This window comes from Phycodurus eques, chromosome 22 (genome assembly GCF_024500275.1).
Source record: "Phycodurus eques isolate BA_2022a chromosome 22, UOR_Pequ_1.1, whole genome shotgun sequence".
NCBI lineage: Eukaryota > Metazoa > Chordata > Actinopteri > Syngnathiformes > Syngnathidae > Phycodurus > Phycodurus eques.
The window spans coordinates 7,633,457-7,775,274 of NC_084546.1; the positions used below are offsets into that span (position 1 = coordinate 7,633,457).

General features: G+C 43.4%; 1 protein-coding gene across 9 annotated transcripts; it reads left to right on the forward strand.

The window, feature by feature from the left end:
• The first annotated feature begins 26,840 nt into the window (after window positions 1-26,840).
• On the forward strand, window positions 26,841-107,178 carry sox5 (SRY-box transcription factor 5). Of its 9 annotated transcripts, none has more exons than XM_061667655.1 (15): window positions 26,841-27,102; window positions 35,685-35,883; window positions 43,399-43,621; window positions 62,308-62,394; window positions 66,703-66,875; window positions 68,078-68,146; window positions 76,888-77,014; window positions 79,697-79,782; window positions 86,181-86,339; window positions 93,480-93,672; window positions 96,616-96,791; window positions 99,763-99,880; window positions 100,774-100,947; window positions 103,599-103,815; window positions 104,732-107,178. In XM_061667655.1, the coding sequence occupies exons 1-15, from the start codon at window positions 27,026-27,028 to the stop codon at window positions 105,051-105,053; spliced, it is 2,400 nt and encodes a 799-aa protein (XP_061523639.1). In that variant the 5' UTR covers window positions 26,841-27,025; the 3' UTR covers window positions 105,054-107,178. The 9 variants fall into 9 exon arrangements, with proteins under 9 accessions (XP_061523639.1, XP_061523642.1, XP_061523640.1 ...); XM_061667658.1 differs by having other exon boundaries at window positions 99,778-99,880; XM_061667656.1 differs by having other exon boundaries at window positions 96,619-96,791.
• Window positions 107,179-141,818: the final 34,640 nt, after the last annotated feature.

Genomic DNA, 141,818 nt, shown 5'->3' on the forward strand with positions numbered 1-141,818 from the left:
ATGAAGCCCTTTATGACACAGACAGACGGGCTATTCTTTGCTGTTTATCAGGTTTGGAGTTTTCAGGCTGAAGCTCCTCGGGTGAAAAGTTTGCCGGGCAGGATTAGTAAATTCCGTTACTGTCACACGGTTCCTCACATAGTCGCAAACAATGTAATTGGACAAATATTGCCTAAGGACACTGTAGTGTTGAAGGCTCTCCTGTCTGCTGTAGCATCCTAAATGTTAATGGATTTATGGGTTATTAACTAGTTTCAGGCTTCAGGTTTTTTTTGTGTGTGTGTGTGTGTGTGTGTGTGTGTGTGTGTGCGTGCGTGCGTGTGTGTAAGGGAGGTTGAGGGAGGCAACAAAGTCAAGATGAAGATCTCCTAAACAACAATTGGCTTCTCGTCTGCGTATCGCTTACAGTAATTCAGCGCTTTGGGGTTTCCTACTTTTGCTACTTCCTCTGCATCACAAATTAAAAGCCATCTCACCCCAGCTTCCAGTAATTGTACTTTATTATACCCTATATACACTATACTGTGACATTTAGTTTGGCCTTACTGGAGCAATGACTCAGTATTTGGAGCAGAGGGTGAGCAGTCGTTTTAGAATGTGTTTTATATTTAATGCAGAGTAGTGATGGTGGTCCTGTTGGCTCTGTTACAAATGGGATCGATGGGAAGGAATAGTTTCATCAGAGTGATCACTGCATTAGGATCAATGAGGCAGTGGCCCACCAGATCTAGCAGCTGTTGTAGTTTTTTTCTTTTTTTTCCAAAAGTGATTTAATTGTGAAATTACACTGCATATAAAAGCTCGACTTCCTGTTCCTGATGGCGCTTTTACAGATGGTAGGGGTGTAGTGACACACCAGATGCAGTAGTTGGCACTGTATTTCCTTTCTTTACAGTTAATCGCGATACTTAATACAGATTAGAGATTGAATTGTGAAATTGCTGTGCATAATTATACCTGACTATACACTGTGTATGTATTTTATAAATAATACAGAGGAGTGATTCAAATATAGAAAGTTGGTCTGAATAGTTATGGTTGACTTGTAGCAACCCACCAGGTGCAGAAAATACGATACCTACATCTGGATTAGCTTTTTTTTTTTTAAATGTATTTGTATTTAATACAGAGGAGTGATTCAATTTTGAAATTACTGTGAATAATTGTACCTGACTTCCTGTTCGCTATGGCACTCTTACGGATGGTTGATGGATGGCGCCGGCCTTTTAATTATTCCAAAAACTGGAACAAAAACCTACGGAGAGGCTGCATTCGGCCATTATGGCCCACAGCCTGCCAGAGAGCATCGGGAACACAGAGACGGTTGATGGTTTTAAAAGGAGGCTCAACATCACCTGTTTGGTTTGGTTATGAACTGATTTCTTATTATTTGTTTACTTTTTAACTGATTATTTATTTAGCTAATTGACTTATTCATTGAGCTATTTATGTTCTATCCTATTTTATTGTATCTCCTTTTGTTCTTCAGTTTTTAATCCTGTCAAATCGTCGTCTTTTTGACTCCAGTGTCTCCTCATGTGTTGGGTCTGCCCGGGTTGATGTCATCCTGCAGTTTACCCGCGTGGCACTGATGGCATTCTCGCCCACCAGGCAGTTGGCCCTGTTTTTTCCTTCTTCACAATATGCATTTAATCCAGACCATTGATTGAATGGTGAAATTGCTCGACACCTGAGTACCGTACTGTACCGTAGTAGTACTGCACTGTAACTTTCACGGTCAGTGTTTGGTGACCCATCATTTATTTCTCCGACGCAAAATGTTCATATAATGATTGATTTTTGACAAAGGTGGAGCTGACCGAAGACCCAAATAATAAAGCAGCATGCCGATAGCCATCTCTCTTTCTGCCTCCCTCTCCTCGTCTGTCTGTCTCTTTCTCTCTCTGGGAGTCCGGAGAGGCCTGGCCTAATTGAGCTGGCCTCAGGAAGCCCATCATTAGCCCTGCTGCTCTGGTCACACATGGTCACCAGATGTGAGTCCAGCCACAATGGAATGCAGAGTGCCACTCGTTCTTCTCTCTGCCGCTCTCTCTCCTTGGCCGAATAAAATGCCTTTTGTTTCTGTGCAGCCATTGTCCGTTTTAGTCCAACTGCTGTCTGACATAAGAGAAGCCATCAGGCCTTGAACGAGAGGCTTTGTACCGACAGAGACCCCACATTGAGTGAGATGGAAAAGTGCTTCTCGAGGATTTCAATGCACTCATGGGGCATTTCGATGGCTTGTTTTTTGCCAGTCTTATGTGACTCTCTACCTGTCAAGAAGTCAATGGCAGATCCTTCAAATATTGCATATCACAATTTAGTGAACCCGTTTCTCGCCGGGGAATTACATTCCAGACCCACCTTCGATAGTTGCAAATCTGTGCTATAGGGAGACCACCGAAAAACATTTTTCAAAATAGTTTCACTGCTCCCACATGCTTTGAACACATTTAAATTTATTGCATGACTCTTTAACTTATTAAAACACACATTTTCAAATATACCTTCGTGCCCGTTCTCACTCATTTGTTTTCAAGAAATGGAAGACATCACTTTGAGGTCGCTAAAAGACAATGTCTCTCGCACAGTTCTCTAAGAGGCACAGTGTGCTTGCGTCAAGCTTTTTATTTGTCACTCCCAAAGTTGAGTGTAAAACTGGGATATAAAACAGAAGCAAATTAAACATCGTAAATATAAACACCAGCTTGCTCACTCAAACCATATTATGTCTTCTAAGGAACTTCCGCTAACTTAATGCTAACATATAATGCGAAATGCCATAGATGGGCTAATAGAAATAAGCATCGATGTTACACTAATTATATACCTTCAAATAACTGCTATTTTAAGGCACAGAGCAGCAACACATACAAACAGAGCATAGCGAACAAACAGGCATATATTATCACTGCTCTGTGGGAATGACTATTACTGGAGCTGAGTTGGGGACCTTCTCTGCCTTTTCTTCTTGCATGATAATGACGTTAATGATTCTACCAGTAGACCTGAGTCCTGGACGGCATGTTGCGGCACTTTATGGTGCTGCACAAAAGGCGAACGACTCAAACAAAATTTGGATGAGCCTGCATTCTCTAAAAACCAATAAAAAAACGATTGCTTAAAATCTGTGATATTGCGGGGATGCAAACAACAAACCGTGATACAACAGGGGTTCGCTTTATTACCATAATGTCACGGTTTAGTTTTAACAGTTTCGACAACATGATGTACAGTTAGTACCTCTTTCATCGAGTCTATTCATTTAGTTTCATTAACTAATTCTCTGCACCCTCATTATGAAATATGACTTGATTTAATTTGTCCTCAGGATGGATGCCAAATTGATGCTTTCTTAATTTTGAACTCTAGAAATTTCTGTTAAACAGAGGGCGTTTGTGCATGTGTGTGTGTGGGTTTAAACACACATGGCGAATATGCGATACATTTGGACAGCTGCCCTCATTTGAGACAAATGTAATTATCTCGCCTGGCTGGCTTTTTTTCTTATTATTGAAAAGTTAAATTGCTAATCTGTGAAGTTGTTTCTCAGCTGAATTAATTCAATTATCTGCCGGCGTGAGTGGCTATCACGGGCCTGACGTCTCTGTCCGTTTTACTCTGCGCCTGCACTTGCGCAATGTCATGCATATGTGAGTGTGTGCGTGTGTGCCGATATTAACGTGGATTAACGTGTTTGTGACAATCGCCGCACATATTTGCGTTGTATTTGCGGATGCCCGCGCGCGCGTGTGTGGAAATAAGTGGGTATGGAAGCCATGTTTTTCCAACTCCCACTGGATCAAGGCCTTTTTATAATCCACTGAGCCGACATAATTCCACCTCACTTACAATGGATTTGTCTCCGCTTTGTCTCCTCATTATTGTTCTCATTCACATGATAAGCTGCTTCATGATTCCATTAGCGTTCTATCTGCTTCCATAAGGAGCCATTTTTCAACTTCACTGCTGTGGAATTGTAACTTTTTAACCTCTTAATCTGTTATTGTACAGGCTGAAGGACAGTAGTGGAAAACAATGTCAATTATTCGCCATCTTAAAACAACACCAAAGAAAAAACAAATGTTCTGTCTTATGCAATTAAGCCACTGCTAACAGCCCAATTCAGAGCATGGCTTTCGTTAGCATGATGACAGCGGCTAGAGCTAGGGTGTTGCGACCAGGCAAGCAGCCACTTGTTCTCAAGCAGAGTCTGATGAAAAAAGTGAGTCCCTATAAAGATAAAGTAAATCATCATTTGTATTTTCACTCACAGAAGCAGCACTTCATCACAATTTCAGTATTTTATTTCATGAAGGCTAATTTCCTTTGCCTAGGAAATGACTAGCATTAACTCAGACCTTCACATTTCAAACGATATTTACATGAGTAGTGTGAAGATAGAAAGGACACAAATAAAATTGCATTCGACAACCCCAATTCCAATGAAGTTGGGACGTTGTGTTAAACATAAATAAAAACAGAATACAATGATTTGCAAATCATGTTCGGCCTATATTTAATTGAATACACTACAAAGACAAGATATGTCATGTTCAAAGTGATAAACTTTATTGTTTTTAGCAAATAGTCATTAACTTAGAATTTTATGGCTGCAACACGTTCCAAAAAAGCTTGCACTTTTTATATGTACCTAAAGTTTTTTCATTTAACTAAAAGGTATGAAAGTACTTTATACCCTAACTGTAACTACATTGGGTAGGACAGCAGGATACTGATTAGTACATGTGCCTCACAGTGAAGAGATCCGGGTTTCAGTCCGCGTCCGCTGACGTTTTGTTACATATTCTAAAAATATGCTTCTTCGGTTAATTAATGACTCTAAATCGTCCATAGGTGTGAATATGAGTGTCGAACGGGACAGAAAATGGATGGATTGATGTAGCCTCATTTAATAAGTTTCGTGTATTTTTGTGGAAAACATGGACACTATATCTTTTTATGGGAAAAAAAATAATCAAATTATCTACTTATATGGTGCTTCACATTTTGTGCAATTCCCTACTAATTCTTCAGTAAAATGTATTGTGTGAACCAAAGCAACTCATTCCCACCTATGTGAAAGAGCACCTTTGGAGCTACAATATTTATTTTGGTATTTTGTGCCATTGTGATAAACTTCGTAGCTCCAGGAGACATTTTCCCTGCTCTCGTCGAGCCCCTGCCATGCCGATGCTATCGATCGTGACTGAAAACAGGACAACACCACGTATACATCAGAATACAATGCTTGAGGCCGTTCATAGATTTCTCACCGGTGCTCTTAAGAGCTGTGTGGCAGGCCCATGCGGTTCCCTCAGTCTATTGTTTAATGGATTATATTGACACACTCCTGTTGAGTGACGCTTGACACTGTTTCCATCCAAGACGGAAGCGTGAATTATTGTTTGTGGACTCAGATGACTGAGATAATGTTTGTATTTGCATTTCAGACTGTGTTTTTTTTTTGGGGGGGGGGTGAGTGTGTTATATAGTGATCAAATCTCCCACAAAGTTGCATTGCAGGGTCCGCGGTTGGCAGGCATGGTGAAAAACAAAAAGTTGGCAAAAACAACTCACATTCTGGCTCCTTTTTCCTAAGAATAAAGCCCGAGAGTTTTTAACCTCAGTATAGTAGCGGCGATTGATCAAGAATCGAACCATGCCTATCTGCACCTTAGACTAATGTAACTTCGGCCCAACTTCGAAAGAGGATGGAAGGTGTCAAAGGGAATACAAGATGATCACAGTGGAGGAGTGAAATGAGAACGAGACAAATGAGGTGTGCACTCAACACGCATATGTTGCCAAACACAAGACGCGGTGTGCGCCGACTGGTCTGCCACGCAGGAGGGAGACTAGTTAAGTGTAACACATCGAGCCCCGTCAGGTAATTACAGAACGTCTCCACGCTGATGTCTAATTAGACAGCTCCGATGGGAGTCATATGCACTGTGTTAATTAAGGCACCCAGTCTGGGACTTACTTCACACGTATAAACAGTGACAAACACTGCACTTGTGAATTTGTGTGGGAAGCATCCACTTTATAGTCGGTTATGTAGTGCAGGATTTGTAGAGTTCCCCAGTAGGTTGAGCAATTATACTTTAATTGCTTTTACCTACAAATCCTGTCCACTGATATATAGGAATTTCCCTATCACATTTTTTTTTTTTGTACCGAGTCGGAGTACTGGTACTGGACAGAAGCCAGTATATTAATATACGCAGTCATTTTACAACTGTATCACTGCTCTGTAATAAATCATATATGAATAACCATTGACTCGCAGTCATTGGCCAGGCATTTAACCGCTGTTCAATCAATCAGTCAATGGGGGCAACTCGACTTCCACTGATGTGTGAAGTTACTTGTAAATATTGTGAAAGTGGCTTCTTTTCGAACCCTGTGCTCCAAAGTGGTGTGAACCACATAACCACAGTATCCCATAGCTGAACTTTAACCCGAGTCTGACCTCACAGCCACTTAACAACTGTTAAGGTCAACCTGACGTCACTCTCCTTTGTGTTTGCGAGCACTTGTGTGTTTGTACAGACGCGGGGATTTTACAGTAACGACGTGAGGTAACTGCTACTAATTTGCCGGCCTACTGTGAACGCCTGCTGCAATTAAGGACAACTTGTGAGATGACACCTGCTTCTTTTACGAACTCTTCTCTGCTTTGTCACAATTTGAGTCACATCTAATCACTTGAGGGTGTTCTTTCCTCACGTAAAGATAACATTGTGTGGTTGTGTTACCTAACCTTGCACTTAAAACTCTCAATTGTCTACACATTGACCAAAAGCTCTAGAAAACTACAAATTCCAGCCACATTAATAAACAAACTATGAAATTAATACCTCTTTGACAGTTTGAATCATGATAACGAGCGCTATTGTCTTTGTAGTGACACGTAGCGTAACGGAATCTCCTCCTCACTGCGCATATCTCCATCACACTGCGGTGGACCCAAAATCGAGCTCTGCTAATTACACCCATATAAATCAGCACTTGTAATTATGCTAATTAGCCCGCTAACTTCCTCTTCGAAGCCGGCACAAACAAAGGCGACAGTATCGGATGATGCGGCGCAATAACGAGCTTGTCAACTTATCTGACGCGCTAATTACTCCGCGGGATTCTGTTTGGGAGGCGAGGGGTGGGGGGGCATAGTTGGTTTTAAGGGTTGCGTCATCTCTATTGCCTGTGACCCATCGGCCCTTTGTAGTGAAACCAATGAGGTGTACTATGTTGTAATCCAGCTCCCATTTTATCCTTGTTTGAGTACCATTTGCAGTTCTGATTTTGATACGCAATGGAAGTTTAAATATTTGAAACAAACTACATTTTTCACACTGTTGTAGACAAACTGGACCCAAATGCACGGAAGCAGGGAGGCAAGGCAGTAAGTAGGAGTCTAAAAAAAAAAAAAGCATTTTTAAAAATTAAAAAAAATAACAAAAGTTCAATAAACAAGATTCAAAGCAACAAACAAACACCAGGAATGAATGCACTACAAAAGGAAACAGACATGACCAGGGAACTGTGACTGACAACAACATCAATGAACAGAGAAAGACTGAAAGAAACCAGGCAACTAAATACAAGCTAACTAATGACACAACGAGGCACACCTGGACAAGACACAGTGGCTGGACGGAACTGATTGGTTGACACAAGGTAGAGGGCTGACGAGAACAGGTAGAGATAAAAACCAAACGAGCAGACACGATGTGAACATGTGACACAGGAAAAGCAAAACATGAGACAAATTAAATCTAATCAAAACCAAGTCAACAAAAACAGATCATGACAGATTGGTACGTTCAGTGTTACTACTGCCTTAGGGCCCGATTTACAAAAATCCCAAATATTTACTCATTCTAACAGATTTTGTGTACCAGTGGTGGAGGCCCTTCCATCCATCCATTTTCTGAGCCGCTTCTCCTCACGAGGGTCGCGGGCGTGCTGGAGCCTATCCCAGCTGTCATCGGGCAGGAGGCGGGGTACACCCTGAACTGGTTGCCAGCCAATCACAGGGCACATACAAACAAACAACCATTCGCACTCACAGTCACACCTACGGGCAATTTAGAGTTGTCAATTAACCTACCATGCATGTTTTTGGGATGTGGGAGGGAACCGGAGTGGCCGGAGAAAACCCACGCAGCATGGGGAGAAAATGCAAACTCCACACAGGCGGTGCCGGGGATTAAACCCTGGTCCTCAGAACTGTGAAACAAACGCTCTAACCAGTCGTCACCGTAGTGGTGGAGGCCGCCATATTGAAAAAAAGGTCTTGCGTTTGGGGTAGCGCTTTCACCACTGGATATTTGGGTGAGCACACCAAGCACAAAATAAAGTTTGAAGTGATGGAATTGAAGATGTTAGTGGAAGGCCAACAAACATACTACAGGGTTACAGGAAAGAAATGATCAGTCCAATCATTTTGGGGAAGCCAGCAACCCCATAAAAGCCTTGTTTTATTTGATTTAACTGAGCCAAAGTGTGTGGCAATTGGATGTTTGTTGCTACCCTGCGTAACAACTGGGGACAGAAAGTGATTTACTTTGCAGTAAAAGTGTAAATATGTGAAACTAGCTACATTTTCCAGACATCCACAATCACACTACATCCTTGAATCCATCAAGATCTTTGTTCACAGGTGTGCTATCCTCAGTGAAACTGCCTTTATACCCTAGTCACTTGACTTAAAGATGGTCCTGATGTATACTACCAACTCAGCGATGATGAAAGTGCTAATAATTCAGTATTAAATGCATCAAAAGTGAAAATGTGGGGATGTTCTTGTGTTGCATACTGTGAAAGTTGAGCACAATCAAAGCTTTGACCGGCCATATACACTCCCCTTTCAAAGTATTAGAACAGTGAGGCCAATTTTCATGTAAACTGAATTCCTTTGGATTTGAGATCACAAGGTGAATAAGAGATTAACAGTGCAGCTTTTATTTCCAGGTTTTTACAACTTGATCTGATACACAAAGCAGAAGATAGCATATTTTATTATTGTATTGGCTGATTGACAGGGGCATCTCGTTGCCCAGGTGTGTATTTTTATATCGAATGCCTATGCTCAGTTTCAGATTTGGGTTTTGCCCTAGATTCATACGAGTTAGAGATGTAACCATCATGTCTGTTTGTGGAAAACAAGCAGCAAGATAAGCACCCAATACACACCCTTAGAACAGTCAATCAAAGGCAACAAGTGGAAGCTTTTCGACTGGCCAATTCAATTTCCAGACTTAAACCCTATCGAAAGTGCATTTGACCTGCCAACGAGGAGAATAAAGGAAATAACGCCACAAAACTTTGTTCCAACACTTTGGCTCACCTAAACATTTTGTATTTTGTTAATAATAATAATCTTGAATTGTGTATCAGATCCAGATGTAAATAGCTGGAAACAAAAGTTTAATGTTCATCTTCTGTTTCACATTCATCTGTTATAATATTCAACCCAAATATCTACAGCAAAAAGTAAAGGAAACAAAGGCGATTGGAGGGAAAGGCAAAGCCAAAATATTCCTTGTGACTGATTAGCGACATTACACTATTAGGCGGACTCAGATCTGAGCGTCAGGTACGTCAGAGACAACATATCCCAATCTCGCTTGTGTTCCACCATTTTACTTTGAATTTGTTGCTCCCTATCACAGATGCTAAAAATGTTGCTCTGTCCATGACTACCACCTGCTGTTTCCCTCCATCCTCACCCTCCCCTCTCCTCATCTTCTTTCTTTCTTTCTTTTAATGTCTGTCGATTGGATTTTTCATGAACTGGATTTAATCTAAGAAGACCTCCTATTGGATTCCTTATGATTTTTCCAGTACCTCGCTTGGACTATTTTGTACCTTTTTTGCTTGCCTCCCTTTCTTTCTGTCTGTTCAGTATGCAGTGCATAGAGGGCATCATTACGGAGCCTGTATTTGAGTCATTTTGATTTAAGCAGCCAGACAATGGCCTGTTGATTGAAGCAACCAGAAGGCAGACAATAGGGTTCTATGGCACATAATGTGCCACCATTTTTTCTGAGCTCCCCGCTTTCAGAAAAGGGCCCCGGCTCTCCATTGTGCCTCTCACGGAGGGAGAGGGGGAAAAAACGGTGCTTGGGGAGGAGGAATATTTTCCCGTGGTATGTCATTATTTTGCAAATTTCTATTATCTCATCATGTTGTCTTCATTGTAATTGCAGCTAATTAGGAGGCTAGTTAGGAGCCCGGGCTTTGAGGCTGGTTCTGCTGCTGAAAGGAGCCCACCGATTATGGCCCCGACAAGAGAGGAAGCGGGAGAAAAGGGGAGATTAATGCTGTTACCCAGGAGACACTGGCTTCCATCTGCGGGGAACAATGCAGTTTTGTTTTCTCCGGGATCCTGCGCAGATCAACAGAATGGGCTCGAGCTCGGCTTGGCGACAATACACGATTCTGTCTTTCGGAGGTTTTTGGGCAAACTATGCCCCCCCCCCCCCCCACACACACACACCACACACTCTTTAACTTGTCCCTCCCCACCTCACCTACGCAGTCGCGGTCCTCTGTCATCCTCGCCACCTTTTGCCTCTGTTGAGTGGACCCTGATTAAAAAGCCTAGTAGCCCTCAAACTGACAGAGTTTGCACACCACCCCCTAGTATTCCCAGTATCACACGAAAGCGGCAAGTTGCATGGCTGGAGTTCCCAGGTTGTGGGAGGTCGCGCCCTTGTCACACTGAGCTGCAAGGTTTTAGTCCTCAATCCCTTGGCCAGCTCCAAAGCACCTAATGAAATAATATACTCTGTCGCTTTTGCTCTTTCTTCTTCCCGTCGTGCTGTAAACGCAACCCCTACCACAAAGAGGAGGGCCCCTTTTCGAAGTGCAGGGCCCCGGGGCCCCTAGACACCTTTCTTTTTTTGCAATGAGTAAGGAATACAATGAGAGCTGGAGCCCAGTTTGGTACAGTACAAACACAGAGAGCTCAAGCAGGGCCCAGAGAAAATGAAAGGCCTTTGTCCCCCTTTGTCAGGACACGGAGAAAGTGGGAGAGTGAGCGCTCGCGGATCAAAAGGGACAAAAGAGAAACAGATAGAGAGAGGAAGGAGACAGCAAGCTCGTGGATCACATGACTCCTGAGCATTGTGATACAGAGTGAGGAGCATCTCTCCATCTGGCCAGAAACGAGAGAGAGGGAAACAGACAAGGAGATGGAGAGAGAGAGCGAATGAGTATTGAGTAAGTGCCAGCGACATCTGCTCCCGTGGGCACAACAATCTAACTCCCTCTAGATCAGCCTTGTGCAAACGCAGTCACTCTCAAAGGCACGGATACATGCTTCGATGATGGCTTGCTCAGTGATCTCTGAAGATTCACCTTTTTTTGGTCCATTTTGAGAGACAAACCTTCACACCAGTGCTACTGTGCATTCAAAATAATGGATTATTATGTTTCCACTTATTCTTTATGTCAAAAGACATAATCGCGATGCTGCTCATGGATACTAGTTGCTATCATATCTTATCTCCGGGTATTCTGGCTTTGAAACAATATATGATTAAAGACTTGCTATGGCAGCACAGTAGTGTCGTGGCTAGCTCATCTGGTTCGAAGTCAAGAGATCCAGGCTGTGATTGATTGGCGACCAGTTCTGGGGTGTACCCCGTCTCTCGCCCAAAGTCAGATGGGAACCTCCAGTTGATGGATAATGCCTAACCAACATTTACAACCCTTAATTCAGTTCATTTTTTTGGGGCATCTCAGTTCCGAGAAGGCACATGCGCTCTCGTTGAAAAGTTTTCCCCACTGTCCCACAAAGTCCCTGCCTAAACTGTTTTTGCGAGGGAGATTCCCCAATCAAATGCCGTAAATCCGATTTAGGCAAAGCTACGTTTGCATTGATGTGAGGCTTTCTCACATTAGTTTCTTCTACTTTCAATTTAATTAATGCCACACTCTTGTTATTCACATGATCCTCTCTTGCAAACACTGGGAACTGTTGTACTGTATTGTTAGAAACAGCTCATGAGCCCAGCCTCTTGCTTTTGGATGCAGCCCTTTCCGTTGTCAGCTTGTTGACAAAGCAACCGTTACATCCATACCATAATTAGGTGTGTAAATAACACGTGGGGGAAAAAATTTGTGGCTCTAATGTGGTGTCACGACGAATTGATAGGCAACACATGGTGTGTCTATAATGAAGGATTACGCAAAAGAAATCAAAGGTAAAGAAGCTACTGTATTGCTGTTGTATCTAACAAATGATTTATTGGCAAAGGACCTGTTTATGCAAATGGATGCTTGAATAAGATAAGGCCCTCTTGGCGTTTGAAAAGTTGGAAGGGAATACTTGCAAAGTACCTGCATGTTAAGAAAGAAAAAAAACAACCAACAACCAAACTTTAATCAAACGGCTGGAGAGCCTAACAGATTCTGAGCGAGCGCAGACAAGGTAATCTGTGTTGTTAAGGGACTGGTGGCATTTATCTTTACGAGGGAAAAAAAAATTACCCCCCTTGCATGTTTAATATGCAGTCAAAGTGGAGAGGGCGAAAATCTTCTCTCCTAATTTTGCATGTCATCTCCCTCCAAAATGCTTCAAAGCCGAGGCCCTTGCCAAAGATTTCCTCCCTCCCTGCCTTCCTTTGCCGTCTTTTCTCGCTCCCTGAGTCGCCGTCGTCACCGCCGCTCAGCGCCAGGAAATCGCTTCTAAACAGGAGCGCGCCACATCGCGAAGAAGCCTCGAGAGTTTTACTTTCAGATGTCACTCCAATTGTGCACATCTGCGACGCGCCGTGAATCTGCTCGCTTGGGTGGCAGGCGCTGATTGAACCGAGGACAGAAAACATCCTCATTATCACGGGCAACGTGAGAGCTGGGCTCCCCAACAGCCCTTTTAAAACAATCGCTCACTTAACTGCAGCCTGCTTTTGGCGCACTGCATTGCTGCCAATCAGCCTGGTATCACTGACAATCGTGGGGACATTGTTGAAACATCCATTAAAAGTGCTGTAACACAGTACTTGATTTGTACTTGAATAGATAACGTACTGTACAAACTGATTTATATATATTTTTTTAACGAAATGTACCTGCAGTGATGGCAGTGATGTACCGATACAATTGCTCCAAATGAACACACTACACAAATCATGTATCTTGAATTTGGTGATGGTGTGTGTATTCAAAATGATTAACGAAAAACACAAGAGTGTTAGTAATTACGCTTACAATGGTAAAAGCCATCAACAGTGTTTTCAATTGTTTATTCAATTATTGGCAAAAAAACACACAATAGTGTTGGTAATTAAGCTTAGTGGTGAATATTTGCTGGAGTTTCTATATCGCAATTACATTCAGACGTGCTGAATTAGTAAGGTTATTGTTCTCTGTAACTGTGCACTCTCTACATAAAACTTCAGTTATGGTCAGTCGTGTCATTTTTCAATTTCCGTATGTTGACCTATGGAGATAATTGCACGTTGGTGGTCCAACCTTCCTTTTCCTCTTCAAGTTCTTTTTAACAATTTGCAAGTCAATTGAACTCATTGTCAGTCAAACTTAAATGTCTTGATCTGATCTGTTTTTGGAGACTCCGTTTAACCGGCATGTTGGAGTTAACTAAACAGTTCCATCAGTGTTCATGATCATCGATCAGTTGTTTTGCTCTAATCTTAACTCGTCCAGTGCAGTTGACCGGAGCCTTGTTTTCTCACCCTGACTGACTGAAGAACCGGTGCTAAGTGGTCGCTGTGGAAACGCTCGCTAGTGTTTACTGGGCTCCGTCTCCAAGAAACAAAGCCTTTTCACGTCCGCTCCTTGTCATCACACCTTCTGACTTAATGCCACTTTTCCATGGGGCTTTATTGTTAGAATTTCCACTGAAAGTAACGTTCAAAATACAGAATGAACTCCTCACCCTTTATTCGAATGACTGAGAGAAGTACAACACCGCTTCCATTATGTCTCCATCAGGAATTATTTCAGACCAACAGGCACCGAGACAAATATGAATGGATTCTAATAAAAGAGGGAGGTGTGCCATCCAGGGCCAACTGACTTTCATTGAGTGTGTTTTTGCACCATTAGCAGGCAGGGGTTAGCGGGGTGAGGTCGTTCACCATGTTTAATAGCCACAGAATGGACTGTGGGCATAGTAATAGACTGATCACAAACAGAGTCTGGGTTACGGCTGGGGAAGTGGGAGGTGGAGAGGAAGGAAGAAGTTGGAATCAAGGGGAAAACAAGGTACACGTTTGTATGTTTACTGTAGAAATGATTTTGCTGTGTTTTAAATTTTAATAGATTTTAGATAGGAAGGAAGGTGGAACACTTTCACATATTCCAAAGTAGGTTTATTTGACTACTTTCCACCTCATTATTTGGTAGAATAACTTATGCATTCAAGAAAAACAGTGCCACAAGCAAATTAATCAGTATCTTATTGCCTTTAAGAAGAGAATTCATACATCAAGAAAGAGTTTTCTTTTTTTTTTTTTTTTTTTAATGATACTTGATTCTAATGTTTTTATGTAAATACTGTTCTAATTACATGACAAGTGAGGGAAGTGAGTCCCCCGGTAGGCAATTCACAACATTAGGTAAAAGACAGAGGAGAATCTGAACTTCTGGTCAGGCTAATATGATGAGATTGTGTGTGTGTGTGTCCGCGATCTAATGACGCCGCTGTCTGCAGAGAGTGGAACACAGGAGGGAATTAGTCATCATTGCATATCAAAGGCTGAGCCATTTGAGACTCATGGTTGGGTCTTCCTAATGAGAGGGGGGCGGGGGGTGGGGGGAGTACCGATGTGCGTTTTGTTTGCTTAGGTAACATTCTAATAACACTTGGGCACACCTTCACAATGACCCGCTTTCCATGCATTGTGCTTTATGCCACTCAAAAGGTGAGCCCCAATTCGTGCATTTATGAGTACGCTGAACCCCAATTATTACGGGGGATGCATTGCAGATCCACCCACAATAGGTGTAAATCCACAATATTGAGAGACTAAATACATTTCCTGCATACTGTAGTTTTACCCTTCCCAGACGCATCAAACACATAAACTTACACATTTAGAATCGTTAAGACACACTTTTTTTTAATATTCCACGGCACCTGTTGTCACTCTTGCTCACACAGTTTTCTAAATAAGAGACACAGCGTGCGTGCTTCAAGCTGTCTGTCACTCGCAGTAGAAGCTTGCTTTAAAAATGACACATAAAGCAAAAGAGAATGAAACATTTTCTATTTAAACATCTAAATGTCTAACCAAACCATGTAATTTCTTCTCGTGAATGTCCATTAGTTTAATGCTAAAATAGATGTGAAATGCCATAGATGAGCTCCTGTAAATTAGCATTGATGTAAAAGTAATTATGAACCTTCAATCAACTGCTATTTTAAAACACAAGGAGCAGCAACAGTGCTACCTGGCATGTCGCCGCACAACGTGGTACTACACTGAAGGCGTGCAACTCTAAATTCGGACTTGCTTGTATACTGTTAAAAACCACTGAAAAGGTGAGCCCCGATTGCCGCATGTGTGGGTACATGTCAAAAGAGCGCCCATGTAGACGAAATTAGAGACGCACGCACCGCGCTGCCAGGACCCTCTGGCAGGCCTCGCCGCGCCTCTCACAGTGGCACGGCGTGGGCAGAGGTGCCAGCGAGAATCCCGCGGCTTTTGTGTGACATACCGGATCAATGCCAGCACCCGTTTGCACGCGCAAGGCGCACAATGCACACCCACCTCCGCATCTTCTATCACTTCCTCACCTCCCGTACTAACTTTAACTATACGTGCGTTTGTGCGGTCGTGGAGACCGATTGGCGATGCCCTCTGTGCCATCTGCACCGCCAGCCACCCCGTCGCCGCCCCAACCTCCCACCCGTCCCACTCAGCACAAGGGTGGGCTTAACCATCTGTGTGCCAGTGTGTTCCCCCAGTGAGAAAAAAAAGGGAGTGGGGCACTTTTGGTTAGGGTAACAATACAGCACAAAAACACTTAGAAGCGCACTTGATGCTTAAATAAACTTAGAGGTGCCTCACCACATCCTGCGACCCTAGTGGGAGAAGAGGTTCAGAAAATGGATGGCTAGGTGCCTCACAACATACTAAGCACATCAACATATGCCATGTCATATGAAATCCTGTACCACAACACACTCCCAAAAAATGGCTTTGCTGAAAGTACTTCAGTCTCTAATAATATAATACATTAGTTCAGTTTTTGTTTGAGGTTCAGGTGATATTCTTTTATGATTTAGAAGAAAAAAAAACAGACCAACAAGAATTAGTTACATTTCTACTATTTTTGTATTTTTTTGTGTAAAATCCCCCTAAATTGACTTACGAGACTCCACAGAAATGTACTTGATTTTCAAATAGAATCAGGTGCCTGACATACAAAACATAACACATGGCATGTAGCATGTTTTTATGTAGAAAATCATCCAAAAAATATACACAGTACATTATGTTACACTTGGAGGTTGTACCGATTAAATGGTTGTGCTAAAAAATACTTCCTTCTTGCTGTTTAAGAAGTTGATTGCAAGAGGGAAGAAACTGTTGGAATGTCTGCTAGTTCTAGTTTGCATTGATCGGTAGCGCCTACCTGAGGGAAGGAGCTGGAAGAGCCGGTGACCGGGATGTGGAGGGTCCGAGAGGATTTTGCACGCTCTTGTCTTAGTTCTGGCAGCGTGCAAGTCCTCAAGGGTGGGTAGAGGGGTACCGACAGTCTTTTCAGCGGTTTTGATTGTCCGTTGCAGTCGGAGTTTGTGGTTTTGTGTAGCAGCACCAAACCTATGATGGAAGAACACAGGACTTTTTCGATGACAGCTGTGTAGAACTGCCTCATCAATTCCTGTGGCAGGCTGTGTTTTCTCAAAAGCCGCAGGAAGTATTTCCTCTGCTGGGCCTTTTTGAGGACGGAGTTGATGTTGATCGCCCACTTCAGGTCCTGAGAGACTGTAATTCTCAGGAACTTGAAGGTCTCGACGGTTGACACAGGGCAGCTGGACAGCGTGAGGGGCAGCTGTGGCGAAGGATGCCTCCTGAAGTCCACGATCATCTCTACCGTCTTGAGCGTGTTCAGCTCCAGGTTGTGTCGGCCGCACCACAGCTCCAGCCGCTCCACTTCCTGTTGATATGGACTCGTCATCGTGCTTGATGAGGCCGATGACAGTGGTGTCATCTGCAAACTTCAGGAGTTCGACAGCCGGGTGCATTGAGGTGCAGTCGTTCGTGTAGAGAGAGAAGAGCAGCGGAGAGAGGACACAACCTTGGGGCGCCCCAGTGCTGATGCTGCGTGTGGATGAGGTGGTCTCTCCCAGCCTCACCTGTTGTGTCCTGCCCGTCAGGAAGCTGTAAATCCACTGGCAGATGGCAGGCGAGACGCTGAGCTGGAGAAGCTTGGAGGAAAGGAGTTCAGGGATGATGGTGTTGAACGCTGAGCTGAAGTCCACGAACAGGATCCTCGCGTAGGTCCCTGCACTGTTGAGGTGTTCTAGGATGAAGTGCAGTCCCATGTAGACTGCATCATCCGTAGACCTGTTCGCTCGGTAGGCAAACTGCAGGGGGTCCAGCAGTATATTATGTAACAATGGCAGGTCGTACTACTCCCTCCCCGTGCCTGAGTGGGTTTTCTCCGGGCACTCCGGTTTCCTCCCACATCCCAAAAAACATGCGTGGTAGGTTGATTGAAGACTCTAAAATTGCCCGTAGGTGTGAATGTGAGTGCGAATGGTTGTTTGTTTATGTGTGCCCTGCGATTGGCTGGCAATCAGTTCAGGGTGTACCCCGCCTGCTGCCCGAAGATAGCTGGGATAGGCTCCAGCACTCCCGCGACCCTCGTGAGGATAAGCGGCTCAGAAAATGGATGGATGGATAATTAGATGAAGATAAAACATTCAACGTCAAATGAATCACAATCCATTCATCATTCGAACGTGGACTTCCTTCCTTGCTGTGCCCAAGCAACCAGATTAATTTATATTATCAAACATTCTGTCTCAGATTACTCCACTTCATAACATCTGAGTGACTTCACTCTGCGCAATTTTTACTCAGACCACAGAAATCATCATACAAAAACTTATCTAAAAAAATAGACAATGATGTGCAATTATTTCAACATCGAAAGAACTAGATTATCCACAATGTTGTGGTTCAACGCTGAAAATGTTGCACCGAATGCCGCCGTTGTTCGTTGACATGCAGTACGGTGTACCTGCGGTGATGTTTAATGTTCTGAAGTCAAAGTAGGAGGCCACAAAGGGGAACTCAAAAGGCATGCGTGCCAACCGCAACCTCAGGACTGCGGTCTGATGTAAATGTCCATGTAAATATTGGATGCGGTGACTTGGTCGGGTAATGATGGCGAGTGGGTGTAGGCTGCATGCTGCTTAACGTGGGCAGCTGGGTTGTGTGATGTTTCGATGTTTAGGGAAGGTAAGTCGACTTTTTTTGTGTCTGTTTACTGTTCTATAAATTCATGTCTCGCAACTTGTATTTAATCGTCTTTCTTTCTGCATTCTTGCTCATGTAAACCAGCAAGTCAACGCGCGCATTGTTCCTTATCGGGCCTCGGTGATGAAGGAAAGAGGTACTCTTGCGTGTATGCGATAAGATTAGATTTGCTTCCATCTGTGACATAGAGAAAATGGAAGTGGATTATTTAGTTAAAAAAAAGATGACAGAATTAAATTAAAACTAGTGGGCGTTATTGTTAAGCTTGGAACAGTAGGGGCTTAAATACATAGGCTCAGCATAGCCCCCAGGCAGTGGATAGCACAATCTCCTCTCTCTTGTTCTCACCAATAGTCTTAAAAAAACATATAAACAGCCTTCCAGGACCACAAAGCCTATGCAGAAAATCAGCAAAAGATTTCCCTCATCACTCGAGATTCTTTTGCATCTGTTCCCTCACGCGTTGCCCTATTCCCTGGGAGCAAGTACACAACGTGGGGGCAGGGGTGGTACTGCCAGGGTGCATCAATCCAGGGTTGAGCTTGTGCCTTGACGTGGTGAAACACAAAGTGTGGAGATTTGGTGCATAAACATGTGTGCACTTAAAAAAGAAAGAAAGAAAGAAAGAAAACGTCTGCTGCAAAAGCGAGGAGAAATGAGAGGGGGGGAGCTGCCAAATCCCCCCATTCAGCCCGAGACTGAAAGAGGCAACATCTTGACAGCTTTGAGATGTGTGTGTAAGTGTGTGCGGTGGGTGGAGTGGATGGAGGGAATTGGAGAAGTCGAAATAAACAACTAAACAAAGCTCACTCAACTAAATAAGTATGCTCCAATTTGGTTGATGAACATCTATATGAGGTTCACGCAGACCAGCGACAATTGGGAGACCCAATGTTGAGGGTTGCAACTGCAGGGCAGGATAGTTTGTAAATGTGATAAAACACTGACAAGGTTGGGGTACACCCTGGACTGGACTGACAGTAAAATACATGCTGATGTGATTTGTTTTCTTTTTAAAGGCAACTTGCCTACTGCAATGGGTTGGGATGGGTGTGCAACATATTCCCCGCGATAAACGACGGGTTCACTGTAGCTGATTTTACATTTGTCAACTTGTAATGTTTAGGGTTACCTCGGCCAAGCTTGTTTTAGTCAACATTTGGTCAGTTGAGATTTCCCTCAAATTACGTCACCAATAGTTGCAAAAATCCCCGTACGGTGGGGGTAGTGGTTGGCACGTCTGCCTCACAGTCGAGATATCTTGGGTTCAACTCTTGGCTCAGGTCCTCCTGTGTGAAATTTGCATGTTATCCCCATGCTTAAGTAATGTTAGGTTCATTGAAGACTAAATCATCCCTAGGTGCGTGTGAACGGTGATTTTCCTATCTCTTCTTGTAATGTGCCCTGAGATTGACTGTTGACCAGACTAGGGTGTACACCGCCTCTCACCCAAAGTCAGCTGGGATAGGCTCCAGCGCCCCCTAATTAGGACAAGCACAATAGAAATCGATCGAGGGATGGCTATTTCCCACTTTGTTTTCTTGTCTCGGACATTTGGTTTCTCTGTTGTATCTGCTTGTTTGTGTTCTCTGTCCTACGTCAGTTTGATGGCTTGTCCTAAATTGACCCTTATCGTAGATATACAGCAGATATTACAAAAGAAAAGCTACCCCATCATCGAATATGGAATATCATCAAAGTCTTAAGTCTGAAGATGGGTTCAATTTGCCTAGTTACAATTAAGTCGCAGGGAAATTGTGCTGTGCTAATAATCTTCATGAACTTTTCATTGTCTTTCTGGATGCAATTCTCAAGCTTTTTTTTTCCACCCTCAGTAAATCACTTTTCCACGTATCTTCCCAGGCCTAGTCTATCCATTAACCCCGCTGCGACACAAGACTCCCTTTCAGCCACTTCTTGCATTGTCTAGTCCAGCCGCACATTACCAACATATGACACCAGAAGCAGTCTAATTAACTGGCTTGATGTTTTGAAGGAGAGGAGAGAGAGGTGGGGGGGGGGTGGGGGGGGGGGGGGAAACAACAAAATAAATCTAATCCGGTGAATTAGTAATGAGTTCAGATTTGCACAGAGCATAAGATTATTAATTAATTTCCCATGCAAGTCATTGTCACACTGCGTTTCCAGCTTCATGTTTGTTGAAGTGCTTTGCTTTTGGAAAAGGCCTGTGATACACTGCAGTTGTGTAACTTTAAACTGGACTCAAATGCTGTTGAGTGGAGGAAAAAATGTGAAAGAACACATCTGACCATAAGTGAGACGTTTTGCTGCAGTCTCCACTTTGCTGCACCACGTCCCACATGATGTCTCTATAAAGAACTTACTGCACAGTACAAGCAGACGTGTTTCCCAAGCGTTGCGTTTCCTAGTAAACTTGCATTGCCAACATAATTTAGTGGTAAAAGCAGCAATTTTGTTTTTCATCTTTTGGCCTGCCTGTCCACCCATTCACACACACGATATACATCAATGTTGGAGAAAGTGTGCACGAGAGTGGAGGAGAGTGCCCGGAGACCTCCCCGTGCCGGTATTAACCTGCCGCTGGCGTCAAGAGATAGCGCCTCTATCTTAATAGTTTCGCTTGCCCGCCACTCATGCCTTCAGATGAGGCTCTCGGCTCGCACATGTGTACGCACGATAAACATACTTCACACAGGAGGTGCGCGCCCCCCGTGCCGGCCTCCGCTCGCTCTTCCTCTACATCGGAGCGAGGCGCAGCGAGGTATTGATATAGTAGCTCATGTTGGGATCGAGATAAGCACTCGCACCAAAGGCCCGCATGCTCGCAATTGTTGCATGTTTGTGAAATATTGTCGTCTTAAGCGAGTTCATTACCAGGCTTACTTTCCTGTGTTTTCCCTCTTTATTTTGCAGACGCTCATGGTCTTTACAATGTAGGAAAATGTCAAATTTTCAAGGTCCACAATCAAGCTTTAAACATGCTGTAAGACACAACACATTTTCAAAGTTGGAAACTTTCCGTGGGAATTGACGGGGATTTATGGCAATGACTGAGAATAAAGCAGGAATTTACAACTAGTGTTTTTTAAGTCATTCACTGCTGTGGACGTTTATATTCGTCAGCTGGAATCTCACCGTTTACAGCTACCGACAAATATATTTGTTTTTCAACAGGTAGGCGTGGACGAAGGGCTCGCCCAGCCGGTCTGTGAAATTCAGGTTTGTAAACTATTGTAATAGCTAACAGATCCTTGTAGATGGCGGCTTTGCATCGCTTTGGATTTGAGATTTAGTAGAAGATAAAAGATTAGACGGTGAATCTCAGTTTGTCACGTCAATTCTGAGGGAGATAATTGTCAACATGTTGGAAGTTGGACAAGTTTAGGCACCTCACAATTGAGGAGAATATTTCTACATGTGGTACAAACAGAGTATGTGTCGAAGGAGGTAGGAGAAACTGTGTGTCGTGATCGTGAAAAGAGATGACGCTGTTCATGGAGTGAATGGCAAATACCATCAAAGAAAGCCAAACTAAAGCCATGCGGAGAGGCAGCGTTGCTCACGGTGGGTTTTATAACTGTATGTCTTTAAATAAATCCTTATTTTGTCATCAAAGGCCCTTTGTCAGTCTTGTTTTTGTTGTTTTGAGATGTTAACAAAATAAAAAAATATTAGCATCAAAGTTACTCTTCTGCTTGACATGTTCTCACAAAAAGCTCATTTTCTGCACTTTCTGGTGAAACCACAATTAAATAACCTCCGATTCCTCATCAAATGCAATTAATTCCCCAAAATTCCTATAAACTGTTTCCAATTCAGAATATTTCCAAAATTCTCCAGCCTAACCTCCAAATTGAAATCAACTGAAAATTTTCCAACAATTTTCCACTCTTTTGCGACCCCAGTTAATATTCCATATGTGAAACCTCACTTGTGTCCAATGCATAATCGTGGGTGTTTGTGGGATTGTGCGGAAGACATATGTGACAGTGCTTGTCTTAGTGGGTCTTAAAAGTTTGTTTACAATCCGTCTCCCTGTGCCCCTGCTCACAGTCGGCCCCTAATGCAATACAGCTGTTAGGGTCCCCGTCACAGGGGCGTCCTATCAACGGTTTCATTGTAATGGCCTCGGTGTGTGTGTGTGTGTGTGTGTGTGTGTGCTTTGTGTTTTTTTTCCCCTCTTTGTGTGTGTCCTCATGGGTGTTTTTCTGCATGTTGATGTTGAAGCAAAGCATCTCTCTGGCTTTAACACAAGCAGCTTTGTGGCGCCTTTTGTCTTCCTCCCTCTTTTATCACCGAGAGAGGCATCTTACGAACCTTTTGAATCACCTCACTAGCACCTTTTGTTCCAGTCCAGGTGAAGTAGTCGCTTTTGTTGTCACTGCTCTCTGAGCAAGACACTCCTCGTTCGCATTACCAAGCAACACTATGAAAATTACTGGTTACTCCAAGAATTGCACACCAAACTTGTGATGAGACATCTCAAGAAAATGCTTGTCATGTGCCTGTAAGACAATTGCACAGTATAAATGGACTCAATAATAACTGCACATTTTAGAGTGGCCTTTTATTGTGGGCAGCCTGAGGCACGCCTATGCGATAATCATGTTGTCTAATCAGCATCTTCATAGGCCACAATGGTGAGCTGGGTGGATTATCTCAGGAAAGTAGAAGTGTTCGCTCACACATATTCAGACTGATTTGTGAACAATATTTAAGAGAAATAAGCGCAGGACAAGCCTGACCTTAGACTAGCAATAATTATAATCATCCAAATCGCAATAGAACACAAAAACTAAAACCTCTTCCAGTTCTTGCCCAATGTTTCCACAAGCTGGCTTCTGCTAAAGTAATCTACTGTATGCTTGTGTAATGCATAAATGAGGTTATCATTTGTTTCTCGGCTTTCTTGAAGGGTCAAGGAGAGATGCCGTTCCCAATCAATGCCCCTTTTAGTCGTGGAATGTGATTCAATTATTCAGCCCCAGAGTGTATTCTTCCCGTTTGACCATGAATTACATTAGGTAAATAGAAAAGCGAAGGCAACTAATTGTTGTTGACGTTGGCATTTTCATATTCCGTGTGGAGTGGAGAGCGTCAGGCGATCAGTGCGTATGCATGCTTTGTCTGTTATCTGTGTTCTCTCTATCTATCTGTTGCCATTTAAATGAACTGCATCCACGTCTAAGGTGTTAATTAATATTTGTATGAGAGGCTTTTTTTTTTTTGTCTTCGTCTTCTTGATGAAACATTTAATGAGTGCTGGAGCACCTCTTGCTTCAACCGCAAAGTTGTCTTTTAATTCACGTCGACATCAACACACATTACATAAAAGACGGTTCGTCCTTTTTATATCTTTGGAAAGTGGATCTTCACAAGGCTTGAAGGATATTCTCTTACCCTGCTTGGAGTTATTATGGCTGCTGAATGATACCATCAATGGGGGCTCTGGCGTGCTGAACCTTGTTCCTCTTTTTCTTTTAGCCAAATCCTGCACCAAAAATGGACAGGTTTTATCCCCCCCTGCAGGTTACATCACACCTGCAGGGACTCTTGCTTGAGCTTCATTTTGCAATCCAACATTGAGAGCTCTAAAAGGTTTATTCACTGCAAGTGTACAGTACAGTCTATACTGTAAGTACAGTGACAGAGGGCTGGCTTCCCACTGGCTTCCCACCCTCCAATCCTGCAATTTATGTGTCTGTGTGTGTGTGTGTGTGTTTAAGTATTACAGAAGTGGCAGTCTGTCAACTCTGCTTTCCTCTCCACTCACTGGAACAATAGCTAGATTGGCCGTATGTGTGACATGCAGACCACACACCACTAATAGTGAGTGACAGCACAAAGGGCGAAAAGCAGCGTGTACCCCTGACACACAACACGTACAGTATGCACACCTGAGGACACAAAGGGTGTGCGTTTGACTGCCGAAGGTTGCGTATTTGGTGCATCTGTGTGTGTGTGTTCATGCATGAGAGCACCAGCATATGTTCTGTTGAAAGTGTTCAGCTGTTTGCTTGTAACCAAATCAAATGCACACGGCAGAATCAGTTGGCTCATTCTGGATGCAACAAAACAAAAGATATAAGGACGGACCTGGACGCCTTTTATTTCAAAGTCGTGTTCAGGTTTCGGTGGAAAAAGTACAGGCTATTCATTCTATTCAGAAACACGGCCATGAAAAAGGATGGAGGACGTTCGAGCTCATATCTAAATGAATAAAAATAAATACATAAATAAAGTAAATAAAAATCATGCTAACACCACAAGTACGACAACAACTACATTCGGACACTGGGGGAGCACGCCAGGGAAGAGGGGTTATTATGGTGGAAATGTGTTTTTTATATGCACCGTAGACCCTGCCGTAAGAAGTGTGTACCTTGGCTTTGTCAAAAGATGCATACCCTCTCGTTGGAGGACTGAGCCATACTATCATTGGACTGGTACCCTGAAAAGCAGAATCAGAAGATCCCCCGACCCACCCACAATCCTAATGAGTACAGCTGGTCGACACAATACATGGACAATTCAGTTGAGGAGTTTGGAACCAGGGTCAGACGTTAAAAATGCCAAGCATCCCAAAGTGCGTCACACCAAACCATGTGACACTTTTATTCCTCGCGAGAATGTAAACAGGAAGAATGTTTTCTGTATGGACGAGCCAGTGATAAGCGAATAAAGCAGCACAAATAAACACATCTTTGATGGCTTTAATAATAATAATCTCGCCAATCTTGATGTTATTCTCATTTGCTGATATCTCATATTTAAATGACTACAAATAACTAACTGCAAATTTGCTAAATCAAAAGACATGGCGGTTAAGTCAACAATCAAATCGTTTTCGATGCAACCTGTAGTCATGTGACTATAATTATTTTCAAGCATGGTGGGAGCTTATCATAACACCTCGCTTCTTCCTGTTTGCCTTTGATCCTATCGCTATGATGTTGTTGCACTTTTACACACGTCGTGTCACAGAATACAAAGACGAGGCAATTAAGTTCACATCGCATGCGACGCCAACCAGTTGATTTTGGACCATTTATGCTGGTCAGCACAACCCGATAAAGTGTCAACCCTGCAACTAGGAAACGCCAAATGAAGGAATACGGTGTATCCTGTCGCCAGAAGTGTGGCGCTCTCCCAGTAGAAAATAGGCATGCTACCATGAAAAGTACCCAGTTTCCATGTTGGAGTTTTGTGCCATGTAGGAAAAGAGATGGAAGAAGATTTTGTTCAGTCGTAAGTCCTGTTCCAACATACTGGACAAAGAGAACACCATCAGACATGTCAATATTTGAAGACTCCTCTGTTTAGATGGGTACCTGGTATCCCTCCAATAAAAGAAGTTGGGTACCCTGTAATTAGAAAATTGTTAAGAGGAGACTACTAACCTAAAATAGAATAGTCAATGTGGGTAGAGGGACAATGTTTTATTAAACATGTGTAGCTTCTTATGAGAAGACAATCACCTTCACTTTAGAAGCGTGGCAGTCCTCTGATAAATGAAGACAGGTACCTTGCAATTTGGAGACTATCCTGGTAAAAGTATTCCCCCAGCATACTATTCACTATTACTATTAGATCTGCAATCACTATTAGATCTGCAATCACCTCTTAGGAAAAGAGCTCAAACATGTAACCTAACATTTGAAGACTCATTCTAGTAGCTACCACTGTAACTTGGAGCTTTCATTTAAAAAATGGTTATCAGGAAACTAGTGACTTAACATATGGAGTAAAAGAAGGTTACGAGCTATGTGGTTATCCCAATTAGCATCACACCGCCAGTAGCCCCATGTTAACCACTCGATGCATCTGCGGCCCCTCGCACAAAGTTTCTCGCTCTTCAGAGTTCCGGCGGTGTCATTTGTGGTCGAATCGTTTCCTTTCAATTTGCATCCTTTAATAGTCGCTTACGCGGCAGATTGAAATCGCTCAGAGAAAGCGGCAGGAAGTGAACGCGTGCTATTGACCTCACTTGAAATCCCACACGAGCTGATGACAGTTAAGGTGCTTTTTGTGGGCCTGCGACATAAAGCATCAGTTCCATCCCAGTGCTATAGAAGTTCCTTTGCATACGAAGAGGTTTTGTTATGCCGCACGTGGACTTCGGCCGTCTACGTCGCCCGGGTCGTCTCCGTGATTTGTTGTGTGAGCGTGTGTGAAAATCAAGTGTGACTGTTGGACGTGAGGAACTGACCGGTCAAAACGGGCCCTCCCATCACACGCACCACCCCGGTCGCAGTGGATGAGATCGCTCTCGTGGCTCTGCTGCTGGCCCTTTAAGAGCTGGATCTCACAGCCTACAGCCAGGGGAGGAGAAGAGGAGGGACAGAGGCACATAAACAGAGAGAGGGAGAGAGAGGGAGCAAGAGAGAGGGAGGGTGACAGTCTGAAAGTGTGTGAGTAGGGAGAGAGAGGAACACACACACAGTCATACACAGTCATACACAGAGAGAAAGAGAGAATCAGCAGTGTGTGTGAAGGATCACTCTTATCCCGGCTTGTCTTGAGGGGAGATCTACCTAACCTCGTCCAGCCGAGCATTTTTGTGGGACTGTTTTATGTTGTTGTTGTCGAGAGAGACGGACCCTTACTCCAGCATGCTCACTGAGCCTGAGCTACCTCAGGAGTGTAACAGGTACGTGCGGACCCCTCGCACACACACCTACACGCACGCACGCACTGATGAGTGAGACGGGGTGGGGGCTGAGGGGCGGGGGGGGGGGGGGGTGTAGTCGGACACTGATAGAGAGAGGAATGTAGCGGCAGGACAACGGTACAAAGTGTGTGCGTGTGTTAGAGTAAGTTAAAGCCAAAGGGACCTGACTGACAATGTGGTGTAAAATGCAGAAATGAATGTGGCAGTAAGTTCTTCATAGAGTGCCAAGTGTTTAAAATGTCGTGTTTGTGTGCGTGAGAGAGATCAACACTGATATCTGTGTGCGCGCGCGTGTGTGTGTGTGTGTGTGTGTGTGTGTGTGTCAGCCCTCATCATCTCGTCTCTACTTTCATCACTTTATTTACATCTCACTTCCCCTCTTAGATCAGTGAGTGTGTGTGTGTGTGTGCGCGCACACGTTTCTTCTCAAAGCTTGCCACACTTATCACGACTATTATTTCTTGTGGTCTTCATTTTGAAAAGTAACTTTAAAATCCGAAAGGTCTTCTTCCCCCACATAAAAAAAAATATATATATATCACTGTTGTTTTCCTCCTGCACACGCTAATCTCAGCGTGGCCCCTCCTGATGTTCGAAGGCGTGTACCCTCCAACTTTGCCCTTATGCCACATTGTCAACACGAGTGCAATAATGCCTGTTGGCTGCTGTGAGGCGTGTCAGATTATAACATTATAATACCAACTGTTTTAATACTCTGACAAACACCTCACCTTCGGTCTCTTTTGTTCGACTTTTATTGCATTAGTAAGTCTTCCTCTGTTTTGCCTCATAAAATTAATCTTTTGTTCACAGATAAACAGTAGTTGAGAGGAGGAGGAGGAGGATGAGGAGGAGGAGGAGGGGGAGGAGGGGCCCCTCGAATTAAAAACACATTTAGATGACGGTTAAAAATACAAATAAAAACAAATAAAATTGTGTTTTTAATAATCAAATCCGGCAAAGTGATTGAGCGGCAGGAGAGAAAAATATAACAGCAGCGAGGGTAGGAATTAAAAATGTAAAGGATTACACCGGGAAAGCGGAATGTATGGAGATAAAAATGTGGGGATTACAATGATTTAAGTGGGGAGCACTTATAACTCTTTGCTTTCCAGTAATGCGCTCCATCACTACACGGCCAAGTGCGTGTGTTCATATGTATGCAAAAGAGTGAGTGTGGGGGTATCTCCCACTCTCTGCGGGTGTGTGTGTATAGGTGTGTGCGTGCGCACTGTCTCTCCGTCGGGACTTGTCAGTGTGTGCGCGCGCTCCAGCCTCGCGATGCTCTCGGCTCCTGCGTCTCTGTAAGTGGCTTCATCTTTTCATCCCACTTCCTCTTCTTTCGCGTCTTCTCGCCACTTCTGCTGTTTTATTTTATTTATTTTTTTAATCCTCTCCTTTGTCTTGTCGTTTACAAATCAAGTTTGCAGTGACACGTTTGCCTTTTGCACACTCAGCATATCATGTGTTTCTGTCAAAGGTTCATTTTTAGGGGATGTATTCTGTTTTAGGATTTATTCTGCGGGGAAACTTTCAAGGCTTCTTCTCTGGACAGAAAGTTGCCAGACACTAAAAAAAGTGAACCACATTCCTCTGTGATGGATAGAAGAAAAAGGTAGAAGAAAGGTGGGGTGTAAGAGAAACCGGGGTGACAGAACACTGAGGTTGGCTTAAGCAGTTAGGGGTGGCGGATGATGAAAAGAGAAGGGAGGAGAGGAAGAGGTCTCACTCGTGTGCTTCTTCGATGTGGCGTCAAGGCGGCGTTGCTGGGTTTTCACACCCGTCCATTTGGGCCCTCTGTTTATTAGGGTGCGTGTGATTTTTAAACTGGGGGGGGGGGACGACAACACTTGCACACCCCGATGCAAACTGACAGTGTCGGCGCCGCGCTCGACGACGACGTGATCGGCCCGAGGGACGGGAATGTTCTTGCTGTTCCTTGAAATGATTTTAAAAGTCAATTTTCCCTTCATTCTTGAGGTTGTTGAATGTCACCCGCAATTTGTGAGGCCTCGAGGATAATATTTAAAGGCACGAAAACAGGATTTTTTAAAAACATTTTTTGGCACAATCCAATTGCCAGACAGGTGAACGGGCTTCACGCTACTTTTTAAAGAACTTGCTCCCAGTGCAAGGACTTGATTTAAACGGGCAAGATTAAAGTGTATTGTGTGTGTATGCGTGTGCGCAAGAGGAGTAATTGAGTCGAGTGTCCGTGCTTTGCAAACTAATGCACAATTCTTCCCCTCTTCTCCTGTGGCCCTGTCCCGGCCGACCCCCCCCCCTCTTCCGCCCCCCTCTCTCTCTCACTCACACACACACACACACACACTAACTTGGACTGGAGGCCATTGTCTGGGCCATATTGTCCGTCCCGGGAGAGTCTTGATAACCGTGTCTCCATCCGTGGAGGAGGAGGGGGTACAAAAAAAATACCAGTGGAGAATACTAAACCCCCGCCTCTTTAGAACCCACCACCGGGGTGAAGTCAGCTGACCGTAGAGGGACGAGGGGGGCCATTTGGGGCTGTGTTTGTTGTGTGTTTGGATGGATATGTGTGGTCATATGACGGGGGGGAGAGGGTCACATGGCAGAAGTCAAAGTTCAGCTAAGCAGGGGGGACTCCCTAAAGTCACCGCATGTATCCAGATACGCCATCCGTCGCTCTTCAACTATTTCCCCCAATGCATACACGGTCCCTCCAGCCTACAATAGGAGGCAGTGTTCAAGGTTGCGAGGTCCCTCCCAGAGCTCTACAATGAAGCCTCTGTCTCACCAGGTAGTGAGGGAGAGAGAGAGAGAGAGAGAGAGAAAGAGAGAGAGAAGAGAGAGAGAGAGAGAGAGAGAGAGAGAGAGAGAGAGAGAGAGAGAGGGAGGAGGTCAAAAAAGTGAGGGACAAATGAAAGAGACCAGCTGTGTGTGTGTCATTTAGACAAGGCGCTCACATGTGTGGATATGTATAGTTTAAAGGGGGGCTCGCTGACAGTGAGACAAATGTCGCGACTCCTTCACGGATTGCTTCACAAACAGCCGAGCCGGTGTAACAATGGAAAAAAGTCGCTCCCTCGCTCAATAAACACCGCGCCGCCTCCCCTCCACTCGCTAACATCAAGACAAGAAGAAGGGGAGTGCATGCCTTCCACCGGATGCACTTTTCCCTCTCTCCGTCTGTCTCCTTTCAAACAAACCCCCCCCCCCCCCCCCCCCACACACACACACACCCCCACCTCTTCCCCTCACACACACATTGTCTTCCAGCCTCGCTTCTTCACCCGATATTTTCCCACGCGCTGTCTGCACTTGTCCGGACTTTAACGTGATGTGCCAATGTCAATTTTCTCTCAATTTTCCGGAGATGAAGTCCTCCTCTCTTATGCTTAATGACTGGTCACACAGAGAGAGTTTAGCACACACATGACTGTCCCTCCTGCATGTGTGTGTGACATTCACTTGGTGCGTTCCCGCCTTTTGTGGCCTAATAGCGGGCCAGTTGCGTCCCTCTCACACAGTGGACGCTTTGTGTGTGCGCGCATTGGGTGTGTGTGAGCGTTGACTTTGCTTTAAGTGTTCATCGGGGGGAAATCCATCGTGCATTGCTAAGAGCACAAAAATGTTACTGTGCGGTTATAAATAGTCGGACTTGAGATGGATTGCAGCTCATTTGTTGAAATATTCCGATTGTTGGTCGGTTAGCCCACCCTTTCTTTATGTTTATCCTGTCATTGACCTACTCTATAAATAGATATTCGGCAATTTCCTTACAGGGGGGATGGAGTGACCTTTTTACAAACAGCTGATTGAGTAAGGAGGGGACAGTAAGTAAGACAACACCAGGGCCATGGAGAGAAGAAACCGGAATGAGTTTAGGGGGGTGTTTGAAAGGGAGATAGAGACGTTGAGGTGGGATAAAAGGGGCATCAGGACATTTGTTCAAGTTCCCGCCGAAGGTGTCGCACGGATGCAAATGCCGCATAACACCCCAGACTCAAATATTCTACCGTGCCCCTGGGAGAACAATTTCAAAGATGAGTGGCGGCGTTCACAATCAGGAAATAAAAACACCCCTTGCACACGACCAGGATGGATTGGACGGCCTGCTCGTGTCACAGCAGAAATACGGCTTGTAATCTAAAGCGAGGCTGTCCATGCGCATTCACTATACTGTGCGCGGAATTCTCCAGAGGGGGCTCCCACGCTCCCTGAAAAGGAGTTAACAAGAGCCGTTAGCGCCATGATTATGTTAGCAGACAGAGCCAACGTGTGTGAGTGAGTGGAGAGTGTGACTTTGCCTTATTCGTGTGTGATCCAGTCCACCTTTTCCTTACTTTCTCAAATGAGTGGCAAAATTGAAGAATATGCAACTGTGGGTTCAGTTTGGCTGTCCCGCAACCTCCCTTGTGTGTTCGTAAGCCGGCCGCATGTATTTAAACACGCTTGCATGCGTAAGCCTCGCAACGGCGTGACGTGCCAGCACCGAGCGCGATGAGTTGATTACAGGGCTCGCCTAACCGGCCTGGAGACGGTTAACCCGCCGTCCGCGGCGATTACGCGTCCGGTTAATGGACGCGCGTCCCCGTCCCGATTAGTGACTTAGCGGCAGTGGACATATGTGATATGAGAGCGACTTAACGGAGGAGCCGCTAATCATCAAAAAGCCAAGGGGGAAGTGGCACTCTAATCTCAGCTTAGTGCTGTCACAGTGCATGCGGTTGTGTGTGTGTGTGTGTGTGTGTGTGCAGCTTCACCGTGAGTTTGTGTAACAGAGGCGACAAACAACAGATTAGACGTTTGCTTTTTGATTTGATTCGAAGTTTCAAAATACATATACTGTAGGGGTGTGTTGTCATCTAAAATTATTCCACATCGGTAGGGGAGGAGGCCAAGAGTTGTCTGGAAATGGCCATATTTATATTATATATTCATAAAAACAGTCTACTTTTTGTTAATGGAGTAAGAAAATTGGGATCTTCTTTAAAAAATAAGGACCTCCAAACATTTGAATGGTCGCATACATATGAGGTTTATGTATGACATAACACGTTCCAAACAGTTGTAAATCATTATTTCTGTGTAGGGAAGGCCAGGAATGTGTACAAAGTTATCTGACAGTACACTACAGTTCAAAAGTTTGTCGTCAAAGAAAAGCCCTGTTTTTTTTTCCAATGAAGATAACGTTCAATTAATCAGAAAGACAGTCTAGACATTGTTAATGGAGTCAAAAATGGTGGTTTTCTTTGAAAAATAAGGACATATCTAAGTGAACCCCAAACTTTTGAACAGTAATATATTGTATATGGGTGGTTTGCTGCAGCTTACACAAGCTAAACAACACTTTTTAAACAAATCATTATGTCATTCGTGTGTGCAAAGATGGTGCGTGTGTAGCGGAGACAAATTGGAATTTTGAATCTTATAGATTTTCTTTTTTGATGACATTTTTACATTAGGCCTGTAGTGGGATAGCATTTCAAATCAATACCGCCTTGTAGAAACGAGGTGTTTCTTATTTTTTTAACGCGACGATGAGAATTATGCATTGTGCACATTTAGAAACACACACAGGAGGAGGTGGTCACTTAAAATCACTGAGCGTCTGAGGAGTTATGTGTTTGACATGTTCCGTGCTGAAATTATGCTAATATTCTCTAATTATGACCTGACCCATGCTGCCAACTTATCTTATTAGTAAAAAGAGGAAGGAGTGGGGGGGTAGAACCCGTCATCTGTATTAATCCTCGCATCACTCCCGGCTTTCAAGCGTCTCCCTCCAGGTCTCCGGCGGTGTGAGTTTAAATGAAGTCGCCGGCGTAACCTGCGCGCACGCCGTGCCCAATTGTGTAGTAATTCCACTTCAAAGGCGTGAAGCAGGGCGAAGTGGGGGAGGGATTTTATAACCGGAGAAGGGCTGCGAACGGCTTACCATCTGAGGAAGTGGGAGCAAGTTGGGAATGAGGGAGGGGCGGTTTACTAGTGAAAGTCGTAATGAAAAGGTATTTGGATAAGTGCGCTCTTGTCTAAAATACGATCAATGTCGCTACTGTGCTTGGAAAACTCCCGGAAAATGCTTCCTTTTTTTTTTTTTTTCCCCCCTATGGCGGAGCGTAGAGCGTGTGTGAGGTGATTCAAAGGTGACCCCGGCTGCGTGCGTGTGTGTGTACATAGGGTTATGATTAGGCAGAGGTGTGTGCGGGACACAAGGGGACGTGTGTGTCGGTGTGTGCGCGCAAAACAAAAGGCCTCAGTGTGAGCGAGTGAAAGGAGGTAAAGTAAACAGGCAGTGATGAAGACAGACCTGCAGTGTTAGGGCCTCTGTTGTATGCAGGCATGCTTGCATGTGTGTGTACTCTGGTTTGCACAGCTGGGCCGGCAACTCCATATTGGATCTTGTGTGATTGTGCACACTTAATGGCAGGCACTGTATCGTTATCTTGAAATGATTCTGCGTTTAATGTCAATAATTGCGTGCGCGGGTTTATCTCTCGAAGCCTTTTGTCATCCACACAGCTTGTTAACACTCATTTATGGCGCCTCTTTATGCTGAGTAAGAACCGCAAAGGTGGAATGACTGCAGATAAAGAAATCTATGGTGCTGCACAATTCGCCGCGTTGACGTTCATGTATCTCTGCTTCATTGTTGCGCATAAGGCTTTGTTGACAGAACACTTTCCATGCTGCAGGCGCCAAAAAAATTCACTTCGGGACATTTAAGAAAAGCTCCGTTCACATATGAAGTCGCATTTTGCAGGCCAAAGCAAAAAGTGGTGATATACAACCCCTTAAACGGAAGGCTATTTGAGCCAATCAGAAGCCTGAAGAAACTCACTGCTTGAAATGAGAACAACTCTGTACATACGAGAGAAGCTGAATTGGGTGGAAACAGGATTTCACCTTGAGTTAAACACAGTCCACACACACAAACAAAATGCATTTCTCAAGGATTCCCCTGTTCAATTGACCTCAAATGTGAGTTTGCATTTGGGCACAACTTGTTTTGGAAATGGTTTGATTAAATTTCAAATAAAGAATTGCACTGAGTCACCCATTAGACTGAAACTCTATCACAAAGAGATGTTGGCAAATAAAACATTCAGAGAATTTCGGAACACGGATGACTTTGAAAATGATTAGCGGATGTTGTTAGTGCTTTCAAACCAAATTTGAATCTTTTGGAAAGGTGTTACCGCGGCGTTGCTCATCGGGTTTTGGCCGTAACTTTCCCCGTTGCAATGTTGTAGCGCAACATGTTTCCTTTCCTAGCATGGCGGCACTGAAGACTGTTTGACTTTGGCTGTCATAAGGTAAATAAGCAATGAATTAGTAGCATGGCTGCTCCTCGGAGCAATGCCAGATACGCGGTCCAAAAGAAATCCAATAGAGGGTAATCAGTTTAGCGGAGACGAGCAGAGAGGAAGACCGGTGAGGAAATTGTTGGAAGAAAGCAGTGAAGATATAAAAAGCCAGATACCTGTTGCTTATTTGTGTGCGTTCCTCATACACACACACACACACACACACACACACCACTGCACGCAATGCGGCCCCATCCTCGCCATGCGTTGCCTCTGGGAGGTAGTCCGTTAGCTGCCTATTACCCAGGGTCATAGCCGCAGTGGCTTCAAGGCTGACAAGTACGTCTGAAAGCACTCAGCCGATGCTGAGAACCACATTAAATTCTATTATTGCTGCATAGTCACTGCATCCCTATTCAGCTAGAGTACATGGAGGCAAATTTACCTTGCGAGAGACAGAGTTCACCTAATAGATGTGGTTTTTATCCTTTGCTTCTTTTCCTGGGAACAAAGCCACGGAAACAAATTGACACAGCGGGGCTCTTGTGTTGCTCGCCATTTTCCTTCAGTCCCCCTATTGTCCAGAGGTTTTCATAAACACATATTATTGTCAGTGTTCATACTGTTCTCTCTCTCATTCTCTCTCTCAGCGTCCATTATTTTCTTCTTGTTCCCACTCTGAGTCTGTCTGTAAAAGCCCATTGTCAAGGCACGGTGATTTCCTGCGCAGTGCCAGTGCAAGCGGGCTTCATTTGCAGTAATGGCCCCATCTTTTGGAAACGTGAACGTTGAATGGCCCCCGTCGTAAACACACTTGAAGACCTGGGAGTGTGTTTGAAGGTCCGCCAAAGAGCTGAAGGGCTTATTGTGCTGTCACCCGAATGAACGCATGGATGGAATATGCTTCAGTTGTCTTCACACTTCAACCTTAATGTACTGTATGTTTTTCTGACAATTTCAACTATTAGTTCACATACCAAATCCAGTCATCTCTGTCCTGTGTGTAAGGTACCGATGTGGAGTGGGATTTTGAAATCGACCTGTAAATTTCCTGGTACAAACGCGGTATCACAGGCGGATAACGAGCAAGCAAGACCAGAATGTGAACTTTAAAACTCGTGATTCGATGCCAATGCCCTCCCCAGAGGAGGCCAAATTAGATTTTTAAAAGTACCTGTGGAGAATGGAGGACAATAGAACACCATCAATAACCCCTTTCTTCTCTGTCTGTCTTCCTACCTTCCTTCTTTTTTCTTTTTTTTTGGCTCCCAGGATGTCTTCCAAGCGACCAGCGTCTCCATATGGGGGGACAGATGGAGAGGTAACCATAGCAACCAGCAGACAGCGCGTGGAGGATGAGGAGAGTGAGGGACTGGGTGGTGTGATCCACCTCCCCTTGGCCTCCTACTGCAGCAAGGTGTCCCCGCGCTCGCCCCCTTTTCGGACCTTGGACAGCCCCCCCAACAACACGGTAAGAACTTGTATGCGATTGAGAGCGCCCACCTGTTGTGTGTGTGTGTGTGTGTGTGTGTACCGCAGTGTGTTAAAGATGGTCCAAATTGGATTTAGGCTTCTGTACAGTTCTAAAAAACCTGATCTTGATCTTATCAAGCTCTTCGCTGTCATCATTATGGCCCTCATCTTCCTTGGCTCTCAGCCTTTTCACATCCATTCCAATTGGCCCATGTGGGTGTGTTGGATTGAAAGCTACCCCCAGGGCACACTCACATACCATATATCAGATTATTCACACAGTAATCCAGATGTGTGAAGGAAAAGTAGGCGCAGAAGACTTTAAGCACGAGGCATAAACATAAGTGTTCTGCTTGTATGCAATTTCCTTCTGAACTATCCTCACTATTGGAAAAAGAAGATTCAAGGCTACTGTTTGACACCACACACATACTCTTTCGCTGTCATGTGTGCGCCACCAGCCGTCGCCTTGAGCCCATCTGATGCGCCGTTGCGTGACTGAAAAACGGGAGCCATCGCAGTGATTCACTGTGCGCAGGATGCAGTGTGACATCGGGCGGCGCTTCCGAATGTATAGTGTATGTTTGCATGAGGGTTTCATACAGTGTCACGCCTCGGTGTTTGTGAGTCATTAAATATTAGCGTAGACAAGCCAAATCACGCAATGATGGCGCCCCCCTTCACCCCTTCACACACACCCTCAATTTAAAAACAGTCACTCCATTTACATGTTTAATTATGCTAACATAATCAGTGGATGTCTTTAAGACATGACTGAGATTTTTGGTCAAGCTCTAACCTTGTGGAATTGGGTTACTCATCATTAATTTTTTTATGGAGAGTCATCAAACGTCACCACAATAATGAAACTCACATTTTTGGGTAATTTACATTGCCTATCCATCTGTGATACTTGATTCAATGTCAGTCATGTTTTTGCAGGACACCTGGAAGTGTCCAAATGACCCTAAAGTGACCGTTTCAAACCAAGGTGGCTGATTTACTGTGCCTTTTGAGACATAGGCTCTAGAGACTTTTTTGTTGGGCTACTCAAGATAGACATGTCTACCAAGTTTTACTTAGTCAGTGAAACTTGCTTTGTTGGCTTAATTGTCTTTGAAGGACACCTAGAAGTGGCCAAAATGACCCTAAAATTGCCACTTTAAACAAAAATGGAAGACTTCCTGTGGCCTGTCAGTCATGGGTTTTAGAGACTTTTCTGTGGGTATACTCATGATAGACGTATCTACTGGGTGTTAGGTGAAGTGAAACTGGCTTCGGGGGCTGAATATTCTTTTGAAGGACACCAGGAAATGGCCGAAATTACTAAAAAAGTCACTTCAAACCACAATGGCAGACTTGTGTTCTCGAGACTTTTTTTTTTTTTTTTTTTTTGGTGGGTCTACTTGTCATAAACACGTCAAACACATTTCTCATTGTTAAGTGAAACTGACTTCGAGGGCTGAATTTTCTTTGCAGGACGAGGAAATGGACACAATTTCCCGAAAATGTGCATTTTAAACCAAAATGACGAACGTCACTTTTCAATCATGGGTTCAAGAGACTTATATTGTGGGTCTACGGCTTAAATTTTCAACATGACCATAAGTCCTGCAAAATTTGGTGATATTTTGAGTGTCGGAAGGCTGTTTTACATAACATGATAACAATAGTAACTTTGTCAGGGATGTTAAGAAAGCTGAAGTGGATTTTAGGTTTTTTTTACATCGATTCAAAGTTGCGTACACCATTCACTGTGTGTCATAGTGTGTCCTCGCCAATGAAACGCATGAACCCTTTCCCCGCCTCGTAGTCCTCAAACCTGCACGCCGTAAAACAATGAAAAGGCGCTTAGCAGCTATAATAGAGAGCTAATTTTGTAATTAACCAGTTGATTAGGCAGCGGGCCCCTCCAAATTGTTGACTCTCTGCATGTGCCTGACTATAAACCAAAGTCCTGGCACCATGGACACAGACATACACATAAAGATAAACACTATGGTTAAACAGTACTTCAGGATGTTAGTCCTGCAAAAAGTACCGAGTTTTTCCTTAAATTGACGAAATTCAACAGTCTGTCAAGCTGGTTATCCAAATAATGATTATTGGTGGGAGTCTGCACTCTAGAAGTGCCATTGTAGCATGTTTTATGGCTAACTGATGCCACAGTAATGCTTTTCTCGTTTATCTCACAGCAGAAGGGCGACAGCATTGGCGTGCGTGCTCACGCCGGCAAGTGTAACTCACTAAACATTTCTTTTTTCTTGAAGAGGGTTTAGAGCGGCAATCCCCTCGCCGCTGACAGTCAGCGAAACGTAGAGGGAACTTTACTACGAGAGTGGAGAGTGAGTGGGTGGGTAGAGTGGGGGGTGGGTGGATCACTGTCCCTTTCAGGACAATAGGCGTAAAGTGATACGGGGGGCAAGTGAATGGCTCATCGGTGGCCAGTTGACTGGGAAGTGAGGCGGCGGGGGGTCCGTAGAAGGGATGCGGGGAGGGGGAATTACAGCTTTATCTTGTCATCGTAAATTAACATGGGTACACGAAACCACTCAACTGACCTCTTCATCCCTCCCGCCCTGCAGCTTTGCCTACCTGCTGCACACACACACACAAAGACGTGAATATAAAGTACTTCACTTAACAGCATTCCGCTCATATTGAAACCGCTCATATTGAAACCTCTCGATAAGAAGATATGATAGTTCCCGAATGATTGTAATCCTGGTCTAAGGCTGTTTTATTGCAAGTTCCCAGAGTGTGCGATTGAATCTCTAAAAAGCAGTAAAATCATGGAGGTGAGGCAACATCAAATCAAATGTGACTCGGGGATCATTTTAGTGTTGTGCATATCTTCGCAGCAAAAAAACAAAACAAAAAACAATAATAATAATAATACAAATGCATGCAAATTAGGCAGCAGCAAGCATCTTGTCTGTGAGATGTGCTAATGGACAAGCACTAATTGTTTCGCAAACAACACAAATCAATGAACATGTTTTATCTTTTTTTTTTTCTTTTTAGGTTGGGACTGTGAATTGATGTTCTGTATAGTGTGAATCGGACAGATATAACACCAAGCAGTCATGCAAAACAGCAGTTTAATTCGCATCTAATGAATCAACACAGTCGCGTTAGAATATGCAGGAATAATATTCTGGAATATGTAGAAGACAACCTTTTAAAGGCTTAGAAAATAAAATAACCTGTAAATCTTGAATACCCAGCCTCTGCTGTTCCCATGGCCAGATTTTTTAAAATGGTTGGTTTGTGCAAAAATTGTGCCAAAGAATTCATGCAATTGAGCCGCTGTGGCAACGCCAAAATTAGCAAAAATAAACCTGTGAATATTAATATTTTAAGAACCAATAGGATCCTGCAGAGAAGAATAAAAGAGTCTCCTCTCCAGTTTATTATGTTTAATTCACCTGTGAATCGTAATAGCTGAATATTTTATATGAACGTTCATCAAATTACAACCTAATAGGATGAGATTAAAGTGTCCGAACCTGGGATTACATGTGTGGTGCTCACATTGCAGCTCAGTCTAGATCGGATCCGGATTAAATCAGGTCCAGCACTGCAGCTGTGTACACTGGGCACACATCACACATGAATCAAATTAGATTTGACAGAGTACATCAATGTACAGTTTGTGTCTACGAGCTCATCCAATCTTGAGTTTTGAGGACCTCTAAATCATGGCATGTAAAGGGATTTGCTCCGTGCGTGTGTGTCTGTTTGGCTGTGAGTGGATGTCACCGAGATTGGCAGCTCTGGTGTGGAGCTAAGTCTTTGCCTCCCTGCAGGAGCGATCAGTGACATTCTCGTATACAGCATGTGTGTGCGCGTGTGTGTGTGTGTGTGTATATGGATGTATTTTAGTCGAGCAGCTGTTTCCAGCTCTTCCCACTGTCACAATGTCCGTGTCTTGATCCACAACGCCGCGCCAAGCATCGAATATTGTTGCTTCACACGTGCACCTTGCACAGCCCGAGACATGTCAAGCACAAGAATAGAGAGAGACCGTGTGTGTTTGTGTGTGTGTGTTAGGCCATCGTGAGGGAGGAAGTGGGTTGGGGGGCTTGTGTTGCCTCTGGGGGGGGGTATAGCATTTGGATTCTTTCCTCTACTGGCAAGAGTTTTTAAAGCAGATGAGTTTAAGACAAAAGTTGCTTAATTCGGTTCCATTGCAGAGGCAGTAAAGGGATAAAGCCGAGCGAGGCGCGATTTTTACTTTGTTCCAGTCATTTGGAAGAGAATTGACATCTGCAAACTAAAGGCAGAACCGCCCACACTGCCAGCCTGCCACTGCCAGCGTAAATGCACATATGCCGACACATGCGCATGCGCGCACACGCACACACACACACAGACACACACACACAAACCTGCGGGCTATCTGGGTGTCAAACAAAATGGCACAACTTGCTCACTCATGAGGAGGAGAGGGCAGGAATGTTTAAAAAGGGGAGTTCGCACATGGGAATAAATGCATGCTGATGAGAAAAAGTTGGACAAATCGTGTTAGCCGAGGAGCGCACCTGACTGACACCACTTTGGAACATCTCCTAAACATTCCTCTGTGTTGGGCGCAAATGGCAAGGCTACAAAATGTCACTTGCATGGATTATATACTGCGTTTATGTAGCCCTTGGGATGAGGCTGTCTATGTGACTTCCCACATGCATAATGCAATGGACCCTAATGGCGCGCGCCTTTGAAGGAGGCCCCGTCTCCCTGCTAATTCACTGTGATTGGGAAATGACCTTCATTGTTGAACGAGACGACGTCTCCGAGGCAGATTTTTGAGACCCCGAACCTCATCTTGGATACTGCCCCCCCCACACACACACACGTCACCGCACACTCACACACACTTCTCTTATTCTTGTTTGTTTTGTTTGCGCGACATCTTTCTCGAAAGAAAGTGTGCGCCTGTTTTAAGTAGGCGCTGGATTAGATAAATGGGATGTGACAGGTGTGACCGCTGCCTTCAAGATGCCTCCTTTGCTCCCTCCCCGCTCCCTCGCTCTGTCAACTCGCTCATTTCCTCTAATAACATCACCTCTCTCTCTCTCTCTCTCTCTCTCTCTCTCTCTCTCTCTCTCTCTCTTTACCCCCCTCCACATCCCTCCGTAGCCCCTTCTCTCGCTTTCGTACCAGTCGGCCTCCGCCTCGTTTCATTTGCATGGCGTGTGCTCGCGATGATGCAACTCATAATCACAGAGACGTTCGTTTTGAAGTGTGAATTACCCTAATCTGTAGAACGGGAGGGGATGGAAGGAAGCTAGGATGGAAGGATGCAACGAAAGATAAAAAAGTCACCTTTTTTTGCCGAGAAAATGCATTCCCAAAGTCCAACAATGCAAAACGAGGCTTAAAAAAAAAAAAGGAAACAAAGTCATGAAATTAAGAATATATTACTTAATTTAAGCAAAATTAAATATAGATTTGATAGTGCTTCTCCTCATTGGGGTCACGGAATGTAGGAGGAAGCCAGAGTGCCCAAAGAAAATGCAAACTCCATTTTTCTTTTTATGTTTACTGAAGAAAAGAAAAGATGTGAGCGCTATTGCACTTTACTGGCTTACGCAGCATCAACCTGACTTCCAAATTCTGCTTGCCCGCAACTCATCCGCCTGTCATTCGTGTACCTTAAGTTACACAGTAACATGTCATGCTCAGTGCACAATGCATGTGTCGGAATGCTGGCAGAATTAATGAATTATTGAAGGTGCTGACTTATTCAGAGTGTGAAAACGTAGGATCGAAGCGAGATAAAGTGAGAGAGTGGGCCAAGTGTGGGGAATTCCAAGTGATAATGGCCAGCTGTACCCCTGGCTTGTCAATACTAAAAGCTGACGTCGGATGAGTTATGACAGCATTTCCTATTTACATTTTATTTGGCACTTCGCGAGTTCTGATCTGTGTATCCTGATTAATTTGTGGACTCTGATCAGAGTATCAGGTTCCCCTTCTAGGCTGCAAGTTAATCATTTGCAAATGATCTCCACCCAAATACGACAATAATGACATCAACAGACGTGCGCACACACTCGCACACGCATAAACGCATGTGTACGGCACTTTATGTGTACTGCGGATTTCGCCGTGGCGTTTGTCGCCCTGTGCTGAGATTAGCCAAAGATTAACTCGGTGGACCATTGACCCTTCTTCTGTATGCAAAAAGCTGAGCCAACAGACTGGCGGGCGGATTGACTGACTGACTCACTTGGTTCTGGAGTCTTAAACTCCCGAAAATAATGAGCGCATTAAATATTGCTTTCATTTTTATCTTTAACATTGCAAGATACACATTAAAACAGTTCCTTTGAGTCTTTAGCACAAAGAGCAACTGTCATAGGCTATACAATTTAAAAACAAAAAAACAAACCTCATTGACAAACCCAAATTACACAATCAAGTGTTGTTCAAAAATGTACATGGTTCTGTCATTTCACAATTCATGGGCGGGGCAGGCAATCCCAAGACCCAACTATTTGTAAACAACTAGTTTTCCATAAAATATCCTTTTGTCATGAATATATAATTTAATTACAAAATGGTGGCATTTGGATGAGCTGGGTATCTGCACAGGTGTACAATTTGTTCAGCCTGAGTGGAGGCGCTCACATGCATCTAACACCGTAGCCGCTTTGTTGCAGCGCAGGATCGGCTGCGCGCTGCCTCTCAGTGTCACTGTTAATTGGGCTGAGAAGGTATTAAGTCAATCTTCCAAACAAATGTCACCTCGACTGGATTGAAGGCTCGACTGTACTCGCCATTCAAGCTGTTCTCGTGACGCCTCGCGACCTCGGTCTCTGCGAGGGCCGATCCGAAAGCTAAAACTTGATAAATTAATCCAGGCTTTTATTCAGTGCTCATTTTACTCGGTTTTGAGGATGAGTAAAGACAGCAGAATAGTTATTCACGGCGACGGATTGGCACAAAGAACAGAGCTTTTACCGTTGGCTCTATATATGATATTTTGTAGCTGTCATGCCAGTTGTTCATTCTTTTGTGATTTTAGTCCTTACATAAATTTACAGCTTGACAAAGTTCCAAATCTTTGCTTCGCACCATTAACAGGCTTGCAAGACAAAAGTAGCGGCACTGAAACTCGGCCTTACGAGTTGTGTACGGTAACATTGGACGCCGCTCAAAGCCGAGCTGCGGAAGGCTTTGTAATGAAGCGGTAGCGTACGTCCGAGAGCGGACTTTTTGTTTGTTTGTTTCATGTGCTCAATCTGTCAAGTACCTCCAAGTCAGTCAAATGCAGATTGCAGTGGAGAATAAGCAAGAAGTGTGCCCTAACTTACGGAAATTGGCAAGGGATGAAAGTTGAAATTCAGTGGGGGTTTTCAGCTGGGCTCTGAGAAAAGACGAGAATAAAGGAATCAAGATAAGGAGAGAAGAATGACGAGTGGCCATGCCAGCTCCTTCCGACCCTCCTTATTTGGAGATAATTCATGAATCTAATGACTATTTCCCCCCTTTTTTCCCCCTCAAGGATCTGGACGGTTCCAAGGGGAACTCCCTTAGCCCTTACGCCCTGCACAATGCTACCTCACCAGGCAAAGACGAAGTCGGCGCCGGGGGTCGACCGTGCAGCGACGGTGGCTCGGCCGCGGGGGCCCTGGGAACCCCGGAGAGACGCAAGGGGAGCCTGGCGGACGTCGTGGACACACTGAAACAACGCAAGATGGAGGAGCTGATCAAGAATGAACCAGAAGGTCAGTCTTGCTCTCTTTTCTCTCTCTCTCTCTCTCTCTCCCTCTCTCTCTCTCTCTCTCTCTCTGCTTTCCTCTATTCTCTCTGTCATTCTCTCTCCTTCTGTTATGAACCCACACATAAGAGGAGACTCTTTGTTGCTGTTTTTTTCCACCACGCAATCAGACAGCTACAGTATATGGGCCCATTGTCCGCCCAGCTTTGCATATTTATCACAACCTGACAAATGAGAGCCGCGTGTGAAAAGCCTCCAGACGTGCTCTCCGCTTGCTTTCTGGTTCGTCTGTGTCATCTCGCTACCTTCGTAACCTTAGCGACGGAACCGGCCACCCTGTTTACCAATGACAGACACCCAATCACAGACGTTGCTTCTCTTAGCATCTGAAATTAAGTCTTGGCTTTTGACAGTCGGAATGAACAGTTGGAGTTAAAATTAGCCTTTGGCCAACTCTAATTACCCCTTGGCAGATAACTGGGCGCTTAAGTCACTACGTGCAACAGTGATAATGGTGATAAGGAGATCACCAACAGGTGTCCATCTCCTGATATAAATATGTTTTATTGGCGGATGCCTTCCTTGTTTGTCGAAAACAACTTTCAACTAATGTTTCTTTGCATCTTCTCGTGACATTCTGCCCCAAAACGGTTAGTGCGCAGTGAAATAAACACTACAAGTGTGTTTACCTCCCTTTGTCAGTGCTTGTTTGTGTGTGTGTGTGTGTGTGTGTGTGTATGTTCCGCTTATAGTTTCCCCTGGTGCATCAACAGGCTTTCATTTCAAGCTGTGATGTGCTAACCTTATTTTTTGGGCTTTTCTCTCCGCTTTTCAATGCGGTCAAGACCGCCACTGGTCCGCTCGCTCGCTGTCTGCATGTTTTTATTCTCGTCAATAGAGAGGCCTGTTGTGGCACACACACACACACACACAGACAAACAGACACACGTGTACAAAAAGGAAAGAAAAGTGAGGGTAAAACTGCTGTTTGTTGAGTTGAGCTGTAATTGAGGTGTGTTTTGGGTTGTTCACTGCTTCACTGGACCTCATGAACTGCCGGGGAGGGGAAAAAAATATAATGGATCTTTATGAGTCAGCCAGGGCAAAGAAAGAGAGAGAGGATGAGAGAGAGAGAGAAAGTAAGATAGAGGTATAGAAGAAGTAAAAGAAGAGAGTGAAGAAGTGATCTAAAGCGGTGGTGTCTTCATAGACCCCATTAGTGGCGAGGCGGCAATGCCGACCAACCGGGAGTATTATCGGCTCTCGGTTCAAATGAAACGGGCCGACAAAAGCGCCTCCAGACCTCACAGACACAAAACCCCGGGCCAGGCGAGCGAGAAAGGAACTAAAGACAAGGAAAAACTGGGAAATGAGAGCGAGGGAGGGAGTGCACAGAGAGCAAGGGAAACAGCGAGGGGCGATATTGAAGGCGAGATAAAAATCCTTCTTCTGTGCCCGGCCAGCTATTGTTTGGCTGTGCGGCTCACAAAGGCCATTAGCAGCAAACAGCAGGTTGGGATGAAAATTTAATGAAGGCTTTAATCATTATGAAAGGCCTCAAATATTACTGCTCTCTCTCTCTCTCTCTCTCTCTCTCTCTCTCTCTCTCTCTGTCTCTCTCTCACACACACACACACACACACACACACACACACACGCTTGCATATCGCTTCCAGCTGGATCAATGACACACACACTTTTAGAGGAGCATTAAAGGGAGGGATGTGAACAAGGAGCCAAAGACACAAAATGGGTCAAAAAACAATAAACATCTTGAAACTAAAAGAAGAGGTCGGACTTGGTCCAGGCTGGCCTTGAGCTACACACACACACACACACACACACACACACACACAAAATGTCACACACATAGCAAGTCACACACAAAGTAAGTTTGTGGCCAGGGTTGCTCTACTTAAGGTAGATGAATGGCCATGTATACCAGGGCAGAGTGTGTATACCGAGGAGAATATGTGCACTTCTCTTAATGTTTGTAAATGCGTGGCCAAATCCCAACATTTATGCGCATCGATATCGAATGCATGCTCTGTACGTAAGTTCGTGCGTGTGTTTGTGTCTCAAGCGGCTAATAAATGACTAGCCATGTTGTCCCCCATGGCCTGGCCCAGCCATGCTCCACTGCTCCCCTGCTCTCCATTCATCTTGTGTCTTACTCCGCCAACCACCTGCTACCCTTGAGATACACCACAAACACACACACACGACAACCCAGGTGCACGGATGCACACACGTACACATTCCTCAAGAGCAACAGGGTGGAAGAAGCTCAGAACGCATCACCACCTTGCCGGGTGAAGCCACGATGTGTTTGTCGAAGCGAGGGGATGCGGAATAATGAGAGCAGGGTGCGAGGTCCGCAGGCGAGTCGGTGCACAGATCTCGAGAGAGATGACCGAAATGAACACACACGCACACATACACATGATGCATTCACACATATGGCTTAGACAGTGCCTCTGGGGCATGCCATTTGACCTATTGCAACCCTGGTTGGGTGTTTTTAGTGGATGGATGCTTTGATAAATGATGGATGCGTGGATGAGAATGTGGGTGAAAGGATGGCTGGTTGGGTAGATTATTGGATGCTATGTTGGGAAAGGTAGAAGAGTGGACATGTGCAAGGATGGGTGATCGGATAGAATCAGAAGGGTCTCGGGATGCAAATGTAGGTGAATTGATGGTGAATGGGTGGTTTAATGGGTGAGGTGGTTGGGCACTGGATGGGTTAATGTAAGGATGAGAGGTTCAATCTGTTGATGCTTAACTGGAAACAGATAAATGGATAGGATGGCTTGCCATTATGGGATTCCAGTTCACATCAATGGCCGTGGTGCCCTTGTGCAAGGCACCAGAGCCCTAAAACTGCTCCCCTTACAAATTCGTCTAAGTCGCTCCCTGCAGTGTGTACTTCACCACTGTGATAGCTTCAGCGATGCTATGGTTGGGTGTATGGGCAGGTGGTAGATAGATAGAGAGGGTAGACATTTAGGTAGATGGGTGGTCAGGCAGAATGTAGTCAATGAGTGAACGGTTGGACATTGGATGAGGTCTGTGGATGCTGATGGAACTGGATAGATATACTGTATGAATGGGTGACTTGTCACTGTGGCATCCCCCTTCACACCTAAGGCACCAAACCCTCAAACAGCTATAAAAGTTGCTCTCTTCTCCAGTGGTAAGATGTCAGGGTTGGATATATAAGGGAGAACAGGTGGGTCGGTGGGTGGAACTGAAGGGTGGCTAGATTCAAATATGGGTGGTTTAATTCATTGATGGGTTGGGCGGTTGGACATGGATGGATTGCTTAATGGGTGGAATTGTAGATGGCTCACTTGAGAGATGGTTGGATTGATGGCTATGTTGGCGGATGGATTTATTTGTAATCCTTTATCCAGGGAGGGTCAGACCCTTACCTCTGTACTTTATGGCCTTCACCTGACACTTTAGACAGCGCATACACATACACTGGCTGCTCCATTGCAGGTTTACAGGCACGCCGGCAACCTGCAGGTCAATCGCAATGGTGATTTTTTTATGGCTCAGCGTACCCGCCGCTTCGCAGTGCTCCGAGGCACCGGTCTCCATACTGAGGATGCCAACTCAATGACAGATGTCACACAACACACATACACACGCATATACACACACACACATACAGCACTTCATCTACTTCCAAGGCAGTGAGGGATCCAAGGGCTTGCTTTTAGAGCGCACTGAGGCATTTTATAGGACAGCACTTAGGCGAGGCCATTGTCCCAGACAAGCACACACTGGCCTCGGCTCCCTCACGCCTCCGTTCACTCCAGTGGGTGACAATGGGAAGGGCGGATGCATTCTGCCAAGGAGCAGAAGCTGGAGAAAGAAAGGAGGATGGAAAAAAAGAAGCTTGATAAGTGGAAGGATCGAGGCAGTCTTTCGTTCATCCGTCCATCAGTCCACCTCCCCCATGCCTGGACTTTTCTTAATCCTTCCAATGCCATGCTAGCACACATGCTAAACATCAACAATGGAATACTCAAGCCCTCACGAGGATCTTTAACTTTTAAGCACGGATGCCTTGGGGTAATTTGTGGCCTTAAATGCCCTAAAAGACAAAAAATGGATACAATAGTTTGCTTCTGAGCTTTCTTTAGGTCCACAATTAGGCAGTTTTACTTAAAGTGCAGCTCCAGATCATTTTGTGTCGATTACCTGACTTCTTTAACAAACACACAATTGGACTTTGATTCGTCATTCTATCCAAGTGACATTGTGTTATTTAACTTTATGGCGTTTCAAATCGACATGCAATTCAAATGAAGACGATACGTTTCTGCTTTTTTTTAATCGCTTCCATTTTGCGCTATGAGAAACTGGGAACATCACGCGGAGCGAACCTGAGGCCTATTGTGAGGCCGTCCATTGTTGCCCCAGTGAAAGCCGCATTCAAGTCACTTCTCTTATTGAATTGTTTTGCCTCCACGTTTCTTTCTTTTTTCCCTGCTCTGACGTTCTCTTCCCCCAACCTTGCGCGAGACAATCGGTGGGGATGAAACTCCCATTCTGCCTTTCTTCCCGCTCCAGATGAGCGATATCGAGGAGATGAATAGTGTGCGTATCCGCGTGTGAGTGTTGGGAAAAAGCAGTGCCCCGGCTTTTGTCCGATACAGAAGCATAAAGAGGCTTAGAGAGAGGAGAGAGGGTCCTGTGGTTTTCCTGATGGTCTGTGTGTGTGTGTGTGCGTGTGTGTGTGTGTGCGTGTGTGTGCGTGTGTGTGTGTTATCGGCCTCCCGGCGTGGCATTAAGTTAAGGACAAAGGCTTGAGGTTCATGAATCAGCCAAGGCTTCCAAGCTTGGCTATTGTGGCCGAGTCACAGTGTGAGTGTCCTGCAGCATGCTGAGCATGTGCATGCATGTGTGCATGTGTGCGTGTGTGTTAAACAAGTGTGTGTGTGTGTGTGTGTGGCCATATCTGGTGACCAGGCAGGTGGGGTCAATATGTATATGTGCAATTTTGTGCATGGCCTCAGTCGGCATGAATGTGTTTCCATGCAAGTGTATGTCAGAATGTCCCGCACAAAAGCTTCCTGTCACACAGATCCTAAAATAATTGACAGCCCCCCCCCCCTGTTGCCCCCCCCCCTCGCACCCTCTCCATTCACTTCCATTCACCAACATGTCTTCCAATCAAATTAAGGGAATCTGCAATTTATCTCTTCTTCTCATAAACGCTCCTGTTGTTGTTTTCCTTCGGCCTTCTGTTATTCTCCTTCCCCCCGTGCCGCCATTACCATGGAGAGACAGAGGAATGTTTTCCTTTTTTAAATTTTTTCTTGGGGAGGGGGGGGGCTGCATAATGGCTTCAAGGTTAATGAGTTTTCTGCACCAAACTTTATCTGCTGGTTTACTTCACAGGGGAGGGATATTGAAACGCCAGTGAAAAGCATTACAATGAAGAAAAACAAGAAGAAAAAAAAACTGGATATATTTGAACTTTACATGCAGTTAAATGGATGTAAGCCCACATCTAAGATTTAAATTTCCAGTCAGTCTTGCTTATGTTTGAACTATGTACAACACACGTTCATTTTGTACAGCACAGAATGGCTATGGCTATAATATTAGCAATAGGTAATGCATCTTTATTCATCTAATCGATGCCAGCAACGGACGTAGAGTGAAAAGGAGAACAATAAACTGCTCTTCCACGAGTTGACACAATTAACCTGTTTATCCACTAGTTTCTCCATTCAATAATAGCGTTGTTTTCAACGAAACAGGCCCAGATATCACGCTTCGTACATAAATTTGATGGAGACTCTGAATAATGATTATTTCAGGATAGATGCAGTACTTTTTGCGACATTTTTGGTAAGTGGTCTGCCGTGAGATTTTTGAACTGTAAAATATGTGCCTTGGCTCAATGAGTGTGGGAAAGACTGCGCTAATGACATCTATAAAGTCAATTAATCAATGGTCTTCATCTAAACATCAGTAATAACTCTTGTAAAGTCAACTGCGTCCTACTGAGAGGTGTTTCTAATATTCTGTCCCCAGCATTTTTCAAGAGCTTCTTGCTGGGCTGCCTGTCTTCCGACCATCCCTTCGACAAAGTATATATAGTGTACAGTGGAGCAACAAGTCAGCCAGGCAGCCCTGCAGTCAGCTCCAACTCAGACGCCCATTGAGCCAGTCACTCAGTATCTCGGCCAACGCGTCTCTGTGTCACTCTTTGAAGCCACGGGGTCCGAACACGAATTAACCCCTGGCCGGCCGGTCAGAGGGCGGTTCCCGCAAATCAAGTGCCGGTGGGGTGTGGCGGGAGTGTAGCGCTCATTTGAGCCAGATGTTGGGAGACAAGAATCTCAAATCTCCACCCTGTCCACTCCACTATCCTCGCTTCCTATTCTTGTTCCAGCTTGGCGACCACTGCGTTGCTCTTCTGGATTGTTTGTTGTCCTTCCATCTCCTTCTTTCTGATCCCCAACATCCCTCCTCTTGCCTGGCAGCTTGCCCTCTCTTATTGTCCCCCCTCATCCTCTATCCCCTCTCCAGCTTCCTATTTGCCTGCTTCCAATCACCCCCCCCCCCTTCCATCTCTTTCACGCACTCCCTCCATTCATGCTTCCTCCCTCCTCTTCCTCCTCTTCCCTGGCTGGGCTCAGGAGCAGTGAACAGGTGTTGTCTCCTTTTGATTTGGGTGCGTTCGGATTAATGTTGTCAGCTCAGCTGTTAAAACAACTGCCACCGCCAGATGCCAGTCAGTTTGGGGCTGGAGCTGTCACCTACACACACACAAATACGCCGATGCAATCTCACACACACACACACACACACACGCACGCACACACACGGGTCCTCTTGGCTCATTGTTTCACCAACGGAGCAAATCAGCTGCTGCACGCCAGTCTCGCTTGTAACCCAGGTGGGTTTTTGTGTTGCCTTTCCAAAATATTGCACTCATAGAGGTTGACAGGATACCTTGCTGATCGTTAATGCACAGTAGAGGTGCCTGTGTTTCAATAGTCGGTGAAAAAACACATGATTCTAACTCACGTTTTGCTCTTGTGGTGCTCATGAGTAAGATCCTTAATGCTCTCTTCGCCCAACGAGTGTTTACCTCCACCCCAATCCTGCTTCCGCTCTCGGTTCTCCTCCTTTCATTCAACCTGCCGCCATAAAACTTTGACACATCTATGATTCACACTCGTCCTTTTTTTTCTTTTTTTCTATGTCTGCATTTGTCACCGTTTTCTTTGGCGCGGGACCCTGTTCTACACACGCACACACAATAACCCTTCTTTTCCTTATGTTTTTCCATCCTGAAAGACTATTAAATTTAGAACTTGTATCTGCTTTATGCAATGTGCGAGTAGAAATGTGATTAATTACAAATCAACAGCATTGTACTCGGCGTTCACAAGGGGCCGTGGTGTGTCATACAGGGACAAGAGTTGAGTAGCCGTTTGGACAAAACGTTAATTTTTTACATAAATATTATAAATTAATTTCTTCAGATTCACTCGCATAATCCTACACCAATAAATATATGAATTTGTAATTGATAAATAAACAATTTGCTATTACGTAGATATTTTTGTCATGAAATAAAAAATAAAAAATAAATGCACTAGAACTCAAAATCAGAAAAAATAAATGCATCATTTTACACTTTAAAAATAAATACAAAATATCATTATTACAAAGTAAGAATAGTTTCGCATATTTAAATACACATTTTAAATAATTAGTAAAATGAACTAAATATCAAATAAAACTACAGCTAAAAAATAAAAAACATTTTGAAAAACTATAAATGTACATTAATGCCAAATAAAAATAGAGCTTCAAATAAATAAATACACGGTTCAAGATACTGTAAATAAAAACTAGAAATTTTTCTCGCAATTCCTGTGCAACATTCTGAAAATTTCCCAGACTAAATTCGAGTGACAAAAGTCACGAGAGACACTGGAAGTACCCCCCTGACTTCCTCTCCCCCCTCTTTCCGAAGGAGTCCTCATAAACTTGTGTGCAAGCCTCATACTGGACAGTCTTGTGATCCGGTTTCAAGGAGCCGCGCTCAATAACACACTGGGTACTTATTTGGGAGGTCACGTCGGTTTATCTGACACACTCTTACACACTCGCACGGCACACACGGGCAACACAGTCCATGACTGAGCCCTCTTTTTTTGAGCACTTCCCTGCACCTCTTGTATCAGCTTACTCTGCGGAAACCCACCCTCCACTACTCACTCCACCCTCCATCTTCCCTCCAGTTTAGCAAGATCACACCCTCCTTGTGTGTTTTGTTGGCTCACTTAATTACACTAACAAGGTTATGGGCCAAGGTTATCATCCGCCAATGAAGTCTTTGGTATCTGCCGAGCTAAACATTGTTAAGGCAATTAGCTCACTCAGAGAGTCATGGGTGTCTTGTCAGGGAAAGACAGGGATGGAGGAGTGGGAGAGGGGATCTGAAACCGATTGGAATGTTCCACAAGAGATGCAGCAGCACAATCCAAGTATAAAGAAAGGTCAAATAACAGGATTAATTTGCACAGAAATGCAGCAACTGGTCAAGTGAAAGCGTTAGTACCAGGGTTAAAATGGTGTTTATGTGTAAATCAAACTCTCCAAACACACAAATAAATACACAAAAGGTGGGGGGGGGAAACAGTGTTAAAAATACAGCAGAAAGTTTAAATTGGTGGAATCAAGTATGTTCCCAGCTGCCTTTTCATTGGCCACAGATGGCCAACGTGAGCTCGAAGCGTCTTCGTTTGTTCCCGCTGCTGATAAAATGTCATCTTCCAATGGACATTATAAGGAAAAAGGTCTAAGCGCGCACATGCTAGTCAGCCGAGCATTCCTGTGCTGTTTGGACCCTTATTGCCGTTGGTCTAATGGTTCTCACATGTCCGTCGCCCTTATCTTTGGGCGGGACAATGCAGGGCCTTTTTTTTACCCCCTTCAGGACTTTACAAGGCATTCTTGTCTAATGGGACAGGTACAAAAAAAAAAAAAAAAGAGCGAGAGATATAACAGACATCTAAACAGACGTTATAGACAGTATACTGTATATCTCAAAAAGTACATGTATGATGTTACCGTGACTTTTCCGGAGAATACTTTGTCAGGCTTTTGATTGGCTAAAATGGACTTGCAGTTCGCGGTTACACACTGCAAATAGCTAAGCTTAAATCAAGGCAAAAAAATAATTTTTTCTCACCATCAGTTTCACCTGATAAAAAAAAGAAAGAAAACAACAACTCAGCCCTGTTTGATTGGTCGGCCAGCAAGCAAAGCAGCATGCCTGTGTCAAGAGCTTCTTGCTGCGCTGTCTGTCTCCCCGCCATCGCTTTGACAGCCAGATGAAAAATGTCACGACTCACGAGAGAAAACGCATGAGTGTGCGCATGCGCGTGTTAGTGCCGTCGGTCTGTTGTATTGCTAATGCGTGGGTCCATCCGTGGACCCCCCCATACACGGCAGGGCCCAACATACAATGTCTTCTTTTGTTGTCACGTTAAAGTGATGCAATAAAGCCGCGCAGTGACAAGGACGGCCCGCGGGCCTCTCCAGTGTGACGGGGACGAGGAGTGCGCGGGCTTGTCTGCGTGTGTGCGTACGTGCGTGTCCATGTGCGAGTGGAGACAAGAGCACTGAAGAGGGGTTATTGCCACAAGACAGATTGCAAGTGTCATTTTCCATTACAGCAGCCTGAGCCACAGTGCGCGCGCGCACACACACGCACGCATGCACATATGCACGCCTCGGCCTACTTTAACAAGATGCTTTTGACAGGAAGAGATGTGTGCGCCTTAATAGAATGCCCAGACTATTACATTGTCACCTCAGGTGGAGAAATCAGAATTTTTGTCCTGGATTTGGACAAGAATTAGATTCGAAACTAAAACAAAATGGGAAAACGGAGATTTAAAGCGAGTAACAGTTTAACCGGTAAATACCAACCTAAGAACGGTCTGGATGCTACGCTGGCTTCAAATGAAGAGAAAATATCTCTGTGGGCACAATGGCAACTCCGCATCACCTACTTCTGGAGTCTGAAAGGTTGATGGACCAGCCAGGACCAGGTAACATTACTTTTAATACTTGTACATGTCCACACAATTTAGAGGAGCTAAAATTACACTGTCGCCTCCATCTGACACCACTTTGAATGAATAAAAACTTTCATGCTGTAGTTGGACCTGAATTTGATGAATTTGAAACTGAAATAAAATGGGAAGAATGTGCAACTCAAATACTTTCGAATCATTTTGATTACTGCACTGGCTTTAAATGATCTTTGTGGTCACCACGGCAACGCCGCATCACATACTAAAGTGGGCGAACTTGATGGACCTGCCAGCACTTTGATATGGGTAAAATAGCAACTTTGTGGTCAGTGGCTTCCATTTACCATTAAACTTTAATTACAGTTCACCACTGATGGTGGAGCCCAGGAGAATAAAATATTTTTCCACATTTACTTAATAGATCGTTTCTCTGTGTGTCCCCACGACGTGAAAAAAAAAAACAAAGAAAAACCTCAAAGTAATTACACAACAAAATGCACTAATGAGGGTATTTGTTAGCCAGGCAATTAGTCGTCACTACGTGGACTCTCTCTTCAGCCTCGGAACTTAAGCTGTTCGGAGTCCAAGGCGAACGAGTCGAGCACCGATTCAAACTTCTCCATGTTATCGTCGAGCGTTTAATGATAATCGAGGTCGGCGAGGTGATTGGGAAAGCGGGGTGTGTGTGCCTGGGAGTGTGTGAAAGGAACATTCTCCCTCCCTTGCGAAAACACAGCGCCGGAGATAGCATCGCTGATTTCCCCTGGCTTGGCTTGAGAAAAAGAAAAGGAAAAAAAACAAAAAACAGAATAAATACAAAATGCGAGAGGAATGGAAAAATGTTTGTCGCCGCAAAGTTTGCCGGCGACTTTCTCAAATGTCGCTTCCAGATTTATAATTATTTTTTTAAAAAATGCCCTTCATCGTTCTTTTGCAATGTCGCGCCCTCGCCGCTGCTATTTCCGACTGCCAGTGTGTGCGTGTGTGAGTGAGTGTGTGCGCGCGCGCGCGTATCCGCGGATCGGGCTCTCCGAGATTTCATGCCAGTATCAGAATTGGCTGCGGGTTTGGTTCAAATCAAATTGGACATAAGCACCCACAACACCATCTGTTAGGCAAAGGCAAGCGGAGTGAAGGGCAGAACTCTCTGTGTGCAGATAAATGGATTTTCAATTTATGGAATTGTTGACTGACACCCTCTGAAATTTTCCGCGCCACCGCCAACTATTCTTAGAACGTCACGTTTAAAGCTATACGTCTATCTATCCCGAGTAGCTAATATTAGCGTAAGGAAAGAGACCAGCTCCATCTGTTGTTTGAATTCATATGCGATGTTCACAAAATATAGTACACAGTACAAATTGCCACGGCAAGTTAGTACAGAGGTTGCGACCTCACAACTCCATATTTATCTTCACCTTGTTCACTTCCAGTTGGTGTCGGGTGTCTGAAAACGTTTGTCGCTGTTTTGCAACAAAACTGCTGAATCTAAATGGGACATATGAGGAATAAGTGACTTTTCAATTGCTTGTATATAAAGTTGGACATTCGCGATAGTCAGTGAAGTACTCAAGTCGACGCAGTGACCGTGGGGGCATATTTGAGTTTGTCGATGTGTCAACCACACGCGCCACATGCAAGGATCTATGACGTGCTCCCTCCTTGAGTGAAAATGCAGTTATTGTGTTTACTTGCGCTCCTTTTTGTTCTCCACACTCTGAGCTCCACGTCTGCAAGTAGTCACAATTGTACCCCTTGGTGCCTGCCAAGTGATCTGGTAGTTTTATGAATAACTAAACTTGGAGCCGGCCTCTGATTCAAAACGCCACGGGGTGCTCCTCACTGTCTCACCTGTCAGCTTCAGTGGGAGTCGGAAAAGTAAGGAGGAGGGATTCTTGATGTTTACACAGGGGCCCCACCGTCGCGGCGACTGTTGCCAAGTGCCGCTCTCCCAACAAGGCAGTAATTGGCGCTGCGAGTCGCTCACCTCGCAAAGGTGGACAAAAAGCTTTTTTTGTGATATGTCTGTTGTCCCTCTCGAACCGTTTTATTACAGCGCCCCTTCCCCCCCTTCTTAGCCCTCGTTTTGGCAAAGCAATTTGGACCGCCATGACAGGGAATCAATGGAAATGTGTCCAGACACATGGACCGGCTCAACCAAACATGAATTGATCATCAAAATCTCATCATTTCGTAAGGGAGCATGTTGGAAGGGGAGATAGCCAGACTGCGAAGCAAATGCTTCAGTAGGAATAAGATCTTCTAAATACACACATTCATAATGCATAAAGATCCAGTCTGCAGTTTTACAGCTTGACACAGAGACAATACTAGCAACACAAAAATACTTAATGACCAACGTTAAAATACAGTCACCTAGTAGTCCTGTGTTTATTATAAACGAGAAAGGGGCTTTGTTCCCCCCCAAAATATCTATCCACTGTAACATCATGTACAGTTTGAACATTAACACTGCGCTTGAATATAGGAAAAGAAAACCCTCCTAAATAATGATTCGATTAACATGTATTGCAGATAAGTTCACAATTGTACCGGCAAAAAAAAACCAAACAATTCTTGAAGATAAAATGCATATGTGTTGAACTTAAAAGTTAAATACAACTGAACTGGACTCAGTGATCTGTTTGCGTAACAGTCGAGGTAACTCGCGTACCACGAGTTCGAGACTCAGCTTCCTCGTCTTTATATAGAAAGAGAGAATATTATTTTGCAATCACAGCGGTGTTTTTCATGTTGTAGTCCTCATATGTAGCCTCATGTAGTTTTCAATCACCATGTCAAAAATAATCAATTTTATTCGAAGGAAACCAGTCTTGTCGAGACTCTCAAATGAACTTTTTACCCATTTGTAGAGGTCATCACTTGTAGTTAGAAGCAGAAGAGATCACAGTCCAAATTATAATGGATGCATTATCAGTGCAGATTTGGTCTTAGCAGAAAACTAAAAAAATCAATCAAATGCATATCCTGGCCTAGTTATGCTCGCTCTGATTTCGTCTTTAACTCGGTTAAGATAACACAGTTAACCAGTTAATAACATGACAGTGGCAAAGATTTAGGTCTTGCCCTAACTGGGTTCTAATCTAATCGCGGCATCGTACGTAAACACACTCTGTCTGCCTCTTGTCACATTCACGCCGCCGTCTCAATACTTCAGTGTTCACGGGGGCCGCCGGGGCCTAGACAAACGCCGCCACTGCTTGTATAATTGCTTATTCAACGCTGACCCCTGCTCCGCTCGGGAAGGCGGTGAGGGAGGATGAAGAAGGAAGTGGCGGGAGGAGGTGGGGCAGCCAGAGCCTCATCTTGGCTGCCAAGGCAAGTCAATGTGGAGCCTGTTTTTTTTTTTTTTTTTGGTTTTTTTTCCCCCCTTTTTTGGAGGGGTGAGGGGTCCAAAACCAGGGCATTTTTCCTGTGGACCCTCCTCCTCCTCCACCTCCTTCATCCTCCGTCTTCCTCAGAGCCCGACTGGGTCTGGCGCTGGCACAGAGGCCCCTTTGTTGTGCACCCGAAGGCCCGGACTCTCGTTTTTCACTCTCTTTCCACGTCCCCTCCTCCTTCGTTCCACCTCCACCTCACCAGTCCCTCCCTCCCTTTCACAAATATGAGATAATAGGAAAAATGGAGCTGGCCACTTGCGGTGACTCAGGGCAGAAAAACATGTGAGCGAACAATAGAAAGTGTGAAAGAGAAAGGAGAGATGGCACGGTTCCGGAGCTGGACCGCGACCCGTCTTTCTCGCTCACTGTGAGATCCAAAAGCCGGACGGCTGGGCTCAAACACACACGTACACACAAACAAACACACACACACATACTGTATATCTATACAGTATAGTCACACAGGCGGGCGGACGGGGTTGTTTTGACTATAGTTGAGCCAAAATGATAGCTCACAATTTCACAGTTATTGTCACGCCTCGAATGTATTAATGTCCAGCAAGATATTACTTTTAAGCTTTGATTTAAAAAAAAAAAAGGTAGGTTTTTAAGGTAGGTATCGTCCAAAAACTCCACCCCTGCAAATATGCGGGCCCACACCCGGTGCGTGGGCACAAAACCTCCCTGCGCTTACCTCACACTCATACTCAATGTCCCATAAGAGAAAAATCTTTTTTTATGGAAATTGTTGTGCTGTCCTTTTACATGATGTGGTTTCTGGCAACCGTCGGGAGTCGGGAGCGGTTGCTATGTTTTCAGTGCAACTGTCAAGCTCAATTCGAGCCTACAATGAAAAAGAATGTGAAATAAAGTGGAAAATGTGTGAAATAAAACGCACATTAACAACAATCAGAATGTATCAAATAAAATGATCAAATATGTTTCTTGACAACTGTACTTTCAGTTTTTAATGTTTTAATGCAATTTATTTAATAAATACAAAATATGAATTAAAAAAAAAAGAATAAATAAATAATTAAAGTTGAATTATCTTTTCATGCAACAGTGAGGCTCACCAATACATTAAATAGATACACAAAATAAAATGAAATTAGATAAATTAGGAAGTTTCTCAAATCACATCAAAAAAAATATGTAAAATATATAATTAAACATTAAATTATGTGGTTCCTGGAAACTCTTAGTCGTGACGGTTTGTGTGTTCATTCAACTGCCACGCTCATTTAATAAATTCATTTTACAAGATACACTCCATAAATTATCAAGAGTGTAAACTAAAATGATATTAAATGTATTACAAATGAAATAAAATGTTTCCTGGAAACAGTTGGTCATGAATGGTTGCTGTGTTTTCATGCAAAAGCTCGATTGTTTTTTTTAAATAAAAAATGGAAATTGCAAGAAATAATGTTGAAAAATAAAAAAAGTATCAAATAAAATACTATGTTTTTCAATGCAACTGTCATGCTCATTTTTAGTAATAAATCAAAGAAATGAGCATAAATCTAATTAAATTAATTAAAAATGTATCTAATACAGTGCAAGTAATTGGCAAAAAATAACACCTCAGCTTAGTTTAGTTAATTATATAAAGTAGAATTGAACCAAGTAATTGCACTTAGCAGGTACCATAAATAAAAGTAATAAATCCATCAACTTTTAAATGTGAAAACTAGTTGAAAGAGTACGGAATTACATTTTATTAGGTACGGTAATAATAATGTCAAATATTAAATGTCAAGGTCGCTTGCTGTTTTCATGCAACCATCAATAGATAAATGATAAAAAGAATTGAATTAAGTAAAAAAAAAAAAAAAAAAAGTTTAATTCAATGATTAAAACAACAATAATTATTCAAATAATAAATGATTGTATTATTATTCTTATTCTTCATGCAGTTTTCGGTTGGCGATGTTCTTCTATAAAGGACTAAATGTACTTGGTAGGCCAAAGTCATCCACCAGTGATGGGGAGCGAAACAAGCAAGCAGAGGGGACAAGGAGGTTACAGTTTAAGGACTTGTGTGCACACCCTCCAACTGCCACAAACACCCACGTATGTACAGTACGGGTGTCCATTTCTGGATTGCGTTTATCAAGGGGGTCAGTGCGGGTTCATTCCTTGTCGAGTCCACGCCATCAATCAACATGTCAGAAAGCTACAGCGTGCCTCCTCTCCTCCTGTCGTCTTCCCATTTAAAAAAAACATGTTTTCATCCTCTGCACAATGAAAGAGCCTCTTGGCTTTTTATTAATAGTTAAAGTGGTCCCCGGCCTGTCACTTGGGACAATGGCTGCAGCCCTGTTAATAAATAAAAATACTAACTAGAGATGGAGACAAGAGAGGCAAGAAACGGGCTGACGCTGCCATTTGTTTTTTCCTCTCACTTGTCAAAGCTCTTTGGCTTAAAAGCCTCTGTCATTGTTGAGGGAGAGGAGGGAGGGACGAAGAGAGAGCACCAGGGGCTAATAGCACCTGTTGCAGTGATGGTGAGACAGCTGTCAGGGAGGGTGGGAAACACGGGAACACACACCCTTTTCCTAACTCTCCCCCCCCATATTTCTCTCCATTTATTCCTCTGAAGAATCTGTGGCTGAATAGTGGAAAGTCAAGGACGCAGTTCTCCGAAGATGGATTTGAAAAGACGAGAACCAGGGATGAAGTGTAAAAAAAAAAATTCAACAAATAAGATAATAATAAAAATAACTCCACGCCATAAATAATGGCGTGGAGTTTCAAATTGATCCTTTACCCGTCGGTGAAAAAAAGCGGGTCCGTTGTGATCACCGCTCGACTAAGTCGGCGGGAAGGTGCTGATTCAGGCCTCTGGAGAGCTTGCGACAGTATGTGGGACACGCTCCAGTGCAGCTGTGTGTGTGTGAGCAGAGCTTGTATTGTCATTTGTTTTGGGTGAGACGTGTGCGAGTTGGCTGTGTATCTTTCTGAAGCTACGGAACGGATACTGGACATATACTTCCCATTGCAATAAAATGCTTGACATTATACGAGGATTACCGTTGGACGCAACTAATACCTTGAACATATTTGCTGTTCGGATGACGTGACTGCAAAATTGACCATTTCTATCAGTCGTAACAATCTCCAAACACTTTAAATATGATTCAAATTAATTAATAATAATAACAATTATCATCCAGGGCAAAGGGGCAGGTACTAGCGAACCACTTGGGGTCTATGTGTGCACGTGCCCGATCATAATTCTGTTTACTTGACTGCAGCAAAGATCCAATTACCTTAAATAAGCTAAATATTGACTATACACACATTCTTGCCTCTCATGCCATAAATAGAGTTTAGTCATGCTTGTGAATAATTAGGTGTCCCTGTAGATGCCTGATGGGCGAAATAGCTTAGGTCACATGTTTTTTTTTTTTGTCACGTTCTCCACCCATTTTTATTTTTCCATCTAACCACAGCTGAGACCGACATAATGCTCACCAAGTCGAGCCCTCGTGTTTGTCCTATAAGCACACTTTTGAACTACGGATGTACAGGTGTACTCGATGTTTGTGTGTCAGCACAGGCAGGCTGTCTCAACACCAGTGAGATGACGATGCTTTCATCTTTACATCTCTTTTGTCATTCCAGTTTATGAGGTGGTGGAGCGGGAATAATCCCGAGACAAGCAAACTTTTGCCTCATCCGTGTGTATGGTGGAGTGATATATACTATATAAGAGAGCGTGTGTTTGTTTTGTGGCTTTTTGTGCATTCGAGTGTGTGTGTGTGTGTGTTTGCGTTGGCCGACAGGGTTAATCTCCCTCCCCACACCCCGCAGTGTTAAAAACCTCCCTCAGTGCAAAGACCTTCCATCCCAAGTGCAGCTGGCTCCCGGTAAATAACATTTGCAGCACTTCCCCCCTTTGTCTCGTCACTCACTATATTCATCATGCATCAGAGAGTGACTCCAAACTTCATATTCAATGATACCTTGACCTACGAGTGTCCCATCTTTTTTTTTCTTTTTTTTTCTTTCCAGTTACTGAATCACTTGAGGCGGCACGGCGGACGACCGGTTAGCACATCTGCCTCACAGTTCTGAGGACCGGGGTTCAAATCCCTGCCTCGTCTGTGTGGAGTTTGCATGTGCTCCCAGTGCCTACGCGGGTTTTCTCCGGGCACACCGGTTTCCTCCCACATCCCAAAAACATGCGTGGTAGGTTGATTGAAGCCTCTAAATTGCCCATAGGTGTGAATGTGTGCGCGAATGGTTGTTTGTTTCTATGTGGCCTGCAATTGGCTAGCGACCAGTTCAGGGTGTACCCCCGAAGATAACTGGGACAGGCTCCAGCACGCCAGCGACCTTTGTGAGGATAAAGCAGTACAGAAAATGGACGGATGGATGGATGAATCACTTGCTGAGCTAAAAATCTGCCAATGGAACTAAAATAAACTCGTCTTTTTTGTCATGCTGAAAATTTAGAAAAAAAGTCCAAACTGTCTTCAAATAAGTACAGTAAGAGAAATAAATCATCCTCTCGGTAACATTTGAATCTGTTAATTGTGAATATTAGATACAGCGGCCGCTCACTTGCGATGCGAGCGCATTGCAGTGTGACATCTTTTCGGTAAACATCCACGTTTAAGTGGCACCATTCTGTCGGCGTTTTTTTGTGCGCGCGTCGAGACGCTCGCATCAGTGAGGTTCTGTGGCGTGTGTGTGGAGAAACAAAGCGCCGGCTGATAATGTGTCCATTGTGGCAGGTGCATTAAGGCCCTCTTTGTCTCAGGCCCCACAGGGCTAATGATTCTCTAGCAGCAGGTGAGAGGCAAAAAGCCTCTCGCACTTCCTCTCCCTCCACACTCCACTTGTCTCTCGCTTTGTCTTGCTCCGGCTCGCTCCGCTCTTTCCCCTTTTTTTTCCTCCTCTCGCGCACTTGTTTTTTGTTCCTCCGATTGCCTCTCGCTTGATTATCAGCATCCCTCTTCTGTCCCTCGCTACCTTTCTCTCTCTTTCACTCTCTCACTCTGCTCCTGCTGATGTGGCCATTAGGCTGAGCCTCTGCTGCCTTTATTACAGCAAATGGACTTTAAAGGTGCTTTATTGTCATATTGGCCAGCGAACTGAATCTCTCTCTCTCTCTCTCTCTCTCTCTCTCTCCCTTTCTCTCACTATCTCTCTCTCTCTTTGTCTCTCTCCCCTGTGCCCTTCATCGCCCTGAACAGAAGCTCCCAGCATTGAGAGGCTGTTGTCAAAGGACTGGAAGGACAAACTTTTGGCCATGGGCTCAGGGCACATTGGCGATATTAAAGGTAGGTTACGTGTCGCAACTTCACGCCGAACATCTGAATACCAAGTCCTTAAGAGTTATAAAAGACTGACTCATTGTTCACATAAGCGATGACGACTCGGAGAACATATAAAGGCCGGAATAAATAGAAGCAATAAAAAGTCTTTTTTTTTTCTTTTCAGTTTAGTTGAGAGCAACTAAAGCAACATTTTTATATGAATTTGTCCTCAAAATTCCCAGAGACCGCTTTGAATGCAGCATTGTTCAAGGCTGTGTTTGTATAAATCCATTTGCATTGCAATCCATTGCAACCCTTCCTAATTAGTGGGAGCACCCTGGAGGAGGACATTAAACTCACCCCGGTGCACATAAGCAAAATGTAATTCCCAATGCCCATTTAAGGCTATTAAACTCACCTTTGTGCCCATACGAGACATAAAAATCATATCCTTCCTGGAGCAATATAAGATCAAGGAACACGTATCAAGACATGCCACTGGCGCCTCTTTAAGGGATGCATATTCTTCCAGTATCCATATCAGGACAAGAAACAGCCACCCATTCTGAGCAGTTTAGACAGGTTTTCAAAAACCGTTCCATCCCTAATACAGCTGTATATTGTCAATAACCTTTCAATGCTTAATTGATGCAGTTGATGGAAAAACGACCAAAGATGATAATGATCACCCATCCTTGCTTATATAAGGACACTCACATGTCCATATAAGGACATGGAACGCACAAACATTTCCCCATATAAGGTCATAAAACATTCTCAATTGCCTATATACGGCCATCAAACACTCTCACATTCCCCATATAAGGACATAAAACACCCTTCCTTGCCTATGTAAGGAGATTAAACACCCTCCAATGCCCATATTAGGAATCAAACACGCTCGCAGTCCCCATATAAGGACATGCAAAACCCTCCTATGACCATTCAAGGACAGAGGTTGCCCTCACATTGCCCAGACAAGCAAAAACACACACACAAAAAAAACTAAAAACAGTCCCATTGCCCATATAAGGATATGGGGTTAAGTTCATGTCTTGAGTTACAAAAGACACATAACTGTTGGGAGTTGAGAACAAATGTTTCCATGACAACACTTTGAGAATAAGGGCCATTATGAAAAACCCATTTGAACCAATCCAACTTTCTTTAACAACCACAAGCGCACCAGGCTGAGTAGACCAAAGGGTAGAAAGGGGGCATGAGGATATGTGGGAGCCAAAGAAAAATGTTAAAAGGGAAATATTTGCCGGCATTGGTGCTTCATTAGCAAGCGAGATCTGTAATCAAAGAGCCTCGCAGATCTCCAAAGCAGTGGCGAGGATATGCTTCATTGATCAAACCTCCCTCTTTTTTGTCCCAGCTCCCTGCTGAGCTGACATTTCCGTGTAGGGGGCGTCCTGCGTGGCACCCCGCACACCAGCAGCTCGGGGGTAAAATCAGCAGTCTATCCGAGTGCGTGTGTCTGTCTGCTTTGACCACGCTTACATTGATGTGCATGTAAGGATCTGTTCTTCTGTTAAGAAAGCATTACTTTCATATAAGACCCTCACTGGACACTTCATAAAGTGTGCAATTAAGCGACCCACGGGACCCCGAAGGTTCACTAGACCAGTTGCCCCAACACTGCCAACCCGAAAACACAGAACACATAAGTTTTTTTTTGTACAGGAGTGTATACTTCTGCACCTCGTGAGTAAATGAGTATTTAAAAAACAAACAAACCAAAAACAGTTGCACGTGAACCAAACGGGACACATGCGCGGACCAAACAGAAAGAGTTGGACTGAACTGAAACAGTCTAACCGAACGGCTTGGACGGTGTGATGGCCGTATATAGGCATGTATAAAACGTATCCCCCGCAATAAATGGGGGGGTTCACTGTCATGTTTGTAAGGAAAACAAGGATATACACAGTACGTATTTGCCATTATATATATAAAGCATTATATATATATTTTTTTGTGTGTGAGTACAATAGGTTTTGAGTCATTTAAAGACTGAGTGTCATACCATGGTACTTAAAATAACTTTTGTTCAAGTAAAAAAAGATAATTCCTGTACATGGAAGCTGATGGCAAAATGATTTTTTTGTGTGTGTGTGTCCAACGAAGCTAATTATATAAAGCTTCGTCAATGGGAAAATGAAGTTACACTCGACGTTGTATAAACACTTAAATCAAACTAATCACCATAATCCACTTATTTACATTAACTGGGTTGCTTCCTTCATTTGAATATACTTGCTAATAATCTTCCAGACTTTGTGGACCTTCCTTCCATCTTGGCCCCGCTCCTTCCACGAGGGTGGGGCGGGGTGGTCGGTCATTTATTAGCCCCCGAAACCGAGCGACAAGCTTTGCATTGTTACGAATTGGCTAATTATGTTGAGCGTTTTAGGTGAGCTCTGGCTGTAATAATCATGGCGTGGGGGGGAGAAGCCACTGATCGATTCTTCCTCACAGCAGCTGAAGAAACAAACTGATGTGAGGAGGTCTTGGGGGATGTGGGGGGGGTTGTCGTAGAAGTTCGAGGAAAGAGAGGGTTCTGGTGGGTGCGCTTTGTCTCTCCGTCTGCTCTGGTTTACTGATTAAAGCCTCACATCTGATGAGGGGACGAAAAAAAAAGCAGCTTCTTCTTCACACACTTCTTTTTGTTTTGTTTTGTTTTGTTTTGTTTTGTTACGCTGAAAGGAATGCTCTTACACCTTGGCGCGCACATCTGCGCAGTTTGTGCACAAAAGCGGCCCCGATTTCAGCGTGTTTGCATTCGTGCATGTGCGTGGAAGTGTGTGTGTGTGTGTGTGTGTTTGACCCCCCGAGACAAGAAAGCCTCCTTTGATCCATCATTTCACCTTTAGACCCCCCCCCCCGACTACCCTTTAAGTTATCCCCTCTCACTTCCCCCCCACACACTTGAACAGGCTAACGTTTTTTAACACTGGACCCTTTCTTGTCTTGGTCAGCTTGGGCGACACACACACACACACGTTTCTCTCTTTCTGGCTTTACAAAGGTGGGTCTGTGCGTTAGGACAGCGGCCTGTTTATTTTTCCAGCAGCCAGCGCTCCCGACAGTTGCCTTTATTGTTCATTGTTGGGGGATGGATGGAGTGAGGGAGAGGTGGCTGGATGGACGGAAGGGTGGCGGGTGGGGGCGTGGGGTGGGTGGGGGGTGGCGGTGTTGGGGTGTTTGGGCGACTACCAACTGGGAGGACAAATGGATGACTCTCACCTTTCCGTCGCGGTCAAAGGCCGGGTCAGGCTGGGTGTAGCACACTGTCTTCACCTCCATTCCTCCTTTCCTTCTTCTTTTCGCCCCCCCTGCGAGGTAGTCCCATTTCTCCCCCTTTTCTCTGGCCGTCATCTGGTTTGACTGGTGCAGGAATGTGGCCCTCTTGAAGGTAGCAGCTGAGGAACAATGGAGGATTGTAGTCACACACACACACGCGCAATATATAGTAAACCTTCAACTGGTGGGTATGAGCAGACATGAGGACCCCGCGCTGATTGTGCTTCTCCTTAACTACATCCTGTTGAATGATTTAGGCCTTGTGCGGCGGTGTGTTTGGATACGTAATTGTGTATGTGTGTAAGTGTCCGTGTGTGTGTGAGAGTGTGTAATGGAGCTGGTATGTCAGGATCTGAGGGGTTAAGGGTCAGGCCATGCTAAATGTGAGCAGAAGGCGGGTTGACTGCAGGGTAAATACAGACCAGACACACTTTCCTTCTCTCTCTCACACATACACGCGCACGCGCACACAAAGGCTCAATAGCTTTTTCTTAGCCAGAGATTTTAAATGCAGTGGTTTTTTTTTCTTTTTTTTGTTAAACTGGATCTGATTTCTAGTTTGTTTAACCTGTTGATAAATGTTTCCTCTTCTGGACTTTTTTTTTTTTTTTTTTAAACATAAATGAAGCAATAAAGACAATGATGGATGTGCTGTGCAGTAATCACACAGGGGGAAAAAACGAGTCAACATCTGGTTTTACAACACACCTTCCGTCGTAGGGACTCCAAACCCCCAAACCGGTCATATATTAGACGGACCAACAAGTCACGGATAGCTTTACACTACTTTGTTGTTCCTTGCCCTTTCTGACCCGACTCCCACAATCCTCTTTGGCCTCCGGATAGAAGACATCCGCATTTGTATTCTCGACAAACTTTTCACGCCAAGGTCGAATGATGTTTTTGAGAGAAAACATAAAACATGCATCCTTCCTTCTTAAGTTCAAGCCTTCACTTTCCTTTGAAGGATTGCACTCACCCCCTACTCTCTTGCCCCCCCCCCCCCCTCCCACCCCTGTATAGGTACACCGGACAGCCTGGCAGAGAAAGAGCGCCAACTCATGGGCATGATTGGCCAGCTGAGCAGCCTGAGGGAGCAGCTCCTGGCGGCCCATGAGGAGCAGAAGAAGCTGGCCGCCTCGCAGATGGAGAAACAGAGGCAGCAGATGGAGCTGGCCAAGCAGCAGCAGGACCAGGTACACAATCATTCAACAACAATACCTGGAAATCTTTGCATCTTCTCTTGACAGCCCCATTTTTAAGCAGTGCTGTTTTAAGACAGACATTTTGGCACCTTTTTGGGACGTCTCATTTAGTGTCCGGAAGGGCATGTTTCTTATGTGTTCTCATATGTTTTGATTTCAATTGGTCTCTCTATATTAAAAAAAATTCCCCTATCACTGATGAGTCTGGAACGTATGAACAGGGGTTTACTGCATCACAAACGATGCCTTATCTATATCTATCTATCTATAGTCTATCTTTAGTTGGGGACTTATTGTAACTTAATTTTTAGCAGCTAGTGGATCAGCTATTAACTTCCACAACTTCACTCTTAATAGCGATCTGGGCCTTTCTCTGCATCATCTTGAGAGGTTTACCACCCATCTTTCGCTTACACAGCCTCCTCTGGAATCTCCCATCATGCCGCTGGCTATCAGCTGGTTACAGAAAAAGCATAAATATAGTGTATTTCTCCGCACATACAACCATAGTCATAGTCATTTGGCAACACCAACGCAGGAACATGGCACAGAGAATGAGCATCGGGTACGTCACGCTGGAGTGGATGTAAGAGAGGCACAAGCGCTTCCAGGCGAGACTCTGCCAGGTATTTGCATAGACAGACGGGTTTCCTCTTCTTTGTGTGCTTTTTAGCTGCCGGGAAGCCGGCTTTGGGCGTCGGTAAACTAGAGGCTACGCACTCGCAGCAGGAAAAAAAGAAAACAAAAACGAAATCACCTGTGACAAACAAAATTATGGCTTGCAGGCATACGCGGTGATTGACGCCTGTTGTGTGGGAATGTAGTGTGTGTGAATGTTAAGCCCGATGCATCCTTGGAAGGAAGGAAGGATGGACCCGAAATACAAGGACATCGCAAACAACTACAGTAACAAGTGTAGATAAGATGCACTGTACATCACTAACACAACAATGTCGACAGATGGACTTGCGTCACTAAGTGTGTCGATGCGACAGCGCTGACCCTTTGGCTGCGAGCTGAGACCAGATGAGATCCGTTCTTTAATATTTCATTGCCTCTGTCGTGCAACCCGGGACTTTGAGACCTGCAGATGTGTCGCATCTCCCACACAGCCCGCACCCCCACACATACGGAGACTGGCTATATTCTGGATATTCTAATAATTTTCTTTTTTTTTTTCTTCTTGTCGTCAGATTGCCCGGCAACAACAGCAGCTTCTGCAGCAGCAGCACAAAATCAACCTCCTGCAGCAGCAAATCCAGGTGAGGCCACTTTGTGTGTGTGTGCAGCTGTGCGTTGATGATGCAGACTGTAGATGTGCATGTGTGTGTGTGCATAGATGGTAGTTTCTGTATGTTTCACAACGTGAGTCAGCACAAGCGTAAGCGTGTGTGTTTGAATGGCCTTGGAAGGCCATTTTGTAGTTTATCTCAGCAAAGAGCCAAATTGGAAGAGCGATACATTTCTCAGATGCATTCGCACTCTTAGACAGTCTGTATGTCAACTTTTCTGGCAACCATTTTTTTTGGGGGTGGGGGGTTACCAATTGGTGGGTAGTGGTACCAAAAGGGTGTCAACAGATCCATCCATCCATCCATTTTCTGAGCCGCTTCTCCTCACTAGGGTCGCGGGCGTGCCGGAGCCTATCCCAGCTGTCATCGGGCAGGAGGCGGGGTACACCCTGAACTGGTTGCCAGCCAATCGCAGTGCACATACAAACAGACAACCATTCGCACTCACATGCACACCTACGGGCAATTTAGAGTCTCCAATTTATGCATGTTTTGGGGATGTGGGAGGAAACCGGAGTGCCCGGAGAAAACCCACGCAGGCACGGGGAGAACATGCAAACTCCACACAGTCGGGGCCGGGGATTGAACCCGGGTCCTCAGAACTGTGAGGCTGACGCTCTAACCAGTCGACCACCGTGCCGCCTGGCAACAGATCGTCGTCACTTTTTCCTAACGAAGCGCTTCTTTTCTTCGAGTGATATACAGCCACGTCAAGAACATCGTGTTGGTATGTCGTCATGGTATTTGTGCCAAAGCAAACATGGCTTTGCATAGGGGACAATGGTGAAAAGAAAATCCAGATCAACTGTATAACAAGGGGGGAACCAGTGATCAGTATTTCCCAGCCTTTGTTGAGCCAAGGCACATACTTTCACATTATCGAAACTATCACGCCACCAAAGAAAAATGTCACCAAAAATGTCAACTTACTCACAAATTGACGTTGTGTGAAATCTGGGCCTGTTTAGTTGAATACGAAGCTAGTTTTCGGTTAATTATGCCGTTACGCCATCTCATGGAAGACCATTTAATTGTTCTGAATGTCATTATATGTCGCTGGTAGAGATAGATGGCCCAAGATAAGTTTTTAGTAAATAAATGCCCATTTTCATGAAAATTAAATGGAAAAATGTGAAATTGGATCATTTCCAGTGGTACACCTGATGATCTGTAATGGAACATTTGTGAGGAATCACTGTGCTAGATGATATAACATATTTAAAATGGGATCATTGGTCCAGCCTGTGTTTGTATTCAGCCTGCATTCCAGCCTGAAGCTAACACAAAGAAAATTAGGTCCGCTGCACACCGAGCGATGCGGCCGACTGCGACTGAACTGGACTATTGTGAACAAATTACAGTCGGTGGCTCACACCCGCACACCGAGCGAATGAACCTTGCACGCGTATCAACTGTAGTGTTCTTATCAGGAAACAACATTTCGTGGCTCCACATTTATTGTTTTGTATTTCTTCTTTATTGAACCACAAACAACATGGCGTGATTGTCAAGGCAGAAGTAGTCCTCTGTTCGCTGTAACTATGATAGTAATACATCGAGAGGAATTGGGTGAGGAATAAAGGAAAGTGTTCATATTTGAGAAAGCACTCATGCATTTTGGCGACAGAGACTCTCCACGTTTTACTTTTTAGTCACAGGTACATATGGAATTAGAAATATAGTTAATTATTACTGTAAAACATAACCAATGTATACAGTAAATACTGTATTGATACGGCTTGGTGGCGGCTGGCTGGATCTCGCTTCGTACCCAGAAATGTATTTTTATTTTTTGGTGAAAGCTGATGTGATACTACATGGGATTTTTGGTTGGTAGTTACATCTGATGCCGTTCATCTGCGATTCCAATTTTGAATCACAGAAAAACTAGTTGCCAACGTTCAGCCACTCATGAACCCTACACGCTGCGCAACAGTTTTACACAGTTTTGACCGCATCGCTTCGTGTGCGGCGGCCCTTACATGCAGCAGAGTTGCAGAAATCCAGGCCGCACCGAGCTAAACTGAGTTTAAAAAATGGAAGTATTGTCCTTTTTGGGTGCGACACTGGACCCTCTATGTTGGTCCAGGTGGCTCGGAACTAATAGCCCGGGCTTTTCTAAAGGCAGATGACACTGAATTTTGAGCTGAGAAAGGCCCGCTTTGTATCACCGAGACGCCCCGTCCAAGACGGAGCACACACACATGCATACACATCCCCTCTTAACCCCCCCCCCCTCATACACAGTTGGTGTGATAAGGGGCCTTGTGATAGCGTTTGTGTGCGCGTTTTTGGTGTAAAGCAGCTGTTTATTTGCTTTGTGTGAGTTCAATTATAAATTGTTTCCCCTTTTTTGTGTGTGTGTGTGTGTGTGTCGCAAGTGCGTTGTTTGTGAAGACTTGTCTGTGTGTTCTGGATTGTGCGCGTCTTGGACTATGCGTGTGCGTGCATGTGCCGCAGCTGTGTGTGTCGAGCTATAAACACGTCCGCTCATGATTCACTCCCTCACGACCCCGTCGAGACAAAGCACTCTTTTCCCATGACTTTGCAACCTTTTCCCAAACAAACGTCTCTCCATTGGACGGGCCCCCCCAACAATAGTCTCTCACATGCCGGTTTAGAGGGGGGCGAGAGAGGGGCGCGACGGCGTAAGCGCACGTTCGCTCGTATCTCGAAAACGACGCCCGATGATCAAACGGGCGCTCGGCATCAAAGAGTTGGTGGAGAAAACGCGCTGCTTAATCATTCATGAAGAGATTGTCCGCACAATCCCACAATACAATGGCCTGCCAGAGCGAGGGCACCAGGTTCATGATGTTGGGGTGTGTGTGCGTGTTTTGTGTCTGTATGATAAGCCCCTTGTGATTGCATTTCCCCCTAACGAGGCCGAGTTCAGCTGTCCCTTCTTGTGTCTCTCTCTGTTTGTAGTGTGTGTGTGTGTGTGTGTGTGTGTGTGTGTTGGCTTTGTTGGGCCCAAAAAACCCCAAAGGCCCGTGAAGAATGCTTTCAAGCGTCCACTTGGATGAGGTGATGAAATGAAACGAATGATCAAACTCATGAAAAAGAGAAGAGAGTGGCACACATCTTTGTGAAAGGAGGACAAATTATTTATTGTCCTCGCATCCGGTTTACTTTTTCTTTTTTCCTTTTTTGATAGCCCCAGAATTGAGCGTACTACATGCGTGACAACTATGTAGGCCGTTGAACATGATCCAACCGCACCGCATACTTTGCACTCAACGCACGTGTTCATTGTGCAAGCACTCATTAGTGTCCAGAAGTCAGGGATTGACTCCTTTGTTGCTTTGACTAATTGATTTTTACCTGGAATTAGCATCGCTAATGAGCCATTAGACAAACACTGTCACAAATAGGAGTACAGTGGAGGTCTATTGTGGGCCCTCTAGGTACAATATACAGTATACTAATATGTCCAATTATCGGACTCTGTAGCATTTTCCAAGGCCAAAGAGGTACAAGTGTGACTTTTAGGTCAGTTTTTCCTCATATGTCGAGGTACCACTGTATACTTAATCCCATAAAGTCTTGAATTTTAGGCTTTAGGCCAACTGAACCTTAGCTTTTCAAATCGAAATAGACAAGCGTGTAATCATAAACGCACCCTTGGCCCCTCATTACGCTAATCTTAAAACAAAATCTAGATTCATCCCCAAGTTAAAGTAAGCACCAGCGGGGGGGAAAACTGATCCTTACTTTGTGCACTCTAAGACGATTCAACGCATACAGTATTATTCTTAAGCCAAAACGTGACCATGTGTGCGCAGGGAGACACACATGCTTCTCTCCGCACCCCCTACCAGGGGCCTCCTTGTTAAGTTCGAAAGGGTGAGCGTGTTCCCTCTCGTCTTCTCTCGTTCTAATTAGGCAACTTGTCTCCGAGGCTCCCCCCGGTGGCCGCCGTGCTGGGAAGCGCAGCGGGGATGAAAGGCGCTCACCTGCGGAGCGTCTGCGGTTTATGTTGAGAGCCCAAAGAATAGAAGCCAACGTTGTATCGAAACACGGGGATGAGGGGACACGGACGTCTCCGCGGCGAATGAATCAAAAAGTCAGCGGAGCAAGACTGACAGTTTAGTGCGTCTCAACTTCCCTCCGTCTACCTCGTCTTTCATCTCATCAAGCGTGCTCGCTTGCCACTTTAGAGGCAAGACAAGAAAGCCTTATGGGGGGTGGGGGGTTTAGGGGAGAGAGGGGGTTTAGGGGAGAGAGGGGAACCAAAAAAAAAGGTAAAATGAGTAAAGCCACCTGATGCTTTGACTGGTTTAAGAGAGGCCAGACGCGCCGGCGACAGCGACTAACAAGCTGTCCATTAAGGCTAACCCACGTTGCTAACTCAATCACTCAAACTACCTGGTGTGGTCAGAAGCTCAGCAAAGGCTTTCATTCATTTTCACACATACTGCACAGGCCAGAATAATCGTAGTGAAACGGCTAACTCAATCGCCTGTATAATTGTCTCATCTCCGCCATTAAACAGCGACTGGTGCAACGTAGGTTTTCCTTGCACACAGAGTCCTCTCTTTCGGGGTACAATGTGCGGCACGTTGATCGAGTGGTTAGCACATCAGCCTCACACTTCTGAGATTGGGGTTTCAAATCTTATTTGCTCAGGTTTTCTTTGGGTACTCCAGCTTCCCTCCCACATGACAAAAAATATGAATGTTCATTGAAGACCCTATATTGTCCTGAGTGTGAAAAGCTGTGTTTCGACTGTATATGTGATCTGTGATCGTTTTGGCCCTGGAAAAGATGCCTTGGAGTCCCGTAATAAAGCTACTGTTTCTGTAAAAGGTCCGTCAATGTACCTGCAATTGGCCCCCATGTCACAACAGAATAGTCCGTCGTCCATACACGGAAAGGTAATGGAGTGATATTAGAAGCTCTCTTGCTTCAAATTAATTATTGGTTCTCTCCCCTGTTCAGCAAAAGGTCATCTAGGTCTTGCATTAATTGCCAGAGCATATGGCCGCCAACAGATTTTAGCTGAGGGACTGGCACTTTAGCGGGGGCTATTTTCTTTTTTCGCGCGCTCAGATGTGGGCCATATTGTGCGGCACTGGCAGCTATTGTTCAGCGCATTAACTTCACAGAGCTAATTACTCCCCAATAATAACTTTACCTTGGAGTTTTTGTTTTTTGTTTTGCGCCGCGCGCCGCGTGCCAACCAACCTGGTTCGCACCCCATATGTTAATTAGCGGCCACATCTTCATTATGCCGCGACGGCGCTTTAAGTTCAAGCTGTGCCGCCTGGCGCGTGGTGAACGCCGTCTCCACTCGCTGCCAATTATTCTCAACTCTTGCTCCCCGCGCCGCCTTCTCCCTCTCTTGTTCATTCTGTTCACTCTATCTGCCACTGAGAACTTTCTCTCGCCAAGACGATTCCTCCTGTCCTCCGTGGCCCTGTGAAATTTCTCACTTTCTTTCCAGATACTCTTTCCTTTGCAAACATTTAGCACTGATTAGAGATGCTTTCTCTTGACGGGCTCTCATTTGTCCATTTGTGTTTCTTTCAGAGGAGTTCTGTTTGTTTGATGGCTTTTGGATGTGGAGGAGGGGTTGGCAAGATTAAAAGCTCCTCATTCTCAATGCCGCCCCGAGTCTACAGAAGCAGCGGTGTGATGTTTTGTCTGTGCCGTTGTAAGGTTTTCATGTTCTCTTTGGGACTGATGTGCAAGAGAAGCCGACGAGTGTTATTCCCCAAAGTGCCTGCTGTTTTCAGATGTGCCTTTTGCTTTATACGCAAAGATGTGGAGATTGTCTGATAGATGCGGCCTGGCTTTCTCACACAAGTGTCTCTGTTCCTTTCTGTCAAACTCTTATGAGAGTCCTTTCCTTCTTGTTCCAGAACTCCTGAATGACTTTAAGGTATTGCAGTGCGTCGTGGTGGTTCTGTACATTTGGTACCTGGGCCTTCAGTGGGGACTTAACCCAACTCTTAATATCACCACCGTAATGTCATAAAAACACAATGTCACAGCATGCAACATGCAACGTACATCATCTAGAGCAGATCAAAATCATTGTATCTAATAACGCGACAAAAACACAAAACGAAATAAAATGCCCCACAGTCACCATTTTTGATTGATTATTGAATGTTTTAATGTGTGCAGATCACTACAGATGTGCTTTGCTAGTCGAATTTAGCTTGCTCTGACCAACCAAGACGAGCACTTAAAAATGCTTTGAAGCTGGCCCCAAAGGCCCTGTGAGGTGAATTTGAAATCTGATTGGTTAAAGAAACAGCTCTGTTGCTGACAGAGTTGAAATTTCATCTTTCAGCACTACTAATTGTGAAGGTCCTGGGTTTTATATGGCAGCACAGTCTGTAATCTGAAATGTATCGCCCACATAGCTGTACTGGAAGCAGTGCAATAAAGAGAAACGCTACGGAATGAAGAGTACAGAGTGCTGAGAATATATTCATACAATTTATCTTGTAAAATATGTGCCTTAGCTCAATAAAGTTTGGGAAACACTGATCTCATTCATTCATTTTTAAGATGTTAAGGATCCTAAATGAGAGGGAATGAAAGGGGGAGTCTTGGGACGCTCATTTTAATCAATCAGTTATTTAGCCAGGGGTTGGACTAATTGATGACAACATTCTGTTTTTAAAATTGCAATGGACCCATCAGCTCGAGTGAGTTTGCAGTGGAAGAACTGGAGAGCCCTGACGTGCTCAACCCCACCCAAGATATCCACTGAAGGAGTGGAGTCCACTCCAAAATCGGGACCAAGTCCCAATACTTTCGCCCATCCAGGATCCGCTGGTTCTTGACCCATGTGACTTTGCCTTGTGTGTGGTGCCGCTGAGCAGCCCAGCAGCTGTTAAGTCGACTATTATTACAGCAACATATGGCTTGGGAATGATTCTCCTCTCCTCTCTGCCGCTTGATCTTTTTCTCCCATTGTGGAGAATCCCATGCATTGTACACCAGCGTTGTCGAGTGATTCATGTCTGCCTAATGTACGCTGCCTTTTTTGATGTGTTCCGATTACAGAGGACAGAGATAGAGGCGAGAAGCCGAGAACACTATTAAGGATCTTATGTGATATTTTGATTCGCAAAGAAAGGAAGAAAAGCCACGCAGATGTCAGTCGCCCGCTCGTGTGTTTGTGTGTCTCCTTGTCTCCTATCTCCTATCTCCTCCTCCCTATGGCGCATTACAGTATCCCTAGCCAGCTCCACTCCAGCATATGTCCAATTAGGCCTGAAAGGCAAAGCGGAACTGTTCTGCCTGTGATTCGTCCCCGCAGGGGGCCTGTCCGAGCGCCGCGCTGGAACGCCTCTCGCTTTCTGATCGCGCAAAGGCGACGCATGGTTTCTGGTTAACCAAAAAAAAAAAAAAAAAATGGTGTTGTAATTATTGTTTTTTATTTTTTTGGGTGGCGGGGGAGTGTAAAAAGGAGCCGCTTGAAGAGACCACTATTCCCCTGAGCTGGGATAGTTTGATTATATTGTTGTTGGCATGCCGACACATGGGAGGAAGAAGAGGGAGGAGGCACACACTGACACACGCACAGCATTTACTGTACACACACACACACACACACACTCTCACAGATAAAACAGTGTTTTACTACGAAACAACCACTTCAGGTGCCCATATCACTCAAAAGTGATTGGATGATACGGCGGCGCATCTTTATGATTGCGCCGCCATTTCACATCCATTTTCCACATCAGACGGCTTTTACCTGCCTATTATCCTATTCAGGGATGTCACCGGCGTCAAAGCGCCGACTGTGGCGGAGAAGGGGAAGGACGGAGTCAAAGGTCTAAACACCTCAGAGCAAAATGGGCTCTCTTTACTCATTGCACACCTACGGAAACATCATTTTGCTGATGTAAACTCGCAGAAAGCGAAGTGAAATTTCACACTTTGTGACTTTATCTACTTCACTTTCAAGCACAGCTAAACTGTTTAAATTGAGGGAAAGTGTGAATTAATTTCTCATATTTCTCCTATTCTCGCCATACAAGCAGCTTGCAGTTTTTTTTTCGTCGTCCCTCAGTCACCTTTCTCCCATCTCTCCGTCTCAAACTGTACGTCCGTCCATCACACACACGAGCCTTTGTGCGTTGTTTTTGGCAGCGCGCTGCTTTGTGCAACCATCTGTCTCCTACTTCTCTCTCTTTTTCTGACTCCCCCGTCTCTTCTCCTCCGCTCTCTCTTGGCTCCTCTGCCAAAGACGCCCTATCGGAGGAGTTTTTCTTCTCCTTCTTCTTCTTCTGTGTCTCTCCTTTTAAAATCCTCTGAAACCTTGTGAAGTCGCATGGCTCTCTGCCGAAGAGGCTGCCGATATGGTTGTGTCTGAGTGTGCGAGTGTGTGTGTCTAGCGGTGTTCAATGGAACATCATCATCTTTCAAATACAAGGAAAAGGCCAGCTGCTGAGAACTGTCCACACTCCAGAAAGAGTGTGTGTGTGTCTGATGATCTATATGAGCCTGAATGTATGATGTAGCTATCGAGCCAATGTGATGACTCTTATTTTAACTCTAATCAGATTAGTTTTGACGAGAAATAAGAAATATTTTTGGTAAGATTTTGAGTTTTGCAGTGTGCGCTGTGCTACATGCAGCCAATGCTCACGTTTCAACCCGTTTCCGCCCTCTTTTACCCTCCTCCCTTCCTTTCCTTACTCTCCCTCCTACGTTCTCCCCCGTTCTCCTCCCTGCATCCTCAGCAGGTCCAGGGCCAACTCCCGCCGCTGATGATTCCCGTCTTCCCCCCGGACCAGAGGACCCTTGCGGCAGCGGCGGCCCAGCAGGGCTTCCTCATGCCCCCTGGCTTCAACTACAAACCCGGCTGCAGTGAGTGGCATCCATATACATGGAAAATAAACAGGTCTTATGGTTTATATTTAGTTGTATGCTGTAGGCTTGAGGTCCCCGAGCCAGACTTTGAATACCCCTGGTTGTCTTAATTCACCCTTGTCATTTGCTTATCTCCCTCATTCTTTCTCCTCTTGGCTCAGACCATTTGTCTTCTATTTTTTGATTTATAAAAGCAACATGACTTTTTTTTTTTTTTTGGCTATCACGCTCCGGCTGTGTGGCAATGTGTTGTTTACCACGATAAAGAGAGAGAGAAAGAGAGAGAAGTGGGCACTTGCCAGGGGATGCTGGGAATAAAATGCTCCATGGGGGGGGGACTAGTGAAGTGTGGGGGTTTGGGGGAGGGTGGTAATGTGACCTGCCCCAGGTTCTCTTCACATTAACACGGGACACAGCCAGAGCGGGTTTGCAACGCAGCCCACACATGCGCAAGCATGGAAGCCAGGGATGCATTTGCAAACACAAAAAATAAATCCTGCCACAAATAGCGTCCCACCCCGCATTTACCGTAAAACTGACATATGAAACAAAAGAGAATCAAATATTGGATATTGAAACTGTTCGAAATGTTCAACCAAACCATGTCATTTTGTCTGACGAAAGTCCACTAGCTTAATGCTAACATATAATATGAAACACCATAGATGGGCTAACAGAAATTAGCATAGATGTCACAGTAATTTTAAACCTTTCAACGATTTCTACTTGAAGAACAGCAACACGTAAAAACAGAGCAGACGGCCATACTGTGTAGCTTTTACAGTGTTCTCCCTGCTCTGTGGGAACCACAAATATTACTGGAGTCAGTTGGGGATCTTCTCTGCCTCTGCTCTTAATTATGATGCATCCATTCCAGTAGAACTCTGTGCTGGTACTACACTGACGGCACGCAACTCTAAATCTGAACTTGCCTGTTTACTGTAAAAACCCATAAAAACGATCGCTTAAAAGGTGAAAAAGGAACTGCGATATTGCAAGGGGATACTGTACCCAGAATAAAAACATGCACGGTGAGAACACGCAAGACGTGCGAACACTACCATGCTGCCTTACACAATCATATTAAAAAAATTTCAGGTGGAAGTGTTGTACTATTGTATTAATGTAGTTTACAATTGGACAAACTGAAGCAAACAGGAGCAGCACAAATATTAGTCGGGCTCACCTTTGTCTGGGGAGCGACGAAAAGAAAAAAAGTCTTCCAATATTTTTTTTTTTTAGGGGGGGGGGGGGGAAGGCTCTAAGAAATATATTTTAGGACCAGCGTTATATGGGAAAATATGTCAGGAAAGGAAATTTTGGCTCATGCCAGGACACATGCACATTTACTGTCCACAGGCACTCTTACAAGTAATGCAGCCAAGAGAATGGTTATGAGGGTTCAACCCCTAAAAAACATTCCCAGGTTGCAATGAAGAAGCACTTTTTCAAAGAGGCTTCATTACGTACACATTCAGATTTACTTTGCATGACAATTAAGTACATGAGCAGCCCCCTTCAACTCTTGCAGAGTAATTACAGCTATCTGCACTTGTCACCATCACTATTAATTCAAGTCCATTTTTCCTCTTTTCCTCAATCATCAGCCCTGGCAGGATATAGAATGGCCACACAATTAGGTACATGTGCACGTCATATCCAATAACGATAACATACAATCAGACCGCACAGCCTCATAGTGAAGTATTTCGGTCACCTTGTTTTAACCGCACAAAAGCGTCATTATATTAGAAATACATCTCAGTACGAGGAGGCATGGTGATTGAAGACTCTAAATTGCCTGTAGGTGTGAATGTGAGTGCGAATGGTTGTTTGTTTAAATGTGCCCTGCGATTGGCTGGCAACCAGTTCAGGGTGTACCCCGCCTCCTCCCCAAAGATAGCTGGGATAGGCTCCAGCGCTCCACGCGACCCTCGTGAGGATAAGCGGCTTGGAAAATGGATGGATCTCAGTATGAGCCATTGTGGTTCTTGTAATATAATATGTCATGAGGTGGTGCAGGTGTAGCTAATGGCGTGTCCACTGAGTGCAGGTGATGACAATGGAGCAGGAGAACAGACAGTTGAGGCCCCCCCTCCCGAATAAATGAAGAAAACGGGAGCAGATTGGTGCAATCGGTGGTGGCAGCTCTTAATGACAACACCGCGGCCCGCTTTATCAAAATCCCCTCACCTCACCGCTCTTTGTCAGGGGGTATTAGGGGAGGAAGACACACACAATCAGGCTTTTCATTAAGGACCGCGTGCACAAAGGCCAGCTTTAACAGCTGCATGTGGGTTGAGGGCAAGCAGAAAAACAGGGATTTAATAGCTACCAGTGAACCCTGTGTTTGCTTCGTGTTCTTGCTAACTTACAGAAAAAGCTACCGATAATTGAGGTTGCAAAATTCTGGGAATTGTCAAATGTTCTACATTATTGGTAAATTATAGGAATAAACAAGAATCAAACAGGAATTTACAAAATTGAAGGCTGCCTCTTAATCGTGAATTTAAATATCCATCGAGGGACTGTTCATCCAATTGGAATATTGACAAATAACATCTGCAATATGAGCTCCAATATTTGTCATCCAAATGTTGACGCGCTTGCCAAGAGTCACGTGAACTTGATGCCAACTTTAGAGACACCCTCATTCCTAAAATGATCTTCTTTGGACAGGTGACCCGTACCCTCTCCAGCTCATCCCCACCACAATGGCCGCAGCTGCTGCAGCCACACCTGGCCTGGGACCCCTTCAGCTCCAGGTATGGAGGTCACCCACTATGAGATTTCCATCTTCTGAATCCAATAATTATCGCTATATTAGTGGGAATAAAACTAGAGGGACATGAATGGACCCCGAGGGTACCGCCATGTCATTATGGAACGTCAAGCAAAAATGTTCATCATGAAGTGATCCCATAGAAATGTGATACAATATTATAGACAGCTCACCCATTCGGGTTAAATAAGGTCAAGCGGTAGTATCGTACAATACATGCGCACCTGTTAGTCCAAACACGGCGTCGGGCCCATATGTGAAGCACTACGGGAAGAAATAGCAAAGCTGTGTGAAATTCTATCAGCGCGAACGTTTCCCAGCGCCACCGCTGATTTCATTATGACTGTGTGTGTTCAGCCCGGGAATAATGTCCTCAGATCACTGCTGCAATCTAGCTGTCCATATGTTCCTCCGTGTTCCGACTCACTTAAAATCTCAGCTTTGTCCACCCAAAAAAAAAAAAAAAAAAAAAAAGAAAAGAAAAAAACATCTTCCATCCATCCACGTTTACACACACTTTCACACCCACGCACACACACTCACGTTGAGATTAAGGCTTTGTCAGAGATTTGGTCGGGCTCACCAAGTCTAAATATGGGAGGATTTCTTTTGGGATCATTGCATTTGATAAGGAGGTCTTTGGTCTTTAGGTCACCGTAGCAACAAGATACATGTTTGTGCTTACACTGTAGATAGATAGGTCTATCAAGAATCCTGCATTTACAAACATAATAATTCTCAGTTGTGATTGACGCTGTTCATTAGTGCAATTTTACACTGGGATAATTGGCCTTGTGTCGTGGTTGGTAAATAATGTACATCTAAAATAGCTCATGGGCCATTATCACAGTTTACTGTAATTTGTTTATCATAATATGATTTTCCGATGAGAAAGAAACCCACAAGCCATAATAGCGCTATCATTAGTTACAGTATATTGCTCACATTGTAGCACTAAATCATATTGTCTGTGATGCATGAAATTAACATGCACTAATTAAATAAGTGGAGATCCAGAAATTGATAAGGCGGAAAATAAAATAAGTTGTTTGGTGTGGAAATACATCCAGACGCATATGAATAAAACAAGAATCCGCCATCTTTTGGATCGGATCACACGTAAATAGGGGAACCAGTGCGGAATGCCGACCCCTTGCCCTGATTTTTAGAGCGAACGCATTGAAAGCTACAATAATGACAGGAAAGTATCCTTAGAGTGGTCCGACGTTCTGAGAAGAATGTATTAATCTCCTAACGATTTAAAGCTCTTTCTGCGTTAGTACAAATGGGAGTCGTTCTCACACTCAATGGCAGCTTAACGCCGCATCCTGCGCTGTTTTTTCAAGGCAACTGAGTGGACAAGGTTGGCATTTAGCATCTTAATCTGGGGGGGATGAGTGTGACGTGCATTAGACTGTATAAATCTGACTCCCTTATTGACCCTTGATATTATTGATATTATCCACACAAATGGGCAGGGAAGGACAAGCGAAACCCGCAGATACAAATGCACTTTGGCGGGAGGGAAGCGAGAAGCGAGGATGCGCGGAAAAGGTGGACGAAGAGGAGAATTGTGTGTGCGATTGTGAGTGTGTGCGGCTTAAAGAGGGTCAATGGCGTGGGTCAGGCATCATATGGAGAGGCAGATGTTGGAACATATTGTCCTGGATTACCGCGCTGTACACCGGAGGAATGGACGACAGGCTGACAACAGACAGGCGGGCGGGGAAAGGGAACCGTGAGGGACGTTGACAAAAGATACATGAGAGACAGCAAACGGGAAATCAATCAGCGCGTGGTAGAATAGCTTCATGAATCAATACATTGGCACTGGCATTTGTTTGGTACACCTACAAACTCGAATAAGATCACATAGTATCAAGAACTCTGCTTAATAATGCTCTTTTTTTTTATTTGATGATACATGGAGCGGTATTTCATCCACTTTATATTTATTATTTGAGTTTATAGCTGCAATAGGCTACAGCACAATCACAAAGTGGGAGTCCAGGATCATAGGCGAAGAACTAGAAACTGCTTTGAGTAACCTGCCTGACAAGCAAAGGAGCTTGTGATGTCATCAGTTCCGTTGGCCATAACCCATCAGATTATTACCTTTTTGGACCTTTAAAAGAAGGAGTTTCAGGAGGAGTTCAGCATTCTCTGAACAAGTTAATCAAACTGTAAAAAAAAAAAGTGCAGTCCATTGAATTTTATGAGGCTGGGATACATGCCCTTGTTCACCAATGGACAAATCGGTGTTGAGAAAAAGTGCGATTGTATTGAAATCCACACTTTTTGGGCTTTATTTCTATGCGTACATTGTCTTTCTATGGCAAAAAATAAAAATAGAGAAAAATTGGAATCATTACTTTTTGACTGCCCCTCGTAGATTCAAGTGACCGTCCATTTGTGGATCTTTAGGATTGCCGCATTCTTCTTTTCTATTTTCATCTTTCACGCACGAAAATTCCACATTAGCGGGCAGATGGTCAGGAAGCGGGACAGACAGAAAGACAGACAGAGAGGAATCCATTAGAAGTTTTCGCACAATGGTCCTCAGTGTCCGCGTCAACAATAGCGGCCTCATTGAAGCGCCCGGCTAACTCTTGACGACAAAGAGCGAGTGGGTAACTGGTAATCTGACTAAAACCGCAGATTACTGACCACGAAGCATCTCACACACACACACACACACACACACGCACGCACGCACACACACACACACACATACACACACACACGCACGCTCAAAAAGATAGCCAACAACTAAGTTGACAAGCGATACAATGCACACAACAAGAATAGTGTTCCCCTGCTATATTGTGGTTTATCAAAATTTGCGGTTGATAATGATCATTTTCATGGGTTTTTACAGTCCAGTGAAGCCCCGCTGGTAATGGGGAATTAGCGAGGCCTGAGAAAAGGAAGATCCTCAACGCAGTGTAACATCGCTGCTAAGATGGCACCAAAGCAGTATTTGATCTTAGACATGGCTTTGGCCTGAGCACATAAACAGCGGAAAGAAATCGACTTTTCGAATGTCAAACGGCGATGAGGCGGGGGTTCACTGTAAATTTAGTTTAATGCCCTCGCCTGTGGGAAAGGAGAGCCACACTAGCCAATGCACTTTTCAGTCATTTATTCAACACAAGGAGAACAGTGAAACGCAAACACAACGTGCACACTCACAAAGCAGCTGCTGTTGACCATAGCCCACAACCAAACACTCACACGCAGACTCGCGATATCCCAACATTAGGGCCCGCCTCTTAAAGGGACATATCTAAACATCTATCATCTATCTATCATAACACACAGACACTACAATACATGGAGCGTTTCCTATACATTTGATGCGGTGTGTTTAAATCTGTTTACTATGTGTTTGAAAAGTGTGTTGTAATAAATTTAAATGTGTTTCAAGTGTGTGTGTGGGGGGTGGGGGAATACAACTATATAAAAATATATTCCTTGCAATGAATTGGGGTTCACCGTAGTAAAACGAAAGACTTATCACGGTCAATTTTCGCATGACACCTTGTGGGCTCTTGTCAATAGTGCTCAGTCTGGACATGCTTACACACGCACGCAAAAACACACGTCTATGCAGATGTGCCATTGCAGAGGATTAGAAGCAACAACAACAAAAAAGCGAGGAGATGGTTGTCACAGTTCAAACACACCACACACACACACACACACGTGCGTCTGAGGAGTGACATTTCAAATTCCTTATTCTTATCCAACAACTATGATTGCATTTCCCCCGTCTTATTTGTTGATTCACCGTGTGTGTGTGTGCGTGTGTATGTGTGTGTGTGTCACCGCGCTTGTGCTCCTCCAGTCATCCCAGGGGGCTTTGCGCTGTCACTTCCTGTTTGTTGACATGCACGCCGTTGTGGCGACGCTCTGGGCGTACTCGGCAGTGCCTCTGCCCTCTGTTGCGTATGTGTGTGCGTGCAAGTGTGTGTGTGTGTGTGTGCGTGTGTGTATGATTGCACGCCGGCCCATTGAGCAAGCTTTGAGTGACGGGAGCTGGCCTTGTAATGGAACTCAATTCAGTCTGCAAATAAAGCGGCCTTTGAAGCACTGGTCCGAATATGGCAGGACACACGCACACACACATTGCGCCTGTGGTCCACTCGCTAGGGGGTGTGGCCGGTGGGAGGGTGATGGGCAGAGGAGGAGGGGGCCACCTCAGTGGGTGCCGAGCCACACAGGGCAGTTAATTGAAGCTGAGGCTGATCCGATCTCAGCGAGCTGGCCCTCGTCGCAGGACAGCCAGAACCCGCTCCAGGAAAAGCCACCCCCAGACCCTGCAACCCCCCCCCCCCCCCCCCCCATTGGTGCGCACACCGGTGGCAGCGCTTCCTGTCTACCGCGTGGTCCTCAATTAAACTCCCTCCCCTCTGAGTCGGGAAGAGCAGCAGATGCTGCGACTCCAAGCGGGGATGTATTAGCAAAACGCACAAGCATCTATTGACAATAAAAGTCACTGAAGTCATCTATACTTTTTGACATACTTTTAATGACGAGTTTGTTGTTCTCATTCAGTTTAAATGGAAACCTGTACACGGAGTGCATTGGGTATAAAATAAATAAATAAATAAATAAATAAATAAAAATTTAAAAAATCAAATCTATCTGACAATTTGAAAGTAATATGTTAGCTACTTAATATACAGGCCAGGGTCAGAAGCTGTAATGTGAAACCAGGCTTGATCCAAATTCAAATTTAGCATGTTGAAATGCATCGAGACACTTGTAATCATTTACTAGCCGTCAGTGTAGCCAGAAACTGGAACAGAAAAGCAGGTTTGATCCAAATTCCAATTTCCATTCCATCCGTTTTCAATACTGCTAATAAGGACATCATTAGGGTCATGGCTGCAGCATTTTCCAGCTGACCTTTGGCGAGGGGTGATGTACGCCGTGGACCGGTCGGCAACCGATTGTGATACACTTGTAGACAACCGACCATTCGCACTCCCAATCACAACAGGAAGATCCACAGAAAACACACAAAAGCATGGGGAGAACATGCAAACTCCACACAGTAAGGCTTAAACATCAAAACTGTTAGGCCGACATGCTAACCACTACCTCGCCGTGCTCCCCTTCACGAGGATTTTGTCATTTATAATGCATAGCTGTGAACGCACCCGTTCACTCCTACCTTTATTGCCTGCGTGCTGGGCTCTTATTCGTAAAGCTGTGACGAACTCCCAGCGTATATTGTCAGTGACAGACAGTGGATTATACCCCATTCAAATATGAGTTTCTCCCAAACAGTTTTTTTGGTTGTTTTTTTTTACCCCGCTTCATGCCAGCTCAATTGACTCACTCCTATTTGTCTTTAGAGAGACAAATGTCTGTATCAAGACAGCAGAGGGGATCGGGAGTTACGGCGGCTGTCGGGGCTGACGGAGAGAGCTGCAAACAGACAGAAAGATGGAGAAAGAGAGAGAGGAGAATAGCAAAGACAGCATCTCTTCCTTGGCCATTTGCATAAACCGGCCTTTGTTTGACGCCGGTGGCTGGCCGCCAAGCCCCAACAGAAGGACGGAAGTTAAACTATATATTTTTTAAAAAAAAAGAAGACGAAGGAAGAAGAAAACAGCCTTCCAGAAAACAAAATCAGAAATAAATAATAACAATCTTAACTATTTTAAAAAAAATACATCTGTTCATTCCCGCAAAAGCGAGCGCGCTCTTGCTCTTCACAAGCGGGAGCGACAATTCGTCGAAAAAAGCAGCATCTTGGAGATTTGTATTAAGCCACATGAAAGAGACGAGGCATACTGAAGCCTCTTCCAAGTTGTTGCAAACACCGGCCAGACACTGTTTAGTGTTATTCACTGTTATTACATAAATAGTCCCACAATATAATGCTGTTTAATTAAATGCGTAGATAATGGTGGGAAGCTGTGTTTTGTTCTACTCATAAAGCGTATTTAATTAGCAAAAAATAGAGTGAAAAGAGTGGAGAGTTACAACTTTTTTTTATTTGGGTTCCACCTTGAGCAACACACGCGACGTGACCTCGATATCCCCAATGTTTTCCCTTTCTCCCACGATGCACCTGGAGGGGACATCTCTGGGCCTGTCACAGAGGCTGTTAGCACTGCTCCCATGGGGGGAAGGAAAGAGGAAAAGGAGGGAGGGAGCAGTGATGTCCCTTGCTGTGTCGCACAAACACAAGCCCAGCCACTAATGGCCTTTTCTTATTGAGCTTTTTAGCTGGCCTCTTCTTCTTTTTTGTTTGTGCGCGCTCTGGTATTCATTTATTCATGTTGCCCCTTTCTACTCCTTTTGCCCCGTCTTCTTTTTCGTCCACCCCCCTCTTTTTTTGTTTTGTTTTCCCTCCTGACACTGCAGCAGTTGTACGCGGCTCAGCTGGCGGCCATGCAGGTCTCCCCCGGGGCCAAGCAGCACGGCCTGGCGTCCCAAGCCAACCTGGGCACGCACTCCCCGCCCACCAACACACACTCGCAGAGCGACAAGGGCCGCAGCTCCCCGCAACCAAACAAGACCAAGGTAAACACAAGAAAGTGCGCTTGTGTGGTAATACTCGAAAAAAAGCCAGTGAATGTGCAGGATCAATATATTTTCAAGGTGTTCCAAAGTGTTTCTCCACAATTTGTTCTTTCAAAAAGTGGAATTGATAGACCTCTCCCAAGGCTAGACTCCTGTGTCCTCTAGGTGGCCGTAATAGCCTATGACGGAATGTCAAAATGATATTTTTAAAAATATATATATTTTTAATCCCAGGTTTGCTATCTACAGCCAATAATCAAAATTAAATATTTTTTTTCACATAACTAGATATTTTTTCTTGATTCATAATACACTTGAAATGGATCCCCAGTCAAAAAAAAGTAAACGTGCCCTAATATAGCTATAATGTGAGAACAAAACACGGTACTAATTTGTGGCCACAAAAGAATTGAAAAAAAAACAAAAAACATTATTCAAACAAAAATAAAAATAAATTAAAAACAAATTGCTTCACAATAAAAGCAGTCAATGAACAAAATAAAATTGAGCAATTTATACGAAATAAAATACAAGAGAAAATGAATCAGTAAAAACATAGATGAGAAAAAAAATAGAATAAAACCAACACTATTAAGATAAGGTCAAACCATAAAAGTGATTCTTCGGAGATTTTAAAGCGGACAATGATTACTACTAATAATAATACTGAATGAAAGAAACGCTAAGGTAAAGGACAGCGCATATTGCAGTTTCTAGCAATGGCGCGCTTCATTTGCTTGCCAAGACATCCAAATTGTTCTTGGGAATGCTATTAAACTTGCAAATTAGTATTTCGTACACAAATTATATCTATATTATGGCCACTATTACAAAATAATAATAATAATCCAATGTCATGTCTCAGCCTCTGTAGACCCGTAATAAAAATCATACATTTGTAGGCATTAACAAAAGGTGCAGCTCATGAATTAGGTCCCTAATAAGCAAATAAATCCACATTTTATAGTCTGGTTACTGTAAAAAGAGTGTACAGTAAAAGATATTAGTGTAAAAAAAAAAAAAATCCAATTACCAACCCCCTTTAGCTTCAGTACAAAGTACAGTGCTGTGTTAAATAAATGATCACGAAGGGCATTTTGTTGAGTGCATTCCTCCTCCAAATTGAATTTATTTAAAAAAAAAAAAGAAAAAAAGAAAGAAAAGTCGGCTGATTTTTTTGTGTGTTTTTGGTGAATGGAACAGCCCCAAAATTCAATTAGTTCTTTTTTTGGCTCATGCCGCACCCCCTCCACCCACTCGGTTCAGTAAAAATTGGCCAAGTTACATCCTTGGCTGTGCTCAACCTCTACAAGAGGATCCTAATTATATTACAAACATTTGCTGTAAATCATATCAAGAATTACAGACACAATTACAGGCAGCATTTGCATTAATTGCCTAGGTAGGGGTATATTATGTACGTTGGCTTTTTCTAGTTTTACAACACAAACACTGTCAATGTTTGTCTTAATGTGACGTGTGCATGGTCCCCCTCTTGTTTGGAGTTTGCCTCTTTACCGTCTTCTCTTACCAAACAATCACCTTTCCTGATTTAAAAAATAAATAAAATGAATTAAAAAAACTCAGCACGTCAACCAAGCACAACGCAGTGTAGACGTGTTGCTGTTTGTGCCATTTTCTCAGCTGGCTGGCCAATAGTGGCGGCAGGAATCCAAGTGGATTTCAGTGAATATGTGGTCAGCCTTTGGGACCTTGACCAGCCATCCATACACACACACACACACACACACACACACGCACACACACACTTTCCTACCCTGCTGCACAGAAGACCAAATTGTCCTTATGTGGATTTAGTCGGAAAACCTAAGCACACCATTACAAACGAGACATTCTACAATGACAATGTTATACTATGTTACAAAATAACCATATAAATTGGTAAAGGCAATATGTTCATAACATACATGAACCCTTTTTAGGTCTTTTTAGCACTTTTAGTTCATTGGAAAGTACCATGGATCACTTATCATATTAGTCACAATAAATTGCTCCTTTAAAAAAAAAATCAAAATGTGTTATTATTATCATTATGTTTTATTTCATGACAATATTTATTTGCTGATTAAATTGAATATTTTACTTATACAGGGTTCATTTAAGACACTCAATTATGCTGCCTTTCAGATAACTGAGAGGTTTGAAATTGCACATTTTTGATGATAGGAATGCAGTGAACACCTCATATTTGCGGTTTGGCATTGTTTGGAGACGATTCTCCTCCCTTTTTTGCTGAAAACAGAAAACATTTTTGCAGTTTTTCTGCTCAGTCCACTACAGTGTCTAATATTTTTTTTTAAATGCTTTGGTGAAATCCTGTGGCGTCTTGCTGCCAGGGAACTGTTCAGAAGTGAAGGGAGGAGCTTCACTTGGTCAGCGGTTGATGCAGTGGTGCCCTGACTTACAAGTTTCATTCATTTGATGATCACACCTGTAACTCGGAACACTCAAATCATCTTTCTCCATTGAAATGAATCGAAATGTCATTAATTAGTTCCAGTGACCCAAAGAACAGCAGAATTTTTTGTTAATGATAAAAATAACACTCTAGTTTTATAATTTATGAAAACATAAAGTAATATTATTAAATGTAAAGAATTAAACAGTTGGTGCATTATGATTTCATGCTTCAGTGCCTATTGACATTGTGCAGTTCCTTCTGGTTTGTGCGACTCAGCCACCAGTGGGCGGTATAATACTTACAAAGTAAATGCACAAAGATGACGGCCTTCTTCTAAACTCAGTAAGCTGCAGTCAAATTTTAAATTTTTCGCAAAGGATGAAGAATATATCCCTGTGAGTATTGTCTGTATAAATGTGTTGCTGCACCGTTTGAGTTCAGATGTCCATTGCTTAAAGGGTTATAGTCTATAACCTTTGCATTCTGTGTGAGCATGAAGATAGCCTATTTTAGTAAGTTATGTGTGTATTTTGGCGATTGACGACAGGGCTCAGTCCCTATCTGAGACAGTCCTGCAACTGAACAGTCCTGTGATGCCACACAAAAATGTCGACGCCCGAGGAGATGCCCCCAAAAGACTGTAAAAGTCTACATAAACTCTATTTATGTATATTTACTGGCCAGTAAAGAAATTGCAATTTTACACCAACTTTTCCGCATGGAAATGTGCGTGTGTAGATTGCAGAAGTCCCAACAGTCTCGACAAATCAAGACTGATAATGGCTGTCTGCCATTTTGATTAATTTATTTTTTGTTCATGTGCTTTGAGGTCAGGAGTGAGGATATTCCCACTTTCCCATCAGTCTTGAATGCAACAAAAAGAAAGAAAGAAAAAAAAATAAAACACTTGAAAATTCTCACGAGAACAAGTGGTATGATTCTGTTGATAAGCAGGGTCACATCCTGACTGTGTGCACAACGACATCATCACCAGCACAAACATACTTCCACTGCCCCGCACGTCTTATTACCATATATATGGACTTGGGCTGACCCCAAAGCGCCGTGGCCTGTGGCGGAGAAGCCGTAATAACCTCCCCCTTGCCCAGCGAGAGCGGCTGACGCGCGCGGACCCCGACGGGCCCCGTGGAGCCCAAATGGCCAAGTGACCGCTGCGCTCCCCTCTCATCCCTTCTATCATCCGCTCTTTTACCGCCCTCTCTCTCCCGCTCGCTCTTTGGGTGAGTGACATGTATATTTCAGAGGCGCCTTTCCCCCTGTGGGCTCTGTCTCAGGTCTCGAGTCATTTAGAGACCCGCTGCCTGCCTTTGCTCACAGCTGTTTGGACTCAGGCACACATCGCTTAAGTGCTTTACCCTCGGGTGAGACACTGGCACGCACATACACACACAAAAGCATACACACACAGGTGTTGAAGAAGGCACCATGGCACACTAGTACACACTTGCACAAATCACTGCAGCATACAGGCAGTGTTCTTTACGCAAGACTACACCTTTGGATTTACAATGTATGCGCCATATGGAGCGCAGAAGACAAAACAATTGACCTAATTACAGATTTTTGTGATTCATTTATTTTCTTTTTTTCCCCCCCCCCCCCATTTGCTTTTTTTGTTTTTTCATTACACCCCCAAAAATGCACTCACTCTTTGACTGGCTTTTACGTGGACACAAACTGTTTTTTGTTTAGCTCCAGGTGTTAATTGACATACATATTGTAGATTCAAGTCTAATAAGTGAAAGAAAATAACATTATACTTAGCCCCCTAACTAGCCTACTAATTGCTGCGTGTTTGCAAAGGTTCTGACTGTTTTTTCCAACATTTCCCTAACACAGCTGACCAAAGGATTCAACATTTCATTAGCAAGACAATTCCTTCATCCATCTTATCAACTGTCACTGGTTTTGCAGCATAAATATATATAAAAATCTACTGCTGTGATGTTTAGAGGGCATTTAACACTACCTTGATGCAGTGACAGCATCATGGGGGAGGGGGGCATTCTAACCCTGCCCCTCAATGCATGCAGCCTTTCTGTGCCAAACTTGATAAAAAATGTAATCTATGCGTAAATCTACTTAAGCCACTAACAGTGAGATAAGGATGAAATAAGAATCAAAACAAAACAAAAAAACGGTGTTGATCATTGAAATATGTCAGATGATGTCAAAGTACTGTAAACATGGCAATGCATCTGATGGCTATGCCAAGTGAACTGACTGCTTTCAACATGTTGCGCCTCCACGGCAATATGCGAGAATTCATTCTCCACTCTGAGAAACGTGTTTTCAGATTCTTCATCCATCCATCCATTTTGTGAGCCGCTTCTCCTCACTCGGGTCGCTGGCGTGCCGGAGCCTATGCCAGCTGTCATCGGGCAGGAGGCGGGGTACGCCCTGAACTGGTTGCCAGCCAATCGCAGGGCACATACGAACAAACAAACAACCATTCGCACTCACATTCACACCTACGGGCAATTTAGAGTCTCCAATTAATGCATGTTTTTGGGATGTGGGAGGAAACCGGAGTGCCCGGAGAAAACCCACGCAGGCACGGGGAGAAGATGCAAACTCCACACAGGCGGGGCCGGGGATCGAACCCGGGTCCTCAGAACAGTGAGGCGGACGCTCTAACCAGTCGGCCAGCGTGCCGCAAGTGCAGATTCTTTGAAAAGTTAATTGTCCATTTTGCAATTAATTGGTTACTTCTCAACCAAAACCCGCAAAATATATGAGACAGAGAGTGAGGACATATTGGGGTCTAGCCGTCAGCTTTTTCTGTGCGGTTGGAATACAAATTGGTGTAAAATCTCAAGTACGTGAAAATGCATTTTAATTCAATTATATATGACACTTAAATGCATGTCTGGTCGAGGGACGTGGGAGGAACAAAATGCATTAGTTGTGCATGGGGACGGTACACATAAAACACCGGGATGTACATTCATCTGACCAGGATAAACTACTTCATCACACACACACACACGCGCACACACATCCTCCTCTGTCCTTCTGGCTCTCGCTTGTCACTCAACGTGTTTTCCGTCTCGAAGCTTGAGACTGTTTCACCAGCCAAGAGAGACACAAAAGCAATTGTATTAATTCGACGTTCCAAGCCTTTCAGAGGCTTCGGAGGCCTCACACAGACACACACAAACACACACACAGTCACACACACGGATAAGATTTAGAGCTTGTTGAACAATGTCTCGCACACACATGTCCACACAACAAGTCGGTCCAAGCCTCTCAGGCTGACTGTCGAAACTAATTCTTCCACAGTGGCATAATGCAGGTTGGCCACCTTCCCACCATAGGATTTGGCTTGGCTCAGGGAGGAAATTCCCCCATCCACTGTACAAGACGCATTATCTATTTGTAATAAATATTCAAATGCATTCCCCAGCCAAAGCCCACCATAATATGGGTCAGGATTGAGAAGATCCCAGCTCGGTTTTTTTTTTTTCCTCCCCTACTTTCCTCTGTTCTCCTCTCATCCTCCTCCTCAGCCCATTGTCTCACTGAAGGCATCTTTGGGGGGGGGGGGGGGCGTCTCTGTCGATTTAGTGAGGACCCCCCCTAATGAAGGACAATCCGGTTAGGCCTCAACGCGCACACACAGCCTTCCAAAGTGTTGCTCACATGCAGGCACGTACCCATGCAGGGGGCTTAATTGGAAGGGCTTAATTGAGTTGTGAGGGGCTCATAAGGCTTAAGGAGTGGGAATCAGTGAAAGTCGGCCTTAATGAGTGGATATATACCCCCGCACCCCATCCGCCCCCTACGCACGCAGGACTTGAATCCACTGTATTGTACTGCTCGGCCTAAGCAGCAATTAGAGTACAAGAAAATAAAGAAGCAGAATGTCTCTATTCCGTGAGATTTAAAAATGTATTTGAAAATGTCATATTTTAACTCATTGCAGACATTATCCATCCTTTGCCTCCCATTACCTTCTAATGGCGGTGTTTAATCACGCCAAGTGATCTGAATACATCCTGCCTTCCTGTCACATGAAGCTCCCACCCCGATTGGATTAGGTCAACAGCAGGGGTGACGTTGCCATGACAATAAACGCGATAACAACCCCCGGGTGTTGTGTTTTGCAGTTGTCGACACAACGTCACACACACTTTTTGTTATGCGAACGCAGGCCATTCATTGAGACTAACGAGTGCACTTAAAATATCGAAAGCCGGCATCTTAATATCCCCATTCAAACAAGCACATAAAATGCAGGTCACGGCCATGAAGGTTAATCATTACTTGCGGAAGAACAAGCACATTGTTGGAGCGGATACTTGTCGTGTTGCTGACATTTGCCGAATGACGCCATTTCCGTTTTGTGTGGAAAAGTTCAAGGAACAGCATCTTTGTGCATGTTGTCCAAAGGCCTGCATGCGGAATATGCGCGTCCGTCCCCACCCGTTGGAAGGGTGGCTTGACTGCAATTGGACTTGTTCGGTTTTGCATGTGAATGGCAGTGGTTTGCACCGAAATGTCCCATTCATTCCCCTTGCGATGAGCTGTTTGGGCAGTGGCATGCACCGAATCATCTGTCCAGCCAAATTTGCCTTAGATTGCTGTGCATGGGCTGTTTTTTTTTTTTTTTTTGCAAGCGGCGAGAAAGTCTGTCTCCCGCTCCCAAATTCCTCGTCACAGCGGGCCACACTGTGCTGTTTTGGTTTTTGCAGGACAGTGAGGGTGCACAGCCACTGAACCTGTCGGCCAAGCCTAAGGCATCCGAGAGCAAGTCACCCAACTCCCCCCCAACTTCCCCACAGGTCCCTGCTGCCGCTGCCGCCAAGCTGGGCCCCGCCGGCTCCATGAAGCACAGTGTCGCCCCCTCCAGCATCGGAGGACCTCCGGCCAGAGTCAGCTCGATAGGTTGGTGAACTCTTTGTACACTCCGAACATTGCAACACACACTTTGACACATCACACCCGTGTTTCGATATGCCTGCCACAAATATAAACAAATAGAATACCACTCATTAATTACTCACGGATTTTCGCTATACGCGGCAGTGCTAGGACTCTATCTCCCACGAATAGAGGGAGTTCGCTGCGTGTGTGTGTGCGTGCGTATATATGTATGTATGTGTATGTAACTTGACATAATTTTATGTGTTTATACATTCATTGCCATTGGCGGCTATAGAAGTCAAATGTCCATGTTAACTGTGAGGGCTGGCAGTGAACGAGTTAAATACCAATCGGTGTATTTTGATGACATCAAGCTTGCATTGGGTATCGCAGATTTTTATCCACATTTGGAAATAGCCTGAATATATCAGATTCCATGTGTTTTGTTTTTCCTATTGATGCTGCCATGACTCATATCCAAATTGTGTCACTTGAGCCATGCGACGTAAATCCAAATTTTTAAAGGCAACATTCCTGGATGTGCTGTTGGCACACACGACCAAAATAGCACTGTTCCTTGCAAGTGTCGCCATTGTCGCTCGCGTAATCATCCCCAACCATATGCACCCTCACACGCGTACATGAAATATGACATAAATGAATCACCGTTTTGTCTGCTTAATCCATTTTTCACGCCACGCTGATAGTTCAAATATTTCACATATGTAACAGGCTATAATTAGTGTGTTTGTGTTGTGTGTGTTTTTTTCCTCCACTCCTCCGTGTCACTATTTGCCTGCGGGGCCCACTGCATTGTTATGTGTTTATTAGTGACTGAAAGAGACAGAGAGACATGAAGTGGTGATGGGGGAGGGTAGAGGGAAAAAAATGGGCGTTAATCCCCCTTCCTTTTTTTTTTTTGAAGCGGGGGAATAATAAAACGAGGCACGTATGACAGACAGGAGGTATCACCAATGAGATTAGACAAGCCTCTTACATGAGCCAGGACAGTGCAAACACCCGCCGTTAATGACACAATGACTCACACATGCACACACAACTCGAGCACGCACAAATGCTCGCACAAACACAATCGCTCCTCCCATGTGCAAAATAGGCCGTCACCCCCCCATCTGACTTCTTGGCGAATCTCACTGTTTTTCAACAAATCTGAGGATTTAATATCAGATTAGTGGATTTGCGGTCCCAGATGTTTTTTGTTCGGGAAAAATGGATTACAGTGTTTAAAGTTTGTGTGTGATCCCAGTGGAATATTCGGATGCTTTTGTGATGAGCCGCCGCCACCACGGGGCCATCTGTTGCCGTTGAGTTTACCCGGTCACCAGTGCATTTGTTACTCTGGCTTGTCGGCGTATTAGGGTTCTTGTTGCGGGTTCAGAGGGGATTGGAGGGCTGGACAAATTGGAAAAGAGTCTTGACGCGCTCGTTTTGATATGGCCGTGGGTTTGTTGGGATGTGTGTGCCACAAGAAGTGTCTTTTTCACATTTCCATTTTTCACTAGTATTTAGTAGGATATTGATGAAAAGTAGTGTGCTCTTTTTATTTCAATCACCGAGGTGAAATGCATTTTACAATGGAATTTGTGTAAATGTGTACGACAGAATCAGCAATAGACAGATATTTTATCTCATGAGGGAAATTAAAACATTTTGTGAACCCATTACAATTCTTATTGAGGCTTTAGGCCTAGAAAATGATTATACTCAAGTCATTCATTGAACTTTTGTATCTTTTCCCACATTTCCCACACGTCTGAGGGAAAACAACCAATCAGAGCGGGATGGCATGACTTACTTTGATCATGCTTTTGCATAAGAAAAGGATGTGACTTTCCTTTGCAGTCACAGGTTTTCTGATCACTTTCAATAATAATGCACTTAATAACTGAATAAGTCATAATAAGGGCAGGTATGTGGTATCAACATCTCTCCATCCATCATTCTCTCGGCGAACAGACTCAGAGGCATGTCTTTCTCTTGTTCTGTCTCCCCATCCCAATCTCTCCGTCCATCCATCTTCCCATCTGAAGTCAAATTGAAGGCCTGTCACTGCCTTCAATTTCAAACTCTTTTTTGTGTGTGTCTGTGTGTGTTTGTCGCTGTCACAAAAGTTCCCCATTGCTGTCACGAGTGCTTTTGTGGTCCAAAATGCTCTTTGCCTGTCGGGAGTGATTAGGAGGGGGAAAATGTGTGTAGTGAAATAGAGAGAGAGAGAAACACAACCCTCCCCCTCTATCTGGGTCACATACACTTGTTTGGATGGTTGGCATCACTGTCATTTTTTTTACACACACACACAACTGATGTGTATAAGAAGAACTCCCCCCCCCCCCCCCTTTTTTTTTTTTTAGATTAAAATTGACTGCCACCTGATTCCTTCACTTTCTTCTTTTTTCGGCTCCTCTCACATCCAGATTTCCCCGACTTCTAAAAGGAGTTCACGGCTCTGTCATTACCAATCTGAAGCTGGTAATCTGGCCTGAGATGACATAAGCGGGGGCGTCTTAGCGCAGATAAAGGCCCCATAAACCAGCAGCGGCTCTTTGTTAGCGGCTGACACAAGTGATGGGGAACTTTGAGGGGTTACCTGGCTGCCCCCTCTGGACATACGCGCACTCACATTGTGTGGGAAGTGTAATTAAATGTTGTTGTTTTTTTTCCATGTGAATGCACATTTGTACATGCTTAAGTCTGAGGGCATGTATGGATGGAGCCCTGGTAGTTTAGGGCGCATTCTGACTCACATTTAGTTCCCTTCCTCCTCAAGTGTATACTAATGTCTTTACCTCATGGCTAAAGGGAAGATTTATTCTGGCTGAAAAACTCCTGCCTCTTCCCCCTAAACTCGAACACACTGCGCCAAATGTGAATTAAGTCCAAACCCGAAGAAAATATTGCTAAAATGTAGTAATATTTGTCCTCGCCGCCTTGTGCACGTCTCAGCAGATTTGCTGTCGTCGCTGTCCTCGGGTGCCTACCTGAACGACCACGAGGCCGTGACCAAGGCGTTTGCCGAGGCTCGACAGATGAAAGAGCAGCTAAAACGGGAGCAGCAGGTTCTCGACGCCAAGGTGGCGGCCGTCAGCGGCCTCGGCCTCAACAACGGACGCTCCGACAAGGTAAAGAAATGACACCCACATGCCATATTGATCGAAATGTGAGCAAAATAAAGTACAGGACAGTATACTGCAGCACACCCACTGCTGTCGGCCACAGCTCACGCCCAGACACTCACATGCAGACTCGCCAATGTCACATGCCACCCCACCGGGGTGAGAGGCACATACAGTATTTTTTCCAAATTTTATGCTGACTATTTTTTTATTAGTTTGTTTAATACCGTAATTTATCATGTATAATGCGCATTTTTTACTCCCCAAAAAATTGTCAAAAGTCAATAGTGCGCATTATACATGGGTATAGGAGAAAATGAATTACACTTTCACATTATATAAATGTATGCCACCATCTAGAGGTTATGAAGAAGTTGTACACTTTCATTCTCGTATGCCAACGCGAGGTTATGAAAAAAAAGTGTAGCCTACACTTTCATTCGAATATGACAGGGGTACATATGACTGTATATATGTACAATTGTGCTCATAGGTTTACATACCCAGGCAGAATTTGTGAAATGTTTTTTTTTTTTTTTTTCAAAATACGACTGATGACTAAACAACAACCATTAATTTCTTTATGGTTATGTTTTGTTTAGTTAAAATGCTTTTATGAAATGCTTTACAGTTTAATATGAATCCAATTAAAATAAAATTAAATGTGTTTCGGCTGGTCCTTCATTTTTTTTTAAAGAATTGTACACATCTTACAAATTGTGTCTGGGTCATCAAACATATGAGCACAACTGTGTGTTTTCCCATTTACTAAATAAAAGTCGGGGTTTGAATTTCAAAATAAGAGCAGGTAAATAAAAAGAAAGTATGTGTTCAAATAAAGTGCTTAACTTCAGAATAATTCATAAATTAACAAAATACAGATAATACTTTTAATCATATGGGCAGACGAGAAATTATGGATTGAAAAATGCATTATACATAGGTTGAAGGGTTTTCCAGAATTTTGAGGTCAACTTTGGCAGTGCGCATTATACACGAGAAATTACAGTACGTGTGTTAAAAAAAAAACAATAACAGTGACCCTCAACTGTGAATATGTTTTAAAGTAATGGAAGGGCATGACAATTACAATGTTGGAGCTAAATCGGTCCGGATAAGGTACAATTGCGTGTGTGTGTGTGTGTGTGTGTATAAGGTGCACTGCAGGGTTGTGCGTGTGTGTGTCAGCGTCGAGCATCCGTGGGACGTTAATGTGAAGTGACGGCGCCGGCTCCTCGGCAGCGTGGCTAAATTGTGGTTATTTGTTAAACACATTGGGTAGTCGCATGGCTGGTATGCAGGGAAAACGAAAACATACACACACACGCACACACACATCGACTGTCAGATTTAATTGGCTTAGTTTAGGCCTTTTAAAATTGGCAAAAAACTGTCAATTTATTGCCAATCTCCACCGATTTTGTTTTAGTTCTTCATGTTTTAACACATTAGAATGTAATACATATCATATCGTATTTAAATGTCATTTAAAAAAAATAAATCAGCAAAAACCTGCGTAAAAAAAAAAGGTTGATTTTTGCCAATTTTCCCCTCTGTTGTAAAGTTAAACAAATACTAAAGGACTAAAAAAATTGTAAAACGGTCATATATATTCTGCCTGTAATTCACATCTTTATTGTAAGTGTTAAGGGACCAAAAATGTATTTTATTCATTATAGATTTTTTTCAATTAATTGGGCGATTATTCAGTCATCTGAATTTTACTCTGGCAAATATCGGAATTGACGTAAGCGTCAAAAAGTCCATGTCGATCGGGCCCTCATAATATCCCACGGCACGGTGGCTGAGAATCACTGTGTTAAAAAACGTTTGACATAAATGACAGCAAAGGCAGATATCGTTATGTTTTGGTGCTGTATGAATTCAGTTTTGGAGGTTGTCCGCGATGGTTTCTCAGTTCGTGCATTAACTTCTGCTCTGTCTGCCCCCCCTTTTGGCTTTGTGCCCCACGAGTGTCAAGCCTCGCCGCCTCAGCGCCCCGGCCCGGCTACAACAGAGTTGTCTCTGACACTCCGGGAGGGATTAGTTTTGTCGCTACTTTGTGTCTCAGCGCCCATGTCAGCCGCTCAATCCACTTTTCCCGTGTACGGCGCTGGGGCTTAATGTCAGACTAGGCTGCCTTCCACTCTGTCTCCCTCTTCATCCCCTCCTGTACAAAAGCTGCATGTGTGTGTGGCATCATATATCATATTTAATCTTAATATCTGAGCGTGTGGAAGCCATTGTCTTTTTTTCCCCCTGGAATGAGGTCTGATCACTTGTCTGACATCCGGATAATTCTTACAAATCTCGCTGCAGATGACTCGAGAGAGATAAATGGCTCTCCCTTCTATTTAACTCAAACTGGGGGTAAAATTATCACCAACAATTAAACTGCTTTGAGCTAAAAACTGAGAAAATGCACGTGATTAGCACTCTGCCCGCTCTCCATCCATCCAGCCAGCTTGTTCAGGTCACGTCTAAATGGAGACTTTTTGGAAGGTTGTTTTAGAAGACAACACTGGGTTGCTTCCCACTCGTAATTGTATCATTAAACTGTAAAAAAAATAAAAAATAAAAAATAATGCTGCCAGTGTGTGCGTGCGCCGTCACGTTCCAGCGCACATTAAGCATGTAAATGTGCAGTAAATCAGGCTTTTATTGGCTGTAATAAATACCCAGGGGGCCATGCAGCGTGGCCTCGCTCTCCCTCTAATGCGTCGGGCCCACGGGGGCCTCGGCGAGAGCCGCCGTGCTCGTCTCGCGCAGGTGGCTGCAAATCCAAAATAGCCGTAAACATACCAATCGTAATGTCGGTTCATATTCAAAACGTGTATGCGAATGCTTTGCAGACAATTAGCTTGATTGCGGGGCCACTATCTCACTCACTTTCTCTCGTGATGTGCATCTTTATTGAAGTTCTGTCATCAAACAAATGCATTTGGCAAGTGTTTCATTCATGCTCACTGACTCCCAGGCCCTGTTTGCGCAGGACAAGGCGGCCTTGGAAAGTCTGAGTCAACAGCTGAAGCAGCAGGCCGAGGACAAGTTCAGCCACGCCATGCTGGACTTCACCATGAGCGGCGACTCTGACGGTAAACACGCAAACACGGCGAGAGCGTGGCTTACATGTTGGCGGAGAGAAGACGTGCGAGCAGACATTTCATAATGGGACAAAATAAGTCATAAAGACTCATTTATTTATGCATCGTAATTACTGTAGTGTTGACTCCATCTACGCTGAAGATTTTTGCATTTTAGTTTTATTGTGTTTTTGTTTTTTCATAGAACATTCTGGTTAATGATTTTTACTCTATCCAGGCTGAATATCTAAAATCTCTTGTTATATTTTGTATAACGTCCCAGTTAATTATTTCTACTCCATCTCGGTTGAAGGTTTTTCAATTTTATTTAAATTGTGTATATTTATTGCTATATTTAAAGTTATTTAATAAATTGTAATTATTACGTTCTTTGTTTTTGTTTTGTAACATCCTGTTTGATTATTTTACTTCATCCAGGCTAACTTTTTTTTTAACATCACAGTAGTAATTAGTTTTACATCCAAGCTGCAGTTAAAACATGTCTTTGTATTTCATTAAATATAATTTTATTTGTATTAAAAAAGTGTATATTATGCATTTTTGTAGACAAATTGTATACCATATTTATTTTAAGTCATTTTATTCACAAACACATATCTACACCACCTGTAGATTTTGATTTGGTTCTCAATTTCAGCCTTTTTATTTTTGTGTTTGTTTGTTTACATCACAATGTCTGTTCTGCAATGTTTGCTATATTGTATTCTTTATTATCTTTGTTTCTTCGGCTATTGCTAAAACGTTAGGTAGCCGTAGTAGCACCACCTGTTGCTTTGGCATGCACATGACAACCTGCCATTATGTTTTCCTATCAAAATATAAGGTCCAAATCTCCCGTCTGCCTTGTCCTGACAACCTCTCCACCATTTTTTTAAAATTCTCAGGCTCTCCGAGCGTGTCCGACTCCCGGATATTCCGCGAGGCCCGGGGTCGCGGCAGCAGCGAGCCGCACATCAAACGGCCCATGAACGCCTTCATGGTGTGGGCCAAGGACGAGCGGAGGAAGATCCTGCAGGCTTTCCCTGACATGCACAACTCGAACATCAGCAAGATCCTCGGTAAGCGCAAACACACCAGTGGTGGTCCGTGCATTTGGTACCTTCACCTTCACGGGGTCTTAATACCACCACTATCAACTCACAATTATAGAAACTATCAAATCAATATAATACGAAAATGCAAAATCATAAAAAATGTCAATAAAATAAATCATACTCACCAGAGATGCTTATTTATTAAATCTATTATGTTCAGATCTCGACAGATGTGTTTTGCTACTCAAAGTCGGCTGTAACAAGTTTTGCTCTGACCAACCAGAGCATGAAAAAATTCCTGGCATCATCGAGGGCCAGTGCTCTGGCCCAGTGAGGACAGATTTGAAATCTGATCTGTTAAAGAAACAATTACTAATACAGTGAAATAGTGGGGGATAGGGACAGAGCCCTGCTGTGAATTACAAAATCACCCATCCAAAAAAGGTTTATAATTGCCAATACATGCCACAAGATGGTGGCAAAGCACTTTGGACTAACTAAATGAAGCTCCTCCCCTCAGTTGTTTGACATACTGATGTTGCTTGGCACTAAGATAATAAATACCAACGCGGGACTATTTTACACTACACAAGGCTTTGCCCTGAGCACAAAACAGCAATTAGGTGAGTTAACAGCAAATAATGGAGGACACGTTACCCAAAAAATAAAAACAGACAAATTTGCAAATGCAGAACCCCAAATATACAGGGGGTTACCGAATAGTTTAAGGACCATCAGACAGCAATGCTGATTGCGAAGTCTCTGGGCAGATCACATTGACATGACAGCACATACAAGCTGAAATCAAAATCTAAATCCCCATGGACGACTGGAGCAATGCAACCAAGAGGAACGCTACAAAATGACAACGGACTGTTGAAGATGATTTAATGGAACAAATATGAGAATTTAGGTTATGTACAGGTCAGTGCTCTGATCGTGTTTAGGCCAGCGGAAGGCCTTGCTCGTCCTGCCCTCACATCACTGACACACCAAAAAAAGTGTCTGGATTCTTCCTGCCTCTGCATCCACCAAAGACACACTTGCACTGATTTCCTTCCAAACGGCGGTGTCCTGTAAACGGCTGGGGAGCCCGCGCCTCAGACAAATGATGATATAATTCATTATGCATTAAACAAGCAACACGCCGCCGCCTGACATTTCCCCCGGACCGCCGGGATCGGCCCTGACATTTTCAAGAGCTGCTAAGCGTTTTATAACGCAGGGAAATCTGGTTTTAATAAGCCTCCTCCTCACTCGCGGTCTCTAGTCGTTGCGTATCTCTCTCGGCCTCAATTGCTAACAGATCGCAGAACAGACGAGAAAAGCCAAGTGCTGACAGCTTTTAGCCATTAAACATACAGTAGTCGAGTGCAAATTCAGACCAGATACAGTATGAGGCTGCGCTAGGGGGAAACAGGCCCAAGATTACACCCACCCACACACACTTGGTTCTGATCCACTAGCAGAAGCGCCGCTGACGGGAACAACCCTCATTAGCGTGGATGAGTACCTGCCGTCCCCTCATTAACCCCACTTTCCCCGAGTGGATCCAGCTTCCACTGGTGACTGACACCCAAAGCGCAATCGGAGCCTGTTCGTCACTTCTTTATCGTCTCGTGAGCCCTCCCTCATTTAGTTCTGTTAATTATGATTCATCATTAGCGGGTAATGATTGGTGCCTTGTCGTGGTTCGTTAATTGGTCTTAAGTTATTCTGTATCAAGTGTAGTTGTTGCAGTTGGGGGGAGCCACTCCAATGAGCTGGTCCCATCTCGGGGTAATGCGAGATAATGACCCCCAGGAGTCCAGTCTACTCCCTAATTTTGTTTTGGTCGCCATCGTTGCAGAAAATACAAAAGTGATGTTTCCCCTTTGTCGAAGTACTTCTACTGTTGTATTTCATTTTGATGTTCTTTTTGAAAAGTGTAATTTTTTTATTTTCTCTTTAGGCTACTGGATGCGTTCAATGGAACATTTTTATTCAGCCAAAAATGTCTAAATAATAAATTTTAGAGCTGTAATTGCAATGATACCATAACATCGCTACGTTTTTGTAGCGCAAGTTACAATCTGATACCGTTCCATGCCTAGTAGGGATAAACTAGTAGTAGGGATTTTCTAAGCACTGCTGACTGTCTCTTTAAACGTTGTGAACTCTCTCTCTTCTGTCTCAATATTTGGCCTTTTGCCTTTCCCCAAGAAACTCTCCAGATGTTTTTTACTTCATATCCTCAATTAAACATTTTGCTAGCTTGTGCACATACATTTTACAGGCGGAGGGACCTGATTCTCAAAATAAAAGACTCCAAGGATGAATCAAATACTTTTTGTTCAGTCTTTCTCTGCAGCATGGTACCAAATGGCCCATGACCGCAGCCTGCAACCTATCCTCCAATATTCGCTGGGAAAATTGACTCTCACTGTTTTAGTGCTTGGGTCAAAGCCCTGTCTCATAACAGTATAGCTTTGGCCCCATTTTGTGGCATCTTAGTGCCAAGGAACTATGTTGAACTGAGTTGAGGAGCTTCCTGTAGTGCTTTGCCGCCACAGTGTTCCATCCGTACTCACAAATTAGCAGGGGAAACACAAAAGTACGATAGCTGCGTTTATTTCCTCAGTTATTCCCAATTCACTTCACTATCGCACATTTAACACAAAGCTCCTCTTTCGAAGGCTCGCGCTGGAAAGCCATGACCAACCTGGAGAAGCAGCCGTACTACGAGGAGCAAGCGCGCCTCAGCAAGCAGCACCTGGAAAAGTACCCGGACTACAAGTACAAGCCGCGGCCCAAGCGCACGTGCCTGGTGGACGGCAAGAAGCTGCGCATCGGAGAGTACAAGGCCATCATGCGCTCCCGGCGACAGGAAATGAGGCAGTACTTCAGTGTGGGGTCAGTCGAGAAACTCGCATTGTTTGAATATCGCTGATGATTAGTACTGATATGACAATGTGAATTTCAACAGGCTCTCTGTCAGTTTATTCTTAAGTGCTTGAAGTAATTTGTATTTTGCTTTGTGTTTCAGTTTTCCATATCCAAGCCTCGCAAAAGCAAAAATATATCTTTACATTCTACAGTGCTAGACTGAATATAGTGGTATTTTTCTTTATTACAAATATGTAACAGAAAATTGTGCGTCGCGGCGGCAGTAGCAGATCAACGGCATTTCAATTGGGAAAACTGATTTTGTTGCGAGCTTGGTCATGGAACAAATGAACCTTGTCACGGCGCCATTCGGGTTGCAAAATTCTGGAAACTTGTCATTTGAAATTATGGGAATTTATTTGAATAAGAGGGAAATTATGGGAATAAACCTGAATTAACTAGGAATTTACAAAATTGGTTGGCTCTCAATCGGGAACGTAAATACTATAGTTAGGGATTTTTTTGTTTGTTTGCATTATCTTGACTAAACCAACTAGATTGAATGCAAGGACAGATGAATATAAAGAACCCATTGCCTGAAAGGGTTTATTTCATTTTTTGTTAGTTTTTGAATGATCTAAGATGAGTATTATTTCACTTTTTAACCATTTAACGTGAATGTTTTCATCAATGAAAGAATTGATTCTTCGATAAGGTATTTAGAACTTGATCAAGTTGAATTGTCATGCTTTTTAACTGCATTATTTTGCATGGATGTTTGCTTACGACAAAACAAAATGTTGATATTTAGGCTTGAACATGATACCTACACTTGAGTCCCAGTTAAATCCCATGGAAAATCCCCAAGTTGGAATGTTTTTGATATTCCCTTCCTTAACTTCCCATGGAAATTCACCAGAATTCTTCCCTGTGTGTGTTCCAGGCAGCAGAGTCAGCTGCCCCTGTCGTCGGCGGGCGTGGTCTACCCAGGCGCCCTCTCCATGGCGGGCATGCCGTCGCCCCAGATGCCCTCGGAGCACTCGAGCATGTCGAGCAGCCCCGAGCCCAACGCCAACCACCACCACCACCACCACCACCACCACCACACCTCGTCCCACTTGGGCGGCCTGAAGGGCGACGAGCCGCGCGTCAAGGAGGAGGAGCTGCGGCTGGACGACAGCAACGGCGACGTCTACGACGACTTCGACTACGAAGATGAGGAAGCCGACTACGCCAGCGACAACGAAAATCACATCGCTCAATAGGAGGACCCAGGAAGTCAATCACCCTTTTACCACCCTTATTCCTCCCACGCTGACTCTTCGCATAGCCGAAACCCCCTCCCATTGGAGTTAGCCAGCATCCGACCAATCAGTCGAAGCGTAGGACTGTCACCCACACTGACTGTTACACAATCTGGGAGGAAGACAAAGCCAGCCGGCCCCGAGGAGCATCCAAGTATCGCGTCGCGAGCGACGTCACTCCGGTGGAGAAAAGAAAAAAAAAGCGACCTTTTAAACAGTTTGTACACAAAGAAAAGTCGCAAAACAGCGGACCTGTCATGGGCCAAAACAGATGACACTTTAAAGATGGCGGACCTTTTTTTCTTAAGAGACACTTTTTAAAAGAGAGGAAAAAAAAAAAAAAAAAAGGCTTTTTTTTTTTTTCCCTGTTCTTGGTTCTATAATATTCTCACTCAGGTACACGGTGCCAATAAGTGGCTTGTGAATGTGATTTGGTTTTTTTTTTTTTGTTTTGTTTGTTTTCTGTGCTCAGTTTGAATAATAATAGGAAAAAGAGACATTTCTTTTCCCCCCAGTTTGTTGTGAAGCAACTGAAAGACACCACATTAATTTTTAACAGCAACGAGAGAGATCTTATCCTGGGGATTTGCAGTTTTTAAAACTTCCACCCCCACACGCAAGCACGGACATGGAGGTATTGATTTTTCCTTTATTTATAATTTTTGCGGGGCGGGCTTGATGACAAAAAGCACTGTGTTTTGCGAGACAATCCACCTGTTCTGATCTCGCTCTTTCCCTCCATGAGCTGAACAGCAGTGCGACACAGCTTGAACCATGCAACCGTGCGTGTGCGTGTGTGTGTGTGTGTGTCCAGGTTTTTCTGAGCTAAAAAAAAAAAAAAAAAGACAAAACTATAACTGCTGTTTATTGACTGTCGCACACACACATATACATTAACAACTGTTATGTTTTCCCCCCTGCTGATCTCAGCAGGCCGCCAGTCAGTGTTTCTGTTTTGTATTTGAATACTGTATTTTTATTATTTCTCTAAACTGCCTCTATTCTAATATTATTAACAATAATTATAAGGATGGTCAGCTAAGTTTAGTAAGTTATGTACAGTATAATTTATTTTTCTTCTCTATATCGGGTTTCTATGACATTATTTTAGCTTGTAGGTATTAGATTTCAACAACACCCCCTTTTTTTTTGTTTCCTTTTTTTTTTGGTTCCCTTTAGAGTTTTTTCCGATGTTTGGTATTAATCCGCCGCAGGGTGGGGTTTCGACGGCGGCTTGTCGGACAAGCCGAAGGCTTAAACCGTTGGAAAACCCCATTTCGAAAAAGCACTCAGACTCTCTAGTCAGAGAATAGAAGAACATGATATTTTTATTGTTATAAATATTATTAAGTTTATTTGTAATGCTTATTCTAAATGTATAATGTGAAGATTCCTCTTTTCTTTTGTTTTGTTTTTAAACGCCCCAATGTTTACGAGCTCGGCAGGACACGCAGTGGAACATCATTGGCTGGCATCCACACACACACACACACGCACACACACACACACACACACACACACACACGCATACACACACTTAAGAGATTATTCATGACAACCAAACAAGTCCTATGCTGTCTTTTTCGTCCATTATTTTTTTTTGTTTTTTTTACGTTGAGATAAAATCCTGTACATATATTTTGTTTTTGTGATAGTGGTTTGTTTTAATCATAGGAAAGCAGTGTTTACCCCACCGATGGTGTTCCGCTGTGTGCGTACGGCATCTTAAACTCCATCAGGAGCCTAATATTTTTTTTTTTTTTTGGGTATCTTTTTTTGAGCTCCACGGAGCCATGACTTCTTCTCATGACTTGACTTTGCTGTACAGCCAGCCCTGTTATCACGCCACGATGCTGGAGGGAGGAGAGTGGGGGGGGGGGGGCATTAGGACGTCAATCATCCCTGCTGGCAAGGTCGCGCCCCCCCTCCACCATATCGAGACAATGAAGAAAGCGATCGTATAATTTAAGACAATCAAAGTCATGAGTGGAGCTCAAAACAGTCAGATTACAAAATTTAAAAAAAAACACAAAATGTCTGACCATCTCAACTTGAAAAATCAAGAAAGATAATTGTGTAAATATAACATAGAGTTATAGATTTATATTTTGTTCATAACACAGTGTAATATAAGTTGTATATTTGTTTCTTTTCTCTCCTCTCTTCCTCTGTCTCTTTTATTGATGTTTATCCATGCCACAGGAGTCTACATTAGTAGTACTCTCACACACACACAAAAAAAATGAAAACTATTGCAGAAACAATGAAAAATTGAGGGGGGGGGGGGGGGGGGGGAATAGGGGAAAAAAAGCTGTGGGCTACCACCACCATCTGTTCTAAGTTCACGTTTTTTCAGTATTACTGCCAGACGAGGCTCTAATAAAGACAGCAATGTGTTCGGTAAAACTTGTGTTGGTCTTCACTTATTCTCTACTTTACAATTGCAACAATTGGGCTCTAATATTGGTGGACCGTGGCAACAATTCAATTCAGTCGCCCTCGTAACAGCATAGGTCCGCCATCTTTGGCCTTCCAGTCAGGGGGCCTGCTGGGAAGGCGCACATGCTGCATCCAGACCAGTTAGCAACCCTAATTAAACCCAAGGCACAGGAAAGCCAGTGAATTATACACTTATGTACGCTCTCAGCAAGGTAGCAGTCTATGGGTAAAAAATGTAAAGGCAACTCTTTAATTGATGGTCGCACTTTCCACGGGTTCAAAAAACACACAACCCCACTCAGCGCGCTCGTGAAAATCACGTCCTCCTCGTCTGCGTCCATATGCTCAATCGACTCCTACCGCCCGCTCAAAAAAAAATATATCACTGCATAAAGCACAGTTGAAAGCACTCGGAGGGAAATGATTTTTTTCTCATTAGCATAGCCTCACACACACAAATGCCCTTTTGAGGCAATAAAGAGGTGTACAGATCGGCAGTAAGTAAAGGACTTAGTTGTTCTCTGGGCGTGATGAATCTTTCAGAGAGAGCCTGGAGGTAAAAACTTGAGAAAAAGGTTGATGTGTGAATAGTTGAGGAGCAAGAGAGGGGATTGAGATTCTTTTTTCTCTCTTTTATCATCAGCTGTACACAAAGTACTCACAGATTAAATCTCTCTCATGCACACACATAGCCCAAGGTGCACTGTAGGAGTTAACTCAGTTTAAAGCACAATTATCCACTTGGATATTTCCATCACAATAGCTGAAACAAAGCAGCAAAACTATTACACTGGGCACATATTTGCATTTTCATTGATCACAACTTTTTCTCCTGCTTGGAAATATTGGATAAAAAATAAACAATCCAAGGATGCTTTTGGGTAGTTTGTTCGACAAAACTGGGGGTGTTGGGGGGTGGGGTGAAAACTATGTCACATTAATGATTTAAAGTCGGTAATAGGATGTGCTGTGACGCTGAGCCGCCAGCTAAAATGAGTTTAAGGCTGCGGCGTTAATGTATTCATGAGGAGGAGGGATTACAGCGAGAGAAGAGAGAGTCGAGTGCGGCAGAGCAGCCTGGTCCAAAAGACCTCGTCGATGGCGTACGCGAGCGCAATTGCAGGGTTACTGTATATGTTGGGGTGTGGAAGAATACCAAGCCACGATACGTACTTCCAAAAACACACACAGAAAATCTGGAAAGTATTTGGATCATTTTCATGCAATTTGAGTAAAGAACCAATAAAAGGAACTCTGAAGACACAGAGATGCATTTGTATTCATTTTCATGGACAAGGCATATGAACCAATAGGAGAGAAATCCTGTATAACCAAAAACGTATTTTGCATATTCAGAAAACATGCTTCAAATCATAAAACTTAAATTTAGGACACATGACGGTAGAGACATTTGGGCATTAAACATTTGAAAAACATGACTTTAGAATATTTTTTCTTCTTAAACAATAATTAACATTTGAATTATAACAACTGCCAATAATTTAAATACATTCCCATTTAAATACCGTTACTTAAAGTCTGACTCAAACAAAATAGTGCGAAATCCAAAGCGATATTTCGTATAGGAAATAATGTAAATCAAATTAATCTGTTCCAGACACAAAAAAAGACTAACAAAAAATACACATTTTACATTTCTGTCATATTTGGAAATTAGGGTCTCAAGATATCCAGTAGAGGTACTGCACAAAACACTTTGTAAGTCATATTATGGTAGCTGTTTTGTTTTTGTTTTTTTTGGGGGGGGAGGGTGTTAAGCGTTATTTATCATGTGACAAAAAAAAAAAAAAAAAAAAAAGAATAGCACACCACAATAGTAAACAGCTGGGATAGGCTCCAAGGGAAGAAAAAAAACATATTATAAGCATGTTAAGTGCTTTCTTTCATCTATCTTTTCTTGCTTAATCAGCCGTCCTACAACGTGACACACACCGTGTCATTAAAACTGGTGATGCATTCAGAAACATCTCGTAAAAAAAAATTATTCCAGCAAAGTAGCTAAGCTGCAAAAACATCCGTCAGGGATCATCTGGAGAAGGCCATTAATATTAGGTGAATGATGCATTAAGAGTCCATAAAATGGTCCCATATCAGAAAACACAAGCACTCAAACCATAAAACTGAAGTAACGAGACACTGCAGTGTGGACTAAAATAGAAATATGTCTGCATGTGATATATTCTGTTTAACCCTTACATACTGTTTGGGTCAAATTTGACCCATTTTGACATATGGCAGCAACAAAAATACCCTAGATGTCATCCATTCATCCCGAAATATGACGACTTTCTGAAAGTGACCCAAAATATGCGAATATTAAACTATATATACACATTGAAAATGAACTGTATGGGATGGGACTGTAAGGAATTAGAGATTATTATTCAGCCAGTTACTTTGCACGTCACGGTATCACATGATACGAGGCTCAACTCGAGGACTCTCAAATGAGAGACAAAATGGTGGAACGTGAGCAAGCAGAAACAGTATTAAGCGTCAGGAAGCGGTGTCGGCGTTTTGAGCGACATCCTAATGTGACGAGAGTGGCGGCGTGTGAGGGACAGGCGTGGCGCGCGACGCAGCATCGATGCCCGCGGGGGGCTGCTCCTGGATCAGAAGCCAAGAAGCTGGCTCAGTATCCCACCCCCCGATCCCCCCCGTGTCTCTGCGACGTCACTCTCGCTGCCGTTGGCTGGCCTCCTTTTGCCCCGGTCTCCCTGTCCGTCAAATACCATTTTATGGGAATTTTAGTGATACGTGAGGAGTCATTCAAGAAAAAAATCAGCCGCCGAAGCCAGTCTCACTTATCAACATGAAAGTTGGAAGGGAAGTCTGTCATTAGTAGAACCACATTGCTTGAAAAATGGCAAGTGGCCATTTTATGCTCATTTTACAGGAGCCCTTCAAAGTCAAACTTGACAGAGATTTTGTCCAATTGCTACCAAATTTGTACCACCTGTACTGGACAGATGGGCGACGCAGAATTGAGGAAGCGTTCAGTTTTCCTCACTGCGTGTGGGCGAGGAGTGTCGTGTTGAACTTTGACAAATCCATAAAAAAAAAAAAAAAAACAGAAACTAAGACCTCTTTTTCACCGTGTGTGATAAAAGTCTTTCTTTGAAAGAGCATTATCGCATTCACACGCCTTTTTTATGGGATGTGATGAGAGAGTGCAGGTGTACTTCACAAGTAACTGAAACGGCATTAGGACAGAAACGGTGATATGAGATGATAAGAGCAAGTCATCTGATGGCTCGTCAGCTGTTGGCGTGTAGGTGGACCCATGGGCAGAACTTTTCACAGCAAACTTGAAAACATGTTGCTCGCTATGTGCAGCCCGTGGGCGCTTTAATGTCATATTCGATGAAATGTATATCATTTTTGTTAGTGACACAGACACACACAAGGAAAAAAACTGTTATTCTCCCTCCCCATCAACACCCTAATGCACACATGCAAATATTATGCTAATGGTATGTTAATTGGCCGCATAGCTGCAAAGCAGCCCTGCTGTTCAAATGACTGGTGAGAAAATAGGTGGGGTCAGTCGCAAGCTGTAAAAGCAGCTCGAAACACAAATAAACAAAACCCTCGGGGATTAGCGGAACAAGGGCCAGTGATAAACGGATGAGCGGAGAGTCAGGGAATACAAGGGGCTGCCGGCGAGGCGGGGGGACAAGGGAATCGGCTCAGGGATACGGAAACATGAAGAGGCAGAGGGACAAGGAATAAGTGCGAGGAGATGGGCGAGGATGCTCCAAGAGGGATTAAAAGGGGACATGGGATGACATGAGAAACGGGCCAGAAATAAAACAAATAGGAGAAGAGCATGCAAAGGGGTTAGAACAGGAAATAAATAAAAGGATAGAGAAATAACAAATGCAAATCGCGGCAGGATTAGGAAGGGAAAACACAGTCAAGAGAAAACACAAATCATAAATTGGTGGAGAGGCATAAAAAGGAAATTACCATAGATTGGTGATGCCCATGGTTCATGTATTATTTGCACAAATGTAGTAAAAAAAAAATTAAAAATTAAAAAAAACAAAAAAATACATATATATATATTAAAATTATACACAATTTTACATGATTTATTATGAACTCAATAATTGATACAGTAATAGCACACTTTCAGGAAATAACCATAAATGTTTCGTAAGGAAACCAACAGATGCCTAACTTTTCTACTAATTACGGCGCATAGTGTTACCATTAAATTCCAAAACAATAATCTTCATCGATTTGTTTAGTTCTTTAACTTCTCTGCCATCACCGCTTCCTGGTTTAGTGCAAAAAATGTTGACAATTTAGTTGGAAATCATACAAACTGAAACTTTTTTTTCCCTCCATGAAATAGATATTTTCAGTAAATCACAATGTTTCTACTACTCACAGTGCGTTTCTTGTTTTGTATGAAATCTTATTACATTTTACATAGAGAACAGTCTGTATACGCTCCTATAATTTCCACATCCTGTTTTATGGCAAAACAGAAAATTCTAATGGAAAGATTTTTGCGATTGTCGAGGCAAAAGGTGGACCCAAATACAGGGAATTGCAGTGAATTGCTTTTTGTATGAAGTCCTACTGAAGTCTTCAGAGAATAATCCCAAATTGTTTCTGTGGGTTTTTCTGACCACACCAATTCCTGGTTTAGCCATAAAATGTTGGAGGAAATCGTACGAATCGCGGGTGTCGTAGCGAAACCACCTGTCCAAATTTGGTGAATTTCATATTTTTTCACAAATCTGTACTAGTGGTCAGTCCCCACGTGAGTGTGTTATGGGTCTTATTTTGTTGTTATTTTTACAAATTATCGACCAATCTTAAGTGGAGAAAATGGCTTGCTCTCGCTGACGATGTAATGTTAATGGCTCAACAAACATGCCGTTTATTTTGCCGAGATCAGGATTCAGTCTGACGCCAGGGAAATGTAAAATTCTACGACAGTGCATTACTTGTTTTTGTATAAAATCCTACTAAATTCTGGATAGAACACATGCTGTAAAAGTTTTCAATCGCTTTTTCTGACCTCACCTCTTACTGGTTTAGCGCAGAAACGCTGACAGTTTCATGGGAAATCACACAAAATCGTACAATATATTGGTCATTGATTTGCAAGTTTCATGAAATATAACAATTGCTATTTAAGCAGCTCAACAGAAGTCGAAGTTCGACTAATTATAATACAATGAATTGAAAATTCTCATCAGAATAGTTGTACTGTATGTTTCAACCTTTACCGACTCGACACTTTTTATACTAAAACTTTCCACCACAATGCGAGTGTCCAAATTTAAGAGTGTTGTCTTCCACAAAAGTGTGTGTAGTTGCATAAATGCTCAACTTCCTACAGTACTTACTGCTGCAAAGGTTATAAAGGACACAAATATAAATAGAATTAAGCGCTCAGGAGATTCTTGATCCTATCAGGATGTGTTCTCTCGACAGCCCGTGTTGCAAGACATAATTGTTTGGAGTATTGAGAGTTGTGAAACATTACAGTCCGCTAAATAAATAAGACACCCAGTGGGTTTTCTTATGAATCTGTCAGGGGGGTTTGCATGCTCCGGGCTTGGAGTGCTTCTGCTGGTGTGGTGTAATGTGCGAGAGCTCGGTGGGCCCTGGCAGGAGCGTCGCTATTTGGAAGCCGTCAGTGTCCGCTGCATGCCAAGCAGCCCCCCCCCACTCCTCAAAAACAACCCCTGCTGGAGCCCCGGTGGCTGCCAGCTTCTCAGACAGCCCACAGCTGACCCCTCGGGGCCGGGAAACTGTCGTTCGGCCAAGGAAACCGAAGAGTCCGCCGGGCCTTTTTCCTCCCCCCCGCTAAGTCTCGGAGATTGTCTCCTCCTTGGCCTCTCACTCTGTCCCTGGAAACACAGACCGAGGGGCTTGTAATTTTAATTCCATCGCCTCGGTCGCTTCATTTCACTCCAAGATTTAAAAGCTCGTTTATTTGTCTCATAGCTTTGGACGCTTCTTCGCCGCCACAAAAGATTCCCCCCGCACACGCGACACGGGCGCCAAAAGCCACAGCTGACAGCCATGTGTCCTGACAGTTGACTTTCAATCCCACTTCAGACCAACTTGCTTTGTTTTGCACATTATTTCCATTTTTCAAGAAGAGGGCAGACAGAAAAAAATTGTCAGCACGCATTTGTAACCGCATTAGCACCAGCTGGAGCCGTATTCCTCCTTTCCCCGGGCTGTAATTGTTTAGACTTTTGGCAATTGGGACAAATCCAGGACAATCCAACCGAATACAGGTCATTCCGGAATTGTACAAAATTCCATGCACAAAGTACAGGAACATGCAACTTGTGTAAATTAGAGTTGTCCTGAAACATAATGTAACTGTAGCTGTCCTAAATATTTAAAACACCGAATACCGTATTTTCATGACCATAAGGCGCACTTAAAAGTCTTAAACTTTCTCCAAAATTGACGGGGCGCCTTATAATGCGGCGCACCTTATGTGTGCACCGAGTTCCAACATCTATAAATGTTGTTGTGTGATGAGCGTTCCGCTTGACATGATTTTTTATTTTTTTTTAGCATTTCCTGCCGTCACGCTGCTTACACAGAGGAAAAGCGGACGTGGCTGAGGACAGCGGAAGAGTGCGTGAAGTAGGACGCTTAAACCCACGCCCCCAGTAGATGTACAGCGCCGAGGTGTTTTTTTTGTTTTGTTTTGTTGGGGTTTTTTAACCGCTTGACTGACTGGGAGCATTTCCGGGGTGTGTATTGTGCAAAACAACATCGGTTTGGCTAAGGACTCCTGAAAATGTCACCTACGAAGAGACACGCTTACGAAGCACAGTTTAAACTGCAAGCTATCAGTTACGCGGAGGAACATGGGAATCGAGCAGAGAATTCAAGATCAACGAATCCATGGTTCGCAAGCGGAGGAAGCAGGAAAACGAGCTTAACCAACTCAAGAAGACGAAGCTGAGTTTCCGTGGAAAAAAAAGAAAAATGAAACGCGGAAAAAAGGCGAGGTGGCCTGAGTTGGAAGACCAACTCGAGCAATGGATTAATGAGCAAAGAACAACCGGGAGAAGCGTCTCTACAGTCACCATGCAGTGGAGTGCAATAACTCGGGGCTTAACATCATTCCGGGAGGCTTGACGAACCGCTGGACATCCGTGTAAACAGGGTGTTCAAAGTGAAGTGAGCGGCGTGGGAGCCGTGGATGACAGATGGCGAACACAGCTTTACTAAGACTAGGAGGCAGCGCCGGGCGAGTTACGACACAATTTGTGAATGGATTGTGGATGCTGGGGCTAACGTGTCTGCCTGCACCGTTGTTCGAGCTTTCGCACGGCAACGAACTCGAACCTGGCGTGTTTGATTGAGAACTTGGCCAGCTGTTCATTTCGGATACAGAAGATGAGGACTTTGATGGATTTGTGGATGAGGAATGATCAAAAAAATAACGTGAGTACATTGTTAAATACTTCAATAAAGTACAAACGAACTCAGTTTTGCGCCCGCTGCCTTTTTAAAAACATTGTTTTAGCGTGCATGCATGCTACCGCATGTTTGAAGCTCGCGTACGTCTTACCATGCCTGCACCCAATAATACGATGCGCCTTGTGTATGTGTTAAATACAGAAATAGACCCCGTAACTGAGACTGTGCCTTTTAATACGGTGTGCTCTCAGGTCGTGAAAATAGGGTACCTCTCGACTACCCTCTGAAATGGCTTTTTCCTCGTTTCTACCTCTTGATGGCCATCAACTATAAAACATAAAACATGCTTGAAATCAGTTTGTTGTTCATTTCTTCCTTGTAATTTGCACATACAGACACATTTTAAGTCGTAGTAATTATGCTCTGAATTTGTCTCTCAAGACACATGGAACCTATTACAAAACCCTTTTTAGCCATCTAGAGGAAGACAGAAAAAGTGAGATACATGACGCAGCAGAAATTACATCAGCAAGCTATTTGCTCTGACCATAGGTATTAGCTATTTTCCCTTGTTTTCCGTAACGGAGTGTATCACTGAAACCAACACAATCCTGTTACTCATACTGCATGATTAGAAAATGTTAGTTTTTCTGTTTTATTATATCCTGTACCTGAGCACGTTCATAACCACTTAACATAGCAGCTAACACAGCTAGTGTGTTCTCTTGAACAAAAAAAACTCAAACGTTAGCATTGATTTGCATCCCTGTTACTGTAATTTGAGTATCCATGTTAAATTAGAATTCCAATGCAATTTTACTTTTTTTAAATTCAATTGTCAATGAGCTATTCAGCGAAACGTTTGAGATGTTTTTCCAGGTGCCAGTATCTTTAATCAGGTTAAGATAAACAAAGAAAATGTATTATAAAACAAATAATCTCTCACAAAAAGTGGACCATTTATGGTTGAGTTTGAAGAATCAAATTATATCATTGATTATGAGCAGGTTTTCTTCTTGAAATTCCAAAATATGGAATAAATGGTAAATCTTTCAAAAATGTTACATAAATTATTCTTCATTTCTGGGACAACCGATATGCGACGGCGAGGCGATGAAAAAGACAGGAAGAGTCATGATAGCAAGGGATTGTGGCTTTTAAGGCTAAACTTGGAACAGCTGCTGTACTGTATCATGAGGGTAAGAAGGATTTCCTGGATGGAGGTGTCCTAATGGCGTTAATGTCAATTCGTAGACAACCCATTAGCGCTCCTTCACCAACCTAGCCAAGGCCACGCCTTAATGACTTTGGCTGGCTCCGGTCACGAGTCTGCATGTAGCGGATCTAGCATGGATTTATTCTGATGTTCTCAGAGATTACACCCTCAGTGAGCTGTGTATTACGAGTAGATTTGGGTTCATAACTCCTGATGATAAGTCAGGGAGGGGGGTGGAGTGATTGTTTAAACGGCAGGTTAGCCATCAGTGCAATTCAGGACAATAAAATCCTCAATATTGTTCAGTGGCAGGCAATTTGACACAGAACTTGCTGTTGATGAATTTAAATGTAAGCTTTTTGGAGGGATTCATAAAAAGAAAGTCACTTTATTCATAATCGTAAATGATTCCTTGTTCATAATAGTACATAAGAGGATTGATTATACAGTAAAATATTGGACAAAAGTGAAGACAGCAAGCCGACTGGAATACTTGTCAACCTACTATTAGTTATTTAATGACTTATGTATTGCAATACATTATTATAAGCCCCAAGAACCCATGCCCTAAAAGACACATGAAGTCTACCCGTTTGGTTTGAAGCAGTCCTTTCCAGTGGTTTTCCAGTTCTGAAGAATATGACCCAAGTGCAGCAGATACAGGCTGAACAGAAGGGGTCCAAGAACTGATCCTTGAGGGACCCAATATGTCATTCCAATGGTTACGAAATAACTCCTTTCCTCCAGGAAGGACCTGAATCATTTAAGGACTGTTATTTTTAGTGCTACCCATGTTTCCAACCTGTTCAACAGTATGTTATGATGCACTGTATGAAACACACAAGATCGAACAATACAAGACATCGCCCTCATCAAAGATGGTGATAAGTCTGCATATCAACAGAAAGTGGAACAGATGGAGCTTTGGTGCGGCCAACACAACCTGGAGCTGAACACGCTCAAAACTGTAGAAATGATCGTGGACTTCAGGAAGCGTCCTTCACCACAGCTGCCCCTCAGGCTGCCCAACTGCCCCGTGCCAACCGTCGAGACCTTCAAGTTCCAGGGAATTACGGTCTCTCAGGACCTGAACTGGGAGAACAACATCAACTCCATCCTCAAAAAAGCCCAGCAGAGGATGTACTTTCTGCGGCTTCTGAGGAAGGACGGCATGCCACAGGAGCTGTTGAGGCAGTTCTATGCAGCAGTCATCGAATCAGTCCTGTGTTCATCCATCACAGTCTGGTTTGGTGCTGCCACAAAATAGGAGAAACTCCGACTGCAACTGACAATCAGGAGTGCCGGAAAAATTGTCGGTACCACCTTGCCCACCCGTGAGGACTTGCATGCTGCCAGAACTAAGACAAGAGCATGCAAAATCCTCTTGGACCCTCCACAACCTGGTCACCACCACCTCTTCCAACTCCTTCCTCAGGTAGGCGCCATCAATCAATGCAAACTAAAACCAGCAGACATTCCAACAGCTTCACGTTTTATAAAATGTAATGTTACAGACTGAATGGCTTACTATAATGCCTAAATATTACTGGTAACATTTTGGGTGGAATATAAACACCTCTTATGAATCGGAACCCAGCGTTATGGAGCGAGACATCAACTCTCCCTCTTGTCCCGTTGGTTCATGGACATAAATATAGCTCTTGAGCGTGGCTAAGCCGCCGCGCGCCGAGATTCTTTACAAGGCCCGGGAGAGCCCACTTGTGACCGCAAATGAACACAGGCCCATAAACACAGACGGAGCTTGACGTTGACACACGAGCCCGCCAGAACACTCACTCCAGTGCTGCCGGATAGCTTGACCTAAAATGATGTTTGCAATGTCAACATTCACCCTGATGCTGAAATGCGACTTTAAAGACACATTGTAAATCGCATGTACTCCATGCATTTCCTATTGTTTGACAGCAATGCCTGCAAAGAACATTTCCTCATAGTGCACATTCATCTCTATCTAGTCGTCCTAAATAATCATTTCCTTCTCTTTCGTTGGCGTGTCAATCGAACAAAAATTTTGATGGGAAATGCAATTCCTAAATATCATATGCTATATAATCAAAAGTGTATTTAAAAGCGTATTATTCCATGTTAAATGCCTACAGTACACGGCAACAGTCCTGATCAGTGGGTTATGTTGCTTTGTCGTTTCTTTGCCAATCAGTCAGTCTTGAAATGGAGCCTTGTGCCACTTTTTTGCTTCACCATGCCAACTGTCACTTAAGAGACAGAAGTACGCCGTCTCCAAACTGTTCCAATAAATAAACACTGCAGTGCAGGAGGACAGCTTTTTCTCTCTCTGCGATGTCTATGCAAGCTCACAAAAGTGTCAGATCCATGCAGACAGTGACAGACGGACGCGGTGTACCTGTGTCACACATCCACACACAGATGCTTGTTTTTCAGTCTGTGGATTATGTTCTTTTTCTTCACACATTTAAAACTTCAAACCATCATGTTCTTATGGGTTTTTTTTCCAGTGCAGCCATGGTAGATATTTTAAAAGACCGTTGACAATTGTTGACGTTATGACCTCGACAAATCCGGCCATCTTTTTTCAGGTATCTCTCAAAAAAATTATCCGTTTCTTTGTCAGAGACACAAAAGAAAATCCCTAAAAGAAGATGGACCTTGTGACTGGTGGAGTCCTGAAAAAATCTTTGAATTCAACCAGCTCAACTAATGTGTGTTGCACATCCTCAGAAAAGACGCAGATGAAGAAAAATGTAATTAACTAACCCTTCTCTTTGACAATCTTGTGTTGGTAACTCTTCAAAATGTGTAGCACCGTCCTCTTTATATGAGTGATAAGATTGGTTAAATACTTAATTACAATTGTGTTGTTCGTTCATGATGTCGCTGAGCTACTATTTTCTTCACCTGGTTAATTTGCCCTCCTTCAAACATGTGTCTTGTCTTCCAATTAGTCTGAGTGCATTACGTCCTCCTGTTAAGGTTCCACCTTTCCAGTTGTATGCCACCTGCATTTCCTTTCATCTGAAATTCATAGAATTTGAGTAATCATGTCCAATAGTGTGAAGAAATTAATGCCTGGTAAAGCACCGATTGATTTGATTCGACTTAAACTACCACAGTTGTTGGATATAACTCAGAATCATTCTTCTCCTTTCATATGGAGAAATAATACCTAAATGTAGACTGTCAACTTGGATTCATACCGAATAACAATACATTGTTATATATACCGAACAACAATACACACCATACATTTAAAGTAATTGTTACAGTCTTATGAAACACATTTACAATTAAAAAGGTCAAATTTGGATTTTCTAAAAGCGACACGAGTGGCAAAATAATAATAACCTGTTAGTAGGGATGGGAATCGGGGGGGGAAAGAAAAAAGTTTCTTTATGAGAATTGGTTCCCAGTAATTTGATTTCCATGAATATCTTGTTTGCTTGCCAGATGGTTTCACATTTCAATTTCTCCTATGTTGCAAATGAGTGATGATGTCAAACATGAGTGTAAGAAGTGTATTTTAGTTCAGAACTTTGTGCTACCATGCAATACAACCCTTTATTGTTTACATTTTTATTTTATTGTGTGGGGTATTGTGTTCCCTCAGTTGCTACACTAATGTAGCGTCCAAGACAGTAACACAAAAACAGTCACCGATTATCATCATCCTGCATACGCCATTAATTTCATGTAATTTTAAGGAAAACTACTATAATGCGATATATATTATCGGGATATAAAGTTTTGTCCATTTCCCACAGCATTATGCAGAAAAATCTTTTGTATTATCATATCATTCATATAATGATAACATTAACGATGACAGCTCGGATAGGCTCCAGCACGTCAGCGACCCTGGTGAGGAGAAGCGGCTCAGAAAATGGATGGATGGATGGATTAATGATATAATGTATCATTTGTATGATTTCATTTCCTAACCTAATGAGAATTAATAATATAATTGACAATGAATCCCCTCGATAAAGGAATCTCAAACGCAAAATTCATATCAATTACCATCGCGATGCGTTATCGATGTTAATTAATCCAATATTCTAATTGGATACTTTCAAAATGCTGTAGATGACCTATGCTTCAAATTACCAGGGTCCATTAGAATGAATGAAAACCATTGTGTTAACTCAAAATGATCAAGGATTTGAATCATTTGCACAATGACAAAATCCATCCATCCATCCATCCATCCATTTTCTGAGCCGCTTCTCCTCACAAGGGTCGCGGGCGTGCCGGAGCCTATCCCGGCTGACATCGGGCAGGAGGCGGGGTACACCCTGAACTGGTTGCCAGCCAATCGCAGGGCACATACAAACAAACAGCCAGTCGCACTCACAGTCACACCTACGGGCAATTTAGAGTCCTCAATTAACGTACCATGCATGATTTTGGGCATGTGGGAGGAAACCGGCGTGCCCGGAGAAAACCCACGCAGGCACGGGGAGAACATGCAAACTCCACACAGGCGGGGCCGGGGATTGAACCCCGGTCCTCAGAACTGTGAGGCAGACGCTCTAACCAGTCGGCCACCGTGCCGCCCAATGACAAAATTTAAATGGCAAATCATTTGTATTAGCAAACATCTTACAGTCTTGTTCACTTTACAGCCAGAATATCGCCATTCAAGACAGAAAAATCACTTAAACTGGCAAAATAATGTTAGGATTATATGTCCAAATGCATTTTCATTCAAGTATTGAGTATTGTATTGGACAGAAATGTTATTATGTCATCTGTAAATTACATTTTTGAGTCCGCTTTGCTTGTACTGATATTTTACATTGAAATCATCTTAATTTGTGATTTCAACCTTCATGGATCAATTAAATTCAATTAGACCTTAATTGCCCATTGTTCCCTTCATATTGTTGGTTGTTTGAAAACAGTGAGTGGCTTGTGTGTTCCACAGCAATCACAGCTGTAAGGAGAAAAGGGCAGAGGGGTTGGCGGGGGGGTGACCACACAGGAATAAATAAACCTCAGGAGGGAGGAAAGGAAGGCGGGCGGAAAAGGAGGAGGGGAAGACGGATGCAGGTTGACACTCGGTATGTCGGCAAATCTTTCGGGGTTGTTAGGAAAGAGATAGCCCCTCTGCCCGTCGCCCCTTGGTCGGGATTCCGGGTAGGTTGGAGCTGCACCAGAACCCCTGGTCTAGTTGTCAAGTAAGACCCTAAGGTGGGAAAATGAGCCTGGAGATTCACTTATATTCACACTCTTGCCCTAAAGTGACAAAGGAAGCGATTCCCACTTGGAGCAAACAGCTTAGTAAAACGCAGTCCCGGGGGGGCGGGGGGGGGACAAGTAAGTATTTGGACTACTGCGACAGTGTATAATGAGAACATCGTCAAGCGCAGCGCTTATAGTTGTACGTGATTTGCATTTAATCTTTGAGGACTTATTGTTTTTTTTGTAAATATAATTTGGGTAACATTTTTATTCAGCTTTTATTTCCAATTCATATTATTGCAAAATGCTGGAAGGGTACAGAAAAAGACTTTCTACCTTCCACACATCGTGCCTACGAAAAATCATGCACATACAGTAAGCTGGCAAAACACAATCTTCAACAAGAACCTCCTCAAGATTACTCAGCAAAACAGCATGAATGCAATATTACAGAAACGCAGGTAAACCTGGACCAGATGTACTCAGGATGAAAACAACGGCAATCCCTAAAGTTGCATTACATCGGACCCCAGAGGGAAAACATAAGAGAGGGCGGCCCAAACTAACATGGCACAGGACCATGAAGAAAGAGAGACAACATGAAAACTGACTGACATCTTCATTCAATCATGTACAGAACAGTACATGTTTAGGTGGTACTTGGTGTAAGAGCTTCGAGAACTCCTGAACTAGATGCACAGTGGTGGCAAACGTACTCACACTGTACTGAGATAGAAGCACAGATACTCTGGTAAAAGTCGAAGTACTTATTTGACTCCTTTATTGACATAAAAGTAAAGATTCTTGAATTGTTCCTGCCATCCATCAATCTTCTTCCGCTAATGGGGGGTCGGGTTCTGGGGGCAGCAGCTTAAGCAAGGAAGCTCAGACTTCCCTCTCCCCAGCCACTTCGTCCAACTCTTCCGGGTGGGGATCCCTGAGGCGTTCCCAGGCTAACCAGGAGACATAGTGTCTCCAGCGTGTCCTGGGTCGTTCTTGGGGCCTTCTCCCAGTGGGACGTGCTCAGAACACCTCACCAGTGAGGCGTCCAGAATGCATCGTAATGAGATGCCCGAGCTACCTCATCTGGCTACTATCGATGCAGAGGAGCAGCGGCACAACTCATTTCGGTCGCTTGTATCCGTGTTCTTTTCGGTATACAGTAGGTGACGGTAGGAACATAGACAGGCAGGAAAATCCAGAGCTTCGCCTTTCGGCTCAGCTCCTTCATCACATCAGACCGATAAGGAGGCCACATTACTGCAGATGCTGCACCGATCCGCCATGTCGATTTTTTATTATCTTCTTTTGTCTAAGCAGCGTGAACATGAAAAGACATCCAGTGTGTGTGTGTGTCCGTTTTTACACAACGCCTGTTTCCTCCCCTCCGCAAATCTCACAGTGACATTTGGGAGCAATTTTGAAGTGCGCCCGCAAAGGTTGTCAAGGGATTAATCTCATCTCACGCTGGGGCGAAAGAAGGGAGAGAAGAAAAAAAAAAAGAAAAAAAAAAAGGCTTCCTCCAAGAATTAAACACAATTTACCCATCAAGACAAGTCTTTCAGGATGGGAGACAAGCATAAATAATATCTCCTCGGTCCAGATTCGCTAATTTACAAGCTTAGCATCTCCAAATGTTATTACCAGCAATGACGAGGTAAGCAGAAGGCGCTGTAGGGAATGATTTGTTATCCGGGCGTGCAGCAGCCGGGAAAGAAAAAGCACATGTTGGAGCGCTCAGAGAGCAACAGAGACATACCTGACACCCCCCCCCCCCCACCCCCCGTCCCCTCGATCCTGTCTCTTCCCACTCCCACAATGCAACTGTGCTCACCTCGGGCTGGCAGATCCCGAACTTGGCATGGCCCTCGCTAATGTTCTTTCCCCTCCTGTCTCATTCTCCTTTCCCCTTTTTTCTTTCCGCCCTTTCCACTTCTTTCCGTATCGCTTCCCACTCTAGGCTTCAAACATCAAATGGAACATTTGGGAATCTTGGCATCTCGTTCAGATATTCAGTTAAAGTGAACGGCGACATCTGTGTTGCTCTTCCCAAAAATGTGTTTTGTTGCGACTGACGAGCTATAGCAAGAGAAATTTTCCCTGAATGTAGAACTGCAACCAGTAGAACATATATGTCAAACTCAGGCCTGGGGGCCAGATTTGGCCCACAATGTAATTATATTTGGCCCGCAAGACCATATCAAATGTGTATTAGAGCTGGCCCGCCAGTATATAGCACATGCACCACTAATATTACAAATCCCAGAATGCTTAGCTCATCAAAATGCACATCGCAGTGATTTTTCATTAAATATTGAGTTTGGCCCGTGACATTGTCCCAATTTTTTTATTTTGGCCCACTGGGAATTTGAGTTTGACACCCCTGCAGTAGAAGGTGCAATTTGTGTATAGTGAACCTCCATTTATAGGGGGGGGGGGCATGTTGAAGACTCACAGTTGATATTCAATGTCATTAAAGTCATTTCCAACTCGTCTGGTGTTTCGCTGTGCTGCACTTGGGCCCTACACTACAATCGCCTCGTGTCAACTACAGAGTATGAGGATTTATGCAACTTCTGGCTAAAAGTTACAAGGATCCTTTGGACTGATACAAAATGTAGCTAAAAAATGTCAGGGGTATAAATCATTTTTAAAATGTAAAAAAACAATAAATGGCAAATCATTTGTATGAGCAAACGTCTTACAGTCTTTTGCCGCTTTCTCGTGTACCTTAAAGCCAGATGGTTGCAATTCAACACATAAAAACTCAGAAACTCGCTAAATAATGTTCTCGTTCCGATATTCAGTCAAAGTCTCTGTGGCTCTTCCAAAAATGTGTTTGTCACTTCGGTTTTGGTTCTCCCGCCAAATTTGTTTTTCCGATTCAAACTTTTTTTCCCGTAAATAACAAGGTGCCTCCTGCATTTGGAATGCTGCACCTTTTTTCTAAGCTGACAAGGCACTAACACCCTCCATCTCGACACCTTTTGTGTGCGCGTGTGGGTGTGCGTGCATGAATGTGTGTGTGTGTGTGTGTTCCCAGGGAGAATATTTTTGATCTGCGCTGGCTGTTTATCTTGCCGGAACAGGAGTCTCCCGTCACTCCAGACCCTTTCTGATCCTGACAGATGAGTTCAACCTGCAGCCCGCAGCCACCGAGTGGTGGTGGGTGGGGGGGGGGGGGGGTGCTTGGCGTGGGTTTGTGTGCAAGAGAATGAACAGATGGATACAGCGAAACAGAAATAGGGGTGAAAGTAAAGTAAAGAAAGGGAGAGAAGAGTGGAGGAGAACAGAGAGGCTGCTTAGCCTCACCTGCCAGTCTGTGTTAGTGAGGATGAGCCAGAGTTCCTGCTTCTGGAAGCTTAGTGTCAAAGGTGGGACTGCAGGGCTCTGTCTGACACTGTGTGTGTGTCTGAGTCTGAGTCTGAGTCTGAGAGAGAAAGAGAGAGAGAGCGAGAGAGTGTTTGTGTGGGGGCGTGTGTCTTCGTGCCCAGTAGGGGTTCCCCCCCACTTCGCACCTCCTCGCAAGATCACCTCCGTCTGTTGCCGTCACTGGAGGGAGATGACTTGCAGCTCCTCACGGAACCGGCGGAGATGACGTTAATCTCCGACCGACTCTTCGGATGAGACATTTGTTTCACTTTTTTTTTTTTTTAACGACAAGATATTTCTTTCTCCCCCATTTTCATCATTTCTATTGCTTCAAATTGTGATAAGATGAAATGCTTGAAAGACAGTCCTAAGTTTGGGATCATTTCACACTTCATAGAAGAAGCTTATCAAATGCCTATTACAGAGTCCAACTGGCTTAAGTTACTCAATTGCAAGTCTCCTGTAAAGTAAACATCGTCAGTTAATTGAATGTAGCCTACCACCGCTAGTTCAAATGAATTGTACTCCATAACAGGTGGTTTGGATAGGGGGAGGATGGAACCTGCCGCTATAGCTCTTTCAATGACTTTATTAAACAAAGGGTAAAAAAAAAAATACAGTAAAAACACTAGCAAAGTCTTGCCAACAACTTCAACTGACGCCGTCATTCTGCACTCACAGGGGCTAAAGCTAAAGCCGGTAAATCACCAGCCCTTTGTACATCCTCGTTTGCGGACTTCCATGTCACTCAACAGGCCAGGCCCGCCTTTATGTCAGTTATTATAGTGTAGAATGTGTGGATGACGACCCCAAGTGGATAAAAATAATACCTGTACCTCACATGCATATATTTATGGTTGGTAATTCAGTTCATCGGTGACTCTTTTACGGTAATAGCATAAATCAGAATGCAAAGAAATTAATTGTTTTTTCATAATATCTAAATTTTTTCACTTCTTTTTTAGTGAAATCAATCCTCACTATTTAATTTTTTTGCCATGCTTTTCCCAACAGCAGCAGCTTCTCCATCTTTTCATTGACAGAGGTCCACAGTTTAGAAATTATTTCAAAGCCCTTCGCTCGTGTTATAGCCTTTATCGACTCCTACTGCTGTTTTCTATTACATTCAGTATCATAGAAACGCTATGCTCTTCATGGAAATCATCTGCTTCTTCTTAGGACCCATGTTCTGAGGACTCATAGTTTGAAAAAAGAAACCTTCACATAAAATGGAAAATTGGAGCGCAGAACCCAACAGATACCCGTTGCTTGTGACACAAAGCAAAAATTATATATATCCGAGATTCACAACCAGTGTGCCATGAGAAATTATCAGGTGTGCCACGGGAAATTATTCAATTTGAATTAATTGGTATGAAAATTATTTGTTTGCAACAAATAATGTATCTTTGTTCAGCGACGTATACTGAGACAGAGTAATTCAATGCTCTATCACAAGATGACAGAAGGGACATACTGTACTTGTTATTAAGCTGTCTGCCCACTCTTTGTGACAATTGTGTTTGTATAAAAACATCATAAAAGAGAATGTCAAGAAATAATGTAATTACTGTGCATTGGGACAAGGCAGAAGTTACAACAGCACTGCGCCTCTCGATTGTAATTGGTCCCACAAGATAACAGGAGGGTAAACTTTCAGACAGACCTGATTTAGGTCAACAATCCTTGGACCTATTTTGAGTTAAGGGACTCATTTAAACTGCATTGTGGTAGATACATGCATGTATGGGAACCCTTGTAGGCTTGTGTGAGTGTAGGAGGGTGTTAACGTGTACAGTAGCAGTGGAGCACAAACACAGGATTTGGGGTCTCTGGGATTTGAACCAGTCTATTCAACCAGAGTAATTGGGAGCACGACCGACACGCCACACTGCTATTGGCGTGTAATGCCGCTATCCGTTCGCCTAAACATGCACTCTTTCATCCCGTCCCCGTTTCTTTACGTGAGCCGTACTCACCTCCTGAATCGTCCATTCACGTCCCGCCTCTGAATGCGAAGGAAGCTCATTCCTTTCACCGTCGGATATCTCCGCCGAGAGGTCTTGAAGAGAATGGCGCCTATGCGCAGGGGATCGCACCTTTCGCCCCACCTTGCCCTGGCCCTGGAATGGGGGGGGAAAACAGCACGTCTTTATACAAACTGAATATGACATTTTGTCCCCAAAAGCGCGGCAGAGGAAAAACCTTGACTCGATCACCTTGTTGTTGTGCCCATGAGCTGTAAATGTGGAATAAGTTCATTTTCAAATAGCCCAAATTGTGTGAAAAGCACCCAGCAATGGGGGTTGTTGGCCGTTAAATGATTATAACGCTCGCGTTTTGTAAAGTGGTGAAAAATACTTACATGCCTATGACCTCCCATAGAGGGAACGGTGCTACCTGGCCGGTTCTGCTCAGGAGAAAAAAGAAAAAAAGAAAAGGAAAAAAAAAAATTTTAAAAATAAAAATACAAATCCGCCCGGAGCCTTTTTCCCTTTTTATCTCCAGCCTGCTGTTTACTTTAAATTTGCGTCTTGCCTTTGTCGTCGTACACGTTTTTCTGCCTTACTCGCTCTCAGACCAGAGACTGCGATGGCAAGTTTGGTTAAGGGCGATTGCACCGTAGATCCATTAGATGACACACTGCCGATGAATATTTAAAATATATATACGTACATACAATAGTGCCCTGACTTACTGTACAAGTTTGGAACTTAAAACAGTATCAGTATCTCAAATCATCTATCGCCATTGAAATGAATGGAAAAGTCAATCTTTCCCGTGGCCCAAAAAAAATAATAATAAATTTAACTTCTTGTTTAATCAGAAAAATAGCACTCAATAATCTAGAGTAATAAGTAAAAGACTTCAACAGCTTGTGCATCATGATAATTCAATGAGCATTGCGCTACAGAATAATGCTGCCTAGAAGTGTTGCTATAGCAGGTTTAAATATTCATGATGTTGACAACTGTAACGTGTTGTTCTACAAACGTGTTGTTCCACAAACTTATTTAGACTGAGCCAACAGCTCCTCTGCGGGTCGCAGCAAGCAGTGCACTCAATTTTGCCTCTCGCCAATCAAAACTCAACCAAATTTGAAACAAATGAATGAAAAATCTTATCGTTATGGAACAAATGCAGTGAAACTCTCACATGAAATGCCTTATAATGAGATTCATAAAAATGGCGAAACATGCAGGAGCACAAAAAACCCAGCGGGGCAGGGTTTCAAAAGTGAAGACGGGAGACGCGCAGCCCGCCACCAAGCTGACAGCGAGCAGGCTTGACATTTTGGCCTCTCGTAATTAGGCAAGTGGCAGATTCCGTCCCGCTAAATCTCCGCTCGGGATCATTATTCTCGACGGTGTTGACTCCGCTGCATCCCGCCCGCTTAAGCCCTTCTCAGTGAGCGAGCCCCTTCCCTTCTCACCACCAAGACCACCCCTTCCCTCTTTGCTTGTCCGTAAATATTGCAGCCAAAATTACATTGCAGTTTTGAGCTTGCCTCCCCCTTAATTGCTTGCCCTCCAAACACAATCTGCTTTGGCAATACATAAGATGCTATGGGAGTTAACAGCGACAGTGAGTTGGCAGCGGGGGAGCCGAGCGGCGGTCTGAGGCGGGGGGTGCGCTGAGACGAGGAGATAGTGTGCAGAGCAGTCGGAGAGGAAGTGATCACACACGAACAAGCTGGCGAACAGCGGACAGATGAGCGACGCCTGTCGTGCGTGGAGGGAAGACGGGCTTTCAAAAGAAGAGGTGTGACAAAGCCGCCAATAAAGTGGTTGACTTCCAACAATCCTTGGAGCTTCTATTGACATTTTTACCGATACAAAAAGGTTATAGACATTCAAAAGTTACACTGTCATTTCAAAGCATGATTACAATGTTATTGTCTCTGAAATACACAGCCTTTTCTACTAAATTACGTACTGTTTCACAAAATCAAATGTTAACCATGTCTTTATATACAGTTGGTATAGAAATTTGTTGGAATGCGTTTTTTGTTTTTTGGTGATACTTAAAGAGACCAATAACTCCTTTCCAAACATTTTCCACCATTGATGTGACCTATAACCTTTACAACTCCATTGAATAATATTTGTAATCCTTTCGAGAGGGGAAGAAAAAAACAACTGAAATGTCATTGCACAAGTGTGAACACCCTCATAAATGGAATGTGGCTTTGTTCAGAATTAACCAATCACATTCAAACTCATGTTAAATGGGAGTCAGGCAACACCTGCCACCATTTAAAGTGCCTCTGGTTAACCCCAGATAAAGTTGAGCTGTTCTCGTAGGCTTTTTCTGACATTCGAGCAGAAGCCTAAAGGTTTTGTGCTCACATTTAAAACCTGGCGTTTCAACTGGGGTGTGTAAACGTTTTATAGCCACTGTAGATATGTCTATCTCTATATAATACAAAATGTGACTTCATTTTCAATAGGAATAGATCTGAGGCAAACAACATTAAATAGGCTTCATGTTGAAAAATAACGCATTCAAACGGCTATCCAGTAGATTTGAAAACTGACTTCTGAAAGACGCAGATTTCATTTGACCTGAATTTTAGCTCTATTGAAGAACAGTAGTAGCTTGCATACTGTAATGTTGTTGTCTTCACCCTGAAAAAAAAGAAAAAGTAAAACATTGAGCATGTCATTTGTTTGTCGGAGGACACCCTGTATAATCAGCTTCACAGAAGTCAGTCGCTGAGTGAAATCACGACCAGTCAGCGGTGCTGCTGCCGTGATTGACATTCACGCCGTCCAGTGACATATCACCAGTCACAGAAAAAGTCAGACAGTGACAGTACAGACTTAAAAAGCAACCCCTGCCACAGACACAAGAGTAATGTGTGTCGACTGAGTTGATTGAATCACAAATGATTTTGACATTGCTATAACAGGTTGATTGTGTTGGTGCGGGTACTATATGAATATAGAAAGCTAGGTTTGAATGCCTTTATGTTAAAAACCAGGTGGACTATTTAGCATTGAGTCCTAAAAGGCATAATAAATATTCAGTACTGTACCATCAGCTGGATTGCCACCCTCTCTGTCAGAGCCAGGTGCTGTGAATCGCTAATGTGTTCACACGTCTCTAATGTACACAAAACTAATGCTCTTATTTCATGGCGGAACAGGAGCGCTCTTTTTTTTTTTTTTTTTTTTTTTTTAAAAACACACATTTAGGATTGGACTCCACTGGGCAGACAACATAACACGTCTTGTGTAATATCACTTAACCTTTTTCCTTCACTTTGTCACCCGCACAGGGATTGTTTGGGGAAATTTTCAAGGTTGATGTAAAAACAATGTACTAAATACTGTACATTGCTTTGAATAATAGAAGACAAGTAATGAAATCAAGGCGTGCTTGTTGACAACCACAGTGTATCCCACTGAATATCTTTTGGATTTTAATCAGAATTTACATTATTTTTTTAAGTTGTTTGTATGTATTTTAGTGCATCATTCATCCAAGTGATGTCCACGTCTTAAAGAAAGCAGGTCTACGCCGTCCCAGTCAATCATTTGGGATCAGAATAGAAGAAACACTCCCCCCAAGATAAAACCACTCGGCATGTACCGTCAAAAAACTCACTCCAAGCTTCTTTTTCTCTTGCAGAAGTGTTGGGGAGACAAAGTTGTGTCTTGCCGAGCGAGCCCGTCACAAAGCCTCAACTAATCTGGGAGATGGTGACAGGGGCTCGCTTCCACCGTAAGCCTGCCATTAAACGCTAATCCTTATGGGTGATGATGAGCGAGAGGGGGGTGTGGGGCATCGAGGAGGTGGACTGTAAATATCAATAACAAATAGGAAAAAAATGTGGCATGAGACCCTCATCCAGCCAGTTTTGGCCCCCCATTATGCAAAGGGGGATTGGACTGGGAGTTAATCTCTGCAGCCGTTATGACAGTCAATTAGCAGAGAAGAATGTAGTTGCTTGAAAGTAAACGTGCATGGTTTCATGTGTGAGTGGCGGCGAGACGGGGAGTGTACTTTGTGTATGTGCGTGTGGTTGAGTAGAGATGTTCTATAATGACAACTATCTCTCTGTCAGCTCCCCTGGAGAGCAGATGGGACATGAGCCTGCCAATGAGACAAGAAGAAAGTGTGTGTGTGTGTGTGTGTGTGTGTGTCAGTCATGCATACATACACAAGCGCGTGTGTGTGTGTATCTTTTCTGTACATGCAGCAGCTTCCCGTACTTCTACATTTGGGCAGTTTGACGAGTGAGTTGACAGCAGTACATTTTGTATGTGACATGAGTCGTAGGGAGCAATACACTTGCGATTAGAATTAATGAGGTGTTGTTTAGTGTACATAATTTCACTTTCAGGCCTTACATGTGTTCAAGAGAAAACTTTTAGACCTTCAATTTCAGTGTTCATCAGTCAAGTTTTTGAATTCCGCCAAATTGTTGGCAAGCATTTCTCTCTATTTTGGTCAACTTTTGTTTTTCTCACTTTTTTGAGTCTTACTGTGATCAATAGTGCCAATAATGAATGATCTAAGAGCAGCAGATGGATCATTTTTGCTGTTTGCTGCAAGTCTGCCATCGGTGCCAATTTCCCAAAAGTTTTTCCCTTCACTACATTTCTATGTTCTGACTGAAGACAGATTGCTTTTGTAATTACCCACACATTCATTTTATATACCTTTTTTTCATGATTTCCAATCGAAGAATTACATTCTTTTCATGACATATTTTAAATCTCTGCAGTGCCATGAAATTAAAAAAAAAAAAAAAAAACAGGGAGGTAATTAAATGAATAAGTCCTTAAATTAATCCAAAAACATCTTTATAGAAATGAAAATATTAAATTCTCAACTCAATAACAATAAATTAATACAATAGATTCTAATTCAAATATATAAGAGCTCCCTTCACATTGGCATTTGGCATAAAGGAGGTCCAAGTTTGATTCCCTCTCATTGTGCTTTCCAACATGTTGTGCATGACGTCACTCGCGTTAGCTGCAGGAACTGAAGCTTGAAAGTAAACAAACAACTGCGGTTGTTTAGCAGCCGTTAGTTCGTCCGTTGGTGGGTAACCTCACATTCCCCACAATGACTGTTGGAAAGAAAAGTTCAAATCCCTTGTCCCATTTAGTCCTCTCTTGCCACACTTCATTTTAGTGCCGGCGCTACTCCCTCTCCATACCTCACAATCAATTTTGTCAATAAAAATGACATGAAATAATGTAAAGGCCATTACATGTATAAATTGTGAAATTATTTTTAAATAGTCCACTATAAAAATGTAAAAAGATTACAAAATTAATTTTCCTTTTAAATATCTCTTTATATTATTTACAATTTCATATTATCTCATTCAAACAACCCTCCAGAAGAAATGTGTTCTTGAAATGGTAATTGCACAAAAAGTCATTCTTTTAAAACAATTTTATGAATTTTATATACCATAATTATAATAAAGGATTTAGTATGCAGTATAACACGTTCATGATTTTATTATCATTTTTAATATGCATTGTTCCTTACAACCCAGAGTAACCCTAAAAAAATGTGAATCTGTTTTGTAAAAACTGCTATTTTCACAAAACCCTGTTAAATTTGACCATGGATGAACAATAGCCAATCAAGTTTGTCAATTGGTCCTGCTCCCTCAAAAAAAGAAAGCGTATCCAGCTAAGTAGGTGGGAAAAAAAAAAGAATCTTTTTATGTCAATGGCTTCAATGAAGTCTTTGGATTTACTCGCGGTGAGTAACTGTACATTTTGCTCCGAAACGCAGCTCTCATGTTAACAAACGGGCCAAAAGGACTCGATGTTTGATTGTTTAACCACTGTACCACGTTCTTTGGAACACTTTAATACAATTTCAGATGACTTCTAAAGGACAAAAGAGTTTATATGTACATGTTTGATGTAAAAATCGGATAAACAGCTGCAGGCTTTAACTTGTCCATAGAGGTTAAGTCATTGGCTTTTGATATGTCCTCAGTAGGATTTAGTTGGGCCTGGAAAAAAGAAAAAAAAAAAGGAGAGAGGTATGGGAATTCAAATCTGTTATCTTCAAACATGCCGAAAATACTTGGGGACAAATAAGTCCAAGTTTGTTTATGGTGGTAAAAGAGGGCAGTGGAAACCAGCTTAGACCCGGGCCTCCAGGGGGAGGTCAAGGGCAGCCACCCAGGTGCCCTGAACCCGAAATGAGTAGGCTAAACTGGGCCACGGGGTGTCCTCCCGGTCCCTCGGATGCCTTTCCCAGTGGCTTGAGGATCCGGAGGCCGGTCCATCAAAAAAAGTCAGCCCAAGGGAGCGGGAAAATAGCCAAGTATGTGTGTTCATCTGGTAATGCAATCAACATCACATCCAACTGGAAGTTATGAAGGCGCACTTGTGCGCATAAAACCTGCTAAACTGTGCACAAACATTCCTGTATTGATGGACGCACACAGTAGTTTAAGCCTTTGGGTGAATGCACATCTGTTCAGGTGGCTAAGAGAAGCGGAACTGAAGAAGAAGTTCGTATTGCGACAGGGAAAATATCAATCAGGTTATGTGTTTTCGGTCAATATTTACCCACGTCTCTTTATGTGCTTGAATCAACTATACAGTATGTCAAAGAGGTGAAACGTTTGCGACCCTCAGAGGCTAGGGAGCTTTCGTGGCCACAAAACGAGTTCAGGGCTTCTTTTTGTCCTGTTGCAGAGAGCGCTTACAATGGGAGAAAAGCGTGCGTGTGTCTGAATGATTGGTTTGAACCCTGAGCGCACGCAGGCAGCAAGTAAAAGTGTGTAAAAGTTGGAAGAAAACCATGTGACGTTCAAAAACTGGGAAGAAAGAATGTACCTTAGGTTATCATATACCAATGCGTACCAACATGAACACAACACCACCCCAAAACCATGCTCAATCACCAATTTTTTTATTTAAAAAAATCAATAACTTATTACGCTGTCATTGATTGAAACGGTAGGCTACGTCGCCACATCAAAGTTTACGATCACGCTGACCCACAGACCACACAAAGAGCCTTTAATACTTCACAAACGCAAATGACTGTGGTTACATCATCTTCCCCAACTCTCTCAAAGGTTTCAGGGCCATGAGTGATGCACTAAATAAATCGATGAGCGGACTAAACTGAAACAAAAAGGAATCGGTACACACCTTTGTGGGTGATTACAACGACCCATTTTTAACAAAAGAGGCTTCCGCAATTGTATCTAACCTAATCATTTTCAATTGTTAATGTCTAAATCAACATGCAGAGTTTCAATCTTGAGGCGACATAATGTCACACGGCTCCCGCGGAATGAGGAAGAGGCAGAGTTTTATGACATTCTGACAGTTCAGGTGTCCAAAAGAGTTAATAGTGACTTTCAACACTTTGAATTGGCTAATGTGGAAAAAAAATAACAGATGACGTGGGAACGGACCAATAGTATTGATTTGTGGAAAAAAAAATAAAAATGTGAAATTGATCATGTTTTCTACAAAGGTGAATCATGTCAGTTTTGCTGTGGCCCACTGAAAATCCATCAAAATATGGGAAAATGTTCAGTTTCTCCCCGTAATTTGACCACTTTTGCAGCTAAATAGTTCTTGGATTTAAGCAGAAAGTGGCTGTTATGATTGTGATAGGTCACAGTGAGTGTAATAATAAGTTCTTAAATGTGGTTCTAAAATGTGTCATCATCACGCCACCGGTGTATTTGCGTGCGAGCGTGTGTGTGTTCATCACCTGTAGGCTGCTGCTTAAAGGGGTTTGTCAAGTGAGGTTGAGTGAACAGCACGCACGCACGCACGCACACACGCGTGTCGCCGCCAAATCCACGCCAGAGCCAAGACTGTGTCTGTTTCGAACAAGAAAAACACTTTGTTTATGCTTACGGGCGAAAGAGGGGAAAGTCATCGCTGCCTCCCCAACCAGCCGCCGCCAATGTCATCAACACGTGGAGCCAGCGTCTCGCGGCCGACAGAACAACTTCCAAAAATCCTCTTTCATCACATTCAAGCAGATTCGGTAGATGACATTGTTTGTGAATTAATCTGGTGGGTAAGAGGGAACAAAAACGTTCATTGCAGGGGATGCATTCCAGCTGCGATTCAGAGATGGGTGAAAAGCTGCGCTATAGAGAAACCATATCTAAACATTTATTAGTTTTACCCCCGCCACATGCTTTTAACACATTTAAATGTATTAAAACACACTTTTTAAAAAGTATTCCTTTGAGCCCGTACTCACGCTGTCAAGAAATGGGAGCCTATCGTATAACATCACTGAGGAAATGAAGACTAATTCTCCAAATAAGAGGCAAAGAGGGCTTGCTTCAAGCTTTTTGTCACTCCCAGTTGAAGTTTACTTACTAAAACAAGAGAATTAAACATTGTATATTTCAACTAGGCCCCCACCTATTTAATCGGCCCCTTTCAAATTGGCAAAAATCGGCTTTTTTTTTTGTGTGTGCCTATTTTGTTTTTACACATTAACAACATAAGACAAAGATGAGGACAGTCAAGCAAACTTTTTTTTTTTTTTTTTTAAATTCTGCAATAATCAGCTGATTTTTCTCTGTTGTAAAGTTAAGCAAAGTATTGTAAAACAGTCAAAGGCCCAGCCTGTAATTCATATTTTTATTGTTATAAGCATTAAGGGACCCAAAAATAAATTATTTTAATCTATTTATTATGATTTAATTAGCCAATTAACCAGTTATTGGAATTTCATTCTGCCAAAAATCTTCATTGGCATCACAAAACTCATATCGGACGGGCCATAATTTTCATACAAAAACGCACGAAAGTCCCTTAGTTTACTGCTAACATAAATTGGGAAATCACATCGATGGGCTCGCGAAAATTTGCAGTTATAAACCTTCAAAAAACTGCTACCTTAACACATGGCGTGGGAACGCATACAAACAGAGCCTACAACAATACTCAGAGGCATCTATTCTCTCCTCTGTGGGAACAATTACTGGATCTTAAAGTCATTGGGGACCGACTCTGCCTCTTCCTCTTGCTATAAATTATGTTGCCTCCCGTTAGACCTCAGTGCTGCTCGGCATGTTGTGGCACAACCCGGTACTACAGAGAACTAAATTCGGATTTGCCTGTAAACTGTAAAAAAAAAAAAAAAAAAAAACTATTTTCAAAAAAATGATCATGATATAGCGGTGGACCGCATTCAAAGGGAAATATATTTTATTGGAAATAATCCCGCAGGGTTCGGTGGGAGTACATCTGTGAATAGGGACGCTTAATATCAGATGCTATTTTTCCTCAGAGCATCCAGATAAGGACACGCCCACCCAAAACACCCTCAATCTGATCAACACACACACACACACACATTTTTTTTATCATTTATCCCTTAAGTCGTCTGTTTTTTGGGGTTTTTTGTCCGTATAATTCCTTTATTCTTCACACCCAAATCAAGTGGCTCTGTGCACGGCAGATAAATAGGAATTCCGAAACTCCAATGGTTCATTTGTCATGGTGTGAATTTCCAAGAGGGGAATCTGGAAATAGCGCCAGTGTTCAAGCGCAGTTGCAGCCTGGGGCTCGGTGGCATGTAGGAGGCTTTGGTGATATTTGCTTTTTGCATATTTTCTTCTAGGGGCCTTTTTGGGTGGGTGGGGGGGGGGGGAAAATGGAGGAAGATATGCACTTTTCCCAATGCGAAACACGAAGAGTAGATTGTATGTGTGTTCTAAGCTGCTCGTCGTAGGAGGCTCGGCCCATTATTTTGCGATGACATTACAGTTTTAATTGAATTGAATGCAATTTATTCTTAAGAAAACTTTTAATGAAGTGCCATATGGACAGATTGCAGAGTAGTGGCCTCCGTGATAGTCCCTCGGGTATATTTGCTGCATAATTAACAATATGAACTGTAATGACACACTAAATTTTCACGGGGGGGAAAAAAACTCTAAATAAGCAACACAGTTGGGAAGCCATTATTAACCAGCCATGCAGGAGTTTGGAGGAGTTCTCCAGGGACTGTGGGAACCCTGGACTGGAACCCAGGGAGTGGGGACATGGAGAACATAATGCCAGGAAGGAAGGGATTTGGAGGGGGAGAGGAGAGAAAAAAAAAAAAAAAAAAAAAAAAGTGGCCCAGTGACCATGACAAACATTTGTATAAAGTCTGATCTGGTTCATCGCAAATGTGGTGGATGAAATTGAGGTCTGGGCCGATAGAGTCCAACCGTGCCTTTATGGACAGTCAATTACTTCTTCAGTTTCTGTAGCACTTGCCCTTATTATTGTCCCCGGGTGAACTGGAGACTATTAAAGGGTGATTTCTTTCTTTATTTTATTTTATTTATTTTGCGGGGTAAAAGGTGGGGCACACCCTGGAGCTGATTGCCAGCCAATCGCAGGGCACAGATAGAAAAACAACCATTCACGCTTATGGACTATTATGAGTCCTCAATGAACCTCACTTGCATATTTTTGGAATGTGGAAATTCAAAATTCAAACCCAGAACCTCTGACCTACGCAGGCAGACATGTTAACCACGAGCACAATGTACTACCCTGGAAGTTTATTTGTAGTAGTTTTTTTCTGATTTAATTTATTCAGGTTTTTTTATTTTATGTTGTTTATTTTTATTATTTTGTTGTGTTACAAAACTATGAAATATACTTCAACCGTTACGTAACAAAAATTCAAATAAAACCAAAATAATAAAACTGAATAATACTTGCGCACAGATTGCTCAGTTTTAAAAAAATAAAAATAAAAAATTGTAGCCAAAAAGACAAGCGGGAAGATGGTTGTGTTAAACAGACGAGATGTCAAGGATAGTGAGCAAACAAGATGAAAGAGTATCCAAAGAAAGAGTGTGAGAGTGCGGACCACTCAGGGAGTGAGAGAAGAGTGAAAGGGAAGGACGGAGCGGAACAAGAACAAACTCATTTCCAGAGCGGCGACGGCAGACTTGAAAACAATTATCAGCCGTCTCCATCGCCCGTGTGGAAAGAGTAGCCTGTTTTGTAGGGGGCTCTTTGTTTTTCTCAAGGACATATTCATTATTTCAGATGAGACCCATTTGAGACCAAATAAAGACTCTCTCTCGGCGCTGTCACGCTCGATGCGGCTGTGATGTTGCATCTGAGGCGATGTTATCCAAAAAAAAAAAAACAAAAAAAAAAAAAAAAAAACGTTTGAAAAGGAGTGATGAAAGCACTTCTAGGCCACTAATGCATGTTCATTAAGTTCAAATTCGCTTTTATTTCCGTTTCCTTTTCACATTTCAGTCCAGGTGCTAGTACCCATGTTTTTTTCTATTCTCCCCCCAAGATTTTCTTGAAAAAAGGTCAATGACATCTGTTCTTCTTTCCAAAAAGCTCGCAATGGTAACATCTATACAACAAAGCCGGCAAAACAAGCCGAAAGTAAGAAGGGCCTCTTATGACACACTTTTTTTTTTTTTTTTTGCAGAACGTGAGTCATCCGAATGGTTGGCGCCTCGCATTGTACCGAAAAGTTGTTGGGCCGTCAGGTCAAACACAAATGGAAAATAAACAGATAAGGTCCCGTTTCACCTGCCCGCACGCTGGCACAATGAATGACCTCTGTGTGTCGATATGAAAGCAAACGCAAACACAAACTCTCCCGCAAGCAAACACAACACACTTCAAATGGCCTTCGAGGGCGCCGCATTCCACATTTAATTGGGAGTGGGAAGGAGGATGGGGGGGGGGGAGATCCAAAGTAAACTCCTCACAGCCAATCATACGAGGCCGGGTCTCCGGGGGGCCCGCCCTCTTGAAATAGGCACAGATGACCTCTTGTTACTTACCCTAACCCGAGTGTAAACATGTTTTGTGTGGCGAAAAGTACATTGAAGTCCTTTTACGACCTTGAAATATGTGTTTAACATTCGTTTCCACTTTATTTTCATAACGCTAATTCACAGCGAGGCACTTTAACAAGTTTGAGTTCGAACCATCACGTCATCAACCCGAAGTTATGCCAGTTATCGCGGCGTCCACGGAGAGTTGGCGAGCCGTTTTCCGGGTCGTAACGAGCAGTTGTGACGTTAATTTCGGTGAACAGCGGATGGTGACATTGCCGAACATGTGACCCCCTGAGATGGATGAAAAGAGATGTATTAATTTGTTTCATTATTATTCCGCGAACGCAATATCAATCAGAAAACCGTGTTTTGGGGGGACCTGGGACCAGTATTTCAATGAATTTCATCGAAGCGGTGTTGTTGTTTGCGGCGGCACGGGAAGCAGAAAATTAACGGAAGCTTACCATAGAAATTTGGGAAATATTTAAAGTTGGACAGTTGATGGCAATAGACTGGAAATTAAATTGAATTGCATACAACACATTTATGAATGTTTTATTTTGACACAAGCAGACATGCAGGAACACTAATTTTCATGTTAAATCTATACTATTTTGACTATTATATGTTAATTTTTGTCTGAAGATCTTTTTGGGAAAACAAAGTAATCCAGAACTGTATAGATTTTATTCATTTTTTTCCCTGAATACAGTTTGGAAGAGAAGCTACAGCACTGGGGGAAATATGATCCTTTCTTGTCCTTCTAGTCGGTACTCGGGCGGCAGCAATATCGCTGAAGCAATCTGTACACTTTAATTCACAGTTCGAGTCCACATGGGAAATTCGATGTAAGCTCGTGTGAGCACAAAGGGCACTTGAATTGTGTTCCATTTATATACATGGTATTATTAATTTTGACACTTAGTGGGCAAACGGACAAGTCGATAATGCTGTTTCGGGCTCACGGTTTACATAATCTAGGACATTTGTTATTTATTTTAATTTTTCAATCCATGATTTAGACTCTGGAATAAATAAACTGTCTGAATGCAATCTGGATTAAAACCTTCATAATTATCCATGAAAATCCACAGTTGAAATGTTTTAAGAGGATGTAAGTTATTATTTAACGCGCGCACACACGCAAACACACACACACACAGATACAGAGGGGGGGGGGACGGGGGGGGGGGACATCTGTGCTTGAACGCTGACCAAAAAAATAATAATAATAATACAAAATAAAAATCCACAGCGACTTCACTCACAATACAATTTTGTTGGAAGTGTGAGAATTTGTTTCAAGTTGATGGCAACAGCCTCCATTTTGAGTTGACTTTGATGTCACTCTGCGAACAGTGAAATGTGTGGAGAAGTGTTGCGTTCAGGGCCTGCCATCTGTACCGTCTCCAACTGCAAAGCACTCGAGATGCTCTCAAAGTGTTTGCTCGCCACCAAAATAGAAAGGCAGCAGCCGAGAAGCTCTTAAGCGCGACATTGCTGACATCTATCGGCCGCATGGAGAACGACAGGCAACCACGACAAAATGACTTAAATTTTGTCCTTTTTTTTTGTAGGAGTATTTTTTCTGAACATTTGAACCAGTATATTCTTTTTATAATCATTATTAGGTCTAAAAAAAATGCATTTTATGTTTTTGTTTTAATTTGCTCGATCATTTAATAACAGTAAATGCACGAGTACTCGAAACCAAGGCTTCCTTGAAGGGCACAACAAAAATTGCTTAAAAAGGAATTGAACTAAATAAATGATCATAAATAAGTATCTATAATTATTAGTCATTGACAATCATTGAAATCATTTATTTTATTGTTTTACAAATGTTTCCCTGAAATATCATCATGTCATTGCATCTTACATTTTGTAGTATTTACTTTCCTACTGTGTTCTACTGAGCATTATTCTTTTTTATACAAGTAAAAATGTTTATTTATTAGTTTTCTTGATTGTATCTAATAATAAAATAATGAAATAGCTAGTAGTAAATCAGCATTGTCTTTGAGGTCAACCTTTGCACTTGGTGTAAAAGTCCAACAATTACTTTTGTTGCCAAAATTTACATTTTCTAAAATGGGTCCCTTTGATTATTTTTTCCCATTTAACAAGCTTACCAGTGCGTTTCTTTTTAATCTTCCATCCTGACTCGCCTGCCAAGATGCAGACATGAAGCAACGCTGGCATAAGGAATCAGATTTGGACCAAAAATCAATAAACTAAGCTCCAAAAATTGGAATTTCCTCAGCAAAATGTCTATTTCATTAAAAGAGCATCTCATCCATATAGTTTTTATTTACTCGTCCCAATGCTGATTTCTCTTGGGAAGCACAACAGCAGCACTGTGCATTAATGCCCGCGCATGAGATTGACTCACTGCTGCATTTGTGTGCGGTAAATGCATCGTGGTGTTTACTGACCATAGCATCGGTGACAAATCTGGCTGCTATACATAAATCCTCCTCTGTCTCAAGTCGGAAAAGCTTATGACGTGCACGCCTGAACGAGATAAAAAGCAGGCAGAATGGGTGTTAAAAAAAAAAAATAATTAAAATGTACAAAAATAAAAACATGGGGGGAAAAAAAGCACGAATGAAACTGTCGCTTTAGACAACTCATCTGTCAACTCATGAAGTGTTGAGGAATTAGTCCAACTGACTCACTAAGTATGGTGAAAATGGTGGGGTGGGGGGGAATCTTGCGTAAAAAAATAAATCCACCAAAGACTGTTCAAAACACATTAAAAGATGCTAAAAATCATATATTTTTTAATGTGTATGTGAAAATTCTGTTGGTTTTTTTTACCTGCCATTGACATGAACACAGGGTATTCCATTGCAGTCATCATCACAAAGCTGCTGCCGCTTGTCCTCAAAAAACTAAAAATAAAATCAAATGTAAAAACACATTGTTACATTGATGCGTCAGTACTGGAGTTAAACAATATATTTGTATATCTTAATTATACTTTATAGGAATAAACGCTTGTTTGTGATGAACCCTTAGGCCTACGACGCTACTCGAATGAGATAGCGAGAGAGTTTTGCGTGACGATGAACCGAAACGAAAGGTTCGGACAATTATCACAAACCGTCCCACGTCACGTCATTTTATTTTTAATCGTCCCAAACCAGTCGATGAAACGTAATGTTTGACAAGCTAGCTAACCTGTTAAATTCAGCTCGCCTGGGAGTTTTGCAGTGACGGATGAAGTTCGACGTCGTCGTGGCTTTAATGCGCGAGTTGCAAGTCGAGCAGGTTCCCGTCTTCTTTTTTG

What these genes read in the sequence shown, in the direction of transcription:
- sox5 (XM_061667655.1), top strand. Translation starts at nt 27,026, where the DNA reads ATGTTGTTGTTGTCGAGAGAGACGGACCCTTACTCCAGCATGCTCACT. An exon ending in GCACATTGGCGATATTAAAG is followed by an intron (nt 62,395 to 66,702) that starts GTAGGTTACGTG and finishes ACCCCTGTATAG; the next exon opens with GTACACCGGACAGCCTGGCA. An exon ending in TCCTGCAGCAGCAAATCCAG is followed by an intron (nt 68,147 to 76,887) that starts GTGAGGCCACTT and finishes CTGCATCCTCAG; the next exon opens with CAGGTCCAGGGCCAACTCCC.